The following is a 141,579-nucleotide window of genomic DNA, read 5'->3' on the forward strand; positions in this document are numbered from 1 at the left end:
AAAATTTATTTATATTTGTTTTGAAAGTATTTTAGAAGAAAATCATTTAATGTTCAACAACGAAATCATTAATTTCAACTGTATTATGCTAGTCAAGTAATTTAAAGAGAAATTATACAATTAGATATTATTTTAACTAATTCATTGATAGGAGAATTTCGTACCAATATATTAATTAGAGATGAATTTGATGTCTTTATTGTGCGTAAAAGATTAAATTATTAATTTGACTTCTTTGTTTTGATGTCATTCCCATAAATTAATTAATATATTATAGGAACTTTGCGTCTTTACTCATTTGCTCGTGATATTACACTTACATTGAAAACACTCTTCATTGTATTAGAAATTGTTCGTTAGGTGAGTAGCTAAGATAATATGAGTTTGTGCAAATCTATGAAATGAAAGATTTATAACTTTTTTTATGCCAATAATTAAATTATGACTTAACATAAAAGTAATCCTCCCTTATTTTTCGTTTATTGTGATGGATATGAAGGGCTATAAATGCTAATCGCATCCTTGAAAAAAGATTCTAATTAATAAAACTATGTTTAATGTTATAAACTTTATTAACTAGTTTTATTTATATAAATAAATATTACCCTTGCCTAGGGCGCTAAGTTTTTTAGAAGGTTGATTATAATTTTGAATTCATTCATCTTTAATGTTGGCTAGAGTGTTTGGGAGAGTTCAAGAAGAGCTTATCTCGATAATCCTATTGAAAATAATAATAAAAATTGACTTAGAGAAACTCATGAATTTATTGACATTTTTAATAATATTCATAATAAGCTTAACCATGTTTCATGAGTTGAAAATAACTTAAAATCTAAATATCATATATTTCTTATTACTCTAACATGAAAAAAAATCATAAATTTTATGATAATTTTTTTTTTTTTTTGTAAAAATGCTAATTTTATTTGAAATATAAAAATGTTACTGAAAAAATTAACAAATCACTATTAAACACATTTTATTTAAAGATAATATAATTTTTTTAACTAAATTTAAAAATTATGTATATTTATAGTTTCAAATATTAAATCACATATATAAAGACTCGTCGTTCAAGTTAATACTAGAAATGTAGTTTAATTTTTAACTCTTTTAAATTTAAATATTTAAAATATTTATTATTTAAAAATACTTTAAAAAATATTTTGATTTAAGAATTAATTCTCACAAATCTTACATAATTAAAATGATATATCTTAGTTATGATAATTATTTTTTATTTTTATTTATAAATTTCATTTAAATTTTAGAATAGAAATTTTGGTAATTCTCACACATTCTCAATAAAAAAAATATCAACAAGATTATTTTTTTAAATAATATCATTTAAAAAATATTCATGTCATAGCTTAAATATTTTTTAAAAATAACCTTAATGTTTTAAATAACTGACCAATCTGGTGTTCCAAAGTTTCTAACTCTGTTCACAATAACCCCAAACTGCTGTCTCGTGCGTTTTTGCTTTGGGTATAAGAAAATCGAAGAACCCTAATACTGTCTGAACTCCAAAGTCAGCACTTTCTTCCTTTGAGTAGCGATTCTCATTCAACTTGCAGCAAAAATGGCGGAGGAGAAGGTTGAGTTGAGGATCTACAATTCAATGACTCAGCAGAAAGAGATTTTCAAACCCAAAGTTCCAGGCAAGGTTTCCATGTACGTTTGTGGTGTCACCGCCTACGATTATAGCCATCTAGGTCACGCTCGCGCCGCTGTTTCTTTCGATATTCTCTTCAGGTATCATCAATGTTTTTCCATTTTCAATGATTTTTTTAGGTTTATTTAATTTCAGATGTATTACATTATCTGAGAATATTTGAAGCTTGAATTAAGGTTTTACTTAATTTAGATGCGAGGAGTGAGGGTTAATGTGTGAAATTTTGTAGGTACCTTAAACACTTGGGGTATGAGGTGACTTATGTGCGCAATTTCACTGATGTTGATGACAAGGTAAGTATAAATACGATTTTCATCTTTCCTCAATTTGTGTGATTTTAGTTCGTTAGTTTTTCTGAATTTATGTTGCTTTGAACATGTAGATGATGTGGGATTAGAATGTGAAGTTATAATGATATGTATTAGCTATATGATAAATTAAAGCATCTTAATTTAATAGGCCATATGTCGTAGTGGTGTTTTGAAGTTGAGTAAAATGGAAATGGAGATGGCCACATGGGTTGAATGTTTTGAATATCTGTCAATTATATTATGGTAGTCCATATTTACATGTTTATGAATATATTGCCACTTTTGTGTTATTCTCTGTTATGGACCACTGTATGAAACTATCACAGTTCCCTGTTTGTAAATGTTATAAATTTTTCGGATGATCTTTCCTTCTCATGGAGGAAAATAACATTTTGAATTTGATCTTACTGATTCTATGGTTATTGTGTTAACAAGTCATGCTTTATTGAACGTTTCTTCAATTTATCCCATACGCTATGCCTGTCAATTGTCAAAGATTCAAAATATGAAATCTATAATTTGATTGGCTCATATGTTACTCAATCCTTTTCCCAGTGACTAATTGACTATAGGATTTGTTGGTCAAAGTTATTGACATTTCTGTTGGAGGATTTAGTTTTGTAGGTTTTTCAATTGCTAAAAACCATTTTTCTTAACTAAAATTTGCTTTATGTGGTTTTAACTTTTAAAGTAAGCCATTCAGCATTGTGAATTTGTGAAATATGTGCTATACGATTCTAGATAGGGGCATTATTCTTTGTGATAATTGCTTGAATGTCAATCTTCAAGCTGATGACTTCTTTCATCTTGAATTGCCAGTATTTCATTATTTTTTTTGTTGTTTCTGCACTTATGCTTCACTTTTTGTCCTTTTGAATTTGAATGATGAGCCTATTTTTGGTGAAGCTGGTACTCCTGCTTGATACATGAGAACTCTCACTTATTGGTAGAAGTTTTACCGAGTTCCTTTGTCCTAGAAAACTTGGACCTTGAACTTGTATTATTTTACAAATATCTTGTATGGCTCTTTAATGCTTAATTCAGACTGCTAATACCAGCATTGCTGCAGATAATCAAGCGATCAAATGAGATTGGTGAGGATCCTTTGATGTTAAGCAACCGTTTTTGTGATGAATATAATGTTGATATGTCTAATCTTCAGTGTGAGAAACCATCTGGGGAGCCCCGTGTTTCAGAACACATTGGCGAGATAAAGGACATGATAACCCAGGTTTTAATTTGCCACTATGATTACTATCATTTGCTTTTGTTTGAATTAAAAATATTCCCTTTTGCATCAATTTTATGCCAATGGATATTGGATTTCCAATACTTCGATGGTTTACATGCTTGTTTACATCACTTTTTTTTTCTTCATAAGTACATTTGGAATTTGTATATTGTTCAACTCCTCTGGCAGATATCCTTTTCTATAAGATGATCTGTATACTCTATGCTATCTTGTGTAATTTAATAAAAAAAATATATACTCTCTAACTGCTCATTGTTGAATAAATAGAGATAACAACCCCCCCGCCCCCAAAAAAAAAATAAAATTGAACCTTTTGTTTTAAATTAAATAATAAGTTGTAAGTTGCTGTCTCTCAATCTTCCAGCAGTGTATATGCCATTATTATATTTTAGCGCTCTAACATGTGAATAAAAAATTCAAATTGATGAGGAACGAAAAGAACAAAGCAAAAGAAAACAGGCTGTGTTTTATTTTCTATATGTTAGAGAGGTATGAAGCTACCTGAAATCTCCTGGTGAAACATGAATGAGGTTGTGGATAATGATAAACTTAGCTTTCTAATGTAGAAGATTCATATTTTTTAGGAAGTATATTTCGTTGATGTTGCATGTCATTTTCTTTAATATGCATGGCATTGAAACATGGGAAATGGCATTAACTTAGATTTAGTTGTGGTATGTTTTCCTTTAGTTCTAAGGAATCAATTAATAATTCTAAAGGAGGTCAGTTATTAATGTACTATGCAGATTATCAACAATGGTTATGCATATGAAGTTGATGGTGATGTTTTTTATGCTGTTGAGAAATTCCCAAGTTATGGCATGCTGTCTGGACAAAAGCTGGAACATAACAGAGCAGGGGAACGAGTTGCTGTTGACTCCAGAAAGCGTCACCCAGCTGATTTTGCATTATGGAAGGTACAAGAAATTTCACCAGGTGTTTTGATATGTTTTTGGTTTCATTTTGGAATCTCTTATATTGCTTGACAATAATTTCAGGCTGCTAAGCCAGGTGAGCCTAGCTGGGACAGCCCTTGGGGTCCTGGAAGGCCTGGGTGGCACATTGAATGCAGTGCAATGAGTGCTTGTTATTTAACTCATAAATTTGATATTCATGGTGGTGGAATTGATTTAATCTTTCCTCATCATGAGAATGAGATCGCACAGAGCTGGGCTGCTGACAAAGAGAGCAATGTCAGCTATTGGATGCACAATGGGCATGTCACTAACAATAATGAGAAGATGTCAAAATCCTTAGGCAATTTTTTCACTATTCGGCAGGTTATCCCTTGGGCAACTTTTTCACTATACTTCTGTTTAGAGACCTTTTTTTGTTCCTTGTTCAATATTTGTAGAATATATAGTGTTTAAGTCTTTTACAAGATATTTTGTGTTTATCTTTTATACAATTCTGTTTCTCTTGCAGATAATTGAGCGTTACCATCCACTTGCTTTGAGACACTTTTTAATTACTGCCCATTACAGATCTCCTCTAAATTACACAGTCTTACAGCTGGAGAAATCATCTGATGCTATTTATTACATATTTGAGGTAAGAAGCCACTAAATAATCTATACAGGAAACTCTGCACCATTGCTTAGTTATTGACGGGCAAGTTAATCTCTCAAGGTTGGCAGTTTTGTCATTATGTAATGTTAAATTAATTTGTTTTGATTTGTGTGTTAAAAAGTAGGGAAGGGAATGGTTTGAGAATTCAATGAGTTGAGATATTAATTAGAAACAGATAGAGAAGTTAGTTAGAGGGGATATCAATTAGATAGGAAAAGAGGAATAATAAGAGAAAAGGGTTCATAAATTTAGATAGTTATTATTGAAAGCAAGATACGTGAGCACAGTATTAAGAGGATTTATTGTTGCTACTATTTTAACTAAAATTGTTTAATACAAATTCCTGTTACTATTTTGTGATGTCCTGAACTTTGAGAAAGATTTTGTTCTTTTGGTTGTTAGACTCTTGAACGTAGTAAAGAGGCTTTATCATCAATTCTACAAGGGGACACTGAGAAGAATGAAAAAATGCCTCAAATTAATGAGGCTGCCAAGGAGTGTATTAAGAATTTGAATGTTGAGTTTCAAACAAAAATGTCGGATGACTTGCAGACCTCAGTAATACTAAATGGTGCTCTCCTAGAGGCATTGAAATTTGTGAACAGATCTTTGAAAATGCTGAAGGTATGCTTTTGGAACCAGTTTCTTGTATTGTTTGCCTGGATCCCACATGCATTTTTGTGAGTTTGAAATGCATCAGTAATTTATGAAATTTATTTTGTGTATCTTCCAGAAGAAGATGCAAAAAAGGGCACTATTGCAACTGGTTCAATCCCTATTGGAAGTTGAGAAAGAAGTGAGAAAAGTTTTGAATGTGCTAGGATTATTGTCTTCTCAATCCTATGCTGAGGTGACACCTATTCAAATGAGCTTACTTTTCTGTTGAGTACAATCTAAAAGTGATGACTATTCTATTGCAAAATGATTGCTTCGCTAAATAAAGATTATTGTTATTTGTTTGTCAGGTTCTGCAGCAGTTAAAAGACAAGGCATTGAAGAGAGCAGGTCTGACAGAAGATGAAGTTCTACATCTAAAAGAAGAAAGAACTCAAGCTAGGAAAAATAAGGATTTTCCCAAGAGTGACAAGATTAGAGATGATTTGAAAGCAAAGGGCATTCAACTTCAGGATGATGGTGACGAAACAATTTGGACACCATGCATCCCAACCCCAAGTGAAGCACTTGTTGCAGAAGTTGTTCAGACAGATCCCAGTGCACCTACAGTTAAGGAAGAACAGTCAACACCTCCAGTGAATCAAAAAGTGGAGGAAATACCTATCAATCAAGAAGGGAATGGGCCACATACATCTACATGACGGTGGGATTAATGTCCCTCCATAGGATACGATTAATACAGAACTAAGTTATTATTTATTAATACCCATGATTATTCAAGATTGTATATCAATTCAAGGTTTTGGCCAAGTGTTTTGGTTCCTCTTCCTGTCTCTAGATTAGTTTAGCTGGCCTTGACAATTACATGAACAGAACCTCAAAATTGAGAAATTTTTCACTGCTACACGGTAGCATGCTGTGATTTTAGTATCTGATAATTTTCCAATTAAACTTCACATAAATTGCCTTCATTTCTGCTTATTGTCATTAAAGGTTGCTTATATTTTCAAATATCTTAGTCAGTCTGGTGCACAGAAATGTAGGCACAGAACTTCCGTGGTGAAACTTAGTTTGGCCAAATTGTTTTCTTGACATTGACAAATTGGTTCACAAAGTGGGTCCTTCCTTAATAAAATGGGGTACATTTTGAGTAGTTATGCAAAGGTTAGGTTCAATTTTCTTCATAAAGAATGGTCAAGGCTGCATCATGAGAATCTGTCACGTGCGTGTTTAGATTTGTCTGGGCAAATCACACTGTCCGCACATGTTTTGGGTAAAGCCGTAAAAGCTTATCTTGTTGCTTGTGCTTGCAGATCTCGTCGATAAACGTTTTCAAGGAACAATCTTTCTTTGCTTAGTATTGCCTAGAGAGGTTGTCGCCTCAGATCGTCATGCTCTAAGCTTTGTTTTTGGCTGCCAGTGTTGTCTCGATTCTTTTTTATGATAGTATTCGATGGAATTTCTCAAATTGAGAATAGTAGTATTTGCATCATCCAATATTACCACAAAGAACAAAGACACATGCATGGCATAGGGGGTCGAGAATAGCCAATGAGTTTTACTGGCTTTATGTATTTTCCCAAGAGATGCTGGTACAGGAAAAAGGATAAAAGGGTTGGTTACGTATCGCTTTACTCATTCATCTTTTATCTTCTAATAAATGTTATTTTCTGGCAGGTCAGATCTTTCGAAGCACAGAATCCAACTATCTTACATGGCTATTGTCTCCCTATCTCTGGAGAAGAACCATATTTGTTTGAGAAAGTACACTTAAAAAAAAGTGTGTTAAAGAATAGGTAGAAAACACTCCTCTATTTGTTTAATTTTTTGCGGGATTTAACTCTTGAAAAATAGGGTTTATTGGAGGAAAAATAAAAAATAATTAGCGACACTTGAAATAAAAAAAGATAATTGATGGTTGAAATCATCATAAATTGTATCATATAAATTAGAAGTTGAAACTTATTTTACTATTTTTCTAAAGCAAACATCGCATTTTTGAGTAGTTAAATTGCAAGGAAGAAAATAGGGTATAATTCGAATAAAGCATTCTAGGTGGAAGTAGATCTGTTGTAAGCATGAATGCAAGCATGCCAAGAAGAAACATGGCTTTCTTTACTCAACAAATTAGGCATGCAATAAATATTCTTTCGAAACCTTGGGCCACTATAAAATATAAACAAAATAGGAACATAGGAAGTGGCTGGGTTTTTTTTTTTTTTCCTTTGAGAAAGTTCTGACTACTTTCGCCAAAAATAATTTGCAGCCTCTATCAATCCGGGATGAACCAACAACTTTTCTTTCACTGCCAACCGGGGCTTATCAGTAGCAACTACAGGTGTCACTGAGGGGTTAAGTTCTATCAAACAAATGGCTCCCATATGCTCTGCAGTCTTCCTGAGACTTGTAATGTAGTGTGAACAAAAAATGAATAAGGTTCTGTTAAGGTAAATTTCTAGATAAGTATTTACAAGAAAAGGAAATTAATATAAAATTGAATACAATATTTTTCTTTTTAACTTATATTAGAGAACTTCTAAAAAACTAGAGAAACATAAATTGATTTTACCTTATTATGAGAGATGTTTGTTTAAACTGAACCTAAATTGTTTCTATTAACAAAAACTATAGAAGACACAAATATCAACAACATAGTTTACCTGCCTCACATCTCAGTCAACAATATCTCTGAGTTCTATAAAAGGTTCCCCAGTTTTAGCATTATATTAGAAATAACCAAACTTTTATCAAGATGAGATAATGAGAAATGGCATACATCAAAGAATGTGATCATATCATGTTCCTTGACAACATGAGAAGATCTAAATCCAATACAGGACACTTTTGAATTTGGATGCTTTTGAGTCCTATCATCTCCATAAATCACCTTAGCATTGAAATATGCTCCTTGAAAATCAAGCAGCATAGTTATCTCTGATTCTCTAATCAAACATTTCACTTGCTTTTTCTAGAATTGTGCGGACAAAGGGCCTCAACTTGGTAATCATATGCACACTTTCCAATTTGAAGAGGTTTACCTTTGGAAACATTCTTAATATTCATCATATATAAGCTCAGAAATGCAGCATAAACAAGAATCCATAAGAAAGCCAGAACCTCAAAGGTGAAATCAACAAAATAGACGATCTACTACACTTTCACATCAGTATGTTCAGACACCAGCAAACTAAGAAAGGAGTTTGACGTCAACATTTCAAAAGATGATTACCATGTTGTCAAATCAGCTTTCTCATGCTTCCAAGTTAAATCTTGAACCTGCTTACAATTCTATTGCTGCAATATCATCATGTCAAATTCTAGTTCTATTTCATTTAGCAAAAAATGCTTGCTTGCAGATTCAATATGAAGAGATTGCAAAACTCACAAAGATGATTTGCCTGAGCAAAGTGAGATCGCTGCTACTGGATGTGTGGAATGCTAATTGGTTCAGTTGCAATCTGCCCTTCTCCAACACAACTTCAAATTGTCACTCTCAAAATCAACTCTAGCATCCATGATTCAATAAATTTTTTCTTTCTTTATCTTTATCTTGATTCATATCTCATTTGTGTAAGTAATCAATAATTTGAATGAGCATTGTACTTGTCAATAATCCCCTTTGATGATATTTTATAATTTTAAATACTTACCTTTATTTCTTGTTGACAGATACATTTGTCCAATGGTAAGATAAAAGATTTCATTCACGGCAATGTGAAGGCAGCAAATTCAAAAGGTACACAAATGTTTTGGTTTGACTTGGGGTTAGAGATTGTTAATCTTGGTTTGGTTTAAAAAGTCGTTATTTTTTATTTACTTTTTTTATACACATACACATCTAAAAAATTATCACTTTTGTCCTTTAATTTTATGACTTTTTTTTTTCAGTTCCCGTTCATAAATATTTCATTTTGGTCTCCAAGTTGTTGAAAAATTTATCACATTAGTATTTTTCAGTTTAATATTAAACAACAAATAAGGTAAAAAAAATGTACAGAGATAATAAATATGAAATAAAAATTTGACATGGATAAGATAAAATTATGAATGTTTATTGTTGAATAATGTAAAATTTAATCATTCAAGTTCAGTCTACATGAACCAAACTGGGGGTAAAACATTTCTTGATCTTGCTTGATGTGAGCCTTGGTATGGTTTTCATTTTCTTTGCCTTGATTGATCTTTACCATTGGTGGAGGAAGCGATGAGTGATTTTTTGGATGGACGATAAAATAATTTTTCACTAATAAATATCTTCACCATTGATTTTGTACATGTTCTTCTTTTTCCTTCACTAGTAAAATTTTTTTCCTTTTCTGTGCAAACATGCAAAATAGTAATGTTTTGGACAAATAATTGTTGTCAAAGAGTCAATTAGCAAAGTTATCACGTAAATGTCATATAATATGATGAGATATAGTCAACCAAAAAAGAAAACCTTTTAAACCAGAAATTCAATTAAAGGATGAAACTAAAAAAAAAAAAAACTAAAATAATACTTAGAGTAAAGGTAGAAAATAAAAGAAAAATAATTATGCTAAATAAATACGTCAATATAGATTCATCCACTTAGGTGTACCAACATAATCTTCATAAACATCTATATATAAACAACTTTCTCTTTTTAATCTTTGGTTAGATATTTCACAAACATAAATGTGAAGCTTGTTTGACCATATTCACTTTGACAAAAAAATAATATTGAATTTTTAAAACTTTACACGTGTGTGAGAAAACAATCAACTTACACAAGTACTTAGTTATTATTATTTTTATACAATTTAATAATTTTTTATTAAACATATTTTTAATTATTTCTTAAATTAAAAAATTTCTATCTTATATTGTATATTATATATGAAAAACTCTTATTGAAAAAAATTACTTGACATCTCATTTATGTACATCAAGTTTTTATCGTATATTGCATATGCATTAAAAATATTTTAAAATAAGAATCTTTTAATTATATTTTTACAATTATTCAATTTTAATGTTAAAATTTAACATAAATAATTAATTTAATATATAATTATAATTTAATAAATAATTAATAAAAAACACATTTTATATAAATTTATTAAAAATATAAAAATTAATATAAATCGCTTAGTATAAATTGATTTTTCATAATAATCGAACTATAATACAAATTTAAGTATTCGTTCTTAAATGTACATTCAATCTATCGTCATTTCACGTTTGTATTTATACATTTTTCAAAGTTTAAAATTTATAATATTTTCAAAATTTTCTTTTACATTAAAAATTTATTTTTTTAAACCTGTAAAATTATTTATATCTAATTCAAATACTCCTTTTCTTATTCAGAATCAATAATAACTTCTAAGGTTTAGTTCAATTTATCAAAAAAAAGATGTGTATAGCTAATTCAAGTAAATTTAAAAAATTAACTTTTATATTATAAATAAAAATTAATAAAAATGAAACGTAAAGTAACTTTCCTTCATAATTTCTTGTGTGTATATTTTATAATTAAAATTAACTAAAAATATATAAATTACATTATTATAATAAATTTTTATTTTACTCTAATTCCGTTCTAAATTTTAGAGATAAAATTGTTATATAATTTTTTTTATTTTATATAAAATTTTATATTTTTTATAAATGTTTATTTTTACATTTATAATATTATCATTTTCTTTTCTATTTTGTAAAATTTAGAGTTTCTTTTTATATTAATAATTTACATTTAATTTATTTTTTTACAATATACGATAAAAATATTATTTTATAATAAATTATATTTTAAAATTATTTAATTTTATTATATTTTTATGATTTTGATATATGCAATTCATATTAATGGAATTAAGTCAAAATAATTATATATATATATATTTATAATTATTTATAAAATATTGTTTTTTTATTTATTACATTATGTATATATTTATTATAAAATAAATACCTATATATTTCACGGAGTAAACTAGTTAATAAATAAAGGTCAAGGTCACAGATGCATCCCTGATATTGAATTATTTTAATAAATGTTAAGAAATAAAGCAATAATGTTACAGTGATATTAGGCTAATATAAATACCCTGAACTAATGCATACGAGTGATGATATTTTTTTTGTCTTAAAATAATAATAATAATAATAATAATTTTCATACCACTATTTTAAGAATGTTAAAATATCTCTGATAAAAAATATTTATTACCATGAGATAATCATAACAAATTATTAGAAGATATATCACATAAATCATGTGACAATGATAGACTGAATTCAAAAGGAACAAGTTTGATATTTTAAAATTTTTACTTAATTAATAAAATTATAAAATAAAATTTATCACAATCACTAAATAAGACAAAAGACATTAATCACACAAAGTTAAATTAAAATTTAACACAATTTAAATAAATAAATATAACCCATTGGTTTGACCAATTATATTATAAAATTGGTTGAGTCATTAATTTGATCAATTTAAAAACTTAATGAGGCAAAAAAATCAATCAATAATTAATCAAAACTAAGGATATAAAATTATTTTGAATTCTTTTAATTTTTTCTAATTTTGTTTGTAAATAAATAAAGGTTCATTTACAACTTTATATTAATTATTATTATTTAGCTATTTATCATGATTTTTTATAAGACATATCATATCATTCTTTTATGATAATTTAAAATATTTAATTAATTTAGTTATCTATTAATCTCCTATTAAATTATAACAATTTTATACAATTATAGTTAAACTAACAGATTATAAATTGGAATTTTTATTATTTTTTATAAAATCATTTACAACAGTAATTATAGTCATAAAGAATAAAATTTAACTGACAGTCCACATAAGGTAGTATATTATCAACTTTTAAATGTTTAATTCATGTAAATGTATTGTTTTCATTTATATAACTACTAACATTAAATCGTAGCTAAATTTTTCTTTGGCATGTGATATTTTCAATTGCAACAAGTACAGAAAATCACAAAGCTCATACCATGGACCCAAACCATTTTCAGCCCTAACCATTACTTCTTATACTGATAAATTGTGATTGATGTGACATTACTTCTTAAATTATTTAATTTTTAAACTTTGAAGAGCATTTATGCTTCAAACAATAGTAAACTTTGATACCATATGTGATCTTGATTTAATACAATTCAATACAACATTTTACTTCTAGGCTTTGTTTGGTTGTGACATAAAAAACAAGAAGATAACAAGACCCAAATTGATCTCATAATGATTTAAAAATAAATAGATGAATTTCATTGTTCAAGTTTATTTAACCTCATCTGTTTATCTAAATTTTACAAAATATGTACTACAAATAGTCCACAAAAAATTCAATAGAAAATATACAAAAAGGGAGCCTTTAAAATAACATGAAATTAGCTCTAAAATTTCATAAATTTCCCAATTAACTATATATCAGTACACCTAAATTTCATAACATTCCTTCGAAGCAAAGAAGGTTATTAGAGGAGTGTCCCTAAAATAACATGAAATATCACTTTGGGCATTGATCGATTAGTAAAATGTTATTTTAATTTAACATATGAATTTAAGATTAAATTCACCAAATATATCTATATCAAGTATTTTATAAAAATAATTTACGTAGCTTTACTATAGAATTATTTAAAAAATTATACGTGATTTAAAAAAAACATTAAATTGACTAATAAATTTGATAGCTTGTAAATTTAATTCTATACATGCACATCTAAAATTTCATTACATATTCGTTAAAATCACAGCACAATCCAATAAAAATGATAAAAAGGCTTTCCTCGTATAAGAACAGATTAATCTTAAAACTTCACAATTAGTAATTAATCACATATATGTTATATATATATATATATAATTATTCTTTTATAAGGATAAATTATAACTCGTTAAATATAAATAAAATAAAATATTTAAATTAAGTATAATAATTTTTAAATTTGTATCAATATTGAAAGATCTTATCTTTTTATTTATATATATATAAATAAAAAGTAAATTTAATAATGTAACAAGAATAAAAATATTTTATTATATTATTAAATAAAAATTTTTATATTATCAATTAATTAAAATATAATGTGATCTAATTATTACACTAATTACTATTAAATTAATAATTTTTACTAATACAGTACACCAAAAGTGTATTTAAATTCAATTTATTTTCTTTAATATAAATTTAAAATTATTTTATTCTCTGAAAGCTGGTGTCCTAAACGCAAGACAAGATAACATGAAATGAAATTACCCCTAATACTACAAAGTAAACATTATAAATTAAAAAAAAGTAAACATTATAAAAAGCCATAAAATTCCATATAAAAAAGAAAAGAAAAAAGAAAAAGAAAAAAAGAACTTGTGAAGAGAGGTCCTTCCCTGAAGTGTGTGACCCTGAACATGAGAAGCTGAAAAAGCATAAGCAATCGCCAACGAAGCAAAGGAGAAGAATAGAAGGAACAGAACAAGTCCTTACCTAATTTCCAATACGCACTCATCAAAATCGTTTCTTCTTCTCCTCCAACGATCTTCATTTCTCTTATCGTAAGTCATCACTTTTCTTCTTCACTTCAAGAATAAAATAATTTTTGTTATGTGTTTTCTTAACCCTTTCAACTCAATCTCCCTTATTCTCACACTTTTCAATCTAAAGTCGTTAGCTGCAACTAATTTTCGGGTTACCCTTCTTTTTTATTTTTCTTCATTTTTGTTTTTCCTTTTTTTAATGTTAATTTTAGGGTTTCGTTGCTCGCTGTCAGAATCTCGCCGGCGCCGCCGTCATTGCCGCCGGCGATTGCCATGGACTTTCTCTGATTGCCAGAAGATTCGGTGTCGTCGAGTTTTGGGTTATTCATTGCTTGGTAAATTGGGATTCTGCTTATTATTGCTTACTTCAAATGAGTAAATTCGATTTTCATTTTCAGTCATGAACTTGTGCCTTTTCAATTGGGATGAAGTATAATAGATTTGTTGATGAATTTTTTTTTTTTTTTTTTTTTTTTTGTGATTTTGTTTCCTTTTTCATTTGGTATCAATTGTTATTGTTATTCCTTTATGTGTTGATTCCATTTACATTTGATGTGCTAACATAAGAATACAACACAGTGTTTTTTAAAATCGACAGAACCCTATTTTACGGTTTCATTGGTTTAGTTGGTTAAATTGATGGTAAGGAATAATAGGAGTGGACCAGAGTCACAGCAGATTCAAGGTCTGATTGGTTGAATTTGCTGGTCTGGTTAGGGGTCTTGAAACATAATGGAATTGGATGAAGCGGCTTCCGTTTCATGGACCAAACACGGCTACTGACATTCTTATGAAAGCCCGAATGCTGCTTTGATAATTTTCTAGAATGATTTAGGGCCAACTCTTTTGAACTGTGTAGCTCTCGTATATTTTGTGATTGCTGACCAATGAATAGGTTTGTCTGCATGCTTGAGTATACTGTAGCATTGCTCAAATAATATTGCCCTTGTATTTTCTACATTTGAATTGATTGAATTTAATTTTCTACGCAAGTTGTTAATTAACAGTCTGGTTGGTTGAGCTGGCCGGTCTAGTTGAGGTTTTAAAAACATGTATATGATGAAATTAAATGAAAAGACTTTCCATTTCTGTGCTGAACACCAAAATACGAAAAAATAATTAATTTCCAACCATTCGATTAATCATTGTCCATGGCCCACTATAGGGTTTGACAGTGGTGGTGCATCATGGGGTGGCTGTCTATCATTACACAAGCAATTTTGTCTTGTGCTTTTTGCTTGCGGCTGTTGCTGCCTTATATCAGCCAAAATTGTGTTAGAAAAGCCTGATTTTGCTTCCTTGTAACAGTGTTGTTTAGGTTTAGGCTGTTCTTTGGGTAGGGATCTTGCCATTATGACCCTCTTTTAGTGCTGGGCCTTGATATTCTCCGTTACTATTTAAATTTTCTTTTTTAAAATTAATAACTTTGGATACTTTTGTTTTTTGAGCTTTTATGTATATGTAGTATAAATTACTTAATATGTATGTCAAACATTAGTGTAGTGGCCATCCTGCTACCTACTATAGTGTATTTGACAGTGTAGTTAGTATATGATGATTTGCAATATGTTAAATGTGATTCGATATGAGTTGCACTCCCAGCAATGCAAATCACTCTTCAAATCAGAACTGGGGTTGAATTGCAATCTATATTGCAGGAATTGCAGTTGACTCATGTGGTACCAACATGAATCCCACAATTCTTTGTACTTGCAGGTTGCACAAGAAAATGGGTTGGGTTGTGTGCAACCTGGTGTGAAAAAACCCTAAAAATTACTTATTTTTTATTATTTGTTTTGCAATTTGGGAGGGAAACAGCCATCTAGTACCCTACATTGATACCCAGACCAAATATTATACAAGAGGAAACCTTATTTTTCAATTTCTCCCCTTCCTACCTCTTACCCCACACACAGCACATGCTGTATGTGCTCTGATTCTCATACTATTTCATTGTTTTTGGCTGGTTGGCTTCTCCCCGCATTCTCCTGCTGATTGCTGACTGTCTCTACCCATATGACACATACTTTGAGCTGCCTTCTTGTTATTGCTCTCTTATTTCTTTTAATTCTTAATTTTGTTTGCTAGTTCTTGCCTTATTCTGGTATTTATGACTTTGTTGCTTTCTTTCTGCTGTGTTGTGCTCTGTGCTGTGTTATTTTGAAGTGTACATGACACTTAGTTAGCTATACAGTGAACTATTTGACTTCAAAATCCTAATATACAGATATTTCTATATGTTAAAATGTTCTTTGATTTATGCATTTTAATTATTGATCATGAATTGTACTTTTATATTACTTTGTTAGCTATATATGTTGTTTTTAATTATTGATCGTGAATCTTACTATTCAAGATATGGTTTGGTTCATGATTCGGAAAATAAGCCTTCCAATTAACAATTTGTGGTTGGGCACTTTGTGCTGCTGTTTTGGTATTGCCAACTTTGATTCAATTCTGATTACACCAAAATTTGTTTCGTTACAGCTGAAATACTTTTATTAGTGGTGTTTGTTAAAATAATTACAATCCTATTGCAGCAGCATGATGCTTGAGTGCTGCTTTGATTGTTTTCTGAAAGTTGTGCAACTCTCTTGTATTCTGTAAATGCTGACCAAATGAGTTGGTGATGTGATTGTAAGCTTCAGCATACTGTAGCATTGCGCAAATAATATCATGCATGTTTTCTATATTTGAATTTGATTGAATTCTAATTGCTATATGAGTTGTTAATTATTAACTAAAACTTGCTTTGTCTTTATAGGGTTTGATCGCCATGGACAAATTGCTTTTCAAAGCAGTATGGGAACTCAGACTATGTAGAAATGTTAAAGAACAAAAATATTTCTAGATGGAGAAATGTTGATATTATATTGCAAAAAATTATTGAGAAAGTAGACGAGCATTGAGAAGGCAGGTGACAGAAATGGAGTGCAATAAAGATGAGGCCACCAGGGCTAGAGAAATCGCTGAGAGGAAGTTTGCTGCGAAGGATACTTCGGGTGCAAAGAAGTTTGCTTTGAAGGCCCAAAATTTATTTCCTGCTCTTGAGGGTATTTCTCAAATGGTAGCAACTCTTGATGTGTATATTTCTGCAGAGAATAAAATAAATGGAGAAGCAGATTGGTATGGAGTACTTGGTGTGAACCCCCTTGCTGATGATGATACTGTCAGGAAACAGTACAGGAAGCTAGCTCTCATACTTCACCCTGATAAGAACAAGTCCATAGGAGCTGATGGGGCCTTTAAACTCATTTCAGAGGCATGGAGTTTACTATCAGATAAGGCTAAAAGGGCAGCTTATGACGAGAAGAGAAAAGCAAAAGCACGGAAAGTTTCTACTAAGTTTGGAGGTTCAACTAAGTTTGGAGGTTCATCAACACAAACAGGGGTTAATGGTGGTTACAATTTTACTAAGACTACCCCTTCAAGTGCAGGTACTCAGAAGAATGCTGCTAAAGAGCACACTTCATCTTCTGTCTACAAGTCAAAATCAAATACATTTTGGACTGTTTGCCATCGATGCAAAATGCAGTATGAGTATCTCAGAGTTTATCTTAACCTTAAACTCTTATGTCCCAATTGCCATGAAGCATTTTTGGCTGTAGAAACTGCCCCTCCACCTGCAAGTGGTATTAGACCTGCAACTTCATGGAGTTTTTCACAGAATCAGCAAAATTTCAATCGCCAAGTACCTAGTAAAAGCAAATCTAGTGCTGGAAAGAATAACATGGCAGCTCCAAATGTTGGAGCAGGGTCTTATACTAAAACAGACTCCTATAACAAAGGCAGTTTCCAGTGGGCTCCATTCTCAAAAACTTCTGGTGTTTCTAATGTGGCTCAAGCTGCAAGTGTGGTTCAGCAGGCATACGATAAGGTGAAGCGAGATCGTGAGGAGGCACAAGCAGCTAGCAAAAGGGAAGAAGCCTTAAAAAGGAAGCAGCACGTTTCTAAAAAACGTCACTTTAATCATGCAAAGAGAAAAAGAGGGGGAGTGGAGGAAACTGTAAATCGAATGGGTGTGGGAAATGGAGCAGTGGGAACATCAAACTCATCCAGATCTAAACAGGGTAATTTTGTTCATAATAGGGTCAGTGGAATCAATAAGACCAGCAGCGTAAGAGAGGTCTCCCCGGTGGAACTCCAGAATCTTCTTATGGAGAAAGCTAGAAAAGAAATTAGCAATAAACTCAGGGAAATTCCGTCAAATACTGTTGTTAAAACAGTGGTGAGAGAGAGTGGAAATGGCTTTCAAAAAGCTAATGAGAATGGAGAAAAATCAAGAAACTCTGAGATGTGTGTTCAAATTAACATTGAGAAGTCAGAAGATAAAAAGAGCAGATCCCAAGCCGTTAAGTCTTCTGCAGGTTCTACTACTGCTAAAATTGGTCGAAAAATTTTGGAAACAGTGCCTGTAGATGTCCCAGATCCTGATTTCCATGATTTTTACAAGGACCGAACTGAAAGGTCTTTTGGGGAAAATCAAGTATGGGCTGCATATGATGATGATGATGGGATGCCTCGATGTTATGCAATGATTCACAATGTCAGCTCCTTGAATCCGTTCAAGATGCAGATCAGTTGGCTCAATCCAAATACCAACAGTGAACTGGCCCCTCTAAATTGGGTTGCTTCAGGCTTTTCAAAAACTTGTGGGGACTTCAGTATAGGCAGACGTGAAATCTATGGCTCCACCAATTTTTTCTCTCACAAGGTTAAGTGGAGAAAAGGTAACGATGGAACCATTTGTATATATCCTAGGAAAGGGGATGTTTGGGCCATCTATAGGAATTGGTCTCCTGACTGGAATGAGCTAACAGCAGATGAGGTTATACACAAGTTCGACGTGGTTGAAGTACTTGAGGACTTTATTGAAGGACATGGTATAAATGTTATCCCTTTGGTCAAAGTGGCTGGATTCAGGACAGTATTTCACCACCACTTTGATCCAAAAGAAATCAAGATCATTCCGAGGGAAGAGATGTTTCGGTTCTCTCACCAAGTACCTTCACATGTACTTACTGGTCAAGAAGCACCAAATGCTCCAAAGGGTTGCAGGGTGCTGGATCCAGCTGCTACTCCATTTGAACTTCTCCAGGTAATAGAAGTTGTGAAGGAGGAAGACATGACAGATAATGCGGGTAGTGATATAAAAGAAACAAGTGATAACATAGAAAAAGCTAATAGTGAGGAAATGATCAGTGGTGTGGAAAAGGTGGGGGAAGAGGAGGTTAAAAACAAAGATATGCAGGAAATAGAAACTTGGAAAGAGGGCAAAGAGAAAGGTGTGCAGGAAATAGAAACTTTGAAAGAGGACAAAGAGAAAGAAGTTATGCAGTAGCTTGTAGCAGCTAGGGTATGTAGCATGCTAAAGGAAATCAACTTATGGACTCTGGCTTGTGTAAGGAATGGAAATACTAAAGCCAGAATTAATTTGACAAAATAGGATCCAGAATGAGTTGACATTTTTATCAATTATTGGATGGATAAGTTCCATTCATTTTGTCAAATTTTTTCTTGCTATGTAGTATTACTGTTAAAATTGTGGGGGGATTTCATTTCAGTCCTAACATTGCAATTGCTGTCTTCAGCAGTTGAAGTTGAATGGTTCAGCTCCTAGTCATACCAAACAAAGCTGGGTATTGGAATGATTAGGCTGTACCTTCTGCCAATGTTGTTCCATATAACATTTGTCTGAGCTAGACCCACTTTGTGTAAGGCTCTGGCTTAATGCCCTTTCCAATTTACCTTTTAGGGTCTTACTCAATTTTGTTTTGTAAATCAGAATTAGTGGGCATCTTCATCAGTCGCTGTCCATATATTTGTATTGTAAGATAATTTTAGCTCCGTTAAAGATTAATAACAGTACCTTACAAGTTGATTCCAGTTTCGTAAATGTTTGAATCAGGGTGAATTTATTGGATCTTTCTGATTTCTGCCATTTATTTCTCAAGTTAGGATGTTTATTGTATGGTGTGTAGAATATATCTGTTATTATACATGGTGTCAAATGATTTACTGTATGGATATTGTATATGTTCATTTTTATCTCTGATTAACAAATTTAGTTAAAAATTCACTTGTTTATTATTTGTCGTGATTGCATAGCTACCTTCGCTGCATTTTCTCCTCGTTAGCGTTCAATCTTAAGCGTGCTGTGTTTATGTAAGTATTATATCTTAAATGATTTATACACAATCCCTTATGCAGCTTTAAAATTGAGGTAGAATTTTGAGATGAATAGTACTGAGATTTAAGAAGGGCTTGACTGGACTTGTCCATTATCTAACATTTTAATTTGATTTAAATTCATGGTGATCTCCATCCAGTTTAAGAAAAAGGCTTCAACACATTCCTGTTTCTCTATTATTCTTGCAACCCAAAATTCATAGTAAATCAACTTGTTATAATTAAGAAAATATAAGATTACTAAAAATAAAAATACAACTATTAATTTAAGTGACCCTTTAATAATTTTTTTAAAAGTAATTCTTATCGATTTAACTATAAAATTTATAATATTCATAATGACCGCATATAAAGTTTTATATATAATCTATACATTGTATATAATCTAATAATAAAATATTTTTAAGCAATATATTATATATTAAAAATATAATGGAACAGGAAAATATCTTTTAATATTTAAATTATAAACTTTTTTACAAACTTAGTAATTTACTCTGAGAGAAGATTAAATTCAACAATTAAATTAATAAACTTTACTTTTATCATAAAGTTATATGTAAGGTGTCATCATCGTTGCTGTAATGCTTGTGCTACTTGTGTCCTTCCTCGTACTAAACAAATGAAGGAGAAGCTGAACGAACATGTGTTGGCAACACTAAGCAAAAGCAATCACCTGAACCATTTGAAGCAACTACAAGCCTACCTCATAACATTTGGTCACTCCCACACCAACTTCTACGCCTTCAAACTCGTTCGTTTCTGTGCTCTCACTCTCTCCAACCTCGCCTACGCTCGCCTCATCTTCGATCACCTTCACTCTCCCAACATCTATCTCTACACAGCCATCATCACCGCTTATGCTTCTCACCCCAACACTCACCCTTCTGCTTTTGCCCTTTTCCGCCACATGCTCTCTCTTTCTACCCCTCGCCCCAACCACTTCATCTACCCCCATGTCCTCAAAACTTGCTCTGACTCATGTTCCACCGGTTTGGTGCATACCCAGATATTAAAATCCGGTTTTGATCAATACCCTGTTGTGCAAACGGCTCTTGTCGATTCGTACTCGAGGGTTTTTGGTGGTTTGGGAAGTGCAAGGAACGTGTTTGATGAAATGTCTGAGAGAAATGTTGTGTCTTATACTGCTATGGTTTCTGGGTATGTGAGAGTTGGGGATTTTAATAATGCTGTGAGGTTGTTTGATGAAATGCCCGAGAGGGATGTGCCGTCTTGGAATGCTCTCATTGCTGGGTGTACTCAGAATGGGTTTTTCTACGAGGGAATTGGGTTGTTTAGGAAAATGGTTGTTCTTGCTGGGGAGAGAAGGGGTCAGGGTAACAAGCCGAACCAGGTTACTGTGGTTTGCACGCTCTCGGCTTGTGGTCACACAGGTATGCTTCAGCTTGGGAGATGGATACATGGTTATGTTTACAGGACTGGTTTTGTGCTTGACTCGTTTGTGTTGAATGCTCTTGTGGATATGTATGGGAAATGTGGTAACCTTGAGCAGGCAAGGAAGGTTTTTGAGATGAATCCAGAAAAGGGGCTGACTTCGTGGAATTCCATGATTAACTCTTTGGCACTCCATGGGCAGAGTGACAGAGCAATTGCTGTTTTTGGGGAAATGGTGGAGCATGGTGGTAATGTGAGACCGGATGAAGTCACCTTTATTGGTTTGTTAAATGCTTGCACTCATGGTGGATTGGTTGAACAAGGTTATTGCTATTTTGAGATGATGATTCGGGATTATGGAATAGAGCCTCGGATTGAGCACTATGGGTGTTTGATAGATCTTCTCGGTAGAGCAGGAAGATTTGATGAGGCAATGGAAGTTGTCAACGGTATGAGCATGGAGCCAGATGAGGTTGTTTGGGGTTCTTTGCTTAATGGATGTAAGGTTCATGGCCGTACAGATTTGGCAGAATTTGCAGCCAAAAAACTGATTGAAATTGATCCACATAATGGTGGTTATGGTATAATGTTGGCTAATATATATGGGGAGTTAGGGAAGTGGGATGCAGTTCGGAACGTGTGGAGGACCTTGAAGCAGCAAAAGTCTTATAAAATTCCAGGGTGCAGCTGGATTGAGATTGATGACCAGGTTCATCAGTTCTATTCTCTTGATAAATCTAATCCAAAGACTGAAGAGATGTACAGTGTCTTAGAAAGTCTCATTGGTTTTAGAAATGAAGTCATGGTTGAACTGTAGTCCTTGATCTCATAACTTGCTAAATTCACCATGCTATATTTGGAAAGATTAAACAAAGCGAGGAAGAACTTCAGTAAATAAAAACCCAACACTTTATACCAAAGCCAATGCTGAACTTGCTAAAGAACTAAATTCTGGTGTGTTGTCTCACGATCAAGGATTTTCGTGGGACACCTAATTGTTTGAGAGTAATTACTCACTTCTCTTGTTGCAGCTTTGAAGATTTATCAAGAAAAGAGAATTTGAAGGAAACAAAGCAATTCTATTGCAGTTGGTTTTGTGCTTATGAGAGTAATAATGTCTTGATGCGGAATTACTAAAGCATTCCAAATAGAGCCCATGGTTTGGATGTATATTTTATTCATCTTGGTTTGGCCACTGCATCAATCTATTCTTTTTGTCTTCGGAGGACAGAAAAATAATTGGGGATGCTAATTCATTCAAGATTTTGGAGCTTAATCGATTAGTAAATCATATCAACATGCTTTCTGAATCTCGTTAAGTTGCATTGTTTTCCTAGTTTGCTTATGCTACTGGACAGCTTTTGGCAAGGTAAACTGCTCACAGTCGAATCATGTGCCAGCATAACATGCTTCACCTACATCCTACAAAAGGTTCAGAAAGTGTCTATTGTCACTTTCATGTCTCTGTCGTCACTCCTAGTTATTTAATTTTTGTCTAAAATATTTCTACTCTTGATATAGCTATATGAGAGTAAAAATGATAATTAAGTCCTTCTATTGTTAAAATTGTGCACATTTAATCCTCCATTTATTTATTTTTTCTATCTAAAACTCTTAAATTATTGTTTCTTACTCAATCTTTACAAATTGATTTGATTAAATTGTAATCTATTCAAGATTAACCAACCAAAATATCAAAATTTGTCCAAATTTTTTTAAAAAAATTCTTAAAATTGCTCTTCAAACTCTAGTATCATATTTTATAATTTTTTTTTAACTTTATCAATCAATTATTCATTATCTTTTTTCCTTTCTGAACCTGTAGAATTATTTTATTTTCTAACTTCATTACAAATCATCCAAAAATTTAAATGAAAAAAATAAAGAATTGAGAGTTTTGAGAAAAAAAAAATGGATTGGGAATTAAATTTGCACAATTTAAAAAAAAAGGACTTAATTGACCCTAAACAAACTTGAGGAAATATAATTGCACATAAGTAAAACAAAAGAAATTGAAAGAGCAAATAAGCTTATATTTTTTAATATACTCTTAATTATCAGTTAAAATTTATTAAAAAATTTAAAAGTGTGGACTCAATCTAAAATGAATAAGCAATTAAATAGTGTATGAGTGAGTTTGCATATTTAAATTATTAGATATATTTAAAAAAAAATTAATGGTTTAGATATTTTACATTTACTTACTAATTCTATATATATATAATCTTTCGTAAAAATTAACAAAATTGCTTTTTGAACTTTTAAAACTTTACAACCAATTTTTTATCTTTTACATGCAAATCTTATATATATCTCATTATCTTTCAAAAACAACATATATATTTCTCGTTATCTGTTACAGTATTTTTATGAAAATTATTACAAACCTGAAGTTTCTTAAATCATTCTCAGAACCAGAAGCATAATTCAAGGTCTCACAAGATCAATGAACCTTAACAATCAATATTAAAACAATTTAAGGTCCTATTCTCACTGATTAAAAGTTGTTCCTGTTTGACTATGATACTTCCTTTTATTTTTCTCCCTTTCCTTAAAAACAATAAAAGAAATGGAAGCAACAAAATGAATGAATTAAAGAATTAGGATATATTACATGAGAGGGTATTTTTTACGACTGAGAAAAAAAATATACATGAAACAGGATCAGAATATTAATTGAGAGAAAAAAAGTTCAATCACGTACACCAATTTTAGTAGAAATCCAGCTCCAAAATCTGAAAATAACAAGGTCTAAAAAAATATGAATTAAATCAAAATTCTCTTTTATGTAAGCAATGCATTTACGTCTCAACCAAATTGATGATCGATACACAACTGCGTGCATGACAGGGAATCTTACCATTTATATATTAATTTTATTGCCTTTCACCAAACAACAATATTGCTGATAATAGTGTGCAGAGATACTGAAAAATCAACCCATCCATAGAAATAGGTCAACCATACAGGATATCCGTATCACAAGAAATTATATAAGAGATGTTGACAATTTTTCTTGTAAGTGCTGAAGAAACTGTAAAATAATCCTTGCACGTTTGAAATAACCTTTCCCTTACAAGAAAAGAATAATTGAAAGGAAAAAACGAAATAGTTATTCACCAAAATTTCATTTATTCAATTATCATAATTATACAAAAATATATAACTTAAAAATGAAAGATAAAAATTCGTTTATTTATATTAAGCTTTTGCAGAGCTCATTTAAGACTTCCTCGAATTATTTTTCAACAGAAATTTAAAGCTTAAGAATTTTTTCTAGTGGGAGCTTGTCCAAATTGAGTTGACCTTCATATTCAACATTGAAGTAACTAATTTTGGTGCTGTTTTTGTAGGACTTGGACTTGTTTAAGGCAAAAATGAAGGGCTTTGTTTTTCCTTTATATGAATGGAGAAATCAGCCTTTGTTATGCATGAAATCACCCTGCTAACAGCATTTGCTACAACTTTTCTTGCTTTTGTTATTTGATGGATTATAACACACTCTTATATTGGCAGAAGTACTCTTGTACTTTCTATATCAATATATTTGCCTATAAAAAATTGGTGAAAGGGGATTTTAGTAACCATTTTTGTTTCCAGATATCTGTTTTGAACAAATTATTCTAATAATCTTTCTACAATTTAATAAAGTATTAAATGAAAATATTTAATATTTTTTTATTTACTAATTAAAAGAATTTATGGACGTAAAAAGTAATAAAATTTGAAATCATTGTTTCAGATATATTCCTTCGTACAGGCACCTAGCCCAGTAAACCTACCACATATTTCGTGCTAGCAATAGTCATTGTAGAAGGGATTTTACTCGTTTAACTCTAAATTTAAAAAAGAAAAGGAGCAAAATAGAAGAGAAGGGAAGAATTAATATATAATGAACACCAAGTATCACACAAATATAGTATTATTCCACGACGCTTACACTTTGTTGTATATCAAATGCATCAAACGAAGAGGTATTCATTATTGTTTATTACATATATATTCACATATCAAACACTAATTACAATCGTTGGTCGATGGAGGTTATTTCATTCTCATTCACACTACGGACTTAATTCAATTTAACTGATCAGCTTCTACAAACACAACTTTGAAGGGCTCATGTTGATTTGTGAGAATCAAACGTTTTAATTTCCATTCCTCCATTATCAAACAGCCCAATATTCATACAATGGATCCTACAGAACACTAACTTTTATCCCTCTGCCAATTTCTGAATACTAAACCTGCCACTCACTATTTGTTAGACTTGAGAGCCATCAATACCCACATATGATTTTTGGATTTTATCACCCTTAAACACTAACCATCTTAAGGATTCAGTGCACTTAGGTTTGTTATTTGGAAAGAAAATGTTAACTGCGTCCTTTAGAAAGACGAAACCAGGAAGAAAACCACTTATGCCGAATAGTATTGGCTCACCTTTTGCGAAGTCTTCCTGGAGAACAATAACTGGGCATGTTGAGTTCCCAATTAGTTCTTGTCTTTCCACCACCATTTGGGGCTTTGTTAATTGACATCACATACACTAAATCACCTGATGAGAAAGCTAGTGGAAGGTTGGTGATGATGGTGAGAAAACAAAGAGGATGTAAATAGTAGTGTTGGCTTCATGCTCAATTCACTTGATATGGGTGGGTGGGTGTTGTATGTGTATTTTGATGGAGTACCCTTTGCCACCTTCATTAAGAGTAACGAAGAAATAGAAAGAGTGGACCAAGCAAACGATGGTTATTAAAAAATGAGTAATAATAGTAAAATTTTAATAAAAAAATTATATTTATTATACTTTATATATTAAAGTGGACCCTTTAACGTTCAAATTAATAAAATCTTAAAAAATATAGACATGTAAAACTATCGGATAAAACATGAATTATTAGAGTTTGTTTAAGTTATTTGTAGAATAAAATACACTCATTTTAGGTGGATTAATAAGATTAAATATTATACTAAAAATGATATTAATTTTATATCAACAAAATTTTATTAATTTACTTATGATAAAACTCTTTATTTTATTTTATGGAATAACTTAGAAAATAACCTATTGTTATTGAAAAAACATGTATTTTGGAATAGGATAATGATATTCGACTCCTTGTTAGTCTGTGATGTATTATAATATTTGAGACACTAAAATAATGTATGATTCTGTAACGTGCAAGAAAAATGAGAGCTTAAGAAATGTTGAGCGGGATGTGGAGGGAAAGTTAGTTATATCACAAGGCCACGTGGCACATGATCCGCAAGGAAAGGGGCGAAGGAAAAGCATGAGGCGTAAGAGAGAGAATGTATTTCTAAAGGACTACGTGCTCTAGGGGGATTATGCGTGTGGTATGCTTCTCTTTGAAAATTCCTCTGTTCCCTTCTTCCTGACCCATTCTTCTGTTCTTCTCTTCTGAATTCTTCTCTGTTATTGAACCAGGTTACGTACATCAAGTATGGTTGGCAAAGTCATGGCCGATAGTTCCTGTTAATTTCTCATTTCTGATTCTGTATTGACACTTAGTCTATTGGTTTCCTTTATACGATTTACATATTTGTATTCAGGGATCTTAAACTAGTCTTCGCAGAAAAGTTATACAAAATATACTGGTTGTTTGTTGTTTTCAGTAACAATTGTTTCATTGGTGCTTTCATTGACGCCATGGCTGAGAACACACGTTTGAAGGACTTACAGGCTGAGGTACGTGGTCATTCCGAGGAACTTCAAAAATTAATGGATCTCTTGGAACTTCGTGATCGGGAACAACGGGTTCATACTCAACAAGCCCAAGCAGAGGCTCAAGCTCGTATGGATCAGTTCCAGCAATCCTTAGATTTATTGGTCAAATCGCAATCTCATTTCCATAGTGCCTTTTCGGGTGCAAATCAGTTGCATGTTAAGGACATTTCGTTGGGATTTCCACATTTTGATGGACAATCTTCGGTGTTAGAGTGGATCTTTAAGGCAGAAAAATTCTTTAACTATCATCATACGCCTGATGATGCGAGAGTGGAGATTGCTGCAATCCATTTCGAAAAAGAAGTAGTGCCTTGGTTTCAAATGCTTCAACGTCTTTCTGCTGTTCGTTCCTGGACAGATTTGACGCGCGCTTTGGAATCCCAGTTTGGTCCCTCTCCATTTGACTGCCCAATGTCTGAGCTGTTTAAATTACAGCAAACTGGTACAGTTTCTGATTATTATCTGAAATTTATGTCGTTGGCTAATAGATCAATTGGGTTACCTGATGAAGCTTTATTAAAGTGCTTTTTGAGTGGTCTCCATATTGAAATTAGACGAGATGTGGTCGTTCAGACTCCCATTTGTTTGATGAGAGCCGTAGCCTTGGCAAAGTTATATGAGGAAAGGTATTCACCCACTATTAAATCTGACCCCGCGCCTATTCGACGTTATTCTCCTATTTCTTCAACGAGTTTTAATACCTCTCAGCAACAGTCCAAACCTGTGGTTAAATCATCTCTTCCACCATTATTACCAAAACCTACAATTCCTCCATTGACCAATAGTAATGTCAAAAAGATAAGCCCGGCTGAAATGCAGCTTCGCAGAGAAAAGGGACTCTGCTATTTTTGTGATGACAAATTTACTTTTAACCATAGGTGCCCAAACAGACAGTATTTGTTTTTGAATTTAGAGAAAGATTCATTGGATTCTATTTGCAAGCCACCACCTGATACTGCTCAGCCTATCATTAATGAAGAAACTGGGATTGATGATCATCATTTATCACTAAATGCCCTCAAGGGTGGCATTGGTGTGGGTACGATTCGATTTTTAGCTTATATTGACAAGTTGCTTGTAACTGTTTTAGTAGATGGAGGGAGTTCCGATAATTTTTTACAACCGCGTCTTGCAAAATTTTTGAAGCTTCCGGTAGAACCAGCGCCCATGTTCAAAGTAATGGTGGGAAATGGAAATTACATAACAGCAGAAGGTTTAATTCAGAAATTGGTCATACAAGCTCAAGGGAATTTATTTCAAATGTCTGTATATTTACTTCCAATTTCAGGTGCAGATCTTATATTGGGAGCTAGCTGGTTGAAAACGATCGGTCCTCATGTGGCTGATTATGAATCCCTGAATTTAAAATTTTTGTATAATGGTAAGTTTGTAACATTGCAAGGGGATGTTGATCATGTTCCGATGCAGGCTCATTTACATCATATTCGTAGAATGGTCAACACTAATTCCATTGCAGAGGTCTATAGCATGAAAATGGTGAATCCCAACGTGCAATCTTTTTCCTTGTTAGAATTACCAGTTGATATAGAACCAGAATTGGCTTTATTGTTGAATAAATATGCTTTCATTTTCTCTACGCCTTCAACTTTGCCTCCACCACGTGCACATGATCATTCTATTCCTTTAATGGACGAATCTACTCCAGTAAAAGTGAAGCCATATCGTTATCCTCATAGCCAGAAGGAGGAGATTGAGAAGCTTGTTGCTGATATGCTTCAGGAAGGGATTATCCAGCCCAGCAAGAGTCCTTTTTCTTCACCCATTATACTTGTGAAAAAGAAGGATAGTTCTTGGAGAGTTTGTACTGACTATAGAGCATTGAATGCAATTACTATAAAGGATAGCTTTCCAATACCAACTGTTGATGAGTTGATTGATGAGCTTTTTGGTGCCACAATTTTTTCTAAGTTGGATTTGCGATCTGGATATCATCAAATCCTGTTGAATCCAGATGATCGTTATAAAACTGCTTTTCGCACGCATCATGGACATTTTGAATGGCTTGTCATGCCCTTTGGTCTAACAAACCCAGCCACTTTTCAAAGTCTTATGAATGATATTTTTCAAGGCATCTTGAGAAAATTTGTTCTTGTTTTTTTCGATGATATTTTAGTTTATAGTTCATCGTTGAAGGATCATTTGTATCATTTAGAAGTGGTCTTGCAGATTCTACAACGACAACAATTGTATGCAAGGTTCTCTAAATGTTCATTTGGAGTAAAGGAGATAGACTATCTTGGTCATACTCTTTCAAGATCAAGGGTTGCTATGGATTACAACAAATTGAAGGCTGTTAAGGAGTGGCCGAGACCAATTAACTTGAAACAGTTACGTGGTTTTCTTGGTCTTACAGGGTATTACCGGCGATTTGTCAAAGGGTATGCCCAACTAGCAGCTCCATTAACTGATTTGTTGAAGAAAGAGGCTTTTCAATGGACTGTGGCAGCTACCAATGCTTTTCATTAACTGAAGGAAGCACTTACTACAGCATCGGTTTTGGCAATACCGAATTTTTTGGCACCCTTTGTTCTTGAAACAGACGCTTCTGGCTTGGGTGTGGGAGCAGTCCTAAGTCAGGGAAATCACCCTATAGCTTATTTCTCTAAGAAATTGTCATTGAGAATGCAAAACCAATCTGCATATACACGTGAGTTTTATGCTATTACTGAGGCGTTGGCAAAATTTAGACATTATCTTTTGGGCCACAAGTTTATTATTAAAATGGATCAGAAAAGCTTAAAGGAATTAGTTGAGCAGCGTTTACAAACCCCGGAGCAGCAACAATGGTTGCCAAAGTTCTTGGGCTTTGATTTTACAATCCAATATAAGCTAGGAAAAGAAAACATCCCAGCTGATGCTTTATCCAGGAGCTTAATGGTTGCGTGGTCAGAACCAATTAATCAATGGTTTACAAGGGTGGCTGAACTAACTCAAAAAGATACTAGGTTGAAGAACCTCTATGATCAGTGTGTGGCCAATCTGTTACCGTCCTCGGAATATTTGATTCAGGATGGGTTATTACTTTGGAAGGGTCGTATCATGCTACCCTCTGATGACGACCTTATCAATCAGGTGCTGTTGGAATTTCACTCTTCTAGAGTTGGAGGTCATGCGGGAGTTACAAAGACCATGGCTAGAATTTGCTCTCAATTCTTTTGGCCTGGAATGCAGCAGAGGATTCGAACATTTGTACGTGAATGCCAAATTTTCCAGCAAGCTAAGGTGCAGCAAGCTTTACCTGCGGGCTTACTCCAACCCTTGCCAATTCCATTACATGTTTGGGATGATGTAGCAATGGATTTCATCACTTGTTTGCCCTTGTCTCATGGGTACTCAACAATTATGGTCGTAGTGGACCGACTCTCCAAGTTTGGTCATTTCATTCCACTCAAGGCTGAATATACAAGTAAAATAGTTGCTGAAGCTTTTGTCAATAACATAGTTAAATTGTATGGTGTACCTCGTTCCATTGTTTCAGACAAGGACAGAATTTTCATCAGCTCATTTTGGCAACATCTTTTCAAGGCTCAGGGTACCACACTTGCTATGAGTTCTTCATACCATCCCCAATCGGATGGGCAAACAGAGGTTTTGAATAAAACCTTAGAAATGTATCTTCGATGTTTTGTGTTTGACAATCCAAAAGGGTGGTATTCTATGCTTCCGTGGGCCCAATTTTGGTACAACTCTTCCTTGCATCAGAGTATTGGGATGTCCCCTTTCAAGGCTTTATACGGTAGGGACCCTCCTACTGTCATAAGGTATGAAACTGCTTCTACTGATCCAGTATCTGTTCAAGATATGCTCCAAGCTCGTGATGCAATACTTCAGCAATTAAAATTGCATTTGTTTAAGGCCCAGCAATACATGAAGCAGCAAGCTGATAAAAGACGGAGGGATTTGCATTTTGCTGTAGGAGATTTGGTCTTGGTAAAATTACAACCGTATAGACAACATTCTGTTGCCTTACGGAAAACTCAGAAGTTAAGTATGCGTTATTTTGGTCCCTTTGAAGTCTTGACCAGAATTGGAGAAGTTGCTTATAAGCTTAAGCTTCCCAACACTGCAAAAATTCACCCAGTGTTCCATGTGTCTTTGCTTAAGGCATTTAAGGGAAGTCATTCACAAACTTATTTACCTCTTCCCCTTACTACTACAGAATTTGGTCCTTCTGTTCAACCCTTGCAAGTTTTGGACTCCCGAATTATTATGAGACATTCACAGTCAGTTCCTCAAGTCCTAATTCAATGGGACTCTTTAGATGTGGCTGCTGCTACGTGGGAGGATGTAGATGAGATACAAGAGTCATTTCCAGAATTCAACCTTGAGGACAAGGTTGTTTGCAATGGAGGGAGTATTGTAACGTGCAAGAAAAATGAGAGCCTAAGAAATGTTGAGCGGGATGTGGAGGGAAAGTTAGTTATATCACAAGGCCACGTGGCACATGATCCGCAAGGAAAGGGGCGAAGGAAAAGCATGAGGCGTAAGAGAGAGAATGTATTTCTAAAGGACTACGTGCTCTAGGGGGATTATGCGTGTGGTATGCTTCTCTCTGAAAATTCCTCTGTTCCCTTCTTCTTGACCCATTCTTCTGTTCTTCTCTTCTGAATTCTTCTCTGTTATTGAACCAGGTTACGTACATAAAGTATGGTTGGCAAAGTCATGGCCAATAGTTCCTGTTAATTTCTCATTTCTGATTCTGTATTGACACTTAGTCCATTGGTTTCCTTTATACGATTTATATATTTGTATTCAGGGATCTTAAACTAGTCTTCGCATAAAAGTTATACAAAATATACTGGTTGTTTGTTGTTTTCAGTAACAATTGTTTCAGATTCCTTAAAATTCCTTTAATGCATTCATCACGCCTTAATCTAACAACCAATAATAATTATTTAAGAACATTTAAGGAACTAATTTTACATCAAAGGTGAGTGAGAGTGAGAGCATAGGAGCAGGAGAGAACAAATAAGAACACAAAACCATTATTCCACTTATTCAGCGTTTGCATTGAGATTTGGCTAGGAACTAGGGGCAGAGTGAATGCACATCACAACTTTAACGTATATATGATTACATTCATTAACTCAAAGCTTTGAACCTACTAGCTTATTCATATATATTTTATTCAAGCTACAGACTTAACAACTGCATCAAAATGAGAAGCATCTACAAAAACAATTTGAAAGGGCTCATGCTCAGTGAGATTCAAACGTCTTCCACGCTCACCCTTGTGTGCATCATAAGTACCAATATCGAAACATGTGTCTGAATCACGGATGCAAAACACAAGCTTGTATCCAAATCCGTATTTCTCAATGTGAAATTTGCCATCAATCGTTTGTTGCCCTGGATGCTGTTCTGGGCCACCAATGCCCACATATGCCTTTTGAATTTCTTTATCCACAAACACCACCCATTTCGAGAATTCAGCGCAATCCGGCGTCTTTGTGAACTCAATTTCCAAACGGGTACCTACATAGATATTTCAACATCCTTGTTTAGGGAAGTAAACCCATTATTTGTTTATATTAGAAAGATTTAATCCTTTATCTACGATGATCATATATTATATACAGTTTTTCTAACGGATAATAAAAATTATGTGTAGTAATTTTTTTTATATAAAAAGCTGCTGAATTCAACTAAATGAAGTGATAACATGTTATAGTTTTAATCAAAGTATATTGTTCATTAGTTTTTTATTATGTAACCTTAAGCTTAACTAAAAAAAAAAAGAGAAATTTATTAAGTTCAAACTAGTTCTTTAATATTTGGTTTTGACTGGTCTTGGAATTCTTACTGATTTTGAAATCAGGCAATCTTTTATGTTAAGCAAACTAGGGTATTGATCTGTTTTAGTTCAACCAATAGAATCAACCGCTCTAGTTTTATTTTCAAAAACAATTATCACAAAAAAATTAAAAATATAAAATTTGATAGTTTTAGATAAATAGTAATCAAGATTTAAATATATGACATACCCGTAAAGATGATGCCGGGGCTTATTCCAGGTATGGTGAATTTCACTGGCAAGCCACGTTCAACTTCTGAAAATTCTTGCAAAACAGTAACTGGGCAGTGAGAGTTCCCAGTTCGGCCAAGTCTAACGCCACCACCAGGTGGCCCAAAGATAGCTGGCAGAATGTAGTATTTGCCACCTGGGAAAATAGGGTTGCCATTTATGTCCACCACTTGTTCAGCATCATTTGAGAATCCTAATGGAAGGTTGCTGAGAAAAGCAAACAGAATGAGCAAAGAAAGGGTTGGTAGAGGCGTTGGCTTCATGGTTTATGCACTCAATAGTTTGTATATCTGGGCTTTGGTGAGTTATCTTTGGGTCTATACCTCTATATATAGTATTTTAGAATTACAATAAAATAACTATCAAACTTTAAATATGTCTTTTTTCTGTAAAATTTTAAAATATGTATTTCTTTTTAATATGTATTTGATAATTATAAACATAAAAAAAAATTGTTATCTCAATTTGAATTTTACGATATAATTTATTATCTATTTTATACTTGCTTTTAAAAAATTAATCATTTTATTCGAATTGCTAACTAAATAATAGAGAAATTAATAATTAAATTGCAATTTTCGTAAGAAAAAATATTTGAATTATTCGTAATTATAAAAATAACATGTACACTTACTTTGCGCTTAAGAAATATAACCCTATTTTTACATACTTTCAATCTTCAACATAAGTCTTTACAATTATAGGTGTTATTTACAGGTCTTTCAAATATTTTAATTATTAAACTAGTTTTTTTTTAATTGTCATTACTTTAATTTTTTTAAATATTTTGTCATTTAATTAATTATATTAAAAATTGTCAAAAAATATGTTACTAATAACAGGTGTCAAATTGAAATATTTATCTTTTTTTAAAATTTTTTATAAAAGATAAAATTAATTAATCCACCCGATAGCGTAAAAATTAAGATTATTAAGTACTTAATGTAAAAACAATTGAAAAACGAAGATAATATACTTTAATGGAAATCCCGACACGGCAATGCAGTAGAAACGTGGTGTATTACAACATATGCAACACTAAAATGATATATGATTCCTTAAATTTTGAAAGTGAATTGATTTAAAACTGAGGAAGGGTTATTCATCTTAAACTTAAGTGTTTATTTTTGAATGTTTTAAACAATTTTAAAATTTAAAATTTTATATTTATACAAATTTAATTTATTATTAATTCACTGATACAATAATTTATCATCTTAACAAAACACACTAACACTAAACTGTGGATTGATGCGTTAAAATATAAATTCAGGAGCTCCTCGTGGTCCTCGAGGAGTACAATCTTTATTTTATATATGTTATGCTTGTTCTACGTTAATGGCTGACATGTTTATATATGTTTCAACATGTGGGTCCAATCTACTTTTCTAGTAACTTGCAGATCAACATGCACATTCTCATTTTTATACTAAACTTTAATGAGAGAAAGAGAGATGAGGCGAAGAAGAGAAAAATCACAACACAAAATCATTGTTCCTCTTATCCAGCGTTATTTGGCTAGGAACTAGTGGCAGAGTTAATGCACATAACAGCAGCAACAACAACGTATGATTACATTCACCAACTCGACACTTAAAATCCACTAGCTTATTCATATACATTTTTTCTTTCGTTCAAGCTACGGACTTAATAACTGCATCAAAATGAGAAGCTTCTACAAAAACAACTTCAAAGGGTGCATGCTCAGTGAGATTCAAACGTCTTCCACCCTCACCCTTGTGTGCATCATAAGTACCAATATCGAAACATGTGTCTGAACCACGGATGCAAAACACAAGCTTGTATCCAAATCTGTATTTCTCAATGTGAAATTTGCCATCAATCGTTTGTTGCCCTGGGTGCTGCTCAGGGCCACCAATTCCCAGACATGCCTTTTGAATTTCATTATCCACAAACGCCACCCAATTCGGGGATTCAGCACAATCCGGCGTCTCTGTGAACTCAATATCCAAAGGGGTACCTACACGAATATTTCAGCAAATTTTAATTAATGTTGATTGTTTTATATGAACTAATCAAGATTTAAATATATGACATACCCGTAAAGATGATGCCAGGGCTTATTCCAGGTATGCTGAATTTGACAGGAGAGCCTTGTTGAACTTCAGAAAACTCTTGCAAAACAGTAACTGGGCAATGAGAGTTCCCAGTTCGGCCAAGTCTAACTCCACCACCAGGTGGACCAACGATAGCTGGCACCAAGTAGTATTTGCCACCTGGGAAAATAGGGTTGCCATTTATGTCCACCACTTGTTCAACATCATTTGAGAATCCTAATGGAAGGTTGCTGAGGAAAGCACAGAGAAGGATCAAAGAGAGGGTTTTTGGAAGTGTTGTTGGCTTCATGGTTACTCTAATTATTGTAGCTGTGGATGCTTTGTTGATCATCTTGGGTCTACATATATAGTATTATAGCCAGAGAGGAAAGGGAAATGCGACAAAATAAGTAGCTAGGCACTTTATTTTGATGGTCTAATGGGAGGAAGAAAATAGAGGTTATTTTTATTTAGAAGAAAACATATTGTGATAAACGATGAAATATAAAATGATTTTGATTTATAGAGTGTAAATTTTGTTGGATATTTTTTATTTTATTTACTTTTAGGGGTAAAAATTTTAGTGGGTATTTATCAATTTTTTATTGAAAAATTTAAAGAGAGAGAGCGACAAAAAGGGAAAAAGAAAATCAAATATGAATATAAAAAATTAAGTGCAAAAATATAAAACTTGAGAAGTATAAAAATAAATAATTGTAAAATTGTTGAAAAAATATATTATATAAACAATATATTTCTTTAATTTTTAATAGTTACTCACATACGTGGATGCAGGGAGTGATGCATGTTTAAAATAGATATGCACGTGCTGTGCCATTGAAAGGTGATATATTTGTTTAATTTATATTTGTAATTAGATTTTTCTAAATTTGAAAACATTCATGTGCATGGGTAAGTGGAAAGTTGTTTGTTGATAAATTAAAATAATATTTATTTATAATTTGTAATAATTTGCGTTTAGAAGAAATTAAACTATGCATGAGTTCCGCGTGAAGGAATATTTTATTCCTCCAGAATTGAAACTGGTCCACGAGGAGTATATAATATATGGAGAAACTTTTAGTTAAGCTTTGTTTACTATAAGAATTCAAATTAACCATTAAACTTTTATTTAAACTATGCATTTTTGTTTTATAATGAATGCTCGGACATTGATCTACATTAATTACACTACAACATACAAAAAATAATAATTAAGAAACGATTATGCATTATCTTAAAAGTTGTTTAAAATATTCTGACTTCTCTTAGAGTAGATTATATAACTATTCTTTAAATATCACTATTTAATGTAAATGTACTTAAAAAATATTTTATATCATAAGCATTGCTGTTCAAAGTAAATATTATTTTAAAATTAATTTTTATAATCACTTTTTAAAGCATAAATCGTGAATTTAAAATTTTTCAATAATGAATTAGAATTAGTTAGAAAATATAATAAGAGTAGAGAGACATTCAAAATAAAACTTTTGATGAGGTCCTTAAGTTTGTAACACAAATTTTCTATTCTCTTTTTCTTTAACAAATACTGAAACTGAAAGCACAAAATCATTTTTAATAGTAAATAAATGATAATGTTGAATCGTGAATGCTCCACAGGGAAGGAATATTTTACTTTCTTCACGTGGAGCACGACCTCAGTTTTGTACAAGTGTTCGTCAATATTTTACCACGTTAGATTATATTTCAGGCTTTTATCAAAATAAATTATCTTTTTGGTTTTTATCTTTTATTTAATTAAAAAAACATTTCAAAATAATGAATTTTATATTAAGAAAAAATTTAAATAAAAAATTCACTATTAGCTTAATTTAAAATTGTTAGTAAATATTTTTAATACAACTTAATTTTTTTCACACTCTCTTTTGTTCATCTAAAAGAGTGAAAACAATTTTTTTTATTTTATTTTTCACTTCATATCATTTAAACATCTAATTTTTTTTGTTCTCCTTTTTCTTTTGTCTATTTTACATCGTATGCAACCAGACTATTAAAGTTCAAGAAAAGTAATATTTCATAGTGAATATAGAAAAGGCTTTTCACGAAGGATAACAATAAGGTGAGAAGGAGTAAAAAAAAATGAACTATAATATTCCCCATATGACCCAAATTAGGCATATAAATGGGATTTTTATTGGCCTTTCTATACACAAATGGTTTAGGACTACTTGCAAATCCTCTTTGCTATCAATATCTAATGGCATTTCAACAATCATTATCTAACTTGAATGATTATCACTAGCAATTTTAGTTAGATTTCCCTTCAAATACAAGCGAATTCGTGTTCCTCTAGATACAAGACATTCCTTCCATGTCAAAACATTCCTTCCAGTTTTTGTCATTCAAGTTGATGTAAACTGCAAGCAGATACAAGAGGAAAGCAACAAGAAAGCCCAAAATAGATTTGAATTTTGAAGTAAATAAGGTATTTTGCTACATTAACAAGAAAATAAACAGGAAAAATTGAATTTTCCTTTGTTATATCTTCAAGCCCCGTATAATGTACCCATAAAGATACAACAACAAAAGGCAAAAAATCAATTTTCTTGCCAATTGTGGCATTAAAATCAGGAAAATGATGGGACAAAAATAATCAGTATCTGATGCTGGCGGAGCAGATGGAAGAAGGGTATGATTGCAATGAAGAAAAAATAGTGTGTTGATGGGTGAAAAAAAGGGAAGAGAGAAAGATCAAATGCTTACTGTTAAAGCTAGTATATACTTCACAGATATGGTTTGCTGAATGTCTCTGAAATCGCCTCTTTTTTTATGCATCATTCTTATTAGAGGGAAAAAAAATATTGAATTAGAAATTGCATAGACATATTTATACCTTCTAGTTTAAAGACATATGAACATTTTAAACATATCTTCTGATTTATAGGTGTAAACTGTAAACTATGGAAACGCCGCGGAGACTGGAGAGATCAGCAGGTAAAACAAAAAACATTGAATACAATTGTTTGGGGTGCTTTTGAAACATACCTCCATATGAAAGGACACCATACAATTATATCTCTACCACAATTTTGCAACTGCAAGCTAGAAAACAAGGTCTTCCTTCATCTTGTTTGTATCGAATTGGGTTAATGTCTCGGCCAAACACGTGCGCTCCTTTCATAAAATGACATCATTCCATGTGCTTCCTTATATTTCTACACCATTGGGTTATGACGAATTAGAGCAGTTGAACCCACAGTGGTCTAAAGGATGGACTCCAACCATTAATCAAGGGGATTGGTTGATGGGCTAACATTATGATCAGACTGGTTTCTAAAACTTGATATGAACCCAAATCAAATCATGAATAGAGAGACTAATTCAAACAAATTTCAGTTCTGTAGCAACTCTTCAAATGCTTTCTCTCCTTCACTAGCAGAGAAACATATAAGCAACTCTGTTGTGGTAGCATCTAGTAGAAATCCTTTGCTTTTCATTATTTGAAGGTATTTTCTAGACCTGGAAATATCACATTTTCGCAACAATCCCTGAACAAACACGTTATACGAGCATTTATTAGGCAAGCAGCCATTCCCTTCCACAGAAATTGAAGTTGTTTCTAAAATAGGTCTTATATTGTAGTTAATCATTAAGGGGGATTGTGAGGAATTTTAACAGACATGCAGACGTGCTTTTGTGCAAACACTTCAGTATGTGCTCATACATTCATCAGTTGTTGAGTTTCTTCCCCCTCAAATTATAACACCATTGATAAGTTAGTAGGAAGAGGGGACCATATTTTGTGATGCGGTTCAAGTCAGTATAGAATTGTAGGATACCCTACGCAGTTGCATTGCACTTATATGGTAATTATACTCACTTTTGGAAGAAAGAGGTTATGTCTCTTCAAAATGAAGAATCCAGTGCGTAGTAGTCATTTTACGAAATAGTTTTCTGGATTGCTTTTAGACTTTAGAGAACAACAACTGGACCTGTCACCAAAAGTCTCCACATGAACACATTCCATCTTTAAACAGGTGGAATCGAGCGGCATCTCTTACAAGAATCTCTCTCTGGGTGATCTTAGATATATACTTGGTTGCATTGTGGCAATCCCCACAAACTCTCAAATTTTTCACTATTCGTATAGGGAAACCAGGAGGAATAAATATCAACCCAAAGGCAATTGCAAGCTTTTCACTATGGTGATTAAGCATCTTTATTTTCTCGGAATCCTCTACATCATGCAGAACAGAATTCATATCAGGTACATATCCCTCTTGAACCATTTTATGGTTCAACTTTTCTAGCTCAGAATATATCTGATCTGAAAATGGGTTGGACCGATCATCAGCAGAGAAAATGTATACTTGATTCTTATATTTGATCCAGCTACATCCCGGTTCCTTTCTCAGACCCTTATCTCTCATCCCTTTTCTTAATTTGGCAACTTCTTCCCATTTCCCTTTAGCAGCATACATGCTTGAAAGTAAGATGTAGCTAGCAGTGTTATGTGGTTCTAATTTTAGAAGAAACTCAGCTGCCCATTTGCCAATTTCCATGTTCCCATAGAATCTACATGAACTTAATAAGGATGCCCAACCAATTGCATCAGGGCTGAAAGGCATCTTGTTTATAAATTTTTTTGCCTCTTCTAACCTCCCAGCTCGACTGAAGAGGTCAATCATGCAGGTGTAATGATCATGAACTGGTACAATTCCATGTTCCGTAATCATTGAATCAAATATCTGATTTCCTTTCTCTACTAGTCCAGCTCTACTGCAAGCTGAAAGAACCCCAATAAAAGTAACTTTGTCAGGTTTGAAACCATGGGCTAACATGCTTTCAAATAACCTGATTGTTTCATTGGCTTTACCAAACTGGGCATATCCAGAAACAAGTGCAGTCCAAGAGACTTCATCCCTGAAGCTCATTTCACTAAAAAGTTTATGGGAGTCTTCAATGCTTCCACATTTACCGTATAATGTCACCAGAGCATTGGAGACAGTAATAGAAGAAATTAGGCCAGAAACCAAAGCTCTTCCATGAAATTGAGCACCTTCTTCTAGGCTTGCAAGGTTTGCACAGGAGCTAATTACACTCCCAAGGGTGAAATCATCTGGTTCAATCCCATATTTTTGCATATCACTAAAGACTTTTACAGCTTCTTCACTGTAACCATTTTGTCCATAACCCACCAACATCGCAGTCCAAGATACAACATTTTTGCAAGTCATCTTCATAAACACTGTTTGTGCTGATTTTATACTCTTACACTTGCAATACATGTCAACAAGAGCGCTACCAACATATATATTATCTTGATAATCTGTCCTAATTACGTAAGCATGAACTTGCTTGCCTTCTTGCAAAGCCATAACACCACCACAGGCAGTTAACACACTTCCAAATGTGTACTGATCCATATCTAGATTTTCCAATCTCATCTTTCTGAACAAATCGATTGCTTCTCTGGACAAACCATTCTGAGAAAATCCCGTAATCATTGCAGTCCAAGAAATTGAATCCTTTTTGCACATCTCATAAAACAATTGCCTTGAATCTTCAATTCTACCACATTGCATAAGCCTCGCGATCATTGTATTATACATAACCACATTCTTCTCAGGCATCTCATCAAAAGTCTGCCTTGCACAAGATATCAGCCCTGTTTTTGAGTACATATCCACCAAAGGACTCCCAACAAAAACATACGACTGGAAACCAAATTTCAACACATGCCCATGAATCTGCCTACCCAAACGAATACGGCCCTGATTGGAAACAAGTATAAGCATAGTTGACAATGCAATTGGATTCAAATTGACGGTCCCATCATTCAACATCAGATTATAAGCCTTCACGGACTGAACGAGGGAACCAGAAGCAGCATAGCCTGAAATAAGGGAATTCCAGGACACCATATCTCGCGCTGGCATTACATCAAACACGTGTTGCATCTGAGGAAGACGAGCCAATTTGGAATAGGAGGATAGAAGGGTGTTCCAAGAATAGATATTCGGTTGAGGCATTTGGTCGAACACCCTGCAGGCATAGGTTATGCTGCCGAGCTTGGCATAGGTGTTGATGAGGTTGTTTAACAGAAAGGTTTCGGGGTTTGGAGAGGCCTTCAAAATGTGGCAGTGGAGCCTCTTTGCGTCCTGCGTTTGGTAGCATTGTTTGAGCAATGCACAGTATTGGTTAGAAGTTGAAGAAGAAGAAAAAGAGCGTGACACTGACATGTAATCCAATTGTTTTGTAGCAATGAGATATGGCAAGAAATATACAGGAGGAGATTGCCAATAACCAGGAATCAGAGCAGAATTCACCCAGCAGCTCTGTTCTCATTTAGCACGAACTTCACTGCCCTAACGCTAACTTGTTCTTCCAATGTTATTGTTAGTAAATAAAAAATTTAAATAGTCAGGTTTGGATGGGGTTAGCGCTTGCTTCCCCTACTTTTCAACATCTACTTCACCACTTCGGTGGTTCTTTCGGCTCTGTGAATCCACTCTCTTCTTATAACTAGAATTCGAAATATGATTTAATATGTATTATGTTATTATGATAACTCAGAAAATTTTTAATGTAAAAAAGAAAAAGGTACCAAATATAATATTTTTAAATTTCTTATGTAATTTATCTTGGAGATTAGATAACCCACTAAAAAACATATTAACTATTTATTTAAAGTGTATCTAAAGACATGCAATAAGAATTTATTTATAATAATTTTTTATTAAAAATTATAAAATATCATATAATATAATACATGTTACAAATTTTAATTAAGAATTGTCTTATTATTGAATAACTGATGTATTAACTCCACCTATTGGATGCTTATTCTCTGCAAGAAAAGAAAACATTACAAGAGAAAGGGTCATTATCAAACCACTTATTATTCGATTCTAGCATTGGAGATTATATTCAAACTGTGGAGCTTCCACTGGCATCAGCATCAACAAACACAACTTGGAAGGGATCACCATTGGTCAGGATCAAACGCCCTCCATTTTCATCATCATATCTCCCAATATCAAAACAAACACTAGGTGGGGCAGTAATTGTGGGACAGAACACAAGCTTATAACCCACATCATATTTTTGAATGTTAAACCTACCAATTATGACTTGCTTCCCTAGATGGTCTTCAACACCACCAATTCCCACCCATTCCTTAGGAAAATCATCAACAATCACCACCCACTTGGATGATGTAGCACACAAAGGTTTCTCTTCAAATTTAATATCTAATGGTGTGCCAGTGAATATGATACCAGGGCTTATTCCTGGTATGGTGAATTTTATTGGTAGGCCATTGACAACCTCAGAATAATCTTGTAAAATAGTAACTGGGCATGTTGAGTTGCCAGTTTCACCTAGTCTTAATCCACCACCCGCTGGTCCAAAGATAGCTGGCAAAATATAGTATCAACCAGCTGGAAAAATGCGGTTTCCATTTGTGTCTAGGACTTGTTCAGTACCTTGTGAGAAGGTTAATGGAATGTTGCTGGTTCATACACTGAGGAGGAAAGAGAGGGTAAGTAATGCAGGCTTCATGGTTTTATATGTAAAGGATGGAACTATTTGTCTCTGTTTTGGTGCCTCCACACCTCAATTTATAGAGTTTTGGTGAGAGTTGCTTGTGATCTAATGTTTCACCAAAAATCAATGATGTTAGAGGAAAAACTGATGTATAATGTTATTGGCTTTTTTTAGTTATTGAATTAAAATTAAAGTTTTATTTTAATAATGTGTAATAATTTTTTAATATCAATATTTATTATGTAAATTATCAAAATTAATTACTCTAATTTTTATTAAAAATAATACTAAAAATACTTTTAATATTGCTTCTAATCTTATAAGATTTCGGTCAAAGTTTTCATTTAAGTTTCATCTTATGTCAATCTCTATATATACAAATGAGAAAAAAAGAAAAGAGAGGAGATTTGATATATGTTTTTAATATTTAAAAATATGCTTTTTCAATTTTATTTAAATTTTATATATTTTACTACCTATAACTAAAACGGTTAAATTTAAGTACCTCATCGAATATTAAAAGAAATACGAGTCTTTTTGTATTTTTTTAAGGAATAAAAAGTAAAATTTTAAACAAAGAACTAATTTAAAAATCATATTTCAAGAAAAAAATTTAAGCAAAAGAAGAATTTAAAAAAAATCTACAAACTATTATGTTAAAACGATTAGATGAATTTTGACGAAGAAATATTACAGTAAATGAAAAGGACAGCAAATGTAGTGTGCATATTATGAAAAGAAAGGTTAGAACATATTCCACAGAACAACAAAGTTGGTGAACAATAATCGTAGAATTTTGAACTCATTCATTCTTGTTTTCTGCAAGTGGTATGTACGGAACATAGGATGAAGCCGCCCACATGATGATTTGCAAATGTGATGCTGTGTTGTTTTTGTTTCATGGAAAATGGTCGAAAGTTCGATTACTCCATTATTGTTATGAAAGGCATGTGAAGCATATCAATCTTAATGAAATATATAGAGAGACTCACACGTGTACAACTATTAGATAAACAAGTAAATTGTTTAATATAGAGAACTCTTTCAGTAAGCAAAGTTGGATGGTAAAATGAGAGTGACGTTGTTGTAAATATATTTTCACGTTAAAGTTTGTATTTATATCATTTAAATAAAAGTAAAAAATAAACTCTACATCTTATAAGGTGAAATATTATTAATTATATATTGCATGTGTGTTGGGTAAGAAAGATTTTTAGATAGGGAGCTTTACAATGAATAGAATACCATGATACAACTCTAAAATTTTAAGGTAATGAGTGCATAATTTCTAACTTGACCATATCCCATTTTATGTGAGACTAATTCACATTTGACTCAAACACTCCTCTTCAAGTATGAACCTATCAAGTGCATAAAACAACTCTTGCTCTCTTCACGTGGGTTGTCGTCCATTCAACAAATTTTTTTTGGATTTCACATCCTCCGCATGTGGGTGCTACCAGCTCTCTGCTAGGACTCATCTAGTGTCACCGTTTTTTTTATGGTGCACTCTTACACTTGACCATGGATGCCAACCATTGGTTCTTTCTGCCGTAGCATATCTACTCGTCTGAGCTGGTCACCTGAATTAACTCAGCTCTTATATTACTTTTGAGTAGTAGGAGTTTTTTTAGGTAAGAAGTTTTACAATGAGTAAGACACCACAATACAATCCTAAAACTTTAAGACAATAGATGCACGAGTCTATCTCTTTATAGACTCTTAACTTGCCCATATCCTATTTTATATAGGAGTAATTCACACTTGACTCCAGCAATGTACCACTTGATATAGTTGATATTGTCTGTCAGATAACTATTAAAGATTCATAAATATAACCAACAATTATAGTCATATGATAAACCTACTTGAAATGTTAAAGGTACAAATACAAATACTAATACTAGTTGAGTTATGAAATATGAATTCATCAAATATAAAAATGAAATAATAAATAATGTAGAAGAGTCGGACCTGTTAATTATTTTAGATCATACTTATACCTCGAACATTATATTTAATGAAATGTTTAAAGTACTTAAACTCTTTAACTCACGTGTTACAATAATCTAATTCAATCCAAGCAATATTATTTCTTGAAAAGGATAGTTGTGAATCTGAAAAAATAAAATCTAAACCAATTCAATTCTTTTTTGGTCAAATATATTTTTTTTAATCTAAAGATGTTTTTCGTTTGGGTCAACTGGCCTATTCAATTCTGGTTTCTGGTTTGGTAGCCGATGGCAACAGGGCCGTTTAGCCCAATTGGTCTGTCCTTACTGGCCCAGTAAGCCCAAAATAGGTTCTAGCTTCTAATCTAACCCTCCCTCTCCTTGAACACAAACACCCCCCCCCCCCCCCAAAAAAAAAGAAAAAGAAGAGAAAACCCTCACTGTCTGCGACACTACATTTGTTTATGTTTATGTTTGCGACCAAAACAACTTCCACAAAATGCTTCGACTCCGAAGAACACCTTCCATCTCTCGTTTCCAACATTTTTCCACTCTTTCCCATCCCTTTTCGGACGCACCAAACAGAACCCAACTCTTAAACTCAATCAGAAACCTCAAAAGTGCCGATTCCGCAATCCATTTCTTCCTCAGAATGCTCGCCACTACACCCTTCCCCAACATCAAAGACTTCAACTTTTTGTTCGGCTTCGTCGCCAAAACGCAGCGTTTCGCCACCGCCATTTCCCTAATCAAAACCCTACTTTCTCTCGGCGTTAGTGCTGACGTGTGCACCCTCAACATCGTCATCAATTGCCTTTGCCGTTTGAACCACACGCCTTTTGGGTTCTCCGTTTTGGGCTTAATGTTCAAAACCGGTTTGGAACCCTCTTTGGTTACCCTTAACACCATTGTTAATGGCCTTTGTGTGGAAGGGCGCGTGGCACACGCGCTATGGTTGGTTGATCACATGGAAAAAATGGGGTATCACTGTAATGTTAGAACCTTTGGTGCATTGGTTAATGGGTTGTGTAAGGTTCGTGACACTTGTGGTGCTATTGAGTGGTTGAAGAAAATGGAAGAAAGAAATTTGGAAATCAACGTTGTGGTTTATAATAGCGTTTTGGACGGACTTTGTAAGGGTAAGTTGGTGTCTGAGGCTTTGAATTTGTTCTATGAGATGAGAGATAAAAAGGGTATTCAGCCTACTGTTGTTACTTACAATTGTTTGATTCAAGGGCTTTGTAGTTTTGGAAGGTGGAAAGAGGGTGCTTCTTTGATCAATGAGATGATGGTGGAGAAGGGAATCATGCCTGATGTGCAAACGTTTTCGATTTTGGTGGATGCCTTTTGCAAGGAGGGGTTGATTAATGGGGCTAAGAGTGTTGTGTGTTTCATGGTTCGAATTGGGTTGGAGCCCAATGTCGTGACGTATAACTCATTGATTGGCGGGTATTGTTTGCGGAGTCAAATGGAGGAGGCAATGAGAGTTTTTGGTTTGATGGTTCGTGTGGGCTGCTTGCCGAGCATTGTGACGTATAATTCGTTGATTCATGGATGGTGTAAGGTTAAAGATGTCGATAAGGCTATGTGTCTATTGGGTGAAATGGTTAGTAAAGGGTTGCATCCTGATGTATTCACTTGGACCGCACTAATTGGTGGGTTTTGTGAAGTGAGTAAGCCACTGGCTGCAAAAGAATTGTTTTTTACGATGAAAAAATATGGCCAGGTTCCCAATCTCCAGACCTGTGCTATTGTATTGGATGGCCTATTCAAGTGCCATCTGAATTCTGAGGCGATATCATTGTTTAGGGCAATGGAGAAGAGTAATCTAGATCTTGATATTGTGATTTACAATATTGTGCTTGACGGAATGTGCAAAGCTGGAAAACTGAATGATGCAAGGGAACTTCTTTCTTGTATGCTGGCTCAAGGGTTGAAAATTGATGTATATACTTTTAACATAATGATTCAAGGTCTGTGTAGAGAAGGACTATTGGATGATGCTGAAAACTTGCTTATAGAAATGGAAGGGAATGGCTGCTTGCCTAATAAATGCTCGTATAACGTGTTTGTTCAGGGATTGTTGCGAAAATGTGATATTTCTAGGTCTAGAAAATACCTTCAAATAATGAAAAGCAAAGGATTTCTGCTAGATGCTACCACAACAGAGTTGCTTATATGTTTCTTCTCTGCTAGTGAAGGAGATAAAGCATTTGAAGAGTTGCTACAGAACTGAAATTTGTTTGAATTAATCTCTCCATTCATGATTTGATTTGGGTTCATGTCAAGTTTTAGAAACCAGTCTGATCATAATGTTAGACCATCAAACAAGCCCCTTGATGAATGGTTGGAGTACATCCTTTAGGCCATTGCGGGTTCAACTGCTCTAATTCGTCATAACCCAATGGTGTAGAAAGTATAAGGAAGAACATGGAATGATGTCATTTTATGAAAGGAGCGCACGTGTTTGGCCGAGACACTAACCCAATTCGATACAAACAAGATGAAGGAAGACCTTGTTTTCTAGCTTGCAGTTGCAAAATTGTGGTAGAGATATAACTGTATGTTTGGTGTCCATACATATGAAGGTATGTTTCAAAAGCACCCAAACAATTGTATTCAATGTTTTAGTTTTACTTGCTGATCTCTCCAGTCTCCGCTGCGTTTCCATAGTTTACAGTTTACACCTATAAATCAGAAGATATGTTTAAAATGTTCGTATGTCTTCAAACTAGAAGGTATAAATATGTCTATGCAATTTCTAATTCAATATTTTTTTCCCCTCTAATAAGAATGATGCATAAAAAAAGAGGCGATTTCAGAGACAGCAAACCATATCTGTGAAGTATATACCAGCTTTAACAGTAAGCATTTGATCTCTCTTCCCTTTTTTTCACCCAACAACACATTATTTTTTCTTCATTGCAATCATACCCTTCTTCCATTTGCTCCGCTAGCATCAGAATCAGATACTGATAATTTTTGTCCGATCATTTTCCTTATTTTAGTGCCACAATTGGCAAGAAAATTCTTTTTTTGCCTTTTGTTGTTGTATCTTTCTGGGTACATTCTACGAGGCTTGAAGATATAACAATGAAAATTCAATTTTTCCTTTTATTTTCTTATTAATGTAGCAGAATACCTTATTTACTTCAAAATTCAAATCTATTTTGGGCTTTCTTGTTGATTTCCTCTTGTATCTGCTTGCAGTTTACATCAACTTGAATGACAAAAACTGGAAGGAATGTTTTGACATGTGAATTGTGATATTGGAGGTTTTGGCTACAGATTCCATGGAGTCTCAGAAAGGTACCTAGATTCTCAATTATGGCATGCCTTGCTGGTGCCATGGTTCAAATCAAATGGCACTTCACAACTCAAAAAGTGTTCCACTTTCCTCATGGACGTGCAGAGTACATCCATGGGAAAATAGATTTCTGGCTAACCAGAATTCCCGTACTCATCCCTTGCATGTTCTCTGCAATGAAATAAATGTCAGACTCTGATACTGATGAGGTCAAACTGAAAATGAGAGTGACCACTTTGAGAAAAAAATTGATTTGGATTTGGAAGAAAATGTTTCATTGGAATGAGAGTCATGAAGAAATTGCTTCCTTTACCAAGACATTGACACAATCTTATCCCAATAACGGTGGAGGGTTCTCAGTTTCTCGTTATTGTGCTGAAGCCTGAAACTGCAGAATTTGTTGACTACTTGTCCCTAGGATTCCTTGTTATCAATTGGCTTTTCTTAAATACTATATTAATATTCAGATCCAAACACACTAACACTTTTTTTAACTCTTCCTCAAGTTAGAAGGCTATGTTTACTGATTTTGGTAAATGGTAAAATTGCATTTGTTAATTAAGGTGACATTTGAGAAAGTGATATGAGAATAAAAAGATTTTGTTTAATAAAGGAGAATAAAAAGAGAATTTTAAAATTTTAGAAAATATAAAATTAATAAGGAAATATGTTTAAAGTGAGAGTCAAATATAAGAAAATTTTTTAATGATAAATATAAAAAAGTTAAGCATAATAGATATATTTTAAAATTTTCTATGAAGGCAACTCGTTTGAAATTTTTTCCATTTATCATAAATATTATTTAGGTAAAATTCTGCAGAAAAATAATTTTTTTATTAAAATATATGCAATATAATAATTTTTAATTATTGTATCCAATTACAACCTTAATATAAAAGATTCTAGGCCAATCATATGAAATGTTAATTTAGTTGACGATACCATCTCTACGGCTAAATTCTAACATTCATAGTGCGGCGTAGTTCATATAAAATAATTTCTTTTATAGAATTCTCTTATCATGCCAGTTAGAAAATTTTTCGTGTTTCATGAATTGGATTATTTTTAAAGATTATAATTTAGCTTTATTAAAAAATTGTTATAATCTTGTTTTCTCTTATTTAGTAATTAATAATAGATAAAATTAGTGTTTTCATTTTTTAAGGTTAATTTTAATTGTCTTTTAATATTTTTTTCATTTTAGGTTTTTATTTTTTAAAAAAATTTTAAACAAGTCTTTTTTCGTTCAAAATGTTAATCCCATTAAAATATTTTGTCTTTTTTCTGCTATTTGTGCTATTTTATACTTTTCATTATCTTTAATATTGAGTCTCTGCACTATTTTTTTTTTCCTCTCAAATTTTCAATTTTTCTTTATTCTTATGCTCACATAAACTTTTTTTTATTCGAAAGCTTATAAAATTATTTTCAAAACATCTTTTAAACATGTAAATCATTAAATAGACTAGCATGAACTTTTCTTCTTGTGCCATTACAATTTTCATGATTTTTGGAGTCACTTAAGGAGTAGAAGAAAACAATAAACACAATAAACTAATAAAAATTAGAGGACTAAAGTTAATAAAAAAAGTTAAAAGACAAAATTAAAATCTGCTTTAAAGTTAGGAAACAAAAAAACTAATTTTATTATAATAATATTAGTGAAACTCTTACTATAATTTTAGATTATTTTATTACAGAAAAAGAAAAATTTTATGTAAATAAGCAAGATTTATGAAATCATGATTAAAAGTTAATAGATTATTTACTTATCAACTTTTTTGTCATTTTATCTTCAAAATTAATTATTTTAAAATAAACCAATTACTAAAATGATTTCATAACTGTTTTTTTTGTTAATGTTACAATAAAAAATTATCCTTTCAAACAATTTAAATATATAAATTATTTTCAATTCACTTTTCATCTACTATATTTAAATATAAAATGTATTTCATATAATCAATTATTAAAATATTTTTAAAAATAATCCAATTCGAACACATACCTAACCTTTAAATTACCGTCATGCAAAGAACATAACTCCTCTTAATTTTATTTTATTTGATATACATTAATTTTGAAATCAAACCAAAAATTAAACTGAATTTTAAATTTTGAATCAATCAAAATGAGATGGTATTTTTTTAAAAGATAACTAGATTTAAGATTGTTGTAATTTTAATGTATTTTAATTTAAAATTTATTTTATTTTATTTTTTATTTTGACACACTATGTCAAGTTTATAGACATGGAGACAGTGAATCTAATTCAAATAATTTGTTTTTATATTTTTCTTTAATTTAAACCATCATTTGAGTCAAGAATATCTACAAGGCTGAGAAGTTAAATTCTTTCGACGATTGTTTTTAATATACTTGAACCCAAAACCTTATTTAAAAATAAAAATCAATTATGTATTACTTAATCAACTATTTCTTATGTCTTTAATTATTCATATATAATAAAATAAAATAACTATTATTAACAATCAAATATCTATTATATTTTATTCTTCTTTAAAACACCTGATTTTTCCATATTTAACAATGATGACATAATTTTTTGCTTGTATATGTTTTATTAAAACTATGTTTAAACTTAAAAAATACCCATTAGTTGCTAGCTATATTAAAAGACAGTTATTTTACGCAGAGTAGCTTTAGTTTGGACGATTTTGGTTTTTTGGGTAAAATTTCTTTGGATTATTTACATTAGAAGAATAAACATTCATTGAAGAACTCAAACAAAAAAAAAAAATGAATAAATGTACCAAAAGAAGAAGGTACAAACACCCGTTGAAGTGACTTTAATTTTGTCCTTTTTAAAGATAAGTTAACATAAATTTAATTCCTTAATTATACAAAATGACATTAATATGTAGCTCCTTAATTATGGATGATGATATTGATTTTTGTCATCATTAGTATTCTCAAAATTCATATCAAAAGAATTATTTTGAAGTCACTTTTTGATTAAATTTATGTCAACTTTTTTAGTGGACCAAATTATTGTCTCCTATATATTTGAGTACTAAAATGAATGTTTAGATTTAACAAAATGATCCTTCTTTACATTGGAATAATCACATACAAGATAATTATATATCTATTGTATATGGTACAGAGTACTTAATTGAAAGATATCTTAAAAAAAATAACACCAAACTAAAATATAGCCTTCAAAAGAAGACACATAATAATTTTCTCCGTCTAATTATGTTGAACCACCCAAAAGATTGTACCTACAGAAAACAAATAAAATATGAAAGTAATATCATACATTGCTGAAAATAACCTAATCTAGTCTAATTTTATACTTTTCTAAACATTTTTGCCCTTGATTTTCACAGCAGCATTTACTCACATATTACAGTTCTTCTTTATGAAGTATGCAGAAGCTATAGCACACTCTATGAAGTATAATTCAGTTTATCAAAACCATTGAAGAACTCATCCAACAGGCTCATACCTTTGGAGACATGCTTGTTTGAATACTAGAAGAAAATGGATTTAGGAACAAACTTGGCCTACCATATTCACTTTTTATATCACTAACATCACCAATATCTCCAAGTTTTGGTTGTGCTGGAAGGACCTGTGATTCATTGGAAACTTCATCTTCAAACACCACCCACACCTTGCTTATTTTAGTCTCTAGTGTCCATGAAAAAAGAGTTGGGGTTGGTGACAAGTTTATATCAATTTTCTCTTCATTCTTTTTGCTTTCTTTTGCTGCCACTTCCAACTCTATCTCTGTTGATCGTTTGAAGTGGCCATGAATTGGAGGAGGATTTGAGATACTCCTCCTTCTAGATAGAGAGACATGTGAAGCCGCAAGTTGATTTTGTGGGCTACCAAATTGTTCTAGTGCCACTATATGATTCATGCTGATTATTTGAACAAAAGGGTATTCCAAGTTCTTGTTTTCAACCACTTGTTTGCAATTTTCATACAGATCATGAAGCTTTTGGCTCTGGAGAGAAGCTTTCTTGAGTATTTCACAGGCTAGGCCTTTGGCTGATGCTGTTAGATCAAAAAACATGTTGACAAGAGCTGCAATGCCTTCAGAAAATGTCATATAAACTTGGAAGCTTTCTCTCAAGGTGTTGCTCATGGCGGCTTGAGCCAAGCTATTATCTGAGAGCAACATATCATGTGGAGAGCATTCTAACACTTTATCAATAAGCACTTGGCATTTAGGCAACGTTCTGAATGCAATATCAATGGATTTTTCATCGTAGCGCCTAAATTCTAACCCTTTGGACATAACAGGTTCAAGTTTCCCTGCTTGGTTGATGAGCCAACTCATCCTTTCTTCAAGGTAAGTTGCATAATTGTGTAAGAAAACAACTGAAGGGTCAGAATTCTTTGTGAAACACCTTGTACTAATTTGAAGATGACCAGATACATGTGCTTTGCATAGCTCTTGTTCAAAGGACCTGTTTCCACCTCTAAGAAGGCGATGAATCAAGACAAGGGTCTTGAGGGCCACAATATGATCCTTAGTTTTGCCAAGACGGCGTGAAATCCTTTCAGCAAGAAAAGGAATAGACCCTTTAGAGTTTGATACAAGGAAAAGGATCTCATGCATGTATTTGTCATCAATGGTGCCATTATCATGGCCTGTGGCACGCAGAACCGCTATCTCTATGTTGGAAAAGCCATCATGTTGATGATGATACATCATGGCCTTGCCAATAGAAGCATGATCTTTCATTGAGCCAAGAGCTAGACGAAGCTTCCCTTGAATATCCACACCCATTTCTTCTTTTTGGAAAAAGAAGAAGAACTTCAATAATTTTGATAGAAGGTTAATGTCACAATGTGATGTGTAGAGGTAAGCAATTGCAGGGGTATACACATATAAAGGTGGGTATGGAGAAGAGTGCGAAAAAGTGTGGCCTTAAAAAAATTAGAAGCTGTACAATTTGCAGAATCAAATCTTTCATATTTTAAACACAATCGTAATATGGACAAGAACATTCATCATGTAAAATAGTTTTTACTTTTTAGATTGTTGTGTGTTATAGCTTAGCAGTCTACAAACCCAACACTGCAATATCCTATATTAAAAGGCAATAATCCACGTGCAAAGTCAACGAGTATAATCAAAAAGCCTCCTTTTCTTTGGTCCTCTTGAAGTGACAGAAATGCAAGCAAGACTAATGGTAATGACATGTTTAGTTTCCTAACCATTCTTTTCTTTTAATCATGGTCATATTACTGCTGTGAATTGAAGAGATTGATGTAAAAATGGGTGACTTGGTTAAAATTACGAAGCAATTATTTAAAACAATTTGATGGAGTGGAATACTTGCATACTCTAGAGAGTATCATAACTAAACCTAATTTGGATTAACTTCTCGGCATGTACTTATGAGAGACAAAAATAAAAAGCAAATTGAATCAAACTTATTTTATAAGTTAAAATTAATTTGTGTTTTTTTTTTTTTTACTTCTTTTAGAATTTTTTTCAATTAACTTCTTCAAAATATAAGGTACAAAACATGCAGCTTATAAGTTGATTTTAATTAATGAGAACTTTATTTTCTTTTCTTATGAGTGATTTTGCATAAGCTTACCTAAATTGGGTATTACTTAATTTTCAGCCTTAACACTAGGAAGTTTGCTGTCTTGTAACCTAGAAAATAGTCTTTTTTAGGAATAAGAATGCGTACATCTATCCTCCTCAAATCCTTCAAGGTGAAAGCCTCCTACACTTGGTTGTCCTTTTTTTATTATTTTTCTTCAATGTCTATGCATGTGACAACTTTGAAGGGGATGCTATGTCATAGATACAAAAGTTTTGAAACACTTGTTGTGTTCTTGGGTTTGTTTTCCCCTTAATCGTTATTGTATCGAGGCTTTACCTTGGAAAAGATATGTTATTTTCCCTAGATGTAGCCTTTTCCTCTCTAACCAATTATTATTCTACAAAACTCATGTAGCAATTATTTATAAATAAGCACGAAGTAAATAATTTGCCGCAGCACTAAAAAGCTTAGATAAGAGTTAATTAAAGGATTGTCATCAAGGCTTTCATTTGTTAAAGATCCAATTGATTGCTATCAATAGCATAACAAACATAGAATAATAAAGTTTGCCTTAGAAGGCTTTCGAGTTTTGAGGAGACTTTAAAATGTCATTTTAGGAGAGTCAACGAGGGAAAAAAGTGAAGGATGGTGGAAGGTGAAAAGGAACCTTATTCACTAAGAATATGATTCTGCCGCATCTAACTCTCTTGCCATTCGCAACATACAAAATAATTTTGACTTTGAGAAATCTTTCTTCTCATCCACAGGTTCTCCATATAATCATGCAACTTTCATTTTGCTTTTGGTAGGGAAGTTGAAGCCCCACCCACTGGCACACAGATCCAAAGGAGAAAAGTGTTGTTGCAATATTCTATTCTACCAATAATAATCCTATGTGTTTGTGCCTCAAGGTACTGTGGTTAGGTCAGATCAGAATTTCAACCTCAAGTAAAATCAGATACGACATGCAAAACAAAACAAAACATCCAAGTCAAAAGGATAAAATTGATGATTTTGTTGATGGTTGATTAGAGAAGCTGACTCATGATCACTGGACTTTGAGAAGAACAAGGCTATTTGGTAATAAAATACTACCAAACCAAAGGTAGTACATAAAAGATAACACAAAATCAAATTTCATGGACCAAACCATGGTGAGACTGATAGGTCAGTTCTCCACTTCTCTAATTCAACTGTTGATTTGATTATTTAAGAAAAAGAAAATTTGCTGACACCAACAATTTTTTATTCTTTGGTCAAATTTTTTATTCTTGATTCTTCATATATTGAATTTAGGATAATTATTGTTTCTCACAAATAAAATATAGGAGACAGAGAGAAAAGAAAATGCAGCCTTTGATGATGGAGAAAAACAAGAAATTTAAAGGGACAGAAAAAGCAAAATGAAGGTTGAAGATTAAACCGGTCTATTTGATTTATTGAAAATATATTTGGGTTACATTCAGTCAAATTAAAAAGAAAAACATAAATTTTTCATTGAATTGAAGTTTTTATATAACAATTTAATAAATATGTTCACTCTTAAATAGACTAGTAATATTTATACTTCCATTTTACAAAATATAACAACTTTGTTATACTTTTCTTTCTGGCTATGTAAATCATCCAATCACCTATTATATATATGCTGTTGACGGCTGGGAATATCCTTGTTATGGGGGGATTCCTCGTGTCAATTTCCAAGTTGATGGCGTTAAAACAGCATTAAAATTGTTGTATGGCATCAATTTTAGAGCTGACAAATTTCTATTAATGCACATATATAAATGTTATCTTTCACAGTGACACAAAGTGTTCATTGTGGCTAGTACAAGAATGGGAAACTGTATATATGTTCCGACTGACAAAGCAATGTCAAGGAACAGAAAGATAAGCCAGAATCTCCACAACAGAGAAATGGGGAAAAAAGAATTTCAACCAATTAGGACTTGTTTGGTGTAAATCCTAAAACTAGTGGTCAGTTATCAGCCACTGCTTCTGGAATTTATTAATCACATTATGGGAATTTGACCGAGAATAAACTGTAAAGTGGTAATGTATGGATAACGAGCAATAGAGTAGAATGTAATCCATATCTACATATAAAGCCTTGGGTTATGTGAACAATTGGTTTTGTGTCAATATCAAATCTGTTGTGTCATTTGAGTTTAAAATTATCTTTCATATTTTTAATACGGAGATCTCGAAAATATAATCTAAAATTAAAATAAAACAAAAAACAAAAAACTTTTTGTTGCTATCAAAACAGCTCTTTTTCCAACCCTTGGTAATCCACCACCTTAAAAAGTTATTTTTCTTTTTTTTCTTCACATGAACTACCAATGGATCACTTATTCTTATTGACTCCAACCAAAAATGAAAAAAGTTACAAGCATTTTTAAGTAAAATAGTATGATTAGCAAAACATATCAAATCAGTAAAACACAAAGAAGGGTTCATTTGTCTTCTTGGTGAACAGAATCACCTTTGCAAAATTGGGAGAAAAATTCAAAGGAATATGATTACACGTATGTTTCTTATCCAATAAATTGCTGTTGTATATTAATCTTGTTAGTGGATGCCATTGAGCATCCGAAGAAACATTACTAGAGTAATGAATTACAAGATCAACTAGATACTGGTGATAATCTTGCTGTAGAAACAAATAAAGAATAAGAAGGTAGTAGAGCACAAATGTTTTAATTAAAGCTACAAATATCGGCATCTTTTATTACACGTTACGGATTTGATGTTCGGTAGAAACAAGGAAAAATAAAAACTGTATACAGAGCTAGAAAATCAATATATATTGTTTTAAAAAATCTACAGAAGTGGATCTTCTATTTTAGGTTGCTATCTCAATGTTGCTTCAACACACCTTACCAGCTTTATTCAACTGTACTCATTGTGTTTTGGAGAATGAGTTCTCCCCAAATCTGAAATTCAACAATTTTCCCCCTTTCTTCTCATTATCTTCAGTATTTTTCATAGTCAAACTCGATTCTCCAATGGAGATTACCTTGTATTGTATAGGTTCAAAGAATTTTTTTCTGCAAATAAAAGAACCCTATTCTCAAAAACTAAGAACTCTAAATTGAAAAATACAACATATAAAAGAATATATCACAAAAAACACCAAACAAAATACGAAATTACATGTTCTTCTGATTTATTTTGGTCAGCAGTGGAAACATATGAATAAAATCTATCCTTTTATTTATACTAAGTTGGACTTAAGGTAAAATAGTTACGGACTAAAAGTAGTTTGTTTATATAAATTCACAGAAGTGTGTTGCCATTCCCATGAAAAACAGTGGAAATGAAAATGCAGCCAAAAGCGTGCAACTTGATCAAGTTTTAATCTTCAATGAATGGAACAAAACTGAAATTTAAGAGAACTAGCAACTGTAAAAAAGTTTCAGAATAACCTTCTATCAACAGAGTACCCTTTTGGCCGGTGATAAATACCATTTCAAAGAACAATAAATAACAACTTAATTTTCCATTATTTGATCAATTTCTATGCATATTGAAGGTTTTGTGTTTCCTCTTGTTGTTCCATAACTACACCACAAAATGTTCACTCATTTGTGGGTGTGCAGTAAGCAATAGATAGAATAGATTGTACCTGCGTAAGGAATGAAGATGAGAGCTTCTACTTGAGAGGGTACGTACCCTGTAACGCTCCAAAAGTAGATTCCCAGTTACAGTTTGTTAGATAAAACAAATATAGAACTTTCACATGAAGCTGAGAACAGAATCTAACATGCTATATAAAAAGGAGAGCATTACTGGTGGACTCATCAACTTTTGACAATAGGACTCTTACCTAATTCAAATGTAGTATAATGACTAACATTATAGAATCAGCCAATAAGGAAGCATACATAACCGGTGGTTATTTTTTTCTTTCAGATACCAAACAATTATGTCTTGCAAGTTGCATTTGGAAATGCAAGAACATTTCCCAGCATTCCACTGGGTATAATGTTCCGAGAGAGAGAGAAAGAAACACCAAGAGAGAGAAATAAGAGTAAGAAACAAACAAACGGATAGAAAGAAAAACAAAATTAGAGAGAGAAGTGAAAGAAGATAGAAAGAGAAACAAACAAAGAAACAGACAGAGAAAAAAGAGAGAGAGAAGAGTGAAAGAAAAAGAAAGAGATCAAAATAAAAAGACCCAAGAGAGAAAGGATAAAAACAGAAGAAGAAACAAACAAAATAAGAGATAGAAAGAGAGAAAGAGTTAAAAAAGACAAAACAAAGAGAAAAGAGAGCCAGAGAAAGAAAGTGAGAAACAAAGAATAGAGAAAGAGTGACAAAGAAAAAATGAGACAAATGAAAAAAAAAAAAAAGACAGAAGGGGAGGGAGAAAGAAACTAAGAAAAAGAGAGAAGTGAAAGAAATAGACAAAGAACAAGAACAGAGGGAGAAAAATAAAAAACCAAGAAAGAAAGAAAATGAGCAAGAAAGAAAAGAGGGACAAAGAAATAAATAAAATCAGAAAAAGAGAGAGAAAGAAAGAAACAGGGAGAAACAAACAGAAAAAGAAAGACAGAAAAGAAGAAATAAGAAAGAGAGACAAAAAAATAAAGAAAATCAGGAAAAGAGAAGGAAAGAAAGACAATGATAGAGAACTACATTAAAAAAGCGAACAAGGAAAGAAAGGAAGAAAGAGAGACAAAGAACAAGAACAAAAAGAGAAAAATAAATAGACCAAGAGAGAAACAAATAGAAAAACAAAGAAAGAAAATGAAGAAAGGAAGAAAGAGACAAAGAAAATCATAAAAAGAGAGAAAGAATGAAGAAAAGAAAAAAAAAAGAGAGGAAAGAAAGAAACAGAGAGAGAACTACTCGAAAAACAAACAAGGAAAGAATAAAATAGAGTCAGAGTGAGAAAGAGAAAAGAACAAGCAAAAAAAAGAGAGAAAATGAGGAAGAAAGAATGAGAGACAAAGAAAATCAGAAAAAGAGAAAGAAACTGAAAAAAGAAAAGTGAAAAGAAGGAAAGAAAAAAAAATGAAAGAGAGAATAAAAGATAAATACATAACTAAAAATGAACAAGGAAAGAGTTAAATACAGAGATAGAGAGACAAAGAACAAGAACAGAAAGAGAAAAATAAAATGAACAAGCAAAAACAAACAGAAAAAGAAAAAGAGACAAAAAAAAGATAAAAAAGGAATCACAGAGAGAGAGAGAATGAGAGAAATACATTAAAAGAAACGAAGAAGTAAAGAGAATACAGAGTGAGAGAGAGAGAAAGAGACAAAGAACAAGAACAGAAAGAGAAAAATAAAAAGACCAAGAGAGAAAATGAAGAAAAAAGAAAAAGACAAAGAAACATTGATGGAAAGAAAAGAAAAAAAAGAAAAAAGAAACACAGAATGAGAGAAATACAAAAAAAAGGAGAGTAAAATAGAGTCAGAGTGAGAGAAAGAAAAATAAAAGAGCAAAAGAGAATGAAACAGAGAAAAAAGAAAATGAGAATGAAAGAATGAAAGTGAAACAAAGAAAATCAGAAAAGAGAGATAGAAACTTTAAAAAAGGAAAAGAAAGAGAGAAAGAAAGATACAAAGAACAAGACAGAAAGAAACAGATAAAAAGAGAAAATGAGGATAAAATAGAGAAACAAAGAAACAAAGAAAATTAGAAAAGAGATGAGAATGAGAGAGAAATACATTAAAAATAACGAACAAGAAAAGAGTAAAATACAGAGTGAAAGTGAGAGAAAAAGAGACAGAAAGAAAACAGAAAGAGAAAAATAAAAAGACCAAGAGAGAAACAAACAGAAAAGGAAAGAGAGACAAAGAAAAACAGAAAAAGAGAGAGAACGAAAAAAAGAAACACAGAGTGAATGAGAGAGAGAGAAAAATGAACAAGGAAAGAGTAAAATACAGAGTCAAAGTTAGAGAAAGAGAGAGAAAGAGTGAAAGAAAGAAAAAAGAACAAGAACAGAAAGAGAAAAATAAAAATCCAAGAGAGAATGAAACAGAAAAACAAAACAAGAGAGAAAAAGAGTGACAAAAAAACAAAGAAAAAGAATGAGAGAGAAATACATAAAAAAACGAATAAGGAAGAGAGTAAAATACAGAGCCAGAGAAAGAGAGAACGACAGAGAAAAATAAAAATACCAAGAGGATGGAACTGAAAAAGAGACAAAAAAAAACAAAGAGAATCAGAAAAATAAAGAGAAAAGAGCAGGAGAAAGAAAGAAAAAAAGAGACAGATAGACAGAATGTTCGAGAAATACATAAACAAACAAACAAGGAAAGAATAAAATACAGAGACTAGAGAGAAAGAGACAAAGAACAAGAACACACAAAAAAAATAAAAAGACCAGGAGAAACAAACAGAAAAAGAAAGAGAGACAAAGAAACAAAGAAAATTTGCAAAAGAGAAAGAAAAGAGAAAAAGGAAGAACGACAGAGAGAGAGAAATACATTAAAAAACAAACAAAGAAAGAGTAAAATACAGAGACAGTGAGAAATAGAGAAAAATCAAAAGAAAGGAAGAAAAAGAGAAGACGAGAGAGAAAGAAACAAAATCATAGAGGAATTGAGACTGGTTCAGTACGAGCTCTATCTCATATGAGAGAGAGAGAAAGAATTTATAATGGTTTAGAATGTTGAGATTGAAAGAAAGAAGGAATGAGTGAAGAAACAAAGATAGAAAGAGTAAATGAGAAGGAAAAAAGAGAGAGAATGGACAAGATTTAGAAAATTTTGTTGAATACCTTCTACGATATATCCATGGAGTTCAGATTGAAGAAGAGCATGAATAGCTCATAATATAAGTCTCCCAAGACTTGACAGCATCGTCTCTTCCACAACTAATTGACCAACTAACCAACTCCCTTTACATCTTGATAAGTCTGTAATTAAACCCTCTTTTACAGCCTATATAATCATATTTGACCTTTATTTTATTTGGATTTTACACTAATTTATATATTAATTGTGCAGTTTGGTATAAAGAGGCTGCAAGTGAATTTTAGGTACATTTTGAGCCCAAATTGATGGAAGATTAGAGTTTCGCAGCAGTCAGCACACCCAGACTCATTCAATAAGCATGGGAGTGCTTCGAGCCCATGCACGGTTGTGCTTAAAGCCTTGCGAGGTCGTGCTCATTTGCGGGAAGCCCATTTATGAAGAGTTTGTAAAGTTTTCAAATCCTATAAAAAGGAAGATCTCATGCATCGTAAAGAGACCGGTTTTGACATCTTGACTTTTGCTTTGGGATACATCTCTCATCTCGTCTCTCTTGCACAGGATCCTTGGCACATGCTTGGAAAGACTTGGAGCTTCAAGCGATCGTACTTGAAGACCGAAAACACATCTCATACTCTAATTTACTATTTTTTTTTATTATGGCTTTGTTTATGATTGTTTTAATTCTTTTCTTTAACATGAGTAACTAAGTCCATAACTAGGGCTATGAGAACTATTGTTCATAAATTTATGGAATTTTGATGTTTGAATCTAAATTTGATTTCCGTTTCGTGATTATATTTTATCCTATTGCAATTCTCTTTTAATCCTAATTAATTATATCGTAGGCGACCGTATCTCGGTTAATTAATAGATCTATAAAATAAAACGAAACAAAGGATTAGGTGGACCAAACCAATCTTTCTCTTCTAATCGTTATTAAATTAAAAAGTTCGTAAGTTTTTAAAAGCTTTCTTAAATTAATGTCTTGCATGACCATTAGAATGTTGATTTAGAGAAAAAAAATATTAATATTGTATGACCATTAGGTATTAATAATATTCGTATGAATGATTGGTAATCACAAAAAAATTGAATTTAGAGTTAAATAAAAAAATAACATAAAAGATTGAATGAGAAAACTCATATGCCCTCGGTTCCTCTCCGATAAGTTTAACCAAAGTGTACAGTGTATTCCTTACTTTTAGTTTTATAATTAATTTTATAAATTCTTGTTTTTAATTAATCTTGTATCTTTGAAGCTTAAACAATTAAATTAGAAAATTCTTAGTAATTGAAAATCAATCTTTGTGGGACGATATTTCGGAAACTTAATTTAAGAACCCCTTATTATTTCTCGATGGGTACACTTGCCCTTCAAACACATCCTTGGCTCTATTTAATACACATCCACCCATATTTGATGCTTCAAAACCCAACCATACTGGTTTCCAAAAATCCCATATTTGATGGCTTTATAACAAAATGTAAATAAATACACAGTCTATACAATATATAAGGATCAACTGCTCAGAATATAAATCACTGCCTCTGCCTATTAGGATATGTTGGGGAGTTAAGGTTTAGAGGAAAAGGGGGTAAGGCAAATATTTTGATTTTAAATTAAATTATAGGTTAAAAAAGTAAATAAAAGAATGATATCATTTTATTTTTTTAATTTTAAAAAATCATAAAGTTAGAGAATATTCATTAGAAATGAAAAACTTGTCACCCCCTCCCACCCCTTTCAAAACTAAACTCCCAGACATAACCTTAATTTCTATTATAACCTTTAGAATATATAATGAGAAAGTAGTGCATCTTAGAAAAATACACTGGTGTTTCCCAAGAAAGCCTAACAGAATGTCCAACAAATAGACAACAATATGGTGTGTAATTTAGGAACAAATTTTTCTCAGAAACTGCACCAATGCATATTCAATATTCTATAACTCTCTGATTTCTTAATGTATAGGAAGAAAACAATAATCTATGAGATTTCAGTATTTTGTCATTAGAAAAATATATTAGTATGCATATTTAAGCTTTAACATATAAGACGATAAAAAAAAGGTTCTGAATGGATACTGGTTCATAATGCAAAGATTAAAAGAAAGGAAGGAAAGACAGAAAAAAACAAAGTGAGAGTGGAAGGGAAACAGAAAACAAAGAAGAGAACCACAGAGAAAAAGAGAGAGAAAGAAATAAATAGAGAAAAAGGTGAAATGAAGTACAGAAGAAAGAGAAAGAAAGAAGGAACAATGAGAAGAAAAAAGATAGAAAAAAAAAGAAAGAGAGAAAGAAAGAAATAAAGTAAGACAAAGAGAGAGGAACATGAAAATAAAGACAGAAAGAGAGGAAAACAGAAAGAAAGAAACATGGAGAGAAAAAAAATAAAGGGACAGAGAGAAAGAATAAGAGAGAGTGAAAAGCAAGGAAAAAAGAAAAGAGAGGAGAGAAACAGAGAAAGAAGAGACAGAAAGAATGAGAGTGAAAAAGAAGAAAAGAAGGAGAGACAAAGAAAGTGATAGAGAAACCAAAAAAAACTGGAGAGAAACAGAGAAAGGAGTGGAAGACCAAAAGAGAGAAAGAAACAGTGAATGAGGCAAAATGCAACACAGGAAGAAAGAGAGAGCAAGAGAGACAGAAAGCATGAAACAAAATCAAAAAGAGGGGGAGGAAAGAAAGAAAAAGAGACAGACAGACAGAAAGGGTATTTTATTAAATATCTTAATTTCTATCATAACCATTAGAATATATAACAAGAAAGTGATGCAACTTAGAACAATACAATCAAAGTATTCACCAAGAATGCAAAACAGAATGTTCAATAATAAGACAACATAAACAACTGAAATCTGACCTCTGAAGCTGATTGATAAAACTCTCTAATTTCCTAATGCATAGGAAGAAAATAATAATTTTTATAGATTAAAATAATCCGTTTCATTGGAAAATCATATTAGTATGCCTATTTTAGTTTTAACATATAAGATGATTAAAACAAAAAATAGATATTACTTCCAAAAATAGATAATAAAAGGAAAAAAGAAACAAAGATAAACAAAGAAAGGATAAGAGGGACATAGAGAGTGAGAAAGTGAAAGAAACAATTAAAAGAAATAGAGAGAGAAACAGAGAAAGAAAGAAAAAAACAGAGAAAGAGAAATATAAGAAGACAAAAAGAGAGAAAAATATAAAGAAATAAAGAAAGAGGAAGAACTTGAGAAGGAAGGAAGAAAGAAAGATACAAACAGCGAAGAAAGCTAAGAGAGAGTGTGTGAGAATACGAGAGAACAAAAGAAAGAAAGAGTGAAAGCAAGGGCATAGTTGTTAATCTCGGACAGCAATGTGTGGCAGACGACCCTCAAAACACTATAGCGGAAAAGCGCATAGCCGGATACCACTATTTTAAAGTTTTTTATATGGATATAAAATATATACATATGCAGATAATTATGTATATAATGCTAAAAAATATGCATAAATAGCATATGAATAATTATCAACAAAAGACATAAAGAGAAGAAAGAAAGTGGATTTTCCGGGAGAACATAATAGAGGCAGGACTGTAGAATCATAGAATAGAAAGAAGAAACGAAGTGGATTTTGCCTAAGATGTTATCCAAGATGAGTGACTCTACTGGATTGAAGATTGTTGCAAAGCAGATGAGAGGAGAGCACATCAAGCAGAGAAGGGGAAAAGAAAAAAAGTGCGGTTTTGTCATGTGTCTCCATTTGCAAAGCAGATCAGAAATAGAGATGAGAGCAAGGTAGTTAAAATCGGGATTTTACTTTAAATCGTAAAGGAGAGTGAAAATCGTAAATCATAAAATCGTAAATTGAATCGTAAGATTTTATAAAATTCATATATATGATATAAATTCATATTATTCATATAAAATATCATAAATTAAGGGGAAAAAACTTCAAATCAGTAAAAGTACTTAAACAACGTAGCACTCACAAATCATAATTTATTCCATAAAAATGTAATGCATTTACATGAATAAAAAATAGACCAGAACAAAAAAAATGCAAGAACAACAACAATAGATTTAGTTGCAGACTAGATTGCACGCACTAGGAGGACTGTTGAATGTTGGCAACAATGTTAGGGTTCAAAGCTGCTAGAGGCAAATTAGACTCCATAAAAAGGAGATCTATGAAAGAGACGTACGATAGGGTTTTGCGAGAAATTTTCAAAATCGAAGTGAAATCGTAAAATCTCACAATTTGAGGGATTTTATGATTCAAATCGGGATTTTATAAGGATTTTACTCAATTAGGATTTTATCCACGATTTAAATCGGTGAGACTTCCAAAATCGTAAAATCGTAAGATTTTAAGATTCAAATCGGGATTTTAACTACCTTGGATGAGAGAAAGGGGTGACAAAGAGAGAAAGGAAGAAGATAAATGTAAGGACAGTGAGGTTAGGTCTGAAAATTGAGAAGACTATTTTACCCTTAAAACAACCTAAAGATTGTGTCATCATAAGGGAAAAATCAGCTTATTTCTAAAAGATTAAAAGTTTTTTTACCTTAAAAACTCTAAAATTTCTTTGTTTTGAGGATAGAAAAGGAAAGTTGGTATCTTTCCCTATGGTGACGCTATTGCACCGCCAAAGGGCCACGAATACAGCCACTATGGTTGCAATGGCTGGGACAGCAAAAACGCTATACGAATACACCTCTCACCTATCGTGTGCTATTGACAACTATGAGCAAGAGAGAGAGAAAGGGAGACAGAATGAGAAAATGAAAGAGAAAGAGTGAAACAAAGGAAAAAAGAGAGAGAGAGAATAAGAAACAGAAAAAGAGAGGGAGAAAGAAGACACAGAGAGAGAGATTGGTCTCTTCCAAAACTAATTGACCAACTAAACAACTCACTATACATGCCCTTTAATATAGATTGTACCTGTATAAGGAATGAAAATCTGAGAGCATCTACTTGAGAGGCTTCATACCCTGTAATGTTCCAAAAAGTAGATTCCCAGTTACAGTTTGTTAGACAAAATAAATATAGAACTTTCTCATGAAGCTGAGAACAGAATATATCATACTATATAAAAAGGAAAGCATAACAGATGGACTCTTATCTAATTCGAATGTAGTTTAATGACTAGCATTATAGAATCAGCCAATAAGGAAGCATACATGACAGAAGAGTCTTTTTTTTTCCTTTCAGATACTAAACAAAAGGCCTTGCATTTGGAAATGCAAGAATATCATTTCCAAGCATTCCGTAGGTACAAGGTTCCAAAATGAAATAACAAGAATATTTAAAATATGAAAGTTATAATCTTCATTAAAAGTTGAGACATCACAATAGCAAATAGAAACACTAATCAGTAGCAACAATGGTTGAAAACAGCTATTCCTTCTGGCTCTACTTATCACATATTCACCCATATTTTGATGCTTAAAGAGCAACCATACTCATCTTCAAAAATCCCTAAAACAAACAGTTTCTATCTCAATGTTGAATAAGTCTCTATCATGCCAAAGATAAGATTTTCAATAAATTTAAAAGGTAGGATTTCAGATAAATTGCAACTATCAAAACCAGTATTTTAGCATGGTAGTCAAAATTGTGATTTAGGACATAAGATCTGATAAGGGGCCAAATATGGCAAATATTATAAGGAAGGGTGATGGGCCTGTATCTGGTGAAGGGGCAGTTTTACAAAAGCCCAATATGTGGAGAGTCTATACTAGGAGACAGAAAATGGGGCCAAGGAATAATGACTAGTACGCTAGAGGGGAGGTGACGTGGAAGGAACCCAAGAAATATGGGAATTCTAGTATATGGGGAGAGAAGGGAGTGAGAGTGAGGTAGGCAAGAATATGGTGGGTTTTGTTAAAGAAAGTTTACTCGCTGGAGGAGTCAATTACCAACTCTAGAAAATCTACCTTAGCATTGTGGAGCTTGAGCTCTTTTACTCAATTTTACTGCATAATCTGATTAATAACACAGTATATATAATTTGTTTTTATCATTGGTCCGACTTGCCGGATCTCGAGTGAGGAGCTAGCTATGTGTTTCAGTCCATGCCCCAAAAATGTCAGATTGCATGGAAGCGTTGGAGGAGAGATTGATGGGGCTGGAGAGTTCTGAGACGGACTCATTGATTGAGTATAGGATGACAGCGAAGAAGGTGGAATTACCTGTTTGATGGCATTGATCCAGTAGGATGGCTCACCCGAGCAGAGACATATTTTGAAATACAAGGATCAACGGAGGACGTGAAAGTACGATTAGCCAAGTTAAATATTGAAGGAGCCACCATTCACTGGTTCAATCTTCTTCAAGAGTCGGTGGATAGATTGACGCGGGATAAATTAAAAAGGGAGCTAATTGGACGTTATGGAGGTCGCTGGTGTGATAATCCATTTGAAGAATTGAAAGATTTATCTCAGACTGGGAATGTTGAAGATTACTTGCTGGAATTCGAATTCATATCCTCACAGGTTCCGAGGTTACTGGAGGAGCAATATTTGGGGTATTTTATGGGAGGATTGCGACCGGAGATTCGACGACGACTTCAAACCTTTAACCTAGGGAATCATTTACAAGCTATGTCTTTAGCTAGGGACGTGGAGGCAAGTTGTATGGGGATGAGCTATTGTGAGGAGGAGGGTCACGCTAGTGGAAAGGTAGAGAACTGGGCCTGGGTCAGATTGACTGAAATGGATCAAGACTGGGTCAGAATTCATACGCGAGCAAGACGGGTGTTGGGCCTGGCCCAATTTCGAGAAACCAGCCCAGGGCGCATTCCATAAAATTGTGCGATCAAGGGCAAGTTGATTCTAGACCCATTTTTTCAAAAAACCCAATTGAACCTGTTTGACCCACCCATTTTATTTTGACCCAACTTATACTACCCAAGTGTTTAGGGTTTTTCCAGATACTTCTCTTCAATCTCACCTCTCTACAACTTGCGACAAAGTTTCTCCTCATTGTTGGCACTTTGTGAGTTTGTTCTCTACCCTTTTCTCCTTCACATCTCCTCTTTCTTCATCATTCTTGGACGCGACCATGACTTGGGGGGTTATTGAATGGTAGGTTGGTTCAGTGTGGTTTCCTCTACCTCTATTTCAATATTTCTAATCTATTTCAAGATCAAAATGTCTGCAAGTGAGAAATAGAAAGTAGGAGTGGTTCCAAGTCCGATTATTGGTAATACTTATACTAGCTCATTGGTGCAGTTCTGATTGGATCTGTGAGAAAATGTGCTCCTGGAAACAGGAGGGGTGTGCTGTAGCAGCATGGAATATCAATGGATGGAGACGCATGAAAAATACAATGTAAATATTGTCAAAAAATAATAAGCGGTGGGATTTATGAGTTTGAAACATTATTTGGCTAGAACACAAAAAGATGTAGGTGTTTGCATTTCGGTTAGTGGTGAAGTAAAGAAAGAAACGTGGCTAGTTGGGTCCTCGTTACAGGACAAATTAATCAAGAAATCAAACAGCAATCTCAAAGAACTTCTTGTAGAAGGTGATGATGGTGATTATGGTGAAAAAAGAAAAGGGATTGATGCTAAGGGTAGTGAAAAGATTTTTAAGAAGAAAGGAGTAAGTAATCAAACCACTTTCAATAACATATTTAAAAAGAATTTAAGGAAACATGTCAAGATATTGCTTCTATTTTCTACAACAATGCCATATCATTCAATGTGGTAAGAAGTGAAGAATTTCATAAGATAATTGGAATTTGTTGCAAAATATGGTGTTAAATTAAGGTCACCTTCCTATCATGAAATCAAAGTTAAGTATTTGAAGCATCATGTGAATTTGACCACGCAAGCTAGTGAAGCACATAGATAAGACAATAATAACAAATGGCTGGACCGACAAAAAGAGAACTGTATTGATTTTTTTAATGAACAGCCCTATTGGTACAAGTTTTTTTTACTTCAATTGATGCATCTCATATATCTAAAACAACTAACAAGTTGTTTAAGATGATAGGTGACATTGTAAAGGAGGTTGATAAAGATAATGTGGTTGAAATTGTGACAGACAATGCAGCAAATTACAAGGCTGCGAGTGAATTGTCGATGGAGAAAAGGAAGAAAGTGTATTGAATACCATGTGCTGCTCACTACATAGATTTGATATTGGAGGATTTAGAGAAGAAGTTACTCACTCATCAAGAACAATCATAAAGGGGGACAAATTACTACTTACATTTACTCACTGTTCTTTCATTATCTACCTTACTTTATCTATCTCTATCTAATGCTCTCTCTATCTTTCTTTCTCTTTTACTCTCTTATTCTCTCTCCCTCTTTCTTTCGTTAAATCAAAGATTATTAGTTCTTCCTATACTTTAGAAAATCAAAGAATTATTAAATATGGATTGTTGCTTTCGTTGGAAAGAATTTGCTTATATGATACATATTATATTTTAGTTTTTTATATTGCTATCTACTAATTAAACATTCTGTTTCATTATTAGTGAACACGCTAGGTGTACTATTTTAAGTTGTACCACTTTCTTATTATATATTTTAAAGGATATTATAGAACAGAATATTAAATAAAAATTTTATTTTTTACTTTCATTATCTTTATATCTTCCTCCAGTTCTCTTTTTTTTTTTTGTCTCTTCGTCTTTCCCTTTTGGTCTCTTCCTCTTTTTGTTTTTTTGTTTCTTTTATATCTTCTTTACTTCTTTCACTCCTTGTTTCTTTGTTTCATTCTTTTTTTTTCTCTTACTCTCTCTTTCGTTCATTCTTTCTATGTCTCTCTTTGTTTCTTTCTTCTTTCCTTTGTTTATATTTTTGTAATCTACATTTGGAACCAGTATTTGTTTATGGTCTTGTTTAAATAATCATATATATTAAAACTTAAATAAGCATATCGCTTCGCTTTTGTAATGACATAAAATATTTAAATCTCCAAAATTATTATTTTCTTTCTATATAATAGGAAATCTTAGAGCTATTCAAATCTGTTCGACATTTTTAGAAAATAATTTAGGTGCTTGTTTTAAGTTGCACCACTTTCCTATTGTATATTCTAAAAGTAATGATAAAAAGCAAGAATATTAAATAAAATTTCATTTCTTTCAATCTCTTTTTCTGTCTTTTTTTTTGCTCTTTCTCCCTTCCTCTTTCACTCATTATTCTCTCTAATTTTCCTTCTTTCTATCATAACATTTAAATTGAATAAGAAAAAAGGGGTGCAACTTAAAATAGCACACCAAGAGTGTTCACTAAGAACACCAAACAGAATGTTCAACAATAAGACAACATAAAGGAATGATATGCAAATTTAAATAGCTCTCTAATTTTTAATAGATAGAAAGAAAATAATAATCTTTGATATTTAAATATTTCATTTCATTACAAAAGAAAATTAGTATGCTTATTTTAGTTTTAACATATATGATGATCAAAACAAGGCCATGAATAGATATTGATTCTAAATGTAGATAATAAAGAAAGGAAGGTGAGAAGAATGAAACAAAGAGACAGAGAAAGAACAAGCACGAGAGAGAGAATGAGAAGGGGAAAAAAAAGAGTTAAACAAACAAACTCGGAGTAAAAGAACAAAGTAAAAAAAAGAGAGAGAGAGAGAAAGAAATAGAAAAACAAAGGAAAAAAGAAACTATGAGGAAATTTTATTAAATATCAATAGCTTCTATCATATCATTTGGAATATATAACAAGAAAATGGTGCAACTTTAAACAGCACACTAGAGTGTTCACCAACAATGCAAAGTGATTCAATCAGTAGACAACAATATAAAGAATTATAAACAAATTCTTTCCACCAACAACAATCTATATTCAATAACTCTCTCTTTTCAGTTTTTAGGAAGCAATAATAATCTTTGATAGAATGAGAGAGAATAAGAAAAAGAAAAGAGTAAAAGAAAGATAGAAGAGCATAAGAAAGAGACATTGAGAGAGTAAGAAAGTAAGAAAGACAATGAAAGAAACAGTGAAAGATAGAAAGTGAGAGAGAATGAGAAAGTGTGAGAGAAAGAAAGAAAGGCAGAATATTATTGAATATTCTTCTCCTGCTCTAGATCAATGGTGCCCAAAATGAAAAAGAGCACAAATGGCTTTAATAGACACCCAATAACACTAGAATCAACAAACAACGTAGAATTAAGAATTGCAAATGTGAATAAAATGATGGGTGCTATATTTAGTGAATATGCAAAGAAAGGAAACTCAGAGAAGGGAGAATTCTCCTCTGCCAAGAGCTAGGCTCCTACACAAAAGCAATAACCGTAAATCATAACAAATATCCCCTCCCATAAATCACTGAATCTATATATCACTGAATCTTCTCTCTCCCTTAACCGCAAGCCTCGTCAGCATTTTTCTTCTTCCGACGTTCATACACAATCCACTGTTTTGGGCCTCCTTTTCCTTCATGGGCCAGTGGTTCTATTGACCCATGGTGAACTTGGGCCTTATCAGGCTTACAATACAATCTCCAAAAATTTGAGAGCACGATCTCTTCCAAACCAATTGACCAACTAACTCCCTGTACAGCCCTGCCTCTACCTATATGTAGCAACCTAACCAATTAACTAATTGTAACAGTTTTACTTACAAATTCTGCTCTCAAATAGCAAGTCCTAATTAACAGCTAACAGGGGCTTGCCCACTTGACCCTTCTTTTTCCCAATGTAAACTTTCCTAAGTGGGGTTGGGTGCTAAGACCTAAGAGTCTTATTTGAAATTCATTTCAATTTATGTCATTAATAATTTAACAGATGTGAAGTGGTGAAATAAACTAATGCTATTGTTCCACAGAATCCATTAGAAGGCATACCTTTGATGCACGCAGATCATTTACTTCCATTCTAAGTGAATCATCAGACAGGATTAACCGAGACAGTGCCCCAGTAGATAACCTGCAATATAATTAACAATTATTAATTTGTGCCATATGATATAACCTGATAAAGATCTAGTGATACAACCTTTTAAGCTATTAATACCGTATTGTTCTTTAAATTATTAATTCAATCTAAGTTGTAACCTACATATAGTCATTTGTGCTTCTTCATTTTCCCTTTTACCATGCTTAGAAATTACTTGCCAATGGCCAATCATTACATTATTGGTGGACAACATGAATAATAACAGCAAGATAGGAAAGAAACGGCTTTGATATACACTTCACAAGATTTCTCAACCAAAACAATAATCAAACTGTTTGAATATATTGAAAACTGAGCCAGTAATTAAAATAACCATCTATGTACTTAAAAGAACATCACATTGTCTAGCATAAGGGGGCGATTGTTTCATGTTAAAATGAGAAGAGTGAAGTTACCATGTATTTTCATTATCCACGTACATAGAAATAATCAAATATTATCAATTTTTTGGGCATGCATTCATTAACAAGTAAAAACAATTATTCATGTAAGATGCAGTTCAAAGATATTATTTCACCCATGCATGACCCTCTAAAAAAAATTACTAATCTTGAATATAATGATCATGGTAACTAATGAGGCTTCACATGCTCAATAACACCCAAAAACTAAAAATCATACTTAAGGAATATATCAAATACCCAAGATATTTTGCAGCTTCCGAAATGGAACCCTCAACTGCAAAAATGAGATCCAAAAGAGCTTGCATTCCCTGTTAGAAGGACCATAAGTATATCTAGTTAAGTTGCAATTAGGTTTGAATCCACAGTAGGGTGATTATTATGAATGGATAAACAGGAAAGAAATGAAAAGGAAGGGACAAAGAGACCAATGCAAATTTTGGGTTATTAGGTCCAATTTGTGGACCACAATCCGACCCTCTAATGGATGATTTGGGAGGAAGTATCTGAAGAAGCTCTCGGGGCGGCAAATAAGCATCACGATCCACTGTTTTCCTGACTAGCTCAAGAAAATAGCATGATATCTATTAGCAAAAACATTGCTTAATAATATAAGTAAAATGACTATTTATTTAAGTGTAAAGTATATCATGAACATGCATGCGGGAAAAACCCATTCCTCCCTAAATCAACATCCAGTTCAAATGGTTCAACCATTTTCCAAGAGTGAATTGCAATGTGGCAATAGAAACAAAGAATGAATCAATCAAAATGGTGAAGAATCAAACACCTTTTAGGGCTATAAGAGAGCGAAGGCGGTTCAATGCAGAAGCGCGGTTCTTATGTTGGGAACGTTCCTCGGAAGCCTAAGCAACAACAAAACCCCACGATGAGAAATCAACAAAGTTAGATTTTTTAGGAGAGAAAAGAGCAAAACCTGAGCAATGATCCCAGTGGGTAGGTGTTTGAGGCGCACTGCGGACTCACGCTTGTTACGGTGTTGACCACCTGGTCCTGAACTCTTGAACGTGTCCATCTCGCACTGTCGCATGAGTTCCTCATCGTTTAGATCAAGGTACCCTTTTGATGAACCATCAATGGCAGTGTTGAACTTGTAGCAACATAGGTGGGTGTGGATGTGTGTGTTGTTACTTGATTTTGTCGTTGAAGGAAGTGAGTTTGGACGGTGAAAATGGTGTGAAATGTTGACTCTGAGAGTGAGAAAGAGAGTTGGTTTCAAGAGGGTTTTGAGTGCCATTGACTCTCTTAGGTAGCACCACTTCTTCAAGCTTGAAATGAATGAGCAAGTACTATGTTCTTGTTACTTCCAGGGATGATAAAAAGAAGGATGTGTTCTGATGTGTTTCAATCATGATTCACCCGTGTTGTTTTGGGTTGGTTTTGATTTTTAAAAAAATGGCTTTTAAAAGAATTGAGGTTCAAAAATTTGATTTGCATTTGAGAAAGATGTTTTAAAAGTAATTTGAGTAGAGAATATTGTGTTTATAATTTAAAATATCACTTAAAGAATGTTGTTTTTTATTTTTATGTTTGTAGTTTTTTTAATGTAAATAGTTTATTTTTTGAGACACTTTATAATAAAAAAATTATGGTTGAAAAACCCGAAATATATATTTTCGAATTATATACGGAGAATAAATACTTATTAATAGAATTTTGAGTTAAAAATTTAAAAAATAAAACAAATACGGACTGATTAGCACTCATTTAAATTACTCGCTTACTTTTATAAAACCATTTTATAAAGTAATTTTGAAATTTTATTTCAATAACTTTAGAAGTGTTGGATATTTTTAAAAAGATATTTTAAACACCATTTTTAAAAAATAGTTTTGAGTAAAACCTCATCTTTAATTTTCCCTTCTTAAAACTTTAGCTTTCATTAGTGATTTTGTCACCGTGTCTTTGATTTTCAGTTTGCTGGTTGTCGTTGAAGAGCATGATACAAAAAAAATTATGAAAATTATTTTTAAGTTTCAGAATGTTGACAAAGAATAAATATATTTTCTTAGAGAAAAAAGATTTTAAAAAAGCACAAATAAGGATTAGTTACTCTAGCTTTCTTGCTTTAAAAACTAAAACATAGCACTTACTTTGCAATCAATTATCACAAATTATATTTTCTAAAGAACTTTTTAAATTTTTAAAACACAAATTATATATATATATATATATATATATATATTCTAGAAGAGTAAACAAACTCAAGGCTCCTATGTGATGTGATGATTTTTAGTTGTAAATTTGAAAAATTCATAAATCAGGTGACATAGCAGAAATCGGGTGGCATATATATAAATGAGTCATATAGGCAGAATCTACACATAGCAAAGCAGATGGATACCCAATTAGTAGCAGAAGAGTGAAATAAGTCGGGATAGGATTCAACCTTCAACACAGAACTTGGCCGACACAATAGATGAAGTCATTGAATAGGTGAGTCAAAGGTCCTTTAGAGGAGTAAGGTTAGTACTTAGTAGCTATATTTCAAAGTACAAGAATTTCTTTCAATCAACACAATCCTACTAGGAACAAAGAAGTATGGTTGGTAAAACAAATAAGAAATGTACAGTCACAATTTTTTTTGACTTAATTGTACACCAAAAAAATTATTAGTTGACTTAAAATTAGTTTCAACCACTTATATTATGTCATGCATATTAATTTTATAATTTATTAAAAAAATTAATGTGTCACAAACGTACCACTAAAAAATTAATTGTTATACATCAATCAAAAAGAAAGAAGACTCAGATCATTCATCAATGCTGAAGAAAGAAGTCCCCGCTTCATCAAATGATAATAAGATCATGCCTATTACACCAATACAGACCAGTAAGTTTGTGAGACGAGAGTAACTATAAGAAGAATCAAGTTGAACCTTGAAAGATCTTCAGCCACCAAAACACGAACAGTAAGGAACATGCACAAATACTCTTCTCGCTGGACCTGTTACCTATGCGGTGCTACAGTAGTAGTGACTGAGGAGGATTACTACTTCCCAAGGATGGTTGATGTATCGTATGAAGGTAGAGAGTAGTTATTGATCTCCTTATCAGGGAAGGGGCTTAAGTAGAGTGTAAAATCCCATTGTAGTTTTTTTTTATCCACATACAAAATAAATTTAATCCCATTTGTGTTACAATAAATTATCATTTGGTCTCATTTTTCAGTAGAAATCATTGTTTTATTTTAAAATTAGTAGTAGATTATTAAATTATAAGTTTAACGTTTGATATGCTCTAAATTAAGTAATAATATAATAGTTTATTTGCTCAACTGAAACAAAAGAAATAAGGTAAAAGGTAAAGAAGATGATAGACTTACATAAATCAGACTATAGGTGTTTTTTCAAATTACTCTACGAGTACATGCACTTTACAGATATCAAATCCTCACAGGATGGCCCCAAGGAGCCGGAGGAAACAGTAAAACTTTTAAAACCTAAACAAATTTTTGCGAACTTTTGGTACCAAACGACAAGTCAATGAAATTCTATTTGATATTCTTGATATATTCCTATACTCTTCCTTGCCCATTGTTTCCACTGCATCCTCTGAGCTAAAAAGGTATCTATCTGATTCCTTGTGTTTCAAAGCTTCAATTTCATTTACAGCCTGAAATGGACCCATTTTGGAGCATGAGAAATAATTAGACATGCAATGAATTATTTTAGGCATAGAATAACTTTAGTAATCTGTAGCCTTACCCCATCATAGCAATGTACTGCACAATCTTTTATACCATGCAAGTAATCTGTAATCATATAAAATTTTAATGAGACCAAAAGGGGTTGTTAAGTTTAATAGATTTACTCTATAGCCAAATACAAGAAATTATTATAGCAGTTGAGAGTAATAACCTGAGTACGCCTTATCCTTGAATATCAGTAGACTGCGAGGCATCAATAAAACAGAGAATGGGTGATGATCATCAAGCCATTTATCTTTCCCAATCTCAAAAGTTCCTCCCTCTGAATCTTTGTCTATATCATCTTGTGAATCCAATTTCAATCTGGCATGGGGAGTGAAGTCCATAACAACAGGAGATCCAAGTGAAAGAATAGCTACTACTGGAAAATAGGCAGGCCCATCCTGGTGTGGCTGTACAATAGAAAACTTCATTGAAATACTGCAACATACATGAAAATGCACTCTAGAGCTTGATCATGATTATCATCACATAAACATAAAAAATTAAGAGTCCATTTGTTTAAGATTTTCCTCACTTCATATGGGATGAGAAATAAAAGGAAGTGCAAATAAAAGGCCAGAAGCAGGGGTTGTGGTTCAGGACAAACCATTATGCCTTGGTTAGGTAGGTATTCATTAATGAGAACATGATTGATTGCTGATGGGAATAGCCCAGATTCTTCGTATATTTTTTGTGTGAGATTTGTCAACCATGGAGGCACTATAAAGAAAGAAGAGATATAATTGATATATTAGCAGCATATTGAAAAAAATCAATTAAAACAAAATAAAAATTACTACCAGGCAAGCAGACCAACGTTGTCCATTAATTTTGATACATTATTGTTATATAATCTCCTCTTTCCACAGTTAGGTTCATTTCAAAAACAATCAAGTACAGAATAATAACAATGTTTTAATCATCTTCAATTCATACTCAAAACAAAAGCCACAAAAATTTTGCCAACCAAAGGAGAAAAGCCACAGAAATAGACCTGACAATTATACAAAGATAACAACAATACAATCAATCCACCCACATACAGAACTAGATGATGAAACAGGCATCTAACAACTCAGAGTCTAGACAATTGCCAATAAATTAGCAAAACTCACAGGAACTACCCTAGCCCTACCATTTCAGGTGTGCATATTCTTATCATCTTTAGATGGTAAGTAAAAAGAGTAAAGCAATAGCAACAACATAATCATATTCATTTCAATCAAAAGATTGGCATAATATTAGTATATTACAGTTCTCCCAATTTGAAACTATCAAAATTCAGAGGGACAAGAATAGGTGAATAACAACTAAAGCATAGTGGTTTTCTACAAGCAGTAGAAAACATCATGTGCATTCATGCAGATGGCATATTTAGATTATAAAAGAAGTGAAGATTTCCTCACTTACAAGCTTGAGGTAGAAGGCCCTTCTCATGGACAACGCCACCTGCAGTCAACAATGACCAGAAAGACAAACTAACATCAATAAGAAAGAAATTTCCACCTTACTTTTGCTAAATCTCAATAATTTGATTGGTTGTATACTTGTATGAGGGGAAAACGAAAGAAACATTCTTGACATGAATTACTTAAGGATTGTGTTGAATGGATATAGATACTAGTTCTGGTATTGGTACATGTATGGGGGTACAAAAAAACTTCTAAAACTAAAAGTATGGGTATGGGAGGATACATCATATAGAATTATAAAAACATAAACAATACAACAACAACCAAGCCTTATCTCACTAGGTAAGGCGGCTACATGGATCACACAAATAAAAACATACTTTGTTGTTTATGTTTTTATCAAAATATAAATACAACTTTCATAATGTTATAATTCAAGTAAGCAAAAGCATTTAGAAAAGTCATAAGCTTTGGATGAATCAAAGTAGTAATTTGTTATACTAGTAACAAACCGAACAATTTAACAATAAAACTTGGTGTTATGCATGAACAGATCAGTACTTGGGCGATAAGTGAGTATTGAATATGTAACCGTATATACCCAATAAGTACTAGTGTCAAATACGTACCCGGTACAGGTACCAGAACTATTCAAGAGTACCCATTCATTATAAACAACAACCAAATGATCATAACAACAACCAAACTTTTTCCTACTAAGTGAGGTCAAGTACATAGATCACACAATGTTATAACGTTTTGTCATAAATCATGTCTACTCCCCCCAAAAAAGCAAAGAAGAACCTACTGGGAATTATGATAATAGAAGGCAAGTTTAGTTCCTTATTCCATTTGTTTGAACATGCTTCACTTCTCCGTCAACTCCAACTTTCTAAAATTTCGAGGATTCAATTGTTGTTGACATTCCAAAGAACAATTTGCCTACAAATCTTATATTCTACACACACAAAGGAAAAAACAGAAACAGAGAAAATGAAGTCAAATCATACCCCAATTCTGTAGCCTTCTATTCTTCAACAACTTCCACTTGGATGCAGGTGCTCCATAAATCTAATTAACAACAAGACAACTCTCTTTTTAAAAACAAAAGAAACATTCGATATAACAGTGAGAATAAGAATGAGTGTTACATTGTTGAGAAGAAAGGTTTGGTCACTGTCTGTGATGAAGTCAGGAACATAAAATAGAGTAGGCAAAGACCCAACTTTGTAATGAACTAACTTCTCTTTTTCTTCCATCACTCTGCGAAAGGTTTTCTTTTCAATGTCATCAAAATGGAAAAATAAGGAGAGAGATTTCATCACAGCGTGTTTAGCAATTAAAATGCTACATATTTATATAGAAGGGAATATCGGATTTTAATTAATGCGTGTTTGAGAGAGAAAGAGCGAGAACCTGTTGAGGGTGACGGAGGAGCGGTAGCGGTGGCGGTGGCAGTGGCGGAGTGAGACGACGACGGTAGTTTGGGGTTGCTGAAGTGAAAGGATGCCCAACTTAACACCAATATAAGCAAAACCCAAAACAAAATTAAACAATAAACAGTGTAGATCTTGGCAATTCGAAAGAAATTATGGTTGGGAAATGAAAATAGCTTATCACTTTGGTAACATTTTTTTAGCTTATTTTAATAAAAAATTTATAATCTATTAAAATAAATTATCTATTTTAATAAATTTTGTTAAATTTAAGACATTAATATTTTATTTTTAAAATTTATCAAAATAAATTATATATTTAAATGTATTTGTGTAAACTCACATGTTAAGGATGGGATAAATTAAGAAATATTAAAAGTAATCATTAATTAGTATTTTAGCTATGTTACTTAACCGTAAAAAAATGTAGCTATATTAGTTAAGAAATTTAAAACATAAATATTTAAAATTTTATTAATATTTATTATAATCTTAATATGTTATAACATAATTTTAATATAAACATTTTTTTTAACTAATACTCTTAAAATACAGATTAATCTTAAAACTTATAAACAATGTATATTTAGTATTATTTGTATTTTTTTTTTCAACTAATGTTATAAGCATATTTGTTATTATTTATTTTCTTTTATTTATTTAAGCTTATTGAAATATATTTTATAAAAAAAGCCATTGTTTAGTCATATTATATATTAGTCGTAATGTGTCCTTTTAAAAACACGACAAAATTTTAAATAAATTTGTTAATAATTTTATAGATTAAAAATTTAAAACAAATGAAAAGTTAACAAAAAACAACGTACAAGTACTATACTTAAAAAATTTCTATTTTTAAAAAAAATAAAATCATTTTATATATATATTGATATGAAACTTTTCAACTATAATTAAAATTTAGTATATTTTATAAACTATTTTAAATGTATTTATATTAATATTACATTATAAATCATGCTAATTGTACATTAACATCATTTTTAATAATAATTTTAAAAATTCTTTAAGTAATGTCTTAACTAGCTTTTGCCTTTATGATTGGAATCAGTATTTTTTTTTTCTGTAAATGCTAAATAGTCAATTAAAGTTTTTGTTTTTCCTTCGTTCATTAAAATCTTTTTCCTTCCTTCTTTTGAATAAAACAATGCATTAAATTAGTTATAAAGACACCTTCTTTGATGAGTTATATTATGATATATGAGAGTATTTTACTAAAATATATATTTTTTAATTATTTATAATTGTTTTAGTCATGTACATATTTAGTATTACTTATAGTCTAATTTGGATAAATTTATAAATAAATTCTAATAAAAAACCAGTATATAAATTTAATAATATTTGTTCATAAGTTAAAAATAACTTTTTTATTTTATTTTAAAGAAACTAAATGAAGGAAATTTAAAAAAAAACAGAAAACTATAAATTATTTATAATTTATAAAAAATTATATATTTATACTAAATTTTTTTACAATTGTTTTTTTAAAGTTTATGGCTGTGAAAAATGATAATATGAAAAATATTACAAAATTAAAATAAAAAATTAGTATTATATAACGTATAAGTGATACCCTTTGACGTACAGAGAATGTGCTCATTAAATGAGTGAGACATCTATGATTGAATTTAAAAAGTTCTACAAAATTTATTTAAAAACACTATAGTGGTTTGAAAGTTATTTCTAGTGGTAAATTAATTTTTTTGAACTATGTGATTTAACGTTATGTTAGTTTAAATATCATCATGAACATCAAAGTTAAGCTTTATTTTTAACATTATGTATTTAATTGAACTGTAAAAATGTTAGAATAACAATGTTTTTGAATAAACTTAAAAGGAATCTATTAACAATTGTAAATGAGAAGAAACAATTTTGTTAAAAATTAGAGGAATTTTAGCAATACAATTTTTAATCCACTCCCAAAATTTTATTAAAAAATATAAAAATACGAGAGTGGTCAATTTTAATAAATTTCACCCAATAATTAATAATATGCTTTAAAAGATTATAAATTATTATTTTTTATGCACATATTATGTGTGCATGAGGAAATATCTTTTACATATTATACAATTTTGTTCATATTTTTAAATAGTATGAATGCCAACATGGAATCGAAATAATTCCAAATAGATAAATTGTTTCATTTATACATTATTTATAAGTATTTTTTAAATATTTTTAAGTTAAAAAATGGCGGGATCAATATTAAAATTTAATTTATATTAAAATTTTCTATTTGATTTGTTTCTATTTTCAACATTTATTTTTTTTAATTTTATTTTAAATAATATAATATTTTAAATTTAAAATAAATGAAAGTGACTGAAATGACTATTAACGAATTGAAACAAAGTATTATCATAAATGACTTGAATTAAATAACGTAAGAAAACTAAAAAATTTAAAATTAAACGTGTAAACTCAATTATTACTTTTTAAAATTATTTTTGTTTAAAATATTATTTTTATATAATCATCCTAATAGTAAGAGCATTATACATAATATTTTTAAATTAAAATAGCAACAGACATATAAGTATCACAGGAAATAATTTAAAAAAAAAATTAGGTATGAAACTTTATTTGGGTTAATTCAAAATAATGCATCAATTTTAATTACAGTAAATTAATTTTCCACGCCTAAGTAAAAAACAACGGTTTTGCTTGAAAATGAAAACAACGGATGGAGAAATTTAAAAGATTTTAAAAGAAATATTTTACAGAGAAAAAGCGTAAAATAAATATTCTAAAATTTAAAATGCAGAAAAGATTTTAGTTTCCTTTCACACAAAAAAAAGGAATTAAATAAATTTCAATTTACATTATTTCTCTCAAATAATATAATAAAAATTATAATTATAATTAAATAACAGAAAAAGAACCCTATTGTGACGAGGTTCAGGTGTTTGAAGTTTGAAACTTGAGAAAGCATCGCTGGGAACCAAACCAACGAACGCACACGTCAGTTTTCTCGAGTTGGTTAATATATACACTTTCATACAACCCATTCCACTCTGTACGTTCACTCTCTCTTCTTCTCCGACACAATCCCAGGTTCTCTCTCTCTCTGTGGATTATGCTTATTCCCATTTTGCCCCTCTTTCCCTGTACTAGTTCTGCTTCTTGAATTCCCTTTTGGATTTTTGCTGATTCCATTCCAAACCCTCTTGTGATTTTCAAGTTTCTTCACTGTATCCACCACCATTCCCCCCAATCTTTCATGGGTTTCTCAAAATTGTACTTTTACTACCACACTCTCTCTTTCTTTCTCTCTCTCTGTGCGTGGCTACTTTTTTCTTTCTTTAATTTTAAGTTTATAATTCTGGTTCCTTCACTAATTTTCTTACACTGTGTTGTGTTTTGAGTCCCGGGAAAGTGAACTGGGAAATAGAAAGTTTGAATCTTGCATGAAACTTAAGTAGGCTCTTTTTTCTTTGTGGAATTTCTCTTGTTTGGGTGAAGGGAAAAGTAGAAAAGGAGAGAGCATTATGAATGTACGATTTCATGATAGTTTCTCTCATTTTAAAATTTCAGAACTTTGTTTCGTCTTTTATTTTCTTTGCCTTCCTAAGAGTAGGGCTTTAAAGGGAGATTTCATGTAACGTTTATTTTATTTTGTTTTATTTTTGTGGGAACAGTGGTGGTTATTGAAGCAAAATTGGCTTTATAAGAGTAGGACTTGTCAAATGTGGTACAATAATTTACAATGAAATAGTTGAAAGTTTTTATGTTGGGGAAGATTTTGAAGGGATTAGATATCAACAGATAGCAAGTTGGTTTTTTTATGTTTTAAAATTTTATTTGCATTGTTTTATTGAATCACCATTTTGGATTTAGTTGTTCTCTTCAATTCCTGACCTTGCTTGACAGTCTAAAAGGAACAAGTATTGAACCATCTCTCTGCTGCTCATCCTGTTTAATGTCTGTCATTGCACTAGTGTGTAAGAAAAATCAATTTGTACATATATCTGGTTCAGGATTAATGTTTTGATTTATCGATGTCAGAACAACCTAGGGATAAATTTTGCTGCCTTTAATTACTATACTCAAAGCTGACAAATTGTTCTTCATGTTGTAGGCAAAAAATATGCCTTTGAAGAAAGCGAGTAAGTTTTGTATGTGGATTTTGTGGTATTGATTTTCAATATCCAATTTATGGTTTGGGCTTCTATTGAGAAGCTGAGACACAATCTGATCACAAAGGAATACCCAGTACACTATCAGATTCCATGCCTGCCATGAAAAAGGTTGTTTGGTGTTGTAGTAGGACCTTTGACTAGTCCTTCTCTTCAGTTCTTTAAAAATGTAGCAATGTGATAATTGGGTTTTCTTTGGGAAGATTTATTTAAATTTTACCTCTCTCTTGGCAAAGTGCATAGAAGTTAGTTACTAGGATTTACTATTACTATACTTACACCCTTCAACCAAAGGATTTACTATTACTTGCCATATATACATATATATCTATCTATCAAGTCAACTATTCATAAAAGAGTATAACTTTTTCTTTTATTGCTTTTCTTTTGAATTTAAATTAGTAACCATTTTTTAAGTTTCTGAGCCTAGTTCTGTCTCTTCAAGAACTTGGTTTGGGATGTATTTTTTATTCTGTGATACACATGGGTAGTTTTTTATTATAATTTTTTTGAGATGCATCATTGTTCTCCTGTGTAAACTGTTCATAAATGTTATATAAAGTGGCTCCTACTTCATTTGATTTCATCTTGCTGTTTATATCTCTTAAGTTGGTCTTCTTCAGTTAAGATGGCCTTTTTAATTAGACAACGTTTTTCGGTTTAGTGGTTTTCCTTAACTATTTTACTCTCTCAAAAATATTTTATACTACTCTTTTGCTATCATGACCATGGTAATTTCAATGAGGCCTTAGTCAATGAAATTTTCTCTTTTCAAATTGCATTTTGGTTGTTGAACGTGTTCCTTTCTTTTTCTTTTTAACAGAATTCTGAGCAGACTCGTTTTGGATCTGTATTCAATAAGTTGGTGAAGGAGCTAGGAGAACCTGTTGACTTTGAACTTCCAGAATGGTTTAATAAATCAAAGCCAATGCAGTACACCTATATAAAACGCAGTATCCTTCATTAATGTTCAGAAATGTGCGCAATAACTGTAGATCTCTCATGTATTGTGGCATATCCTTTGGTTTATGAGTGTATTCATATATGTTGACCCAGCTAATATGCAATCTTCAGTTGTTTGTAATTTCCTCATTTCCTCTGAAGTGTTTGATCTTTTTATGCTTATTGTCTGTTAGTTGCCGTATAGTTTTAGATAATCTTCTTTTGTTTGTTCTTATATTATGAATTTAAGATATATATCTCACTAAGAAGGTCAAGAGACGGTTTGCTGATGATGGCATATTCTGTTCCTGCTCTTCTTCCTCTGAATCTACTGACGTATGTGGTAGAGATTGCCACTGTGGGTAAGTTTTCCATTTGTGTGTCCTTTATGGCAATTTCTTTGTGTTCATGTGTTCACTTCTAGTGTGTGCCCACTCCAACTTAAGTAATGTTCGTGAATCTACCTTAATGTCTTTTATTTATAAATTTTATTGGCAGTAACCAACCATCCAAATTCATCATTTATTCCAAATGTTTTTGGTGTCTGTTTGAGTGCTTGTGTTTCAATGGGCTATATAGTGGTTAATTAAGTTGGAACTTGGGATTACTTAAACATGCAAATTCTGATATTATTGCAAGGCCAGATAGAATTCATCATTACTGTTTGTCGCAGTTGGTATTGTTATTTATTCACATTTTATAAAGAACTTTAGATGAAGTTATTAAAAGAGACCTTTTGATTAACCAAATTTCTGAAAATTTAGTTTTTGACTGAGCTCAATGGCATCGTGTGATTTATGTAGCTGATCTCACCTAGGGAGTTAAGGCTTCGTTGTTGTTGTTGATTGACCTAAACCTTGAAATGAATTTTTTCCCAAGCTGAGCATGTCACAGAAAACATGACACATTCTTCAAATCCCTTAAACCAACTAAGAATGGTATAGTGTAATTTGATTGGTTTCATAAATTTAACAAAAAGTACCATGCAAACATGTTCCATTGCTGAAAGGACATTATTACCTTGAAGTATCATACCAGAGTGGTTAGCCCCAGTGAAGTGTGTTATGTTTAAATTGAAAATTATTATTTCTAGATTTTGCTGGTGCACCTAACATAGACCTCTTTATTAATTAAGACACATAATATCTGCTTGTTTATTATTTATAATATAATATTACATATGCAAGTATATGAACATAAATTTGCAATCATATTCATTCATTATGTTGACTGTCCCTATAGGATGCTTCTGTCTAGCTGTTCGTCAGGCTGTAAATGTGGGAGCTCCTGTCTTAACAAACCATTTCAAAATCGTCCTGTGAAGAAGATGAAATTGGTTAAGGTATAAACTTCTGGTTCAGGATTTTTTTTCTGGGGGGGTTTGTCATAATATAATTCTCTCAGTATTTTAGTTTATTATTTTCAGTATTTATTTATCCTCATAACACTATGAGGATTAAAATATATGAATATTTGTCATCAAAGAAGTTATTCCTGTATTTGCTGTTCATTCCAAAATCATGATCTGTTTTTAGAGGCATTTGAACCTTATTTATGTAATGTATGCTTGTGCACTGTATTAAGCTTGATAGTCTAGTTTGGCTACTCTACATGTGCTCCATTTAAATTTGTGTTCATATTGCAGTGTGTATCTTTACTTACAGGAAGTACCTGCCTTCTTTTTCTCCTGAATCAGTTCCTCAGTACTTATTCTATTCAATTTTGTAAAACAAACTAATAAAAACTTCATGGTCATAAAAGTAAATTTCAAATTTTAAAAATTGGTAATTATATCCATTTCTTAATCCAGTGTTGTCACTTCTCCCCATTATGTCCACCACTTCTTTATTATCCTAATGCCTTCACCTTATTTTTGTCCAAATAGATAGATGCGCTCTTATATTCTAGCTAGCTTATTTGAATTCATATAATCACTTTCATTTCTCTCATTATATCTACACTTGAAATACTGAACTTTAATATATTGCTTGTAGACTGAGAAATGTGGTTCTGGAATTGTGGCGGATGAAGATATCAAGCTTGGGGAATTTGTAATTGAATATGTTGGAGAGGGTGATAATCAATTGTTTTTCCTATCGACATTTATATAAGTTCTTTTTAATCCTTTTAAAACCTACTTATGACTGTTGACTCTTTCTATAGTCATTGATGACAAAACCTGTGAAGAAAGGCTTTGGAACATGAAACATCGTGGGGAAACAAACTTCTACTTATGTGAAATCAATCGAGATATGGTGATAGATGCAACATATAAGGGAAACAAATCAAGATATATCAATCATAGTTGCTGCCCCAATACTGAGATGCAGAAATGGTTGACTACTAGTTGTTTTATTCATATAATGTTGTAATAATATTTGGTATTTTATCCAAAATTATTTAAGAGAGTAGTTTGACGCTTCCTCTAACAAGTGGTTTTTCCTTTTTTTTCCCATCTTAAAGGATAATTGATGGTGAAACAAGAATTGGCATATTTGCAACTCGTGACATACAAAAGGGCGAGCATCTGACTTATGATTACCAGTATGAGCCCTTGCCTGTTTCTTTGGTTACACCCTTTCAAATGAACTATATTTTCTATACTTACATATATGCCTCGGGAAAGTTTTGGCGTCATTGGTCTCTACGGAATGATGTTGGTATGACTCCACAGCAATGACGGTGTATTCTAAGTTTCTAACTACATAGCAGGTTTGTTCAATTTGGTGCAGATCAAGATTGCCACTGTGGTGCTGTTGAGTGTAGGCGTAAGTTGGGTGTCCGGCCTACCAAGCCTAAAATGTCTTCTTCAGATGCTACATTAAAATTAGTTGCATATCAGGTGGATTCATTTTCTCTTAAATAGAAATTCTATAGATTCCAGAGTAGATACATGTCTCTATATTTTACTCTTGACTTATATATCAAAGTACTGAATTAAACTGTATTCAGCATCTCTGTTAGTTTGAAGCTTTGCTGTGAGCTAATAATGCTTTTGATTTGCTTAATAAATAAGTATACTTTGTCAAATTTTCATTAGACTTGTGATGAAGAAATACATTTACTTTGTATTTTCTATGATCATAGTTTTTTTGGTCATGATTTTTTTTGGATTATGGATGTGCCACTATATCTTCAAGTATGTGCTGAATGGTTTATTGAGCATAAAAAAGCCTTTTATATGCTCTAAAATATGTTTCCCTATTTAATGGCTGTAATTTGTAATTTTCTACAGCTTGTTCAAACTGTTTTAAGGTGTAAATTTAACAGTTTAGATGACTATTATATGCTGAATGGTTTATTGAGTGCATTAGGTGTCATATTCGATTATGGTGCTGTATTTGCAGTAAAAACAAACTTCCACCAAAGAAGAAACTCCAGTATTTTGTTAAAAATATGGGGTTGGGGTGGGAGGGGAGAGTTAACAGGAGCATAAAGTTAATATCCTTACAATAGAATAACCACACTTTCTTTGTGGTTGCTGTGTTTTAATCAGTGGTTATTTCAAGGGCATGTTGGAAAAATGATGATTAAACATCCATGGAATAATTGATTCTAATTGTTTGAAATGAATGAAAATATGCTTCACCTACCAAAAATATATTCTTTTACAGTCAAGCCTTGGAAAAATGGTATGGTTGCTACCTTGTAGGGACAAGATTGTGTACGCTGGCCCTTGCCAAATCCCCAGTGATGAGAGCATTCACTAGGCTGTTCTTCTAAATTCTTCTATTTTTTAGGTGAAAATCTAATGTGGAACATTTTGATACTAATTTTGCATTGATAAATAAATGATTATTTAATTTATGTTTCAATTAAACTTTTCTTTAAAGAAAATTTAATTTAATTCGTATACTACTGTAACTGTATTGTATATTTTCTAAAAAATTTGCATATGATAGATACTCATGCAACTTTGCTCAAATTACATATTGCATTAATATATATTAAAGACTTCCACTTTTTGTTTATAACTTTAGTTTATTTTATATTAATTAGGCCATTGGATACTGTCACTGTCTGATGCTTAGATACAATTTAAAACAAGGTACGAGGATATTAGGGAATAGATAAATGCTACAATGCCAAGGTTGACAGCTAGACGAGCCCCTTAAATGTAGTGATTAAATTGTTAGGACAAAGCTTGATTTCAACAATCTAGCCACTTCAATATCTGACAGGAGGAGCTTGGGATTTTAGGTTGTCAAGAAGCTCTAGTTGTTGTATCCAATGATTAAGGTTGTCATATTTTTACTCTAAATGTTTAATGGAATTCTCATACAAATTCTGAATGTCTTATTTACTTGTTGTGTTTAGTAATTACCTTCCTTTATTATCATTTGCATCAGTTTTTTCTCTTTTTCAATTCTGCCTGTTTGATTGCTGGAATGATTCCCTTTGAGAATGGGATAGGAATAGAGTAATCATCCGCTAGTCATGTTTTGTATGGCTTAGAAGTGAATGATATTTTGATGCTTATCTTACGTTTGGTATGCCTAATTGAGCGACTAATGGATTGGGAAGAAAGCTTTTACCACTTTAACAATTCTATCTTGGTCTTAGCCTAAAAGATTATTCTTTTTTCAATAACACATGATTTATTATATATTTTAGGCTCCATATAATTCAAACGAATTACTGAAGATATCGATGCAGCCATAAAAGTGTAGCTGCAGTGAGTTGAATACACGACATATATTTGTCGTTTTTGAAAAATTACAAATAAGAAAATCTCAATAAAATCATAACTAATTTAGGAAGAGCTAAAATTCAAATGGTTGATATGTTTAATCTTGCATTTATCCGTAACCGCTTATTCACTTACTTCAAAGAGAAAAGGTGGATTTTTTAAATATTATTCCTGAACTCATTAATAATACACTGCACATTATGTATATATATAGGATGATTCTAATAGAGATAACCTAGGATTTACACAATCTGTCCTAACTACAGAAATTAAGGAAATAAATCTATACAAATCAAAGGAAAAAATCAGAACAAATCCTGAACTAATCACATTAATTATGCGATCCTAACACACAACCCTCCCACCTGAGCTAGTGAATGGATACCTATCAGACTTAGGAAAATTTTAGTCCTATAGTTGGTACTCCCTCTCCTATAAAGCAAGACCCCTGACATGTAAGGTTATTTTTCCTTAACTTACAAGTTTTTTTGACTTGTAAGCAAAGAAAGATTTGCTCCATTCTTATTATGACAATAAGATCCTAGAACTACTTTTTAGGAAATCTCTTAATTAATATATTGCCAATTGAGACCCTGAAGGGACAAATGCTGTAATTAGTAGGCCGTTATCCAGCTTCTCCAAGGGTCAATATATCTCTATGTGCTTTGTTCTAAACCAGGTTATGTGCAATACTAATAATGTCTGACTTGTCACAAAACCGCTTCTTTTGGAGCTTTCGTATTTTTAATGATCTTCATCCATAATAGCTCGCAATTTCCTTGTTCATAGCTTGAAATTTTGCCTCTCCACTTGACTACCTCGCAACAACATTTTGCTTCTCCGTGTCATCAGATTATACCACGTAAAAACATATAGTATCCGAAGTTCAATCTCCTATCATTAATTGGTCCTGCACAATCTCCATGTGCATACCTCCATTGATTCCTTTCCTCTTTCTTAAACAGTAGCCCACTTCTCAGACTGCTCTTCAATTTAATAGCTATTTGAGTTGTTCATTATTCCTAAATTGGGAATATTTTTTCCAATAATTCTTTTTCATTTAATTCTTTTTCATTTTTTCCCTGTTTCTTTTCTTTGTATCATTTTCATATTTTTGGGTTGTTTTCACTTTGGTATTAATTGTGGTACAGCCTCAAACATTCAAATGAGAAAAAAAAAATCTAATTTAAGCTGAGCAAATGACAATATCAATCTTCTCCAATCAGCAAATTGAGCTAGCAATAATTGATAGAAATTTGTCCTTCTACAAAGCCTCTTTGTAAAACTTCCTGTAAACCTCTCCAAGCATTAAACACCTACAAGGCAGACACGTAATAATTTTCTATGATTTTAAATTTTCCACTCCGATATACTTAAGCTTAAGCTATTAGGTAAATGCCAATGAATGATTTTATATCTCTAACACGTCCCTCGCAAGATCCCATTGGGTTAGCTTATATACGAGAGTCTGTTGGGTTGTGTGAATAATGCATGTGCCTCCTTACCTTGTGCTAAATTCAACCTAATTGTAAAGAATAGGGGCAGCATTGATTGAACTCATGACTGCTTATATAGGCTTGGATGTTTGGAAAACTCAACTTCTAAGTTATTTGGTGAAGGGCACCATAGAGGATTTTATATCTCTAGCAAATTGATAACTTGATAACATCGACACTATCAAATGATAAGGTGTGAGAAAAAATAGACAGACTGCTTGAAATACCTCAAACATTGCCATGATGCACCACAAACCGTCCTGAAGAGAGCTCAGGATGGTGAATAGCTTGTCCTGCTAAGATACCTTAGATAATGAGCATTCCTTCAGTGTTGATGGCTAATGTTGATTGCTGCCGAATCAGGTGAATGTGAGAAAGTAACAGAAACTCAAAGAAAGTGAGAGTAAATTTAATGATGAACAGAGAATCAAAGAAGAGACACTTGAATCCATTCATTCACCAAAACTGAATCATACAAAAGAGGTCTTGAAATATGGGAAAGCACATATCAATGACAATTGGATTCAGGTACAAAAACTGTGCAGACTCGGCATAAGTCCAGTGCCTAATGTGACAGTTGGCTGCAGCTGCACGAAGTTAACGTACTAACTACTTAGATGCTTGATTAGAACAGTAATGCTATACTCTAACAGGGAAGAGCTGTATTTTAGAACATCCTGGAAAAAGTATGATTGGTTTGGAATCTTGTGTTTCTGATGTTAGAATAATTTCTGGTTTGCAAAATTTTGAAAGGTGAAAAAATTCAATTAGAATGATTCAAAAATGAACAGTAGTGTAGATACAGTGATACACTGTCCTTTTATGGAGGGAATGGGCATTCCTTCATTTCATGGAATGAACATTTCCATTTTAAGGGTGGTACCGAACATTATATCCTCTCATTTTCTTTTCCATTCTCATTCTCATACAACCAATCCCCAAGCAATTAGCTTAATCACTTTTATTGAATTTTTTTTGAGCTACATGTATACTAAGTTATCAAGATCTGCCTTGTTGACTAATTGTGGGGTTTTTGTTTGGAAAGGTTTATCAGAATGGAGGTCTACAAATTGGTAAGCTTGTTTCTTTATTTTTTGGTTCTGTACTATTTTATTTTTATGATGTTTGATCAGTACCACCTCCTTTAATTTTATCTTCTACATCATTAAACCTCCATTTTTCTGTTGTAATTGATTTTTCAGGAACATCTCGTGTTGTTGACCAATCAAAGTGCTTACACAATTGCATTGGTGAAGTTATTAGGATAAACCAATTTGGCAATGTGAGGTATATTAAAATACTCTATTTCTAAATTGTGATGCTCCTTTAGAAGTTTATGTACTTAATTTTTATTAAGTTAACTTCATAAAGTTGTAACTAGAGTAGAATAATCTTTTCCATTCTTAAAATACTGCAGGTTTGGGATTATTAAACGATTTGATAAATATTCCCGAAAGCACTGGGTAAGAGATTCTTTTGTTTGATTTTCATAATTTACATGAAAATTGTCCTCATAAATGAATATGCATTTAATTTTGTTTTTGCAGATCATGTTTGAGGATGGTTGTGTTGAAATATATGACATGTCAAAAGAGGACTGGGAACCTGTGAGATAGTGGCACGACTGTGGGTAGGAACTAATTGTGAATATTTCATTTGTAACTGTCTTTTTGACATTGTTAAATATTATATCTTAATAGATATCTCTCGAAATTGCTACTTCATTTGATTTGTTTGCTTGGTAACGATGAAATAATATAGTTGGCCTGCTATTATTAGTATGTGCTCATTAAACTACCAGATTAGCACCTTGTTAAAGGTGTTTGACTCTAATTCTGTCATGGTGTATAAATAATGTGTTTTCTCATCTCCCCTTTCTTGTCTGCTTTCAGAAGGATGTTCTAACATTGAATGAAAGATTGATGAGCACTATGTATCATTCTGGATGAGGATTCTTAAGATGATAGAATGAAAATCGTAATTTTTTGTTGCCTTGATGGTTATACAAGTCTTTGTTGGGGGTGAGAAATAGGGTTATTGTTGAGATCCCACATCGATTACAGATATAACCAAAGTAGAATTTATGTAGACTTAGGCAGTGTTCATCTCATGAGCTTGCTTAGAAGTTGAGGTAGGCCCAGTCTGAATCTAAGATGATATCGAGATTTATAGTAGATTTAATATTGAGCTACCCTTAACTGTCCAAAAGTCAACCTGGCCCTGTTGCTTTTTCAATGTAACCTACCCTGGCCTAGTGGCTTTTCAAGTGTAATCTATCTGGTCGTCCTTCGACTTTCTTATTGCAATATATATGTAAAAATAAAATCAGTCCTATAATCTCCATGCCCTAGATGTCCAAGCCAGGGTGTAGCTGAAGTTTGAACAATCTTTACCTCATGAACCAGGCTTTAGAGTGGAGTTGGGCCCAACCCAAATTGAGTTGTTATTTCTGTATGATTTTCGTTTTAATAGGGAAAGGCACATAAGGTAATTTTAATCATGGTTGAGTATATGTTTTCCAGTTGACAACAGTGTTTTGTTTTTTTCCCTCTCAGTAGCATCATGGTCATCTTTTTAAACATCCTTCATAGTTATTTTCCCATATTGTTTCATTGTTGTGGAAACTAACGTGCTGTTCCATTCCTCATCTGTTACATATGCTATACCAAGCATGGCTGTTGTTTGATTGTTGCTAACTTTTTAAGTATTGGCAAGTTAGAAAACGCGGAGAGTAAGTTTCCTAATTTTCCCATCATGTTCAGGTGGTGCAGGTGAAAGGAAGTGAGAAACTGATAATTGGAGTCATTATTCTTTCATTGCATGTGCATAATTCTTGTAGTTGCTGAGGCTCTGATCAACAGAATATGAAGCGGGATAGATCAACACAGGTCTTACTGATTGAAGATATTAATAAGTTTTATTTTCTACTGACAAACTGTATTCGCGTAAGCCTAAAACATTAGTGTTAAAAGTACTGGAGATAATCCTGGTATTTTTGAAAATCCTGTCCTGCTTGTACTGTAAAATGAGAATTCATGTTGTACCATTAAATGGGGTTTGTGCAATTGTTGTATCAAATTGTATTCTTTCACTTTCTTCCCATTTTTCTAGTATAAGAAATTCAAAATTCAGAGACAAATGAGGGTTTTCCCACCAAGGAAGAAACTTTTTTGTTTTCCTTTCTTATAGCATTACCTTTGATCAATGCAGGAAGGCTTGTATCCCATAAAGAGGGGCACATTAATCTTGCTCTGCTTAGACATGTATTATTAGAGTCAATTTTATCAATGGAAAACTTGCTTAATTTTGTTTTGTTTTATTTCTATTCAAAATTGCACATTTCTAATGTATTGGCACTTTAATTTTTTGCACACAATGGATATAGGTAATTATTGGGTATGCTGTTTGTTTTCAAATTTTGGGCTAGATAGCCCATTTTATCACCTGTAACTTATTATATTCTAAATCACATGAATATCGGACCAGAAAACAAAATCACGTATGAATGGTTGAGGAAAAAAAATAAAATCACATGATACACTACAAGTATTTATATTTGTAACTTCTAACTAATTTAATTAATAGATAAACTTTTATTGTTAGTTTATGATGTTTTTTAGATGTTACTTACCGTTTTGCATTAGGTTATAACTTGTAACTTATCATTATCTTTTTCTATCTTCAATATTTTCATAAAATTTGTCCTTCCAAATTTCATGTTATTTTAAATTTTTATATATCTTACGCTAATATATTAATTTTAAAAAAAATATTTAATCTTATAAAATTATTGAAATTTAAAAATAACTCAAACCTAAGATTTTACTTCGTTCTAAAAATAGTTATATATACATATAATTTTATGTTATTTTATATTTATGAATTCTAATGGTAAATTTATTTTATATGATAAATTCATTTTACAATTTTATCATTTTATCTAAACCTCCGTCATCATTTTAGAATGAGGCAAATATAAGTATTTTTTAAGTTTGACGATTTTTTTCTCTTTTTACTTTAAAATGTGGTATCATCTCTTCCTCCTCCTAAAAAATTTAAATTTAATAATTTTAAGTTAAAAATTAGTATTTTAACTTTTAGTTAAGACTTTTTACTTGTAACTTGTCAAATATATTTCTAAAAGTATCTTGATCTATATATTACAAATTAAAAAACATCTTGCCGATTAAGTTACACTTAAAACAGGATTATAACGTTTGTTATCATATAAAATGTATTTGAATTTTTAAAAAAATCATTGAATAATAATTTTTTTATATATAAAGTTAGATCAAATTACTTTTCTCTCAAAATTGGTTCGATTTGTTAATATTCTTAACTATATTTGTAAACAAAAACAAAATCTATTCACAAAACTAATAAATATTAACGTTTTTGGTCTTGAAACATGATAATAATATCCAAATTATTTCTTATATATTTTGCAACAAGTCTATACTAACTTCACAATGTTATAACAATACTAAATTGCCAAAATAACATTAAACCTTTTTTTGATAGGATAAATTGGGCGAATCCAGATTATGACCCAATTTTAATTTTTTTTTAAAAATCTCTAACAATAAATTCAAGTAACCTGAACCGTCAGATTAATGGTGTCCTCTACCTATAAATACAATCTTTATCAGTACTCTGCGCCTTCCACCTCCAGAATTAGGGTTTGCAGTGACAACCTTCACTCTCTGTTTTGATCAGACTCTGCTCTTTTTTCTTCCTGTTGACAACCATGGCAACTCAAATGAGCAAGAAGAGAAAGGTGAGTGCTACACCGAACGATAAACAGGAGCATCATTTTCTCTTCACATTTTCCGTTTTCTGTCTCAATTTAATGTGTTAAGTTTTTGTGCAGTTCGTAGCCGATGGAGTTTTCTTCGCTGAATTGAACGAGGTTTTGACGCGAGAATTGGCTGAAGACGGTTACTCTGGTGTGGAGGTTAGGGTTACGCCGATGCGCACGGAAATCATCATCAGAGCCACAAGAACCCAAGCTGTTCTTGGTGCGTATGTTCTAGAACCTTCCATTGCTTCGGTGGAATCGAATATTGAATATTGAATGGTCTACTTTGTTGTGTAGGTGAGAAGGGGAGGAGAATTAGGGAACTTACCTCAGTGGTTCAGAAGAGGTTCAAGTTCCCTGAGAACAGTGTGGAGCTTTATGCTGAAAAGGTTAATAACAGAGGTCTCTGTGCTATTGCTCAGGCTGAGTCTCTTCGCTATAAGCTCCTTGGTGGCCTTGCTGTTCGTAGGTACGTTAATTTGTTTAGTCATTCTTATGTATATATTAATTTTAGATTTGATATTGATATAAATGCGCCTTCGATTGGTTAGGTTATCGTGAATTAGGAATTTCTATTAGGAAAATACGACACTCCTTGTTTGTGTCTTGCACTGGTTGATCAGGTTAAATGCTGGATGACATTTTTATTTTATTTGATTTGACGATTTACATACTGGCAATCTGCTAAATGTTGTTCGTAAGTGTATAGGGGTATAGCTAGCCTTGAGTTGTTAAGGTGTTGTGTTAAGCTTTAGATGCTATTTAGATTCTAGGCTAATGCAAGCATGGAGTTCCTTGGGGAATACATGATCCCAGCCTAACTTTCCCCGTCAGCAGTATAAAATGCATTATACAGCGATCACAGTATGATGGCTGCTTGTGTTATAACCTGTTTTTTATTTTTAGTGTGTGCTGTATGGCTGTAGCTATATTCCTTTGGTTCTTCATTTATTCGTTTGTTGACTGTTGATAGTATACCTTTGATTTCTTCAAGTTCTTATGTAGTTATGTATACTCCTGTAATATAAAGTTAATCTGCTCTTTTTTAATGTTCTACCTTGATACATGCTTGCTTCGCATGGTAGACCTGCCTTCTGTGACTCCATATTTCCAAGTTTTACTTTGCTAATGTGTTTTGGAAGTTGAAAGGCTCAGTTTTTAAATTTTTTCTTTTTATTTGCTTTAATACAATTTTTCAACGTGTTTTTAATAACTTTAGGAAACTCTTATCTATCTGTTTCAGGGCCTGCTATGGTGTTTTAAGATTTGTTATGGAAAGTGGTGCCAAGGGATGTGAGGTATGTTCTGCAGAAGCAGCTATGAACCTATGTTGTTATTCTGCTTCATGTAATGATTTTGTTGTAATTGCCGTTTGATTTGTGTAGGTAATTGTTAGTGGAAAACTGAGAGCCCAGAGAGCTAAATCCATGAAGTTCAAGGATGGCTACATGATTTCTTCTGGACAACCAGTGAAGGATTATATTGACTCTGCTGTGAGACATGTACTTCTCAGACAGGTTTGTTTCTATTATTCTTCATACATATTTGATACAATTTTTTCTGGCACTTGGGTTATTTATTCTGTGTTATTATGGAGTATGGAGCAATAGCACTAATAAGTTTTTCCTCCCTGTCTTTTAGGGTGTTCTTGGTATCAAGGTGAAGATCATGCTTGATTGGGATCCTAAAGGGAAACAGGGTCCTAAGACTCCCCTCCCTGATATTGTCACAATCCATGCACCAAAAGAGGAAGAGGAATACATCCGGCCTGCTGCTGTTTTGTCAAATGATATCGAGGTTCCTGTTGCTTGAAAATGTTTTGATTTCTCTGGAGTAGTGATTCATAGCACCCGAGTACTTAGCATGCTGTGTTTGTTGGCAAACCTCGTTCAGAATTTTGTAGTTTCTTTTCTGTTTTAGAAAATTTTGCACTCGCAGCAGTATATGGATTCAAGGATAAATTATTTTCTATTTTTTCCTTCTCAGCAGTTCGAATTGTGTTTTTGGTTCATACCGATGATTTGGGTCTGTGTTATTTACCGTTAGTATCATGTTAAACATTAGTGGAAGTGAAGGCGAATTTTAAGTAGTGCAGCTAACTATTAGATTTCTTAATTAAAAAAAAAATATTGATTTTCGCTGCTGTACACTTTTTAATGTTCTTTGACGGTATTTTATAGTATGATCATAGGTTATTTTATACGTGGAATAATAATTATGGAATTTTTTATTAGTTATAACTGATCTAAAATTTCACATATTATGATTTATATGATAAGATCTTTCAGTTTAACAGTTTATATTATTTAAAAATAAGGTCGTTAGATGATATAATTAATATTGGGATAATTTGATTAGGATCTCATTTTTTAAATTGATGCCTTCAACATCTTGTTACCGTGGGTCACTTTCAAATTTAGTCACGATCTTCAATATTTTATTAATTCAATTGTTTATTATTGTTATATTATTATGAAAAATATATATATAACTTTATACAATTTAGATATTTATAAATATAATTAAATAGAATTGTTATATTTTAAATAATATATTAATTAGGAAGTTTTTATATACAATAATAACTTATTGATAACAAATTCTTATTAAAAATTATAAAATTTTAATATATTGATAATATTGAATATTATAATTTTAATGAAAATTTATTTATTGATCCTAATTGTGTTTAACGGTACAAAATATCAAACAGTAAAATATTAATTTTTAAATTGTATTAAATTTTAGACTTAATTTATTATATAAAAACTTTATATTAAGTAGTTGAGTTGATAAATTATTCAAAGTGTCATTTTATTGAGTTTAATACTTGATATTATTTAATTAAAATAAATTTAAAATAATATAAATCAATTTCTATATGTAACCAATCTTAATTTTTAAACAATAGTATTTTTATGAACCATCCTAAATAAGAACTTTTTTTAAAGAGTTAATTTTCTTCCTTGTTATGTCATTTAAAATAAAAATCTCTTTATTTATTAATTATTAAATATTTATTCTTCAATTTATAATTTTTTTGATTTATAATATATCTTTAATTTAAAAACTAAAATTAGTTTTGTTTTGTAAATTTTGATTTCAAATTTGTGATTTTTAATGAAAATCTTGAATTCAAAATTTAGTCATAGGAATAAAAATATGTTAAGTTATTCGACAAGAATTTATGGTCTATTTTTTTAAAGTAATTAATTTTAATTTAAGCTTTTTAAAAAATTTAATTAATTAAATAAGTTAGTTTGAAACTTAAGAAAAAATTGCTTATTAGAATTCTTATTTAAAATTTATAAAATTTATTATAATATAATAATATATTAAATTTTAAAATAATAAAATTTTAAAATTAAAATTATTAATTTTTTTGTTAAAATTATAAAATATTTCTATCTTCTAAAAAAGATAGTCATATTAAATTTCTCAATAAGACATCTATTTAGATAATTTAATAATTTATTTATAAAAAAATTTAGTAACCTAGACCTTAAAAAGATTAATAGGCTAAATTAAGCTTCAATTTACAGATAAATATATATTTATGCAAAGTCTATTTCTATCCTTAATTATGGAATAAAAATGGATGATGAAATAATAATAATAATAATAATGAACTTGGAATGAAAAAATAGTAACAGTGAAAATGATGATATTAAATATACTCTTAATAAAAATTACATTAACAGTAGCAACAATGTAAATTATAGATAATAGTAATAATTATAATTATAATAATAATAATAATCATTGTTCACTACCAAGAAGTATAAGTTATGACAATAATAATTAAATGATAGACAATGGTAATATTTGTCACATCTTTTAAAAAAATAAGAATTGAATAATATATTTTTACAATTAAAAACTAATTCAACTCCGGTATGATTTATTTTAAATGTTCATTTAGAAACAAAATAAACTCCTAACCACCCTAGACAGCCCTCACTTTTCTTCTCTTTCTAACTAAAACATCAGGATTGAACCGTTTTTTTGAATCTCAAATAGTAAGTCTAGACATCTTGTATTTAATAAATGCTCGCTATTGTATTTAATCAGAGTCTTAAAATGTAACATTACATTTATTTAATTATTTCTAGGACTCAAAAGGTGCAAACATATGAATTGAAGTTATTATCCACATAAATATTGAGACAAATAGGTAAAAAATTTAAAATACAAATACAAATGTTTTTAACCAATTGTCGCTCCTCATAGTGCTATCGTTGATAACATTTTTGAATTTTACATGTTTTTAACCTCAAGACAAATGGCCAGCATTTTGAAGTGTCTGAAATTATTCACTAATTACAAATTCAATTTGTAACTCTTTCACGTGTATAAAATAAAGGTATGATGGTAAAATACTCCCAACAGAGAACATCCGGAAGAGTCCCAAGTACAAAACCGATAACTAAAAATAACGTTATTTCTCTTTTAACAAACAAGTACTTAAATTGTGCTCTTTAAAATTCACCTGCACTTCAAAAACTCTTCAACATAGTGTTAGAAAAAGGAAAAATACGACACACCCAAACCAATGACATGATCTATAAACACAAAATTCAAACTGCTTAACACATGGAGATTTAAATTTGACAAAGAAAAGATCAATTGATGCTTAAATACCTGCTATTAAGTATAAGAATTTCTTAAAACTGTTCAAGAATCTACCAAAATTTGGAGCTAGTTTTTCCCCAAAAACATTGCATACTAGGAACTCAAGTACAATGAATTACTACTCTCGCTCAATCGAAACATTTTCAAGCAACCGGAACCTCAATATCATTTGCTAAAACAGCAGCAGGCCGGATGTATTCCTCTTCCTCTTTTGGTGCATGGATTGTGACAATATCAGGGAGGGGGGTCTTAGGACCCTGTTTCCCTTTAGGATCCCAATCAAGCATGATCTTCACCTTGATACCAAGAACGCCCTATAAGACAGGGAGGAAAAACTTATTAGTGCCATCACTCCATAATAAAACAATGAATCACAAAAACATACCACCAAAAGAAATTCTATCAAATATCTATGAAGAATAACGTAAACAAACCTGTCTGAGAAGCACATGTCTCACAGCAGAGTCAATATAATCCTTGACTGGCTGTCCAGAAGAAATCATGTATCCATCCTTGAATTTCATGGATTTGGCTCTCTGAGCTCTCAGTTTTCCACTAACAATGACCTGCTCATTCAAACATCAATTAGAACCTAATCATTAAATAAAGCAATATACCATAACAGAAGGTCAAAGCTTCTTTTAAATAACAAACCTCGCATCCCTTAGCACCACTTTCCATAACAAATCTTAAAACACCATAACAGGCCCTGAAACAAATAGATTAAGATGCAGACTTTGTAATGTTACCACAGAGATGCAGAAGAATTGTATTCATACTCATGAAAATAAAAAGGACAATTTTAAAAGCTCATTATAACACATTGGTAATGCAAAACATGGAACATATGTTACAGAAACTTGGGTCTAAATTGAGGGTCCACCACACATAACCTCAAGATACACTTCGAGTAAAAAAAGCAAGAGCAGATTAGTTATACATACATGAGTACAGTCAAAACTAAAAGAAAACCTCAGTATATTACAAAAAACCAACAACAAAAAATATAGTAAGAAACAAAGGAATAGAATTTCAGCTTTACAGCACACAATAAGCAGAAAACAGAGGTTAGAAAGCAAGCAGCTATCATGTTGTGAGGGTTACATGACATTTCCTCTTTGGTTAGAGAGATTGTATTCAACACTGGGGGGAGGGGACAGGTAAAGTGGCAGAGCTGAGACTAGATCCAGGGATGAAGTAGTCCCAGAGGACCTCAATGCTCAGGTGAACTGAGACTCCACAAAGCATCTAAGGCTTGATATATCATAGTATCATATTATGAAGATTAGCAGTTAAATAAGTTGTCAAAACACAAACAGGCAACTTTCTACTAGTGCGTTCAGTGAAAGGCACCATTTGACAAAACAAATCTGAGAGAGAAAAAAAATCAAATAGAAGACAATGGGGATACAGACTAGCATTTGTGGAAAAATGTTTCAGAAGAAAAACAGGGAAATCTTAGGCAAGGAGAAACATTAAGAAAAATATAAACAAACAAAAAGACACAACTTCCACATGAAAAGCAAGTAAAATTCAGTCCTAGATATAGCTGGCACAAACTAGTAACAACAACACAATGGCAATAGATTAGGAAACATAATCCCATTGTTGCTTTTAAAGTATGATGTTATATTTCCTAGTAGAAATTCCTAATTAACGATATCCTAACCAATCGAAGGCGCATTTATATCAATATAAAATCTAAAATTAATATATACATAAGAATGACTAAACAAATTAACGTACCTACGAACAGCAAGGCCACCAAGGAGCTTATAGCGAAGAGACTCAGCCTGAGCAATGGCACAGAGACCTCTGTTATTAACCTTTTCAGCATAAAGCTCCACACTGTTCTCAGGGAACTTGAACCTCTTCTGAACCACTGAGGTAAGTTCCCTAATTCTCCTCCCCTTCTCACCTACACAACAAAGTAGACCATTCAATATTCAATATTCGATTCCACCGAAGCAATGGAAGGTTCTAGAACATACGCACCAAGAACAGCTTGGGTTCTTGTGGCTCTGATGATGATTTCCGTGCGCATCGGCGTAACCCTAACCTCCACACCAGAGTAACCGTCTTCTGCCAATTCTCGCGTCAAAACCTCGTTCAATTCAGCGAAGAAAACTCCATCGGCTACGAACTGCACAAAAACTTAACAACATTAAATTGAGACAGAAAACGAAAAACGCAAAGAGAAAATGCAACTGTTTATGGTTCCAAGTAGCACTCACCTTTCTCTTCTTGCTCATCTGTGTCGCCATTGTTGTGAATCGGATGCAAGATAGCGAACAGGATCTGATGTGAACACAGACAGTGAGAGTTTGTGACTGCAAACCCTAATTTGGGAGTCAGTTAATGGTTTGGGCGCATATAAGTAGGGAATTTTAAAACACCAGGTTTTATATTAATTGGGGGATGGCAACGGGTAATATATATAAATTGTGTTACTTTTTGTAAATTTTGATTTATGTTTAAATTTTTGTGAAGTTATACAAAATTAATATAAAAATATATTTAATAATAAAATAAATTAAAAATTATTTTGATTTATATTTTTTAAATAAAATTATTTATTATTTTATATTATTTAATTTGATTAATATAATTTAATTATTATATAATTAATATGAGATTAATTTTCTTAAAAAAATTATTTATATATAATACATATATAAAATGATTTTTTTACAAATATTTTTGTTAATAAAATTATATTAATATTTAAATTTTAAAGTAAATAATACATAATAAATATATTATAAATATATTATAAATTTTATAATCATTTACTATTATTGTAAATTTATTTTTTATTAATAATATTTAAATTTTATTTTTATATTTTAATTTAAAATAATATTTTTTTATGTAATATATATATTAAAAGCACAATTATAATTAATTAAATTTAAATAATATTATTCTTACTATTTATTTACATTCAAAGAAGTTTTTAAAAAGATATAAAATATAAAAAAAATATTGTTAATTCTTATTTATTAATTTTTCTTCGACTAAAAAAGTATAATTTTTTTGTTATAAAATTTTATTATGACTATTTATTTCTTATTCAAATTCTTTTTTTAAAAATTTATATTTTTAACAAAATACTTTTGTGTAATACATGAGTTAAAATACTAGTATTAATATATATATATATATATATATATATATATAATATTATATTATATTATATTATTTTAATTAAGTCTGTTATTTTTCTTATTATTTCAGATTTAAAAATTTTAAAAAAATGTGTTATGTATAAACTTCTCGTTGTCGTTTAGTACTTAAATTTTTCTGTTCTAACCTTATTCTCATTGTCAATGTCTACCTCATTCTAACATATTATAGTAACCATGAATCATTATTCATTAGAGTTGGTTATCAATGTCAGCACAAGAGGTCACGAGTAATCCGACACAAAGACTATCTATTGTGAAAATATATCTCGTAGTTGCTCTGTTGTTATCGTTACACAAGACAGGGTCATCGCCGACAAATAACTTAAGTGTTTAATTTCGCTTATAGTTTGTAAGAATTTTAGTTTAGAAAATTGTTGTATTAAGATACATTTAACACTTGTAATCTTTAAATATTTATTTTTTATCTATGCTTGCACCTTTTCTAACAACTACATATTGAATTTTTATATTATTATAATATTTATGTGAAGTTATATAAACATATTTTTTTCTAAATATTTTTTTCTCAAACAAGAGCAGGTAATGGGTACGGGTATGTGGATATCCAGAGGATACAGGTATGGGGATTAATGTTCATATCTATGCGGATATAGTTATTTTTTAAAACGTAGGTATGGAGATGAGTACTATACTACCTTACTCATACCCTACCTATTTCCATTTCTATCTTAATTGTACTCTTTAAAATAAAATATATGTAGAATCAATTTTATTTTAGGTTTTTCAAAAAGGAACTTTGAGTAAATGATATTATTACTATTACTATGACTTTTATCACTTAATTACTTTATTTACATTATTTGTAACCACAATAAAGGTGAAAATGTATTGTATATGTATTTTGTTAGAATATTATATTCGTCTTAATACAAATAAATACAATCTACACTCGCTGATAAGTCCGTAATTAGGCTCTTTTCTATGGTTTATATATTTATGTTTAATCTTTATTTTAGTTAGATTTTATACTGATTTATATGTTAAATGTACAGTTTAGTATGAAGAAGTCACAAGTGAATTTTGGGCCCAAATTGATGAAAGATCAGAGTTTCGCAGCAGTAAGCATGCTTAGACCCTTTCAATAAGGCCTTGCACGACCATGCTCATCTGCAGGAAATCTAATTATAAAGAGCTTTTAGAATTTTCAAACCCTATAAAAGAGATACCTCAAGCATCCTATTAGACATACCATTTACATCTTGTCTTGTACTCTCTGATATGCTTCTGATCTCGTTTCTCTTGTACAAGATCTTGGGCATACTCTTGACAGGACTTGGAGCTTTAAGCAATCGTACTTGAAGACCAATAACTCATCTCATACTCTAGTTTACTATTTCTTTTGATTATGCATTTGTTTATTATTGTTTTACTTAAAAATGAGTAACTAAGTTCATAGCTAGAGTTATGGAAACTATTGTTCATGAATTTATGGAATTTTGAAGTTTGAATCTATATTTAGTTTTCGTTTGTGATTAACTTTTATCCTATTGTGCATAATTATAATTCAAATTAATTATATCGTTCGACGATTGTTCCTTGATTTGTTAATAGATCTATAGGATAAAACAAGGATTAGGTAAACTAAATCAATATTTCTCTTCCAATCGTTATTAAATTAACAAGTTTATAGGTACTTTATACTTTCTTTAATTGATGTTTTACATGATTATTGGAGATATTAATTTAGAGAAAAGAATATTAATATTGCATGGATATTAATAGTATTTGTATGAATGATTGATAATTACAAGAAAATAAAATTTAGAATTAAATGAAAAAAAATAAAATAAAGGATTGAATGAAAAAACTCATTACCTAAATTCTTCTCCTATAATTGGAAATCAATAATTGTGGGACGATATTTTGAGAATTTATTTTAAAACCTTTTATTACATCTCGACGGGTACACTTATCCAATGAACACTCCCTAATAATATTTTTTTTTTCATGAAAATTTGTCTTTTGATTTTTCTTTTTTGATCTTTTTAATTAGTTGATATATAGTTTGGATATAGATATATGGTGAAATGGAATTCGAATGGGAATAATTCATATTTCAAAGCTAGAATCTAACTATTAATAGTTACACATGAATACAATAATTAATGGGCTATATGAAGTTTAACCAAAAGGATCTATCGTTGAAATTAAAAGGTTTATGTCTCATCTCAAGTGAGTAGACATGTTTGTAAGAAGTTTTGGTTAATAATCAAGTAAAGAGTTTACCTTTAATATATTTTAATTAGTTTGAACTAGTATAGGGTAATTGAATAGATTATTTAAAATTTAAGTTTGATTTGTAAAAAAAAAATGTTCAAGTTTGTCTCATTTATTTAAATAAATTAGAATTAAAAGTTGAGCTTAATTTGATTAAAAATTTTAAAGCTTAGACTTAACTCATTACCAATTTTTTTATAAGTTTTGAATAATTTTTTTATAAATTAAGTGTTTAATGACTATTTGTATGTTAAAAAATAAGGAGAAAAAGACAAGAACAATTGATCTTTTTTTTATTTTGTGTTATATTCTGCCGCAAAACTTGACATCAAAATTGTAAATTTCTATAAAAATATCATAGAAAAACATTAATTTAAAAGTGAAAAATAGTATAACCCGCTTAATTTTGTAATTTTTGATAAATTTTAATTTACAGTAAAAATGTTTGTTACAAAGATATATATTGTAATCGGTACTGGTTTCGATATTATAAACTAAGATAGATTCCTTGCTATATTGCACGATTTAACAATAGATTTGTTTTGGATATAGTTTACAAATTATGATTTGTATCAAGAAATACCTATCCTGATTTGAGATCTAAAATCTAAAATCATGTTTAAATACATGTCATGGCATAACTATCACGTAAAAGAAGCAAAATAATTTTCAATAATATTTTTTTCCCAGATCATATGTATTTTTCCCATCTGTGACAATCCTATTTCAGCTGTTAATATCTATTAACATGGTAAAGAGTGAATGATTCCGATAAAGATTTTTTAAGTTATATAAATAACTCAAATTTAAAACTTTACTTATAAGACATTAAACATATATTATTCAAATTAATCACTTGTTAAAAATTATGTTAAAGTGATTAATTAAATTAAAATTTTGATGTGTATAACATGGTAAAAAATTAATAAATAATATATTTTTAAAAAAATGTCAAGTTTTAATTTCTCTACTTCAACCTAGTTTTTGTCAAAATGTATTTTTTTTTTACAACAGCGGTTCACTTTTAATATAATCAATAATAATTTATTATCGCGTATTTAAATATGGTAGATAAATTTATTATTAAAATTTTTTTATATAAAAATTTAAACTTAAAATTTTATTTAAGCGTTGACATTCAGAATGACTTTGTTAACTGATTTATCAACTTTTGAAGTTTACACATTATTTTTTTAATATTTTATTAAATCGACATTCCAAATATAATAATATTATAGAATGAAACTATATGTCCCACGTTCAGTCCTGCACTCTGTCTATGAGCAAATTGATATGCATCTAAATATAGAGATGAATGGAATAAGAGATCATCATCATCACATGTAGCTTAGACGCGTCCAAAGCACTAACAAGAAGATGAATGTTGAAATTTCATGCTTCATGTGCTGCTGCCACCTTTTGCAATATTAAGTTTCGTCCCACTTCATATAAAGATAACACTGCACTCTCCTTCTTCTGTAAATGGCAGCCAGCTAGCTCCACAACCACCCCACTTAGTTTCGTTTTCAGTTCTTTGACTCAATTTGAGCAAAGTCATGCTTCATGGGGTAATAATCAGAGGACAACATAGAATTTTACTTAAACGTAATTAACATTTCAATTTGAATTCTTGAAGTTCAATTTTAAAGTGTTGAATTTTAATTTTATATTAATCCACTTGCGTCAATTGACCAAAATTGTAAATTGGCGAGTCAATAGAAGAAAATAAACAAATAAATTTCTTCACTTATTTAACAGAGTGAAACAGAAAGTAAAATGACTCAATTAAACTGTATAAAGATAATCATAAAAATATTTTTAATAAAATTTACGCTAAACTGTTAAAATTTATGCAGTGCCAGGAGTTTGAGTCATCAAAATATTACTTGTCATGCTTTGATACTTAAGCAAAGGCCTGGCTAATCTATTTTGGTATCTTTCATCAAATTCAACAAGATTTCAGAAACGAACTAGATACCAATTGAGATGTGAAAAAGAGAGAGAAAACAGTTTGAAATTTGAATTAAGGAGATAATGAAAGAAAAATAATATTTGGTTTATATATATTTTTAGTTTCTGTAAATTAATCTGAAGTTTAGTTTTGGTCCTTATAAATTCAATTTTGATACTTATAATTTTATTCTGTTTTGATTTCAGTTTCTATAATTTTATTTCATTTAAATTTTACCTGGCATGTTAGACATTTATAATTTATTCAATAATTGTACCATATTGGACATATGTTTTGACATTGCTAATAAGAGATCAAAACCAAAATTTTCAAAACTATAAAATTAAAAAGTTAAACTTTCAAAATATAAAAATAAAAAACAAAATTGATATAAACTAAGTTAAAATATATTACAATTTTTATTTTTAAAATAAAATTTATCTTATTTTATTTATATTTTCCTTAATTAAAAATGTCAATATTCATATTTTTGCTTCTCCATTTTTTTCTCTTATCTAAACAAATTGTATGTGTTACAATATAGTTGATTATAATTAGGATTGGATGAACATGGTTGAGAAGTAAACGATCAACCACTATATATCCTTACTTTTCTCCTCTTTTCAATTTCCTATTCATTTTCTATACCTACTCCTCCTTTTCAATCATTTGCAATGGTTTGTATAATAATATATAAAACGCCTACACTTGCCATGCAATAATTCCACTAAGCACTGAATATGTGAATACTAACGTTTTGAATATTTTAAAAACTAAACATGATTATTATTCTATTAGTTGACTTGGGATGGTAGCTACAGTATTCTGGCGTGAAAGTTAAGACAGGTTTTCCAGCTAGAATGTTTTAACGTTGCAGCAGTTAACAAAATTAAGCTCCAATAATCAAAAGATTTGATTGCGTATATGGTATTAACTCAACAGTTTATGTCTGCAAAATAATGAAAACTCAAACATCAAGGGTAAACCAATGCCTATCTAAAAGAAATGATGAATTTCAAGCCTCTAGTATGTTACTTACTCTATATTTATCCATAATTTTTAGCAAAAAACCTTTTTAAACTTGAACATTGAAGTATTTATTGCAGGAACACCTTCATTATTACAAGAATCCCTACACCACCAATAAGAGATACTTGTTGAAATGGTGTCCACATCCGTCGTCAATAACGATCATGTACTAAACATTTTTTAAAATGATAAACACTCTAATATGATAAATAATGACCTTATGTTAAGGATTATGTGTACTTTCTTGGATTTCAAGTATGACTATGGAAGCCAAAATCGATCCTAAGAGGGTTTAACTATAGTGAGACATGACATTGAAGTTGATATGACATATTATCCAACCTCAACATGATAATTTTTTTTTTTAATTTTCTTTCCATTGTATCCTGTTTTATTAAATAAAAGAATACTTTTAATTTGTTTATAAACCTTTTTTAGTGAATCTTTCTATCAATTTTAATATGCAAAAAATTATAAATTTTCATGTTTTAAAGATATTAAATATATTTTTTATTGAATACATTTTTATAAAGGATTAAAAATAATAAAAAAAATGTTATAGAAAATTATAGCATTACTTATTTTAAACTTGATGCACCCATGATGCCATGAACAAGAGCTCAGGTTCATAAAGTATATATAAATTTATCGTGTGAACATTAAAAAATATTTAAATAATGAAACTCTAATATTATATTATTTTTGTTTTTATTTTTATTTTTTATTCAAAGATATAATTTATTTATACATGAATCATGTAGAAATTTAAAACAATATTATTTGTTATTATTTTATTAATAGCTTTTTGTCCATATAAAATATCAAATTTTTAACATATATCTAAATACGTACAATAAAAAAATTAAATATGATAATTTTAATTAAAATTATAGAATATCACAAGGTCTGATGCATTGATAACATCGAGTGTTATAATTTTTAATAAAAATTATTATTTATTAATTTTTATTGTGTAATCTTAAGTAGGCAGTAGAAAAACAGAAAAACGATACTATTATCATTTGAGTAGTTTAAGAATTAAAATAGAACCCTTTATTAAAAATTGATAAGTTTGACAATTAATTTTAATAAAATAATTAAGTTTTTTGGTTTGAATAATTTTTTTCTCCATACAGATTAAAAGGAACAAAGTTAATAAATTATAAAACAAATTCACCTATGAGGTCATGATTAGGAGCACAAGTCATAGAATTCTAACATTTCCTACTTTGCATTCTGCCAGCTTTTCCCAACTATATAAAGGTTCTTTATACATTCTGCTGGGCCACATTACAAACAAAGTTCAATCCTCTCACACATACTGTATATAATATATATATAAACCTTGTTGTTTCATCAAGATGCTGTACAAACCATCTTTCAAGTCTTTGAAGATTGTCATGGCTAATTTGCTGATAATGCTTTTTGTGATGGAAATGGTAGTGAGTGGTTTCAGTTCTGGAGCAGGTGCTTTGAAAATGAATTACTACTTCTTAAGCTGCCCTATTGCTGAACCTGTTGTTCAGAACATAGTCAACAGAGCTCTACAGGATGATCCCACCCTAGCTGCAGCTCTTGTTAGAATGCACTTCCATGACTGTTTTATAGAGGTCCTCTCTCTCTCTCTCTCTCTCTCTCTCTCTCTCTCTATCTATCTATCTATATGTGTGTGTGTGAGACAAACAATCTCCAATCACACTTGCATACTTATGGATGCAATTGCATAATGAAGACAATGTTAAACGTGTAACTAATATAAAGCATTCATTTGTCTTTAATAAATTAAACTTTTGGAATTGTTGGTTCATGATATGTTATCAAACCCATAAGATTCAGTGATCTTAATTTTGATCCTTTAATCAAAAGTTGTCTTATTTATGCTCTAAGTCTAAAGTACTCTTGCTTGAGGGACCGAGGTAGGGATGTGAAATAAAGAAAAATAGTTGATAGATATCTTAAGTAGTGTCTACACCGCATTGAGAGAAAAATAATACATATGATGAGTGATGTATTGCGATAAAAAAAAATGAAGTGCTAAATAGATATTAAAACTTTTTGAGTGTCTAAAAATTAAAATTGTAAAATAAAATCATTTATTTGTCCTTATCTAACAATTTAACCTTTTGGAATTGTTTGTCTATGATAGAAAAGAAAATGGAGGTAAAAATGAATGAAATAAACACACAAAAGGCCAAGATAAAAAATAAGCAAGTATAGAGTAAAATGTACCCTTTATTTGTAATCGTAAGTTCTTGTAACTAATAACTACGTAATTACAAGATTCCATGATTTTCTAAATTATAAACTGCTCATTAACATAGCTTATAATTATTATTTCATATATATCATATATGGTACTTCAAATTAGTATATTTTTTGTCTACTAGGGATGTGATGGGTCAATCTTGATTGACTCCACTAAGGGCAACACAGCAGAAAAGGATTCACCTGCAAATTTGAGCTTGAGAGGCTACGAAGTCATAGATGACATCAAAGAAGAGCTAGAAAGACAATGCCCTGGAGTGGTTTCATGCGCTGATATTCTTGCTATGGCTGCTAGAGATGCAGTTTTCTTTGTAAGATGAAGCTTTTTCATAAATTTCTTATTGTTTATACCTGATTTTCCATTTTTGGTATAAGCTTATTTTGAAGAAATAATTGCTTACTTTTGACAATTTTTTGAGAGAACTTCTGAATAATAAGCGACTACTTTTTCAAATTTAATTTGTTTCAGCTTTTGGAAAAAGTGATTTTAAGAATGCATAAAAAGTGAATTATTTTTTAGAGATATTATAAAATTTTAAATTACTTTTTATTTTACTGGATAGTTATAATTTCAATTTTTTTTCTCTAGAAACAGCTTATAAAAAAAAAGTTCAAATGAGATTATTTTCAATTTATACCTTTCTCATAATCCGAACCAAATAACTAAAAGAACTAAAAAAAATTATTTATAGAAATGCATTTTTTCCACAAAATCTTAAACAAAATGGCTTTAAGTATTTTTAACATGCACTAAATGATTGTGATTAGCTAGTAACTAAGGTTCAATTTTACCTAATAATATTATTATTATTATCTATGGTATGATAGGCAGGAGGTCCAGTGTATGACATACCAAAAGGAAGGAAGGATGGAGCAAGGTCAAAAATTGAGGACACTATCAATCTACCAGCCCCTATCTTCAATGCTTCTGAGCTCATCAAGATGTTTGGGCAACATGGGTTTTCTGCAAGAGAGATGGTGGCTCTCTCTGGTAATAATGCTTTTGCTATTTTTGTTATCTGTGGAATAATTTAAAGATAATTTTGTTAAAACTATGCCATGTGTTAAACAGGAAATTCTAACGTATTTCCAAATTAGTAAGCACTATAAAGTTTCAGAACATGGTTAATGGTTTGACTGTAAAGGAAAAGGATAAAGAAATTGATTAACTCATTTATTTTTCGTGAGGTATGAGAGATTTTTCCTTTTGGTGTTTAATAACAATAAACTTATGAATAAGCATACCATGACGCATTTTTCTTCACTTTGGTAGGACTTCATAAACTAGAATTATCCCCAATTAATGAAGAATTCTCCCTGCTCATTACTTTTACTAGCATATTTTCAATGATTTGAATAATATATTTTAACCTCATTCAATATATATCAAATCGGAAAACTATTAAGATTATTTGGGTGATAAAGTAAGTTGTGCTTACTTTTAAATCTCAATATCAAACATAGGATCTTAGACATATATTTATCTACCAACAAAGCATGACAATCTAAATGAGAAAGAGTTACATTTTTTTAAAAATAAACTCTCAAATTTAAGTATTGTAAATAATAATAATAATAATAATAATAATAGTAAAAAGGGTATTGACCGAGAGAGCTTTATTTTCTTAAAAGTGAGTCTACACGTTTGACTCGAATTAATTAAGGTTTAATTTGACTTGCGAGTTGCTATAATCTAAAAAAAAAGACTGATAAATATCTATATGAACAAAATAGATGATGAGGTGACAAAATACTTCAAACTTAGAAATTAACACATGTTCAAAATTAAATAAAAATCGAGCTATGCTATTAAGTTCTAGTGTGGGGAATAGAGACAGATTATATGAGACCCATCTCTATGGAAACCTTGGCAATGCAATAATTTTTATAAATTAAGCAATAAAATATTATCATTAGATATTTTGATTCTGTAGGAGCTCACACACTAGGAGTGGCAAGGTGTTCTTCTTTCAAGAACAGATTGACCCAAGTGGATCGAACATTGGACTCAGAATTTGCAAAGACACTCTCCAAAACATGCAGCACTGGTGACAATGCTGAGCAACCCTTTGACGCCACAAGAAACGATTTTGATAACTTATACTACAACGCTTTGGTCTCAAACAACGGGGTCCTTACATCAGATCAAACATTGTACAATAGTCCACAAACAAAGAACATTGTGAATTCCTATGCAATGAACCAAGCCTTGTTTTTCTTAGATTTCCAACAAGCCATGGTGAAGATGAGCATGCTCGATGTCAAAGAGGGTTCCAAAGGGCAAGTACGAAAAAATTGCCATAAAATAAACTGAATTCTGGGTTTGTTATTATATGGAATGGGGAATAATTTGTTGTTCAATTTGGTAGAAAACTCTAAGGAGTTGTCACTAGTTGAAAGCACATGATCTGTATATCATAAATAATGTCTATGGTTTGCTCGTATAATTGTTTCTATTTAGAGCATTTATATGTATAAGAGTGTGTATCTTCATGGACTTATTTAAAAAAAAGAAAAACATTTATTTATAGTTGTTTGACAGTTTTTGAAAAAAAAAACATTTCTTCAAATTTAAACTATATCAAATATGTTAAAATAATGAATAATCCTTATTTTTAAGAAGAATGGTGTTTATCTTTTTAACAGTTATTACATAAAAGAAAATACTACACAGAGAATTTTTTTAGTATAATTGTTTTTAAAACAAGTTACCAAATAACTTATCCAACTTTCGTTCTTGAATATTTTAAAAATTCAATGGAATTACATAAATTGTTTTTCTAAAAGATATTGTTCAACTTATTTTAAAAAATAATTATTTACTTTTATCAGCTTCTTAAAAGAGTTTAAGGAACATGCCTTCTAGTACAAAAATATGATAGCAAATAATATAAATTCATTACTGATAATTATATAGATAACTTCAAATTTATTTTTTTACCAATAATGTATAATTATATTTGGAGTGAACAAATTTGTTCAGTGTTTATCGTATTTTTTATTTTATAAATTCGTACTAAATAGCAATTCGCTTTGAAATACAAGTAATCACTTTTTTTTTCCAAAAAAAAAAAGATAGTTCTAAACATGCAATAAGACAAATAAAACCTTTGAGTTCAAAAAGAATTTTGAAAAACTGCATTTACCTTAGAAAAGAAGAATTTCATTTGCTTTTTCTGTCATATAAATGCTTATGTTTTTTTTTGGTAAAGTTGTTTTATTTTTTGAGAAAATATAACTGCTCATTTCTCTACTGAGCCCAATTTCCAAGCCCAACTTTTCTCTACATCCTCGTAAATCATAGTTACAAAAATAGCTGCAAAATAATGAGCCGAAAACGAACGAAAAAAGGTAACCCAAAAAAAAGAACAAAACAGAGAGAAAGCTCGTCCATGCTCTTGGTTTCAGTGAAGTGGAGTCGTTGTGATATCTCTATCGAAATTCCAAACAGTTTCTGAAACTCGAAGAAACTTTAGTTGTTAGTTACTGGTTGTTACTAATAATCACAGATCCACCATTTTCCCGGGAAAGTGTGGGAAACGATGGAGAAGATGAACAGAGCCTTCGAGAAAATGAAGATGATGGTGGGAATGGAAGTCGAAGACGAGGAGCAACATGCTGCAGCATTGGGCGACAACGATAGCAACAGCAACTCCTTCGCGTTCATGGACGAATTCAACCGCAACTGCACCTTGTCCACCAAACAGGTCTAGATTCTCTCTATTTCTATTCTGATTGGCAAATTCAATTTGTTACTTGTTTGGCTTCTGAGAATAAAAAATATACGTAGCGATGGTATAGAAACAAAACGAAAATTTGAGTGGACTTAGCTGATTCGATAGCGAAAATAATATGCTCGGTTTTGAACATGGATCTGCTCCTTAATCGTGGTTTTTGGCATTGCAATCTTTTAGCGTTTAATTCTCCATTATTGTCATTTTCAAAGTTCAGGCGTATATATTTGATTTACTGTTGTAAGGTCAGAAACTGTGATTTGAATATTAGGCTGGAAGACAGAAGTTTTCGATCTGACTGTTGGATGAGGAAAGCTAGTCTTCTTGAGAACTAGTCAAATTGATATTTATTCTGTTATTTCCCCCAGATTTACAATGTTCTTGAGGAGAATTAACAAAATATTGCCTCCCGTGGATATTTTAGCTAAGAATGTATGGGTAGCACGGGCATAGCTATAAATATAAAGTGTTTAATGGTCAGTGACTCAGTGGTTATCAATTTGTTTTTTGTTTGGATGTTGAGAAGTTATTATGATTTTTCAATCCACAGTTGATACGGGTTTGAATATAGAGATGATATTTTCTTGTAGAATTGTTCAATGTAGATTTTTGTGCATCGTTGGAAATAACTTGTGCTAGCTTTTAGGTGACAAATGATAATGAATGACAAGGGATGGAGGGGAAATATTATATACCTTCATGAAATCATTCATAGAAGTGAAAAATAAAGGAAATATATGTTGGAAGATGAAATGAACTGGATGAATGAGTACATTTCATTTGGCTGGGAATATTTATGAACTGGCTTATTGAATTGAATTCAGATGATTAAGAGGTGTCCTTTAAAGTGAATGGGTTGCAGAGTATATTAGAATTTAGAATGACATTATATAATTTTTAGGTTCATATCTACTCTCAGATGTGTCTTGGTTACTTAGTAAAGATATGCAGTCTATAGAAGTGTCATGTTTTAAGGTTACTGAGAATAAAGTCCCAATACACCAAATGTGCAATGTCAAATACATAATGACATCTTCTGTTTCAAACAAATGGTTTTGGAGGATGATATCTTTGTTGTTTGGAGGACTTTGAACCATATGCTGGTGCTAGATTGGTTTTAGGAAACAAAATTGAATTAAAGCAAACATAGGCCTTTAAGAGCATAATCATGTTTTTCTCTCTTTTTTAAATTGTTCTATTTGAGTAATTGTTATTATTGGGGACAGGTTCTTTATGACTTAAGGAAATGGAAAAGGCCTGAAATATCAGTTTTTCTTGATAGTTTCCAGAGACATGCTGAATTAGTTGATTAACTCTTGATAGCATCTCTCTCTCCCTCTCTCGTTTTGCTCCTATATTTTAGATTTGTTTTTGCTAAATTGTGCATTAATCCCTTCAAGTTTTCTTCCTTACCCAAACTTCAATCATATTGAAATGTTCATTTAATTCATCTAACAGGTTTCTATTTGTAAATTGTTTTTCACAGTTTAACTAATAAGCTCTCTGTCTGTGACCAGAGACTATATGGTTTTGCCATATGCTTTGCTGCTGGATTAACTTGTACACTATTGGTAAGTTTGACATTATGATTTTTCTGGTTAGATAAATGAAGCTTATATACTAGTTTTTCAGTTCTGTGTAAATATTAATCTTAAGCTCAAATATTTTTTTTTAAGTATGAGTATGTGTAAGCTTTTGACTACTTGATTGTTTGTAATTTTTTGTTCTAAGTTAGAAGGACTGGTTCTCTACTTTTTTTTTCATTCTAGAAAAAGCAACTTGTATGCTGATGTTTTCTCTATTCTTCTATGTTCGTGAGTTAATATAGTTTAACACCCTCCATGTTAACATCATTGTCACAAACTCAAGCAAAGCTTGTCATTTTGTAGAAGTTATGCAAAATATAATATAATTTCCAACATATTGTTTAAAGTTATTTAAAATTTATATGTAGCTTCTGATCAATACTAAAAGGCAGCCCAATGCATGAGGCTCCTGCTCTACAAGTGTGGGCTCTGGGCACTAGGGAGAGTCAGATGTATGCACCTTATCCCCATGAATGTTGAGGGTGTTTCTATGACTATGACCTATGACCAACAAAGTCACAACACAAGGCAACAACCTTACCGTTGTGATTTGTTCATCATTATTAATTTATTCGGATGTATTATTGTGATTTGTTCATAAATTATCCACTCCAACAATTATTACTACTGCCAACTAGGCAGTGGTGCCATGGAGTTTTCCTTAGTTATAGAGCATAGGTAAATATACTCCTATACTTTTGGATTTTGTCATATAAACCAACAATTGGAATAGAGTACATAGTATAAAAATTACACATTCACAATTTTGGGATAATGAACAAATATCAATTATGATTTCTCACCTTTGTTTATGTAAATTTGATGGGAATATAGCCCTTTTCACTGCCTTTCTGAAAACTAACTGAGAACTGTTACTCTTTCTACTACAATGTTGAATATTAGCTTTTTAACTCAAATTTATATTGGCTGACAAGAATAAGCACTAACTAATGGCATTTCCCCCCCATGTTACAGTCTATGCTCGTTTTCTTCAAACCAATCAAGTTTGCAATAACATTCACTCTTGGTAATTTGCTTTCAATTGGAAGGTATGTTCTGTTTTACAGCTGTATATTTACACAATCATGCTGTCTTCCTTGTGCTTGCAATTTAATGTATTAAAACGGGAGAAATTTGAATTTTCTCTAGTTCACTGTATTTTCATTCACAGGTTTGAAATATTCTGCTATTGTTGGTAAAGGAAAAGAGTTTTTATTTTGGCCTTTTGGGGGGGGGGGGGGGGAAGAGACAATTATTTAAGGTGATACAAATTCAACATGTTTTCTATTGAATTTCAGGTCTCATGTTATGTCTATATACAATTGGTTCTTAGGGGTGAAATAGGGAGGAGTTAAGAAATACTGTTATGTCTCACAAAGGCAATCTCACTCAATAGGCCAGTCTTTAGGCTTTCTTCATGGGCTTGAATGGTCCTGGTGGATGCTTTCATTAAGAATTGGGCTATGTAAAACGGAAACGACTAACTATAGGCTGGATTAAGGTGCTATACCCTCTTGGTTTTGCTTATCAAATAGTGATAGATAGATGAATGAAGCTGCCTAAAGGGAAGGGCTACCACCAGTCAATGTTGATAGAGTGAAGTTTCAATGAACACAAGCTCTTTAAGGGTGTCACGATGTTGTGTCTCACATTGAGTAAATAAGGAACCTCCATGCAGTACTTATGCCATATGAATCTCTCACCTGATAGGCTATTCTATTGGATTGGGCTCTCTTTGTGGGCTTGAGTCCTAACAATTAATTGATAAAATTACTGCAGAAAACTGGGACTTAATCCAGAGATTGCAGAAACTTAAATAACAAAGAGACATAAATAGAGCATTAAAGTGATTAGTTGTCCCTTCAAGGGCCTAGCTTCCTCCTTAGTCCCACTGTTCCCACTGATTTCTTTCTTGCCTTTACTCTCCCCATTGTTGTACTTTTAACACCCTTATCAAACTTCACTCCTTTGTTTCACTTCCTCTCCTCTGTATCAATGTGTCTAGACAGCTAAAAGAAAATCCCCTATGCATATTCCCTTTTATTTCACCTATGTTGCTCATGTGGTTCCTTAATCGCTACTTTTCATCCTTTCCTTTCTCCTCATGTAGACTCTTGTTATAATAGGGTAGCTATCAGAATTCAAAATGCTTAAAAGTGAGATTTTCATACTTTATTTTTTAATTTTTTTTAGAACATGGTTTATTTTCTTTTCATATGGGCAAAAGGCTCCAGATATTAGGAGTTGATTCTGGTAAAATTGATGTTATATAATTTGAATTCTTACTTTGTAGTAAACAAATTTTAACATCTTGGATAACACTACTTTCTTAAGACACCAGGATGAAAAATAAGCATGATTGAGTTGCATAATCTCAGTCTGGACTTCAGTTTTCTCTTGTCTTTATTTTACCTGGGTGGTGTAACACTCAGTGTTATGTGTATTGTGTATTTGATGTCTTTCTTCTTGTATATTAAAAGGTTTTGCTTTGAACATTGGATTGTGCTGTGAGTAGCTAGATTGATCAGTCATGAGAGATTGCTAGTATTGAAGTGATAATTTTTCCACAGGTGCTATCTTTGAGATTAAATTATGTTTATAACAATTGATTTCTATCTATCATAAAATGAAGTTCCTCTTTTCAGTTGTTTGCTGTAGAAATTGTTTTCGAGGTACATGTTATTGTTATCTTACTCTTACAAGTTTAATATTTTAAATTAGAATTGACTAAATAATTTAAATTTGAAAATTTGTGAATGCCTGTCTTTATATTGTCTCTTTTAAACTCTTGTCAAAGCTGTTCTGTTTTCTTCAAGTGTTAAGTGGGAGTCTTTTTTATGGCAGCACAGCGTTCCTGATTGGTCCTAAAAGGCAAGTGACAATGATGCTTGATCCTGTTCGTATATACGCAACAGCCATTTACATTGCAAGTATGATAATTGCCTTGTTTTGTGCTCTTTATGTAAGTCAAAATGAATCTGTGTTTTCTTCCTTCTATTTAAACTTAAAGAAAAACTTTGTTTTCTAATAGCTCATTCTTTGATTATTTTGCATTACACAGGTTCATAACAAGTTACTGACACTTATTGCAATTATTTTGGAGTTTGGGGCACTTGTTTGGTATGTGATAAGTTTTCCAAATGCCTTCTGTATAACTTTCTTCAATATTACCTGCAGGGTGCTGTGGGTGCACATTAAGTTACCATAAATCCAATGTGGCATAATGAGAAGTATGCAAATTGTAGGAAAAATTCTAAGATAATTTCAATTATATATGCCCTGAAGAAAAATGCTATCTGGCCAGTGATAAGACCCAGAGCAATGTAATTAGAAGTTAGAACAGTTATAGAATTAGTTAGAGTTGGTTAAGAGTAATTAGTATGGAAGTGGTTAGTGGTTAGCTTAAATAGTTGAAGGGGAATAGGAGAGGGCATTGAGAGTTGTAAAACAGAAATAGCTCTGTTGTGAACGGGAAACCCTTTGAAGGAGAATTCTCTCCTTGTTCTGTTCAGCACCATTCTTGTTCTTTCTGTTTTTATTCTATTATTCGATTCTTGCTTTTTGGTTCATGACAGCCAGTCTTGCAGTATTATATTGAAATTAGTAGAATGCTTTTCCCATTTCAGTTTTGTTAGGTCCCACAGTTTTTCCAATTATTTCAACTTGGTTTAGCCACATTCTTGTCAGTTTGTGATGGTGGCACTGGCATTATATGTCAGGCCTTATCACTTATGCCTGATGTATAAGTTTTGTCCAGTATAAGCATGAACATCTCATGGAAACTGAAAGCCTATTTAGCAAAAAAATTATGTTTTTTGGTTGAAATGGCTCTGGTTTTCTCTAATTTCCATGATAGGGGCTATGTGGATTGCAGAGAAATAAGATAAAAGTAGAAATTTGGGCAGGGCTAGTGATAAGGCAGAAGGAGGGGAGTTGGAATTGAACTAAAGCATAGCTGTCAGTGGAAACTTCAAATATTCTTGTTGGAAATAGGAGTGTGAATTGATTCTGATACACATTAATTTAGATTCATGTCCTTAGATAATAGCATTCATAAGCATAGGAAATAGAACTCTTTCCAATACTTCCTTGTAATCATCAAGTGTAATTATTTCAAAGAGAGAATAAATATCAATCTTGCTGAGTGCTTATCCCACTCAAGCAATTAAGAAAATCTCTCCTCTAATATCCTTTAAACCTGTGTGTTTTAAGTTGGTATTATAAGGGTTAATCCTATCTCTGCTGCATGTATGTCCATCCAGCCTCTGGCAAGGCTGAATCTTAGTCCCAACTCCCAAGACCACTGTTTTTCAGATTTGGCCCGTTGGTTTCTTCCTTTCAAATTTCTGGCCAGACCCAAAGTCGAGTTGCTGAAAAAAAAAAAAAAGAGAACTGTCATGTGCCACAGTCCTCTCCCCAGAATTCATCACCACCTTGTAAAGCCCTGTTCACCACACTGTTCTTGTCTCCTCTTGCTTACTGCACATTGTTCACCATTCTAAGTGGATAGTGGAAACTTTGAAGAAGATGGAATCTAAAACTTCTGCAACTGTGTCTAGTCCAAAGGACAAGGAAACGTTGGAATTGTGGAGGATGACAAATTTGAAAGTAGTCATCCTCAATCTCAGTTTTTATACTGCAAAAGAATAGGCCATACTAAAGATACTTAGATTCATGTTACTTCATGGATTCCCTAGAAAGATATATTAAGAGGGCCTGGAACAAAGGCTGCTTTATGTAGATAAAGAAGACGCTCTAATAGTTGTATATTGTGACACGGATTGGGCAGGTTCTCCAGAGTGTTTCTGTGGGTGGAAATATTGTCTGCTTATAGAGTTAAAAGTTGTTGCACGATTGAGTGAAGAAGTAAAATAGAGTTATAGCTACGGTCACTTTGAACTGATTTGAATTAAACTTCAGGAATTGAAGTTTGAAGAAACCCAGCAAATAAAACTATGTTGTGATAATCAGCCAGCCCTTCATATAGTATCTAATCTGGTGTTTCATGAAAAAACCAAACATATTGGAATTGATTGTCATTTTGTTTAAGAGAGAAGTCCTTTCTATGGAAGTCATCATAAAATGTTAGTTCCAACGATCAACTGCAAACATCTTCACAAAGTCTCTAAGGGAGCCCTGAATTCAAGATATTTGTTCCGAGCTTGGAGCATTTGACTTATATGCTCTAGGTTGAGGGGGAGTATTGGAAATAGGAGTATGAATTAATTCTGATTCACGTTAATTTAAATTCATGACTTCTGCTCATATTTGTACGCACTCCTTGGTAATGCTTTAATATTTCTTCTATTTTCTGATATTTTGATTGACAGGTATAGCTTGAGCTACATCCCTTTTGCGAGGTCCATGGTTTCAAAGATCATGGTTTCATGCTTTGACACAGACTTTTAGGTTATATACTCAAGACGATGGCATTGTCTGTTGAACTGCATTGACACCCTCAACATCCTTGCAGTCTTGCAGAAAGGTTTTATGCCCCTGAAATACAATAGTGGATTGTGGTTCTCTATTGTCTGCCCCTTCCTTTTGTGGAGTCTTGTCTAGGTTCCTCTGGATTGTTAGGCATAAAATCTTGTGAATTTGTATTATGTTGTCTATTGGCTAATGTAAAGATTTTTGTTTCTTTCAATCGGTTGTCCTTTCATTCTTCACCCATGTTTGTCATTTCTTTTGTTTTCAAACCCGCATGCGGCTTTTAAGGCAGTGTCCATGGAGTCACAGTCTGCAACCTTTTTATTCGAGAACAAGTCTTATATGAGCGCAAAATTAACTTGCTAAACCAAAGAAAAATTTACAACTTAGTTTTAAAAAAAAAGGACAACGTGGAAAATATTAAAGAGAATCATGTGACTCTATCTAATAAAAACTATAAACAATAATAAAACAAAGGAAAAAGCAAGAGGCAAGAGCCACTAGAGGAGTCAATTATTACGTACCTATTTGGCAATTCTTCTCGTGTTGACAAAAGTTTAATTGTAAAATCTTATTTAGATATAAATTTTAATAATGTTTACCAGCTCAAAATCAATTTTATCAAAATTCAAATCAAACGGACATTATGTTGCTTTCCACGCTTACCAATTTTATTTTCATTAGTCACCTCACTATACAATGACATGCCGAAAGATACTGAAAATTGTATGCCAACCATGGTAACTCGAGAACACATTTTCAAAGGAAAACAAATATGCTTTTTATAAAAAAAATTTAAAATTAGTGTAGGGCAGGTTGTTCATTTCATGGTCAATATATACCGTTGGCGCCAATGAAAACTTACAATAGAATCTAAATATTAAGTTAGGATTCGTCGAGGTTTTATATTTATACCTCTAAATAATTTTTCATAAAAATATAAAATTAATTCAACTTTTGAATCATTTTTATGTTATGTATATTAAAATTCATATAGTTTAAATATTTATAAAAATTATTTAAAATTTGATATTTACTTATATTTTAAAAATGTTATATCATTAAAATAAAGTAATGCGATAAAATATCTATTAATTTTATTTTTGTATGAAATTTTATTAAATTAATTTACTTGATAACTTTTAAATTAATAGTTGAATTTATCAATCCACGTCCTATAAAAAATTAAATAATGTGAGTGTTACTGAAATATTATTTATCCATAAAATACTACATGCAAGACTCATATAATTAATATCTATTAATATCTAGCAAGGAGAATGACTTACTTATATGAGCTTACAAATGTCAATATAAATACAATTATTAAAAATATTAAAATTCACAACTAAAAAATATTTAATAAAATGCTAAATAAGTAGGAAGATATGAAGACTGACGAAAAATGAATTGAACCTCTTGCCAGATAGGAACCAAACATCCAGCTTTTAGAGACTAACAAATAAACAAACATACACGAATTTCACATGTCCTCATTGATCATAACAATGTAAATGTAATTTTAATTAATTATATATATATATTAAAACAACAGTATAGAGAAGCTATGAGTATGTGGAGGTATCAACTGTTAGTAGCTGCTGTAAAACCAAAAGAAGCATAAGACACAGAACCATAATCCCAACTATCATGTACAAGTTTGGCCTTTGCTTTTTCACCAGCAGCTCCCAAGGCCACATTCAATGGAAAGAAATGATCTGGCCAGGGATGAGCCACTTTTGCATATGGGGCATTCTCTTCAAATTGATTTATTTCCTCGTATCTACAAGAGCATTGGATTGAAACACTTGCATTAAACGATACATAAGAAGCATGCATCCTATCCTTTTAACCATTTCAAAGTAGTTTTAAGCAATACTTGCTAACGTACCAAAGCTAAAACCAGCAAATCAACATAACTACATCGTGCTTATACATTAAGGGCCACTTTGGTAAATAGAATAAGAGATCAGGAGGTATCATGTTTTTTATATTTCTTTAACTAAAAAGCTATGATAAGTGAACTTATCCAATCAATCTTTTTAGTATAAATTTTATCTTGTGGAAAGCTTGAGTTAGAAGTAAACAAGATAGATTACTATAATGCTATATATGAGATTATTCTACTGTTATCTTATAATTATCCAATTCTCATATTCTATTTTTTTTTTCTTTCTTATCATATCATGTCTAAGATTCGAATCCTTATTGTTTAATGAATAAATGATAGAAAAAGAATGGTTAAGAAAATTAACTAATAAATTTCATTACTCCAATTCAAAAATACAGTTTACTCCACTTTTTTACTATTTGGTAAACTATTTCATAAGCTTAAATAAGGTCATCCATAAACAGGATGTAACAATGTCCTAGAAAACTATACCAATGTCCTAGAAAACATTATAAATAATCTTTGTCGACTAACTACTATTAATAACACTAATATTAATCTAGAGTAGTTCTTATCAACTAATTATTACGATAACTTCTACACTTTTAATAAGAGTATTTTAGTAAAGTCAATTTATTTTACTACAATAATTGGTAAAACTAATCATTACCACGAAGTGACATTTAAAATGAGATTAAGGGAGTACCTTCCATCAAGAAGAGAGCTTTTTAGCCAGGAAATAAAAGCTGTAGCCCAGGGAGGAGGAGGGCTATTACGGTATGTCATTGCTCTGAGGTTATGGGTGGCATTCCCAGAGCCAATGATTAGAACACCTTCATCCTTAAGAGGAGCCAAAGCCTTTCCCATGTTATAGTGATAAATGCCACTTCTCTTAGATGAGACAGAGAGTTGACACACTGGAATATCTGCTTCAGGGTACATCAACATGAGAGGTACCCATGCACCATGATCAAGCCCACGTTTCCTATCTTCATCCACACGGCTAAACCCTGATGCTATCAGTAACTCCTTCACCCTCTTTGCCAAGTGTGGTGCCCCAGGTGCCGGATACTTAAGCTGCCAATAAAAGGATAGTAAAAAACACAAGATTTATTACCATTTGAATTGCTAGCTAAGCTATGCTAAAATTTAGAGTATTATTTTCATGTGAGAAGTATTTGCAACACAAACTCACTCTTTCTAACACAATTTCTATAGTCACTTAAATTTTATTGAAAATTTTAAAATTATGAACGAGATTCATTAAATTAAAAATAAGATTTACATAATTTTGTTACTTTTAGTAAATTTCAGTCAATAAAAAATATTATATTACTGACATTTTTCTTTTTAAGGTTTTGCAAAATTATTTTCGTAAATATGAAATTGGGAATACAACGTTCTCATCTTTGTTATAATTTTTTTCTAAATAAATTTTAGGCATGGTTGATCTCAAGAATAATGAGTCATATTCATGTAACATTTTTTGTGTTTTACAAGTTACATTAGAGGGTATGATGTAGTTCAATCAGTAACTTCTATTCCACTTTTATTTTTTCTTTTATCATTTGAATTTTGAAAAATGTTTTCGAGAACATTAAATCATATACCAATATAAACTTTAGTTTATTTAGGAATAACATTCTCAGATTTCCAGAAATGTTATTCCAGGAGATTTTTCACTGCAATTGGCCAGCTAGAGTTTAGGTAGAACTCAGCTTCCTAGTGGTTGTTTGGTAGTTGTCATTAAGATATATGATACTTAACATGTCTTATTTTGTAAGGCAAGAACATAAATCTTTATCACAAAGTCTTCAATGTGTTTCTCTATGACATGATTCCGTCTAAGTTCATGAATTACATGTTATCAAAATGTTAAAAGTGAAAGCTATCACAGAAATGAAAAAGAGAAAGAAAATACTTAATATAACATTGGAACCCCCGAATTGAAAACTTCATCAATCGGCATTTGTTTGCGTAAAAAAAATGAATACTACCCAACCAGTCAATGTCATAAATGAACGCCACGAAACTTCTTAGCACATTTATTTACATTCCTAAGGACGTACGAAAAGAAACAAAATAGATATCAAAATAATAACCATTTTCATCAAACCCATTCAAATAATTAAATTGCACATCCAAAAATAATATTTTATATATTCATCGATTCACTTCTTTTAAAAACTTTATTTTATTTATTTGTTTGTTTGCAAAAACTTCATTAAGGAACAAAGAATTTAACTTTAAAAACAACCAAAAATGTTAAGAGGCAGAAACCAGAGACAAAGATAATACAACCACCCCACCAACCAAATAAAAAAAAAACCTCTAAAATATCATCTTAAATTTCACGCATGAGTTTAGCTCAAATAGTTTTTGGTTGAAAATATAACAACCACAAACTATTTCTTTTAATTTTATAAAATGTATATTTTTGAAAACATGTGTATATAAATAAAATAAAATAAAAAACATAAATAATAATGTATGGCTTAGTTTTTAAGTATTCAAATAACATAATTATTTAGTTTTCTAACTTGACACAGCATAAATAATAAACTAACAACAAAAATAATAATTAGTAATAATATAACAACTGCAAAAAAAATGTGAAAGAGTGGAAACCTTACCGTGGACATGGCTTGGGGGAAACCATAGAAATCTTCGATGATATGATTTTGGTCAACGACGTTGACCGTGGGAACATGGGTGTCCCAGTGGCCGGAGATGATGAGAATGGAAGAGGGTCGCGGCGGAAACAGCTCCTTCCAAGATGATAAGAACTTCCATGCAGGGACTGAATCATCTATGGCTAGTGTTGGTGATCCATGTGATATGTAGAATGTCTCTTTCAATTTCGACCCCATGATATTACTATTATTCTCTTCTTTCCTCTTATCAATGGAATCGCCACTTTCTATCTTTTCTATTTTACTTGGCCTAGAATCAGCCCAATTGAAACAAAATCTCAATATTTTGTTCATAGATAGTAAACAAGAGATCAGAGCAATATATATATATATATATATATATATATATGGAGGGGTACAGATAATTCAACAAAGAAAAGTATGTATATTTTAGTTGAATTTGTATTCTATTCTCCATGTCTATGATTTTGACTTTTGACCCGAGAACATTTTTCAATTTAGAGTTTTATTATTTGAATGATAAAAATTAACATTGTATATAACATCATATATTATTATTTTTGTTTATTATATATATATATATATATATATATACACCCATATATCTTAAATATAAAAAACTAATAACTTATAAGTGTCCACTTTTAATAATATATGAAATACTTTTTTTATAATTAATGACCAATTTCATGGATTTAGTTCTAATATTTGATAAGAAAACATTTAAAAGAGAGAGTAAAAATTAGAGTTAAAGTAGTTTTTAATCATGTAAGTGGAATAATTAGTTTGTTGATAATGTATAAATTCAAATAATTTTGAATAGCAAAAAATGAGTATACAAATCAGCGTAACCAAATTCAACATTGGTGAGTACAATTATCTATGACTTTGTATAAGTTATGTAAATTATTGCATACATAAAATAAAATGAACTTGATTATTTGCGCATATAAAGCTCAATGGAGTCTTCCCTTCCACAAAGGTTCTATCTGTATTTCCCACCGTCTAAACAAATTTGAGCCATTGATTAACTTATCCTGAGAGATTCTTGAACCCAGAATTTCTATGTAATGATGAATATGAATAAAAATAAATATTTTATACTTTGATAGTGGGCTTATATGAAAAAAAATGCTAAATAACAAAATATGAGATATTGAGAAATTTTTTGAGATTATGGGACAATTTTGGTACTTTAAATTTTTTTATATAATTTTTAAATTTTTTAATAATTTTCAATTATTCTATCTGTAAATCTTTGCGTGCAAAATTTACTCCAAAATCTCATATTCATGTATATCATTTTACTAAACCTCATATTTAAAATAATTAACCTTGATGGTATAAGTCATCTTATTGAGATATTAAAATCACTATAATGGTCTCATTTAATTAGTATAATGACGAGGTGGTCCAAAATTTATTTGGTTAATATATTGATGCTCTGTTTGTTTTAATTTGAAGCGTAATACTTCTATTATATAATATTTACTAATCTTTTTACGAATATGCTTCACTCAGTCAATCAACAATAATTCTTTCTCAATTTGTAGCTTCACTTTACTCAATGTGACATTGAAACTCACAAATCATAGCAGCAACATCATTTCATCTCCCAAAATTACAAAGGTTCTGAATTTAGAAAGTGTGAGTGAGATGATCATGTTGGATACTTTTATTAGGCATAAAATTTCTCTTTTAAATAGTAACATTCTCTCTTCTAGTACTTACTTTTCTTCCCTATTTATTAAAGAGACATGAATGAAACTTACCAGGTGATTTGAACTTCAAATACCAACCTAAGTAACCTATACAATAAGATAAAGAAGAACAGCACAACTAATAATCAAAGAAATTATAAATGGTAGCCAAGAGGAAAGACTAATTGTCTCTGCATATTCCATGATTGAAGTTATAACAACTACCCACTGATACCAATGGAATTTATACGATAAATACCTAGTACACTAATAACCCTTGGAACAGTGTTACTTAATTAGATATTTCCATGATATAATTAGAAAATTATAAAATCATACTCCATGGAGACCAAACTTTGCTTACAACTAGTCTTAGCCTTACACAAAATATATTCAAAATTATGAATGATTTTCCACTCAGATAAGTTTATTTTGCACTTAAATCTTAGCCACAACTTGATTAACACTTAATTGAACGTTCAGTTATTCGAAACTTCGAAGTTAAGTATGTTCTCCTTGACAATTACGGGTAAACTACCCCCCAACCCCCTAGCTTTCCACAGAAGTATCTAAATCACATGGAGCAGAGGTGAACTGTACATAAACTTCAATAAAAAAATTTATCACATTGTGCAGGTGTGATTATCATGCACTTTGTATCCCACTTTTGGGACAAATATATGCAGATTTAACACACAATTTCCTCCCCCCTTCAAATGATAGATCAACCTATCCACTGACAGAATTGGTCAAAGTTAATCACTGAATCGTTATACTTCATTTGAGAATTTGAGTGCTAGTAGTATTGATCAAAGAAATACACACCCTAGACCTCAACATCACAAAATATTGCACCAATGCCATTGGCATGTCATAATAAACATGTCATGTGTCAATGAATTCTAGATCATATCATGTTCCATAAATTAGTATTCTCTTAGATCATCGAAGTGAAATGCTGCCAACCAAATTAAGTTCATCAAACTAGAACAACTCAACACATTGAATGGAATAAATGTCTAACATGCCTACTTTTTACATAACAAAGCTGATAACACTTTACTAAGAAAGAAAACTTCATAGTTCATAATAGTTGATCTCTTCAGAAAAGAACAGGGAATCCAAAATGTAAGGGAAGGACACAGCTTTCGTACCTTGATATTAATACATGAAGAATGTGCAAAACCCCAAGCACAAATGCAATACAACATGAATTAATAGGCTAGTTTATAAACTTTTTAACATATTTTTAACACCGATTGACTAAGTGAAAGTAGACTGCAATTTCTAATGAATTTTACCAAATAAGGATTATCAGACACATCACAGGGATCACAAGGCAAAGAGCTTGCAACCATCTCAGCCAGTTAGCTTAGCTTTCACTCTTCATTCTGTTACAGTTCATGTTGGTTCAGTAAGTTTGTTGATTTAGGCCTAATTTGGGTTAGTTTCAGCAAAGGTACTTATAAAAAAGAAATTGAAGAGATAAAACAAATAAAATCATTCATATAAGTTAAAATCAACTTATGCAAGGAGAAGTTAATTGAGAAAGCTTCTAAAAAGAAGAAGTTTATTTTAATTTATAAAAAGAATTTTATTTGTTTTATCTTATTTTCTTCCCTTACAAATATTTTGGCATAAGCTTACTCAAATTGGACCTTAGTTGGTTATCAAGCAAAAGGAGTGATTATCTGCTGCATGGTGCACTCTTCCTACGAGGCACCAAGCTATGCACTATAATGCAATAGGGTTCAAGTATCATATCTCATTTGTATCAGAATTCATTCAAGTTTCCTCTAACAGTTTTCACTAGAAGGGGATCAAATTCTGAAATTGCATTAGCAATTGTTAAAACCAAAAGGAAAAAAAGACTAACGGACCAAACATCATCTCAACAGTCAGCAACAAGGAAAGCCACCAATTTTTTTTATTCAAAACAATTAATTTATTATACATCAATACATCACAGAAACATACGTCTAAATTTAAGCAACATATCTTCATAGATATTAATAACTGTGTTTAAACATGCAATGAACAGCTGCTGTTCTGTACTAAGAAGTTCAGCTGGTAGTTGATGTAAACTGGTAAGAGGCATAAGAGAGACTGCTCATTTCAATACTGCTGTGGATAAGTTTGGCCTTTGCATTTTCACCGGCAGCACCAATTGCAACGTGCAGTGGATAAAAGTGATCTGGCCAGGGATGAGCCTTTTTCGCATGTGGCGCTTTCTGTTCATAATGATTTACATCTTCATATCTACAAAATCAATTCAAAAACCATCACAACTAATCCACAAAGAGCCAAACTCAACAACATAAAATGGCTAGTTTTCCAATAGCATCCAGTATCTTAGCACTTAGATCCATGCAGTTAACATCCTTAATAAGAACAACCAAGCATTTAACAACTTTGAACATCAAAAATGAAAAACGAGTACCTTCCTTCAAGAAGAGCTTCTTTCAACCAATTATCAAATTGTAGAGCCCACGGAGCAACAGAGGAGTGAGGATCAATTGCTCTCAAGTTGTGAATAGCACTTCCAGAACCCATAATCAATACACCTTCATCTTTAAGAGGGGCCAATGCCTTTCCTAAGTTATAATGGTGAGTCCCATCCTGGCCTGATTGAACAGATAGCTGACAAACTGGGATGTCAGCTTCTGGGTACATCAACATAAGAGGAACCCAAGCACCATGGTCCAGTCCTCGCTTTGTATCTTCATCAACACGTCCGAAACCAGATTTCTTTAGTAGTTCCTTGACCCTCCTTGCCAAGCGTGGAGCTCCAGGTGCTGGATATTTAAGCTAGTAGAGGAAGCATGAAATGTAAGAGATGGCTATCTAAATCTACCAAGATCATCACCAATGGATAAACCCAGTATCAGGCTAAATGAAAAACATGGCATTATCTTGGAACGCCAAAATTTGAACCTCAAGACTCAAGATATAGTGTGTGTTTGGAAACACATTTCAAAACTTGTAAATATGGATCGAACGCAGAAACTACAACTAGTAGGGCTCAAGTAAGTATGTATCCATGACTATTTAAATATGAATCCAAACACACTATAAATAGAGGCAATTGCCAGGACTGCATTAGTGCATATGGAGTTATGCACTATACATATATGTCTTAAAGTTCTAAAGTTTTGGCATTCGAAAAACAACAAAGAGGAAAAGGTTTCCAACATCCACAAGGGCAAAGAAACATATATGGTTTTCTAACGGCTACTAACAAAGCAAAAAATAGCGTAGTGTAAAAAAGTAGTAGAAAAATGTTTATTTTGTGTCCTTAATTTAACATTCTATGAACAGAATACAAGGTGGTTTTCTTTCCTTCTTTGTTGCTATCTAGCATGAAGTGGTGGCTCAAGTATTACTCATGGACAGCGATATTACATAGGATTTGCCCACAAAGATACAAAAAGCTCTACATTCAAACTGAAAATTCTTGCAACATAATTTTGCGCCATTTATAGTTCACTCAAAATTGAAGCCATGGAACTCAAACTAACTAACCGCAAAACTGGAAATCCTCAAACGAGAAAGGGAATGAGACAGCGGAAATCAAAAAGGTAAAGCATGATTATAGTATGTCTTGATCTCTCAGTTGCTTAGATGTTTAAATTAAACCGTTTTCATTCAACACCTTAAAAATTGAAAAACAAATTGCGCATAATTGACAACCTCAGACAAATTCACCAAAACACTATATTTGCAAACAAAAAATAATAATTTAAGAATTATCAATAACTCATGTCCTCAGTTAAGATAATTAACAGTTACTCATTACCTAATCATAGAATCTTTTCTTACTAAACCAAAATACTTTAAGTAAAAACTGAATTTAGATTAGATCCTCGCGTGTTAGAAAGAAGAAAAATAAAATAAAATTTAACTTCAAGAACCAACTTTGACAAGTCCATATTCAATATATATATATAACATAACCACGTATATTATTTATTAAAAAGAGAAAATCTAAATAAAAAAATTGTACTTTCTATCCTACCCTTTTCTTTTTATATCAAGGTTTGTCAACAAACTTCTGATCCAAAAAAAAAAAAAAAGAGACGAGAATGGATAAGACGATGATGATACGGGTAATCTAAATTTAGATTTGGTGTTAGGTGGAAACCTTGTACATTTGTTTGGGAAAGCCATAGAAATCGTAGATGGTTTCGTTGATGGTGTCAACAACGTTAACGGTGGGAACTGCGGTGTCCCAATGACCGGAAATGACAAGAATTGAAGTGGGTTTTTGTGAAAACACGTCCTTCTTCCATGATTGAAGGAACGTCCTAGCTTCAATGGACTCATCTATGGACAAAGTGGGGGATCCATGAGATATGTAGAACGTGTCTTTCAACGCCATGGTCTTCTCTTTTCTTTGTTGATATTCTCTCTATATGCTTTATTAACTCTTGTTACACACAATGATGTTATGAACAACTCTCAATTTTCTATGTTTATATACAGAAAGAAACATTTTGAAAATAAAAATAGACATTTCAATTTCCGACAACTTCAAAGTTCCGGCGTCAACGGTTTTTCACACCAAACACGGAAAACAATTCCATCGAGTGCTTTATTTTTTATGCCCGAAATTTAAAATTTGAAATGCTATTTAAATATTTATTTGTTGGTGTTGTTAAATTTAATTGGTATATTTTTAAATTGAAATTGGGGTTTTGAAGAATATTTCAAAGTTTATAAACTAAGATGATTTTTTATTAAATGATTGGAGTTTTTTCTTATTATAATAAATTTCATATTAAACTTTAATTTAAAAATAATATTAAAGCAATAAAGTGTATAATTGGATGGAGATGTTATTGATATATTTTTGTACTATTATAGTAATTTTTAAATGAATTATTATAGTTTGATTAGTTAATAAAATAATTTTTTACGTGTATTTTAAGATATATAATAAAAAGTTATATATAATTAAAATTTACAAAATTATAAAATATTATAAATCAAATACATTAATTTTTTATAATGTATTTTTAAATATATATTAAAAATCATTAATAAAATATGGACAGTGCTCTTTCATCACCTGAAGTAATGCTGAGAGTAACGCCAAAGGGTGTCATTGGTGATGTTTGGTGCGAACGTGTTTAGGGTAGTTAGTGACGTTAGGTAGACTGTATTTTCACCTTCTCTTTTTCTATTTTATTTTTTTGGTTTTAGATTTATATTGTTGCATTCGGATCTTCTCTCCATCTATCTTCGTCTTAAACCTAAGTTGTTAGATTTAAATTTCACTATTAAAAGAAATAAAGATAAAACTAGATTAGCTTAAATGGAATAATTTTTTATTAAGCAAAATTTAATTTTTTAATTTAGTTTTTATTGGTAAAAAATTTATATATTAATTCTAATATAAAAATTTATTTTTAATTTTATTTTTATCATTACAGTACGTTATAATAATGTTAATTTTATTTTTTATTGGACAAAACGTTATTTAATATGACAAGTTTAAATTATCTTTTAATCTCTATATAAGATTATTTTTATAATTTGTTATAAATAAAAAATTACTTATTATTTTTTATAATTTTTTTTACAATTTTACCCATATTATTATAATGACATTTTTTTTTCTATCTTTAGAGAAGTATTTTGAATTCTTAAAAAACGTTTCATATTTGTTTTATATTTTTTTAATTCATGATATCTAATTTCATTATATAAGTTAATGTCTTTTAGTTTTAAACATGTGTAAGATATATTTTAAGAAGATTTTGTGTTTTAATTTATATTTACACGAGTATTACTTTAGGTATTTTTGTATCATTATTTGTGTACTCCATCATATTCTCATCATAATTACCATCTTTTTTTCTATCATCTTTATTCCAAAGTTGTATTTTTAAGATAATCAATATATAGTTGAAGAAATAAATAAAAATGATGATAAAGTGATGATTTAAAGAGTGATTTTGATTTTCTTATAAATATACTAAAGATATAAAAAGAAAATTATTGACTTTGAGCATAACTTAAAAAGACATGACCCACATTTGAAATATTAGAATCATGATGATGGGAGAAGGGATAGAGATTATAATAAAAATGTAATGGAGCATACAAGTAATGATACTTGAAATAAAAATGTTAGAGATAATACTTATATAAAAAAAGAATCAAGAGATAAATTTGAACGTAAAAAAGTATGAAATAAAATGTTTTAAAAATCTAGAATAATCCTTGAAAGATTATTAAAAAATGTCACATTAATATGAAAATATTATCATAAAAATAGAGACAACATTGCAAATAAATTTTTGTATAAAAGCTAATATACGTATAGGGTTAGATAAATATAACCAACCCAACTCAATCCAAGCAAAAATTAGTGGGTCATGTTAGGTAATCAAGTCTAGTATCGAGTCTGCTTTTTACAATCCAATAAATTGATCCAACACTTTTATATATAGAAAATTTAAAAATATACAATATTTGTGTTTTTTAAATATAATTTTTGATAAAAAAATTTAAATATAAATCAAGATTTTATATATCAATACTAATAATTTAATTTAATTTAATAATTATTAAATTCTATAAATTATAAACATATTTTTATTTTATATAAAGAATCAACTACTCAATTCATATATATTTATAATTAGATTGGGTTCGTTCAGTGCACATGTAAATATGTAAAACTCAACTCAACATATCATATTTTAATTAAGTCAAATGATTTTTAAAAAAAATTATAAAAATTATTTTTGTGAAAATTATTTTTTATTTTGTCGACTATGTGACAACAAGTGATATTAAAGTTAAAGATTTATTCAAGTGAACTGTTTAATAATATTATTAAAAATTGGTGGTGGGTCTGCATGAAAAGATTATTGTATCGAAAGTTTTTATAGCAGTATGAAAGTTGTACAACACGTCTTGTTGATGAGAACTAACGCCGATACAAAATTAAAAAGAGCATTAGTCACAATGACCTATTGATAAGAGCTAACAATGGTTAGCGACAACAACTATAGTGCTTTTGTATCACCATAAATGCCCATGGTTAAATAGGAAGACAATATGCAGTCAAGAAAATTGAAGATAAAAGTCTCATAGTTTTTAAGTAGATGATGTATAGTCATTTACTCATGTAGTAAATTGAATATTTCTGGCATTTTTTATTTGAATAAATAATCTAAATTAGTATAATTAATTAAAAATTTCAGTGGAAAGATGTTATTACTTGGAATGTACTAAATTGTTCAATTGCCTATATTTTGCAGTTAGTTTTTGAAGGTTTTAGAAGAGTAAATTGTAATTGAATCTGGTGGAAGGAAGCAAAATAATGTAGTGCTGATTTATGGACACACGCATAGTTGATTATGAAAACACAAGTCTGACAGAACAAATAAAAATAGAATTTTCTGCTAAAAGCGATATCTTTTATTATACTTTCCAAACACAGAATTTTAAGTTTTCCATACATCTTTATGTACGAATGTTTTCATTCCATTTTCTCCTTTCCTTCTTTATGAGATTTTGATGGGATGCAGGGTTATATCTCTTCATTCTCTTTACTCTTTAATGGTTTACTCTTCAATAGAATAGTGATTTTCTACAGTTTATATTTCCTGTAATTTCCTTTCAACTGAACATGAAGTTTATTTTTGCAATATATTTCAGCTTCTTCTCTTTTATTTCTGCAATGTCTTGCTTATTTCATTTAGGGTTGAGGATGGGTGAATTTGATTTTTAACTCATTTGGATAATTTGAATGTGAGCTATAACTTATTTTACTTTTTTTCTAACTTATTTAATCCTAAACTTAATGTTTCTCTGTTTTTTAGTATTCATAGTTGACAAAGAGAATCTTCTTATTGAAAATTTGAATCATTCTTAGAAATGGATTAAGGAGTTCATTAGTGGTTACCTAAGAATAAGAACCTTTAATGGTGTGGTTACTTCGATTTTTAATCTTAACACTGATATGCTCTTGATTTACTAAGGAATTAGGAACTGAGAGTTAATTTAGAACCATTTGATCAATGAATTAGCATTGGGTACTATAAAAATCTGACCATTAGAATAGTTGTATTATGAGTTATACATACTTTTTTACAATGAGAAAGAATTAAGGAATCCTAACTTAACACACTTCTATATTAATTGTTAACTTGTCTGTTGAGTTTATACCCATTTTTTATTCTGAAATTTATTTGTCATTCTGTTTTAGTTTTTTATGCTTAGTTTTTTTTTTCATGTTAAAGTAATTCAATAGAGTTTAAATTATTTTTAATTGCTACGTAATATTTAATTTTTTGCATTAAACTCTTAAGTTGTTTATCACTTAACTAGCGATATTATTATGATTTAGTAATTAACGTTAATTTTAGTAGACGATAAAATTTAATTATTACTGCAAACGATTTGGTATGCTTACTAATTTGTTTATCAATGTAGGTCTAACTATTAATAATATAAAGTTAAAGAGAAAGATCTCTTGTTATAATATAGATTATGCAAGCCTCACAATTATTAACATTAAGGAGAATGCATTCTAAAGAATTAAAGAGAATAATTTTTAGTTCTAATATAAATGATGCATGTATGATAGTTAATTGATGTAGAAATATTGCAAGAATAAACAATAATAAGGTGAAATGTTATAATTGTGAAGAGGGTTGTTCTTCATTGCTAATTATTTAAAAAATTGTGAATTTCAACTATTATTATTTTAATGAGTTGTAAAAAGGAATTATTATATTAACTTATAAGTAATTATGTATAAGAATTTTTAAAAATTAAAAAGATTTTTTTTTCTAATACAAAAATTAGTAATGTATATAGAGATTATAATAATAAAATATTTTGGTCTATTAACTACACAGTGTTAATTATTGCATGTTCTTTTTTTACTTCTTTTTTGCAGTTCGTTTTTGTAATTGCTGTAATTAACTTATTTTTAATTCAAACTTACAAAACATTATCAATAGAAAGTAAAGAATATTCACTAATCTTATCAATACTATCTTTCCTCTTTCTTTGTCACCAAAGGTTACTAGCCTCTTTCTTTATAACGATAATTAAATGGAAACATGAACCTTTTTTTCTGTTAACATATATTTTAAGAAATCATTGTATAATTACTATTATTGGTGTATCTTTCTTTCTTATAAGGATATTATCATGACTTACCATAACTAAAGGGGAAAAAGTTGTCGTCTATATACAATCAGATAAATTGTTTAACGTTAGGATTGTCTTTATCAATATAATCTTTTGTCTAATAATTTTTTATTAATATAAACAATGTTAACTTCAAATTTATGCATCGTATGAACATTTGATGTACTAATAATATATCTATTTTATATACTCAAATTTTTTTGGTTAGTATATGACTAGTTTAATCCCACATCAAATCGTAAATGGCATTTTTTTGAAGTATATGTTTAGATACTTAAATCTTATTGGGTCTTTTCTAGTTAGCTGTTGAAATTTTAGAAGGTCTTTGTTTCCTGTTTTGGATATGTTGAAATATATTAAGTCTGGATTTCTCATAAAAGCACAAGAAGATGGCAGTAGAAAAACATAAAACCTCAATAAAATATCTTTTGAATACTTTAATTTCAGTATTCTTCTTAATTTATTAAGGCTTTGTTTGGCTGAACTTTTAAAGAATATTTTGTAAAAAAAAATAGTATAAATAATGAATAATTTTTTTTATAAATTAAAAGCAATTATTTTTCAAATTTTAAAAAAACTAAATGTGAGACACTTTTTAAAAAATAAAGAAATATAAGTTATTTTTAATTATGAGAGAAATTATATTTATTTTATATATTTTTTTATAAAAATTTCTTTAAAAGTTATTGGATCAGGACTTAAATCACCAATCAAATTATGTCACAAGCACACTTTTAAATAATAAGAATACATATATCATTGATAAAACTTACCAAGTCTTTGAAAGCTCTTTATCTTAATTTGCTATGAAGTTTTCCGAGTTAAAAATTTTAAAGAAACTTTTTTTTTAAATAACCTTGAAACGTTAATACTCTAAGGGAAGAGAATGTTTTTATCTTTAAGAAAATCTTCAAACATTTTAAAGTGATACATTAGTCATGAGATAAAGACGTGTCTCTTTAGTATTTTAGAATCTTCTATTCCTATCCCTTAAAATAATGTTTTTCTTTTTATTAGATTTTAACTTATTTTATGTATATTTTTTAACTTTTTTCATGTCTTCGATCAATTTTAAATTTTTAGAGGTTATTTTTCTAAACTTTTAAATAAATAATAAATAAATGTTTTATGTGATGGAGAATTAAAATAAAAATATACATTTATACGCTTTTTATTTATCATTTTTACTTTTACTTATTTATATTGTTTTTGTCTTTCAATTTTTCATGTATATCATTCAATATTTTTCAATTTAACCTTTTTAAAAATTTTCCTTTGAACTCTTCAGTAATATATATATATATAGTGATTTCTCGAACATTACATGAATATTAGTAAATTAATTTATTAAATAAAAGTTTAAATTATTTTTCAAGATTAGTGTAATGTTAATAAACTAAAATATAAATATTTTATTATTTATAATAAATATTCCATTATATTAATATTAAATAAAAAATTAAAAAATCTAAACTTAAAAAAATTGTAATTTTTTTAAAAAAACTAAGATTTAATTTCAAAATTTGTTCATTTTTGTTAATTTGGTGTCTCAAAATTTTAAATTGAAAATCAAATTAAAAATTATTAATAGTATAGTAACCTTTAAATTTGATTTATTTTAAAAAGGTATCTTTACTTTGATCTAGTGCATCAAGATTCAAATTTAAAGTTAATTAAAGTTAAAATAAAAATAGAAAATAGTATTTTAAAAGAAATAAAAGTCATAGTTTGTGGTGCCTTCAAATTTGAGAGTTTAATAAACTCTATGCTGGTTCAGTTTTATAATGTCATGTATTCACGGACACTGAGTTTGATTTCTTAGACTATCTCCTCGATGAGATATTCCTTTTACCGTTTTGACACCACCATAATCAACCTTCCACCACCTTCTTTGATAGTAACACGTAGGACCACACTGCCATACCAAGCTCCTCCACCAACATCATGGCATTCACCCTCTACTTTGAGGTTGTGGTGTAGGACGAAGTGCTTTCCGAGGACATTGCACATACCAAATGTTTTGTGTGGTCAACGTTCTTCGGACGAAATTGTAGTTTCTTGTTCAATCACACCATGACTTTTAACTTACTGGTTACAAGGAATGTCTAAAGACAGCCAATTAAAGGAGAAGCATAGGTTGAGAGTAGCTAGCTCTCCCCCATTGTTGTAAAACTATTATTTAACAAAGATATACAGGGCCTATACAAAATTTCAAGCTACTCTCAAAAATATTATGTCAAAGTGATCATCAGTTCCATGCGGATGATAAAGTTGCATAGCCCTCTGCAACAGACCCACAAATTAAGTTACAAAGCTATGGCATTTCTCCAGCTAAGGATCACCACTCATCCCACTTATTTAAAAAGTCATCCCACATAGCTGCAGCAATTGAATCCCGTAATGAGAATGCAAGTTGTTCTTGCATTGAAGAAAGCAATTGCACATCAGGAGTTCGTCAAGATTTGACATTTCATCTGTCGCAATTAGAGCCACGACGGGACGGCGATGACAAGGAGTCGCCAAAGAAAACGTTGAAAAAACTTTTGATAAAAAAAAATCTTCAAAACCATATTTGGACTCGGGAGTCGTTTACGTGTAAAGAAGGTATTAGCACCACGTCCGTTAGTTAAAACGGTTACCTTTTAATTAATTGTGCAAAATTTTACTTTAACTTTAAAAATATTTATTTCACTCTAAGAAAACTAATTAATATTTTTTTTTATTTTCAAATTTGTTATTATTATTATTTTTAGATTTATTTCTAATTTTTACAAATTTTTTGAGAGATTTTAATTTTATTTTTTTAAAATGAGGAAATACAATAAAAATTATTTGAATTAAAGGAATGAGTTATTTGTAAAAATATTATTCTTTTTTTTTCATTTTTGTATTAAAGAAATATATAGTAAAAAAAAAACTTATCTTAACACTTTATTTTTTATTTTTTATCTTCTATTTTCTATTTTTTTAAAATAAAATAAAAATTTCTTTTTTTAATTTCTATAAAAAAAAATGTTCTAGAAATTAATCTTAGTTTAAAACAATTTTAAAAATATTTTTGAACTTGAAAAAACATTTAAAAAATTAGACTTGACAGGTCAGGTTCCCGCTCTTACGTATCCTCCGTGTGTAACGTAGGAATCAAAGCTACACGTAGTTCTTTTTCAAAAATTATGTTTTGAATAAGTTTCAAAGATTTTCTTTCTTTCTTTTTTTTGTGAAAAAAACTTAATTTTTCTTTATTATTATTATTTTTAAGTAAATCCACTCCTGCACAAGGTTCAAGTTAGCACACAACTACTCAATAAATCCACTCCTAATAAAGGCTCCCTTATTTTCTGATAACCAGTAATCAATTTTTTTTCTTTTTTATCCATTTTCCTAAAAATCTACCAACTACTTTGACCATTTCTAAATATGATTTTACATTTAAAAATTAAAAATTTAAATTTAAATTTTAAATTTTTTTTATCTATTTTCTTAACCTCTTAAAAAAGAAATTATTATATTTAATTTTTTTATTTTAAAATTTATTTTTGACAGAGACCCGGATAAAATTGGGTATTCACAGTTGCCCCTCTTTAATTATTTTTTACAAAACAATATGAATAATAAAATTTTTCATATTATTATAGTAAGAAATAAGTAAAGAAGTGAATTAATTTTATCTGTGGTCCTGTGTAACACAAGTATTATATACGAGCCAAGTTTTGGAAAGGAGAATTAGTCAGGTTCTAGACATTGTGAAAAAATATAAAAAGTGTCAGTCAAATTCTGGACTTTGAGAAATGTAAAGATGTCAGTCAGATTCTGGACTTTGAAAACTTTAAAAGTGAAAGTGCTAGTCAGATTCTAGACTTTTGAAATATGTAAAGGTGCCAGTCAGATTCTGGACTTTGATAAATGTATAGGTGCCAGTCAGGTTCTGGACTTTAGAAAAATGTAAATGTGCCAGTCAGATTCTGGACTTTGAAAAATGTAAAGGTGTCAGTCAGGTTCTGGACTTTGGAAAATGTAAATGTGTCAGTCAGGTTCTGGATTTTGGATGAAAGTAAATGTGCCAGTCAGATTCTGGACTTTAAAAAATGTAATTGTGTCGATAAGATTTCAAGCTTTAACAAAAAATTAAAGATACAATTAGCTACTGAGCTTTGGTAGAACAATAAAGAAGTCAGTCAAGGCCTACAAAATGAGGTATGTATAAGGCTCATAAGATGATTCAAACATGCAAGAGTATAAGATGAGAATAAAACATAGGCATGTGAGATAATAGGAAGCCTTGCGGGATCCAACTAGAATGAGAGTAAAGTTTATGAGATATATGAGGCATGAGTGATGGAATGAGCATATGGACCTTTAAGAAAAATTGGTATGAGTGCCTCTGAAATATGAAGCATGAGACTTGTGAATTGCAACAAGCACAACATTCTTTGATGCACAAAATACATGAAGCTTATGATTAAGTATATGTATTGGCTTAGGCCTCAAGGATGTATAAACACATGTATAAACACAGGTACTTGTAAGATGAATGGGCATTATAGCTTTTAAAACAAACTAACATAAAAGCCTAAAAGGTAAAATAGGCATTAGGCCTAAGATTACAATAGGCACTAAGAGACGAAACGCACATAGAGACTTATGAGATAAACTTGCGTGAGGGCTTCGTTGGTAAGCGAGTAAGAATAGACGTGCTAACCTATGAGGTACAATGAACTTAGGAGTTCATAAGTATAAAACCTATGTAGGCACGAAGGCTTGCACGATAGGCAAGAGATAGATTTTTGAAATCAACAAGTATGAAAGCCTACAAAGTGGGTAGGTAAAAGTCTATCGAAGGCCACGAGCATAGAGACCTACAAGAAAACACGTAAAAATCGATGAGATGAAATTACGTGAGGGATTAGTTGGTAAGTGAGTGAAGCCTGTAAGAATAAGCGTGTCAACCTATAAGGTACAATAAGCTTACACGTTCATAATCATAAAGGTCAAGGGAATTTAATAAGCATAAAACCTATGTAAGCACGAAGGCTTGCACGATAGACAAAAGATAGATTTTTAAAAGTAACAAGCATGAAAGCCTATAAGGTGGGTAGGTAAGAGTATATTAGATGCCATGAGCATAGAGACCTATTAGATTAGGAAAGCACGAGAACCTATGAAGTCTATGTAGAAGCACAAAGTTTGTAAGATGGAGAAGGTCTAGATACCTATGGATTAAAGTAAGCATGAGGACTTAACACTAGAGCCTAACAATTGCAGGCATGATGGCTTATGAGATACAACAAGCATGAAGCTATGAGGTAAGTACGTGCAAAAACTTATGAGATGTAACAAGCATGAAAGTCTATGAAAAAGCACGATATCTTATGAGACATAATGGGTATAAGGGCCTATGATGTGAGTAGATGTGAGACATATTAAGTGGCGTAAGCACCAAAACTATTAGAACAAGCACACTAACCTATGATGTGTGCAATCTTAGGAGTGCATATGCACGGAAGCCTAATTAGGCATAGGTCCTAGGTATGTGCAAAAGGGCCTATAAGAGAAGGTATGGATTTATGAAAGTAGAAAGCATGAAAGCTTATAAAGTGTGTAAGTGCAAAAGCTTGTAAGATGAAGAAGGCATGAGAACCTATGAGATAAAGCAAGTACAAGGGCTTCGAAATTAACTGACTTCAGAGTATGCAAGAGAAGATAGGCTCATGGGCCTGTGGAATAAGATAGC

At 31.1% G+C, this 141,579-nt stretch overlaps 17 protein-coding genes and 1 pseudogene across 29 annotated transcripts; 8 read left to right on the forward strand and 10 right to left on the reverse strand.

Annotated features, from left to right (window-relative positions):
* The first annotated feature begins 1,415 nt into the window (after positions 1-1,415).
* On the forward strand, positions 1,416-6,376 carry LOC113867287 (cysteine--tRNA ligase 2, cytoplasmic). Of its 5 annotated transcripts, none has more exons than XM_027502514.1 (9): positions 1,416-1,755; positions 1,905-1,968; positions 3,056-3,217; positions 3,985-4,155; positions 4,237-4,518; positions 4,664-4,789; positions 5,210-5,431; positions 5,541-5,657; positions 5,773-6,372. In XM_027502514.1, the coding sequence occupies exons 1-9, from the start codon at positions 1,583-1,585 to the stop codon at positions 6,121-6,123; spliced, it is 1,668 nt and encodes a 555-aa protein (XP_027358315.1). In that variant the 5' UTR covers positions 1,416-1,582; the 3' UTR covers positions 6,124-6,372. The 5 variants fall into 5 exon arrangements, with proteins under 5 accessions (XP_027358315.1, XP_027358317.1, XP_027358316.1 ...); XM_027502516.1 differs by having other exon boundaries at positions 1,456-1,755; positions 3,149-3,217; positions 5,773-6,376; XM_027502515.1 differs by having other exon boundaries at positions 1,456-1,755; positions 5,544-5,657; positions 5,773-6,356.
* Positions 6,377-13,757: 7,381 nt separating this feature from the next.
* Positions 13,758-19,887, forward strand: LOC113867460. 3 transcript variants are annotated; one of them, XM_027502811.1, is made up of 3 exons: positions 13,758-13,973; positions 14,168-14,290; positions 16,720-19,887. In XM_027502811.1, exon 3 carries the CDS (start codon positions 16,882-16,884, stop codon positions 19,294-19,296), a length of 2,415 nt encoding a protein of 804 aa, XP_027358612.1. In that variant the 5' UTR covers positions 13,758-13,973; positions 14,168-14,290; positions 16,720-16,881; the 3' UTR covers positions 19,297-19,887. The 3 variants fall into 3 exon arrangements, with proteins under 3 accessions (XP_027358612.1, XP_027358613.1, XP_027358614.1); XM_027502812.1 differs by having other exon boundaries at positions 13,787-13,973; positions 14,189-14,290; XM_027502813.1 differs by lacking the exon at positions 13,758-13,973 and having other exon boundaries at positions 14,134-14,290.
* An 879-nt stretch (positions 19,888-20,766) lies between these two features.
* Positions 20,767-22,497, forward strand: LOC113866696 (pentatricopeptide repeat-containing protein At1g33350). The gene has a single exon (XM_027501506.1). The coding sequence runs from the start codon at positions 20,767-20,769 to the stop codon at positions 22,354-22,356; it is 1,590 nt and encodes a 529-aa protein (XP_027357307.1). The 3' UTR covers positions 22,357-22,497.
* A 9,940-nt stretch (positions 22,498-32,437) lies between these two features.
* LOC113866697 (kunitz-type trypsin inhibitor-like 2 protein) lies at positions 32,438-33,597 on the reverse strand. Its single transcript, XM_027501507.1, has 2 exons — positions 33,294-33,597; positions 32,438-32,784 (listed from the first exon to the last, which is right to left on the reverse strand). Exons 1-2 carry the CDS (start codon positions 33,595-33,597, stop codon positions 32,438-32,440), a joined length of 651 nt encoding a protein of 216 aa, XP_027357308.1.
* Positions 33,598-34,968: 1,371 nt separating this feature from the next.
* Positions 34,969-35,716, reverse strand: LOC113866698 (kunitz-type trypsin inhibitor-like 2 protein). Its single transcript, XM_027501508.1, has 2 exons — positions 35,395-35,716; positions 34,969-35,315 (listed from the first exon to the last, which is right to left on the reverse strand). Exons 1-2 carry the CDS (start codon positions 35,699-35,701, stop codon positions 34,969-34,971), a joined length of 654 nt encoding a protein of 217 aa, XP_027357309.1. The 5' UTR covers positions 35,702-35,716.
* Positions 35,717-37,722: 2,006 nt separating this feature from the next.
* LOC113867846 (putative pentatricopeptide repeat-containing protein At1g68930) lies at positions 37,723-41,881 on the reverse strand. The gene is made up of 2 exons (XM_027503343.1): positions 38,119-41,881; positions 37,723-37,772 (listed from the first exon to the last, which is right to left on the reverse strand). The coding sequence occupies exon 1, from the start codon at positions 41,595-41,597 to the stop codon at positions 39,351-39,353; it is 2,247 nt and encodes a 748-aa protein (XP_027359144.1). The 5' UTR covers positions 41,598-41,881; the 3' UTR covers positions 37,723-37,772; positions 38,119-39,350.
* A 404-nt stretch (positions 41,882-42,285) lies between these two features.
* LOC113866699 lies at positions 42,286-42,918 on the reverse strand (annotated as a pseudogene).
* A 2,366-nt stretch (positions 42,919-45,284) lies between these two features.
* LOC113867473 (putative pentatricopeptide repeat-containing protein At1g12700, mitochondrial) lies at positions 45,285-48,695 on the forward strand. Its single transcript, XM_027502830.1, has 2 exons — positions 45,285-47,443; positions 48,066-48,695. Exon 1 carries the CDS (start codon positions 45,355-45,357, stop codon positions 47,089-47,091), a length of 1,737 nt encoding a protein of 578 aa, XP_027358631.1. The 5' UTR covers positions 45,285-45,354; the 3' UTR covers positions 47,092-47,443; positions 48,066-48,695.
* A 2,933-nt stretch (positions 48,696-51,628) lies between these two features.
* Positions 51,629-52,936, reverse strand: LOC113866700 (putative clathrin assembly protein At1g33340). Its single transcript, XM_027501510.1, has one exon. It carries the CDS (start codon positions 52,925-52,927, stop codon positions 51,629-51,631), a length of 1,299 nt encoding a protein of 432 aa, XP_027357311.1. The 5' UTR covers positions 52,928-52,936.
* A 3,306-nt stretch (positions 52,937-56,242) lies between these two features.
* Positions 56,243-73,098, reverse strand: LOC113867714 (peptide chain release factor 1). Of its 5 annotated transcripts, none has more exons than XR_003505186.1 (8): positions 72,663-73,098; positions 72,516-72,591; positions 72,154-72,284; positions 71,966-72,036; positions 71,213-71,294; positions 65,328-65,377; positions 57,328-57,375; positions 56,243-56,749 (listed from the first exon to the last, which is right to left on the reverse strand). XR_003505186.1 is itself a non-coding variant. In XM_027503148.1 (7 exons), exons 1-6 carry the CDS (start codon positions 72,981-72,983, stop codon positions 65,357-65,359), a joined length of 702 nt encoding a protein of 233 aa, XP_027358949.1. In that variant the 5' UTR covers positions 72,984-73,044; the 3' UTR covers positions 57,290-57,375; positions 65,328-65,356. The 5 variants fall into 5 exon arrangements, 2 of the variants coding, with proteins under 2 accessions (XP_027358949.1, XP_027358950.1); XR_003505185.1 differs by lacking the exon at positions 56,243-56,749 and adding an exon at positions 58,977-59,001 and having other exon boundaries at positions 57,326-57,403; positions 72,663-73,044; XM_027503148.1 differs by lacking the exon at positions 56,243-56,749 and having other exon boundaries at positions 57,290-57,375; positions 72,663-73,044.
* Positions 73,099-75,183: 2,085 nt separating this feature from the next.
* LOC113867994 (alpha-ketoglutarate-dependent dioxygenase alkB homolog 6) lies at positions 75,184-78,375 on the reverse strand. Its single transcript, XM_027503533.1, has 8 exons — positions 78,268-78,375; positions 78,003-78,114; positions 77,862-77,922; positions 76,850-76,888; positions 76,047-76,159; positions 75,609-75,849; positions 75,456-75,502; positions 75,184-75,363 (listed from the first exon to the last, which is right to left on the reverse strand). Exons 2-8 carry the CDS (start codon positions 78,108-78,110, stop codon positions 75,184-75,186), a joined length of 789 nt encoding a protein of 262 aa, XP_027359334.1. The 5' UTR covers positions 78,111-78,114; positions 78,268-78,375.
* Positions 78,376-81,221: 2,846 nt separating this feature from the next.
* On the forward strand, positions 81,222-92,920 carry LOC113867154 (histone-lysine N-methyltransferase ASHH3). 2 transcript variants are annotated; one of them, XM_027502233.1, is made up of 14 exons: positions 81,222-81,368; positions 82,393-82,561; positions 83,274-83,403; positions 83,643-83,754; positions 84,635-84,734; positions 85,387-85,465; positions 85,556-85,727; positions 85,856-85,936; positions 86,105-86,234; positions 90,624-90,651; positions 90,781-90,865; positions 90,996-91,041; positions 91,126-91,208; positions 92,350-92,920. In XM_027502233.1, the coding sequence occupies exons 2-13, from the start codon at positions 82,544-82,546 to the stop codon at positions 91,192-91,194; spliced, it is 1,050 nt and encodes a 349-aa protein (XP_027358034.1). In that variant the 5' UTR covers positions 81,222-81,368; positions 82,393-82,543; the 3' UTR covers positions 91,195-91,208; positions 92,350-92,920. The 2 variants fall into 2 exon arrangements, with proteins under 2 accessions (XP_027358034.1, XP_027358033.1); XM_027502232.1 differs by having other exon boundaries at positions 92,341-92,917.
* A 1,307-nt stretch (positions 92,921-94,227) lies between these two features.
* On the forward strand, positions 94,228-96,518 carry LOC113867136 (40S ribosomal protein S3-3). The gene is made up of 6 exons (XM_027502197.1): positions 94,228-94,355; positions 94,449-94,596; positions 94,674-94,845; positions 95,620-95,674; positions 95,762-95,893; positions 96,018-96,518. The coding sequence occupies exons 1-6, from the start codon at positions 94,326-94,328 to the stop codon at positions 96,186-96,188; spliced, it is 708 nt and encodes a 235-aa protein (XP_027357998.1). The 5' UTR covers positions 94,228-94,325; the 3' UTR covers positions 96,189-96,518.
* A 2,489-nt stretch (positions 96,519-99,007) lies between these two features.
* LOC113867374 (40S ribosomal protein S3-3-like) lies at positions 99,008-101,383 on the reverse strand. Its single transcript, XM_027502657.1, has 6 exons — positions 101,243-101,383; positions 101,004-101,151; positions 100,755-100,926; positions 99,663-99,717; positions 99,443-99,574; positions 99,008-99,322 (listed from the first exon to the last, which is right to left on the reverse strand). Exons 1-6 carry the CDS (start codon positions 101,270-101,272, stop codon positions 99,152-99,154), a joined length of 708 nt encoding a protein of 235 aa, XP_027358458.1. The 5' UTR covers positions 101,273-101,383; the 3' UTR covers positions 99,008-99,151.
* Positions 101,384-108,775: 7,392 nt separating this feature from the next.
* On the forward strand, positions 108,776-111,993 carry LOC113868007 (peroxidase 47-like). The gene is made up of 4 exons (XM_027503556.1): positions 108,776-109,024; positions 109,802-109,990; positions 110,508-110,670; positions 111,614-111,993. Exons 1-4 carry the CDS (start codon positions 108,776-108,778, stop codon positions 111,991-111,993), a joined length of 981 nt encoding a protein of 326 aa, XP_027359357.1.
* Positions 111,994-113,018: 1,025 nt separating this feature from the next.
* Positions 113,019-120,755, forward strand: LOC113867649 (vesicle transport protein SFT2B). Its single transcript, XM_027503061.1, has 6 exons — positions 113,019-113,386; positions 114,931-114,984; positions 115,975-116,048; positions 117,844-117,961; positions 118,061-118,119; positions 120,330-120,755. Exons 1-6 carry the CDS (start codon positions 113,222-113,224, stop codon positions 120,406-120,408), a joined length of 549 nt encoding a protein of 182 aa, XP_027358862.1. The 5' UTR covers positions 113,019-113,221; the 3' UTR covers positions 120,409-120,755.
* Positions 120,756-121,828: 1,073 nt separating this feature from the next.
* LOC113867831 (extradiol ring-cleavage dioxygenase-like) lies at positions 121,829-125,335 on the reverse strand. 2 transcript variants are annotated; one of them, XM_027503325.1, is made up of 4 exons: positions 125,254-125,335; positions 124,954-125,214; positions 123,027-123,397; positions 121,887-122,212 (listed from the first exon to the last, which is right to left on the reverse strand). In XM_027503325.1, the coding sequence occupies exons 1-4, from the start codon at positions 125,305-125,307 to the stop codon at positions 122,014-122,016; spliced, it is 885 nt and encodes a 294-aa protein (XP_027359126.1). In that variant the 5' UTR covers positions 125,308-125,335; the 3' UTR covers positions 121,887-122,013. The 2 variants fall into 2 exon arrangements, with proteins under 2 accessions (XP_027359125.1, XP_027359126.1); XM_027503324.1 differs by having other exon boundaries at positions 121,829-122,212; positions 124,954-125,307.
* A 3,241-nt stretch (positions 125,336-128,576) lies between these two features.
* LOC113867813 (extradiol ring-cleavage dioxygenase-like) lies at positions 128,577-131,127 on the reverse strand. Its single transcript, XM_027503301.1, has 3 exons — positions 130,816-131,127; positions 129,115-129,482; positions 128,577-128,933 (listed from the first exon to the last, which is right to left on the reverse strand). Exons 1-3 carry the CDS (start codon positions 131,050-131,052, stop codon positions 128,738-128,740), a joined length of 801 nt encoding a protein of 266 aa, XP_027359102.1. The 5' UTR covers positions 131,053-131,127; the 3' UTR covers positions 128,577-128,737.
* Between the last annotated feature and the right edge of the window lie 10,452 nt (positions 131,128-141,579).

This window comes from Abrus precatorius, unplaced genomic scaffold, assembly GCF_003935025.1.
Source record: "Abrus precatorius isolate BTA unplaced genomic scaffold, Abrus_2018 Scaffold5, whole genome shotgun sequence".
Classification (NCBI taxonomy): domain Eukaryota; kingdom Viridiplantae; phylum Streptophyta; class Magnoliopsida; order Fabales; family Fabaceae; genus Abrus; species Abrus precatorius.

What these genes read in the sequence shown, in the direction of transcription:
- LOC113867287 (XM_027502514.1), top strand. Translation starts at nt 1,583, where the DNA reads ATGGCGGAGGAGAAGGTTGAGTTGAGGATCTACAATTCAATGACTCAG. An exon ending in ATTTTTTCACTATTCGGCAG is followed by an intron (nt 4,519 to 4,663) that starts GTTATCCCTTGG and finishes TTTCTCTTGCAG; the next exon opens with ATAATTGAGCGTTACCATCC. An exon ending in GATCTTTGAAAATGCTGAAG is followed by an intron (nt 5,432 to 5,540) that starts GTATGCTTTTGG and finishes TGTATCTTCCAG; the next exon opens with AAGAAGATGCAAAAAAGGGC.
- LOC113867460 (XM_027502811.1), top strand. Translation starts at nt 16,882, where the DNA reads ATGGAGTGCAATAAAGATGAGGCCACCAGGGCTAGAGAAATCGCTGAG.
- LOC113866696 (XM_027501506.1), top strand. Translation starts at nt 20,767, where the DNA reads ATGAAGGAGAAGCTGAACGAACATGTGTTGGCAACACTAAGCAAAAGC.
- LOC113866697 (XM_027501507.1), bottom strand. Translation starts at nt 33,597, where the DNA reads ATGAAGCCAACGCCTCTACCAACCCTTTCTTTGCTCATTCTGTTTGCT. An exon ending in CCCCGGCATCATCTTTACGG is followed by an intron (nt 32,785 to 33,293) that starts GTATGTCATATA and finishes ATATCTATGTAG; the next exon opens with GTACCCGTTTGGAAATTGAG.
- LOC113866698 (XM_027501508.1), bottom strand. Translation starts at nt 35,701, where the DNA reads ATGAAGCCAACAACACTTCCAAAAACCCTCTCTTTGATCCTTCTCTGT. An exon ending in CCCTGGCATCATCTTTACGG is followed by an intron (nt 35,316 to 35,394) that starts GTATGTCATATA and finishes ATATTCGTGTAG; the next exon opens with GTACCCCTTTGGATATTGAG.
- LOC113867846 (XM_027503343.1), bottom strand. Translation starts at nt 41,597, where the DNA reads ATGTCAGTGTCACGCTCTTTTTCTTCTTCTTCAACTTCTAACCAATAC.
- LOC113867473 (XM_027502830.1), top strand. Translation starts at nt 45,355, where the DNA reads ATGCTTCGACTCCGAAGAACACCTTCCATCTCTCGTTTCCAACATTTT.
- LOC113866700 (XM_027501510.1), bottom strand. Translation starts at nt 52,927, where the DNA reads ATGGGTGTGGATATTCAAGGGAAGCTTCGTCTAGCTCTTGGCTCAATG.
- LOC113867714 (XM_027503148.1), bottom strand. Translation starts at nt 72,983, where the DNA reads ATGGCACTCAAAACCCTCTTGAAACCAACTCTCTTTCTCACTCTCAGA. An exon ending in CCACTGGGATCATTGCTCAG is followed by an intron (nt 72,592 to 72,662) that starts GTTTTGCTCTTT and finishes GTTGTTGCTTAG; the next exon opens with GCTTCCGAGGAACGTTCCCA. An exon ending in CTCTCTTATAGCCCTAAAAG is followed by an intron (nt 72,285 to 72,515) that starts GTGTTTGATTCT and finishes TTCTTGAGCTAG; the next exon opens with TCAGGAAAACAGTGGATCGT.
- LOC113867994 (XM_027503533.1), bottom strand. Translation starts at nt 78,110, where the DNA reads ATGGAAGAAAAAGAGAAGTTAGTTCATTACAAAGTTGGGTCTTTGCCT. An exon ending in GGGCCTTCTACCTCAAGCTT is followed by an intron (nt 76,160 to 76,849) that starts GTAAGTGAGGAA and finishes CTTTCTTTATAG; the next exon opens with TGCCTCCATGGTTGACAAAT. An exon ending in CAAGGATAAGGCGTACTCAG is followed by an intron (nt 75,503 to 75,608) that starts GTTATTACTCTC and finishes ATATGATTACAG; the next exon opens with ATTACTTGCATGGTATAAAA.
- LOC113867154 (XM_027502233.1), top strand. An exon ending in CATCTGACTTATGATTACCA is followed by an intron (nt 85,937 to 86,104) that starts GTATGAGCCCTT and finishes ACTACATAGCAG; the next exon opens with GTTTGTTCAATTTGGTGCAG. An exon ending in AATATTCCCGAAAGCACTGG is followed by an intron (nt 91,042 to 91,125) that starts GTAAGAGATTCT and finishes TTGTTTTTGCAG; the next exon opens with ATCATGTTTGAGGATGGTTG.
- LOC113867136 (XM_027502197.1), top strand. Translation starts at nt 94,326, where the DNA reads ATGGCAACTCAAATGAGCAAGAAGAGAAAG. An exon ending in GGTGGCCTTGCTGTTCGTAG is followed by an intron (nt 94,846 to 95,619) that starts GTACGTTAATTT and finishes TATCTGTTTCAG; the next exon opens with GGCCTGCTATGGTGTTTTAA. An exon ending in GTGGTGCCAAGGGATGTGAG is followed by an intron (nt 95,675 to 95,761) that starts GTATGTTCTGCA and finishes TGATTTGTGTAG; the next exon opens with GTAATTGTTAGTGGAAAACT.
- LOC113867374 (XM_027502657.1), bottom strand. Translation starts at nt 101,272, where the DNA reads ATGGCGACACAGATGAGCAAGAAGAGAAAG. An exon ending in GTGGTGCTAAGGGATGCGAG is followed by an intron (nt 99,575 to 99,662) that starts GTTTGTTATTTA and finishes TTGAATGAGCAG; the next exon opens with GTCATTGTTAGTGGAAAACT. An exon ending in GACATGTGCTTCTCAGACAG is followed by an intron (nt 99,323 to 99,442) that starts GTTTGTTTACGT and finishes CCTGTCTTATAG; the next exon opens with GGCGTTCTTGGTATCAAGGT.
- LOC113868007 (XM_027503556.1), top strand. Translation starts at nt 108,776, where the DNA reads ATGCTGTACAAACCATCTTTCAAGTCTTTGAAGATTGTCATGGCTAAT. An exon ending in TCCATGACTGTTTTATAGAG is followed by an intron (nt 109,025 to 109,801) that starts GTCCTCTCTCTC and finishes TTTGTCTACTAG; the next exon opens with GGATGTGATGGGTCAATCTT. An exon ending in AGAGATGGTGGCTCTCTCTG is followed by an intron (nt 110,671 to 111,613) that starts GTAATAATGCTT and finishes TTGATTCTGTAG; the next exon opens with GAGCTCACACACTAGGAGTG.
- LOC113867649 (XM_027503061.1), top strand. Translation starts at nt 113,222, where the DNA reads ATGGAGAAGATGAACAGAGCCTTCGAGAAAATGAAGATGATGGTGGGA. An exon ending in GCACCTTGTCCACCAAACAG is followed by an intron (nt 113,387 to 114,930) that starts GTCTAGATTCTC and finishes GTCTGTGACCAG; the next exon opens with AGACTATATGGTTTTGCCAT. An exon ending in GAGTTTGGGGCACTTGTTTG is followed by an intron (nt 118,120 to 120,329) that starts GTATGTGATAAG and finishes TTTGATTGACAG; the next exon opens with GTATAGCTTGAGCTACATCC.
- LOC113867831 (XM_027503324.1), bottom strand. Translation starts at nt 125,307, where the DNA reads ATGAACAAAATATTGAGATTTTGTTTCAATTGGGCTGATTCTAGGCCA. An exon ending in TCCCCCAAGCCATGTCCACG is followed by an intron (nt 123,398 to 124,953) that starts GTAAGGTTTCCA and finishes TTTTATTGGCAG; the next exon opens with CTTAAGTATCCGGCACCTGG. An exon ending in AGCTCTCTTCTTGATGGAAG is followed by an intron (nt 122,213 to 123,026) that starts GTACTCCCTTAA and finishes ATGCTCTTGTAG; the next exon opens with ATACGAGGAAATAAATCAAT.
- LOC113867813 (XM_027503301.1), bottom strand. Translation starts at nt 131,052, where the DNA reads ATGGCGTTGAAAGACACGTTCTACATATCTCATGGATCCCCCACTTTG. An exon ending in TTCCCAAACAAATGTACAAG is followed by an intron (nt 129,483 to 130,815) that starts GTTTCCACCTAA and finishes TTCCTCTACTAG; the next exon opens with CTTAAATATCCAGCACCTGG. An exon ending in GAAGCTCTTCTTGAAGGAAG is followed by an intron (nt 128,934 to 129,114) that starts GTACTCGTTTTT and finishes TTGATTTTGTAG; the next exon opens with ATATGAAGATGTAAATCATT.